Consider the following 144,179-nt stretch of genomic DNA (forward strand, 5'->3'; position numbering starts at 1 on the left):
GTATGCTCCTCGGAACAGGAACCTGTCCTTTTTGTTTATTATGTAATTCTGCAAAGTATACTAGTCTGTACACTGAGGGTGGTATACAGATAACCGTTCTCGTTCTTTCCCCCTCTCCGTCTTTCATCTTTCCATCTACCTGTCCAGAACATAGCGTTTCACTATTTTCCTGCCAAAATAATGTCTGTTCCTCCCCTCCAAAAATTTTTTTTAATAAGACTGGCTAGCGATTATCTTTCGGCTCCTGGCGAAAAAAAAAATCCACGCACTTTCCCCCCATCCTGTAAAACTGATTCCTGTTAAATCTCTCTGATAAAAGCACCTTTTCGAAAAAAATATGTAACCTCTGCAGTTCTTTCCGTCTAATGTTTAATCGGTTTTTCGAATTGCGCACAAGACCGAGAGTTTTTTCGACCCCGTCGACTGCGGCAGGAGAAGCCTCCCTATAACGCTCTCCCGTTGAAATCAATGTATGGGTCTCAAAAATGCCTCGCTTTAACCTCGGCCAATGAACCCCGATATAAATTCAAGGGATTCTGAATTTTTAATATAGTACACTTTCTGTGTAATCACATGTCCTTTCTCTTGCTTTTGATGTTGTCGCTGCTAATATTAAGCTGCTTTCAGATACATATTTGCACCTGTTCGAATAATTCTGCTCCTTCCTCCGCTCCCAGGATGGTCTAATCCAGAAAGTTAGAGACGCAACTCTCAGGCACTGCTGGAACATACAGCACCCCTCCCTTATTGATCTCAGTAGGACTCCCTAACTTCGTCTATTTGGGAAGAATTCCGATGGGGTGCCCAAGGACTAACCTTTGAAAAAATATGCGCAGGACGGACACGCCCAACTTTCTTTGAATCGTGTCTGAAATACTTAGCTAAAACATCTCGCTACTAGCTCGCCTCGACCCCCCACCCCAGTACGCCGGTGTGCTTTATTGATTTCTCCCACTCCCGTCTACGTGCTTGTTAAAATGTCAATCCTCATTTGGGCAAGGTGGGAGTCGTCTTTAATTGTGGGTTATTTGCTAATTATCTGGTTACTTTTGATGGCGGAAGGGGGGGGGGTGAAAATCCCCCCCAACACGTTTTTCTTTGGTGCTAATTACAAAAGATGTCATTCTAGCCAAGGTATCTTTGTCGTGGGTGGGGAAAAAATGGGGAGGGGGAAGAGCGGAGCAGGGGGATCCTTTCAAACCGGACGCCTTGAAATATTCTTTAGTAGTCATTTCGAAAGTTAAAACTTTGAGGAATTTGCGATATTTATAAAGTTGGGGTGCGGGGAGAGAACCACCCCGCCCCTCTGAGATCCTTAGAGGAAGAGGTAAATGGGGAACATGAAATACATTTTTTTATATATTTACACACACACACACACACACACAGAGAGAGAGAGAGAGAGAGTATTGCCAAAGTTCTGAATCCCACCAATTTCAGTAGCAGATCACTTAATCTCACGGCCCCTTTGTTATGGAAGGCCATTTCCAAAACTGAGATTTGGCCGGATTGAGCCCCTTCTTTGAGCCCACGGTTATATATATGATCGTGCGTTCATAGATAGGATCCAAATATAGACGGGATCCAAAGACCCGCTCAGCTGGCTCCCTTGAAGTTCCCAAGGACACTTCTGCGCGACTATCTAACCATCATCCAGGCATGCTGGATCCAGGTTCACTATAGATAGATGGATATGATCTGGCCACAATTAAGCAGTTGTAAACTTCGTATGCCTTAAGCCTGTGAAACCAATGGGATTCAAAACACATGTGCACATGCACATGTGTGTACAGATATAGAGTTTCTCTCTTTACCACCAGATTATTAAAATTATTTTTTTATTTTTGCCTCCGATCATGATTGCCCACCAGCAAGGCCGGGGAATGATTTATTGTCGCGTTTCCTCCTTTTGGGTCCATAAGCAGGCATCTCTTGGGGGGAAAGATGCGGCTGCCCTCTTCCCAGTCATCGAAATGGACCTTGGCCTTTGTTTCTAAAGACTTGAATCTCAAAGTAAAAAAGAAAGTTTCTTTTTCTCCCCACCCATCAAACCTGAATTTGATCGACCGCTGCCAGTTAAATCGGTAAATATTTCCCCGTATTATAAGATACACACCGCTGATAACTCGACGCTGCTAAAAAGCTACCGGCGCTGCCTGTCTCTAACCTTGGCTGTTCATTTTGTCACCAAAGACCCTAATTAAAGGCAAACTCTGTCTTGTTTTGAATTTGGGCACTAAGTTAATTATGGGAATAAAAGTAGTAGTAGTAGTAGTAATAATAGAAATTACTTTTGCCATAAAACACCTTGTTCATTTCCGAAAGTTGCCTGCATCAAATTATTATTTTTTAATTCATAGCTCCATAATTTTCAATCAGCGACTTTAAGCAACGCGTGGTATTATTCAGCAAACCCAATGCGGATTTATTAAACATAATTAAGCTCTAATCAACGGGAATCTTGCACCTGATTTTGCTAAACTCCTTTTAAGCAAGACTGTAGCTTCTTCTCGGTGGTCACTGCGGTCGTATAAACAAAGCATCTCTATTATCTCCATTACTGTGTAAATGTTTATTTTAAACCTAAGTAAGAATTTGAAGTAAGAATATGTTTCTGTTTCTTTTAAAATAATATTTATTACTTTTAAAAGGAAAAAAGACAGAAGAGAAAAAACAAAAGAGAAACAAAAACAAAAAACAATACAATACAATATATAAACAATACAAAACACAACCTAAAGTAAGAATATGATTCTAACGTACGTATAAGTAATAGATATATATGAGACTCTTGTCTCCTTGAAGACTGCAGATGAAAGAGAGCTGAATGGGAGCTGGAAAAAAAATTATAGGACACTTGTCTTTAAAGGAAAATGTGATTTTAATGTTTGGCAATGGTGTGTGTGTTCCCATTCACAAGGAATGAACTCATTGGATGTCTTTTGGCAATAAACAATCACCAGCTAGATGAATTAAAAACAATGGATGGCAATCAATTCTGGATTTTTATTTAAAGAGGCAGTAGTAGAAAAGCAATAAATCCTCATCAACATTTGGGAAGGATTTGAGAGGAGGAGAACAACAAGAAATGGATTGAAACCTGATCCAGGAATCACGTTGGAAGTAAAAAAGCAAACGCTTTATATGCGGCGCTTCCATAAGGACCACAAAAACTCTTGCCAGTTCAATTTCTGTCTCTTTGTTTCTTTTGCAGAGTACTCAAGAGGCACCTATCTCAACCACCCTGGTTGTCTCTTCGCGTTTCACTTTGTTAGGGAAAGGGAATCCCCTAAATTCCTTTGAGTGATAGGAAGTTACAAGGCAAGATCCAATATCCTCCCACCTCCCAACTCTGTCATCCCAGAGATCATAGAGATGTCAGACGGTCTGTCTGGGAGAGGGGGCGTAGGGGAGAGAATCTGCCCTGAAGCCTGTGGCCATCTTGCATCAAAAATGCCTAGCCCTCTGGGTGATCCGTCTGATGGTCTGAGTTTGAAATATACACCAAGGAAAAGTCTCGTCAGCCTTCAAGTGTGGGATTTCCTCCCTTACCGAAAGTGAGAGCTCCAAGCAGTTCGGGGTTCGCTGACCTTTGTCAACCAGAGATCCTTTTCTTTCTATCTCTCTCCGTCGGGATTTCAGGTGGGGTGGGAGAAAATACTGTTCAGATGGGCCCCCTCCATATCATCATAACCCTTAGTAGGGCACAGAGTTCCTTAATAGGCATGGATCAGATAGCTTCGTGACGTCACAAAGGAACACACCAGAGTTAATTTCATCTCATAATTACCTGTGCTTTGCAAAACAAAAAAACAAAAGGGGGGGATTTCTGTTTCTCAACTCTCCCTTTCATAATATCATTTACCCTGCTTGCTTGTTTATCAGGGTGTTGCAATAAGTTTTTGGCGCGCGGCGGGGGTGGGGGGTCGTAGTCTGGTTTTTCTATTGCACCAGGGACATGTGGGTCTCACAAACACATTGGACTTGGTCGTGCCTATCTCTGGCATTGTCCCTCCGCGGAGATCACATGCTATTTGCAGAGTCTTCTGTTGCTAGCACGTGAAAGGTTCTAATCAACCTAAGTAGCTTCTCTCTTTGCAACCGACGAGGGCTGCTATTTTTCATTTCTCATTAAAGCTGTTTGCTTTGGACTGACTTGGGGGGGGGAGAGGGGGGGAGTCTGTCTGCTGTGTGTCTATAGGCTGCAATGTTTACATTCGATTTCCTGACGCAACAGATCCCCGTTGGTCATAATCCCCTCCCTCTAAAAAGTTCAGCCCTCTTTTTCTTACTACCCCCCCCCCCGACCACCACCCAAAGCTTTCTTCCGAGTTCAGCGACCAAACTGATTCCGCTACCTGCTTCGTGATCCGCTAAGATTTTTCACTCAGACAGGTTTTCTACACGCCACCCCCCCCCTCGCCTTTCCCCCGATTTCCGTCGCCCCCAGATAGATGGGTTTTTAAAATACTGGGTATCATCTCTCGACAGCTGTCACATTTATTGAGAGTCCAGAGCTAAACTCTCAATTAAAACTGTAGGAACTGAATGGCCACGATGAATAAGATGTGTTGCCTAATGAAACAGACCTACATCAAAGAAAGACTTGGTGGTCACGTGTTTGTCAATACATTACAAACATGCCTGTGATATTCTAACTTTTGTCGTACGCCCACCCACTTCAAACCTTTCTCTTTTGGATCCATTTCAACAGCGACTTCGCCATTTCTAAACTTATTTTATTTTATTTTTGCAAAAGTGTCTTGATGGGGAGAGAATTTGTAACTTTCTGGTGATTCTCTCTCTCTCCCCCCCCCCACTTTTCTTGTACAGTTAATCTAATATTCTTTCTCTGTCTTTCTGTCTTTCTCCCACCCCCATGTATTTCCCCTTCGATTAACTTATGAAACACAGCCCGGCATAAGTTTAATCATTTTCTCTAGATTTCTTTACCCTCTGCATCTGATTTGCAGGGTTTTCTCTTTTTTTTACTTCCATAAAAATGTATATAAAAACAAAATGTTACTCTTCCCTCTCCGCCCCCGCGCCCTCCCCCCTTTCCTTTCTCCTTGAAGCCTATATATACATAAGACTCCCCCCCCCACTCCCTCCTTTTTTCTTTTTTTTTTTAAGGGAATAGACCTCAGGGATTGTCATTAGATCGGATGGCAAGGCTTTATAGAGAGTGTTTTGCATAATTACATACCAAAGCCAGCATAGTCACCCTCACATTTTATGGGTCACAAACCATCAACAATTGACACATTATATTCCAAGAAACCTCAGTCCATTCAGCAATAGAGAAAACTATTCTGCTTAATCTAGAACTCAAGGAGAATGAAATTTTTTTCTAATAAGAAACCCCAGAAGAGATTACTGGCCAGCTGACACCGTGTTTACATATAGTTATAAAGTTCAGAGGACTGGTGTGGTGTGGAGAGGGCGGGGGGGGGGGCGCTGCGGCAGAGTGAAAAGCTGCCATCGCTAAAACATGATTAAGACGCTCATAGAGGCCTGATGTGGATTCCTCGTCAAAAAGAAAAAAAGGCTGAAAGCACAACCCCTCCCTTTTGTGAGCCCCCCATCAATACACACACACACACACACAACTCTTCCAGCCAGCCGCACTCACGCTCCCCACTTTCCCCCAGCTCTGCCCACCCCACCCCCTTTCCCACTCTAGCATTGCCACTCAGTAATTAAGATATTCCCTCTAAGGTCCGACAGGTCCTCTGGTAACTGAATCATATGAGTTACCTTTGATGTCAAACTTTCGACAGTTGTCACACTAAGCCTTAGTCAATGCATGCAGCCCAGCCTCCTTCAGTTGCCCCCTTCCTTACACACACGCGCGCGCGCGCTCGGGGACGCACACTTTATTCCTTTTACCGAGTAGGTGAGGGTGGGGGGGATCTCTTTGAAGGAAGTTAATAACTGCAGTCACTCGCCACAAGGGCCGGCGCTTCAACAGCCCAGCACCACCCGAGGTGAGAAGGTTAGAATTTAGAAATTAATTTAACGACACCCCCCATTAATCTTCGGCTCGCCCCCTACTGAAATGAAGCTGCACTCTGTGTCTTCTGGCTGCATTTGCTTCCGTGTTCCTCCCCGCCCTCGTTCCTCTTTGCTCTCTGTCTCTCTCTCTCCCCTGTCTTTTACCTCCGCCGCTGTGTAGATTGCAATATCCTAGAGACAGAGACCTGCCACCCCTTGCTGCTGTTATTCCTCGGTCTTGAATTGAAGGTGAGAGGTTGGCTTGTTTGTTTTCCCACCACCCCTCCATTTCCTTGGACCATCCTGGGGCTCTTTTTAAGTGGGAAGGGGGATTTCCCTACATCAGGCAATCCCAAACTCCGCCTTCCAGTTGCTTTGGAACTACAACTCCCATCATCCCTAGCTAATAGGAGCAGCGGTCAGGGATGATGTAATCCAAAAACAGCTGGAGGGTGGAGTTTGGGGGTGCCTGCCCTAGGTTCTCCAATACAAGGTGGGAACTCACTCCCCTTGAGAAGAGAAGCAGGGTGGAGGGCTCAGGTGAGCATTCAGCCCCCAGGCTTCTCATGGTCCGGAAAGGGCCTGCTCATCATTTGAAAGTATGTCACAAATTCCCTTAGCCACTCTAACTCCTTGGATTTCATTCTGAGCTGCCTGAACTTGGCTTTGGTAATGACAAGAGCGTTGGTTTGGCTCACCCAGAGTGGGGGAAGACAGAGTCTACCTGCAGAGGCCTGTTCATCCAGCAGCTCCTAGCACCTTGGCAGCCTCGTTCCCGGCCTGTTTACTCGGAAATAAGTCTCACTGCACTGGGCTGGGCTTACTGGTGGTTGAGTGTGATTGCAAACCAGATTGTTGAGAAAGTGCTTTGCGATGTGCATTGTCTTTGTCTTCACAACAGCCCTGTGAGGACAGTCACAGCCTCTTGCTTTTTCTTTTCTTTTTCTTTTTCACAAAGGAAGAACTGAAGCCGAGAAATTAAATGACTTCTCCAAGGCAAGAAAAGAAGTAATACAATCATAGAATTGAAGCGTTGGAAGGGACCCTGAGGATCATCTAGTCCAAGAATATGCAGCTGTCCCATACCAGGGATCAAACCTTGGCATAATGAGCACCACGCTCTAACCAACTGTTTGTGTCAAAGTTGGAACCTTAGCAGACACAGGGATCCAACTATACAACAAAATACCACTGAGAGCATTAGGCTTCTTATAGTAGCAGCAACAATAGGCTTAGATTATTTGTAGAATCATAGAATTGCAGAGCTGGAAGGGATCCTGAGGATCATCTAGTCCAACCCCCTACAATGCAGGAATATGCAAGTGTGCCATTTGGAGATCAAATCTGCAACTTTGGTGTTACTGGCACCATGCTCTAACCAACTGAGCTCTTCAAGTACATGTGCCTGGGTTTATTACATTTATATACAGTGGAACCTCAGGTTACGTACCGTCCTCCTTACGAATGCTTCCGGTAATGAGCTCCGCTAACCCGGAAGTAGATGCCCCTTGTTGCGAACTTTGCCCCGGGATGCGAGCGGAAGTCACGTGTCGGTGGCGTGGCAGCAGCGGGAGGCCCCATTAGCAAAAGCACGTTTAAGAACTGTTTCGACTTAAGAAAGGACCTCCAGAACAAATTAAGTTCGTAACCGGAGGTACCACTGTGCCACCTTTTCTCCAAAGGAGCTCCCATGGTTTTCCCATTGTTCATCCTTGCAACAACCCTGTGAGGTGGGCTAGGCTGAAAGATGGCATCTGGCCCAAGGTCATCAAGTGAGCTTCATTGAGTGAGTGGGGATTTGAACCTTAGTCTCCCAGGTCATAGTCCAACACTCTAACCATCACACCACACTGGCTCTCAAAACTGAAATTCAAAGGAGGGGAAGGAAAGATAATTCTTCCTTTTTTCATTTTTTTTTTTAAAAACCCAATATAGGTTAGAGACTGAGGGTGCCAGCTATAAGCCTCCCTGTTCTTCTGAAGATGGTCTACATTCAATTGGCCCATTGATGCAGCTACAGAATCATCACCACCTTCAGTCTATTTGTATGCCACTTTTCCACAGTGGTGCTCAAAGTGGCTCACAAAGCAGCAAATGAACAATATTAAGAACAACCAGAAATCAGAATGTCAATAAATACAAAAAATAAATCAGCACGATAACAATACGGAGGAGTTAATCTACCAAGAAGTTAACAGGGTAGAAGAAGTAGCAGTCAGTGCAGGAAGCTTCCTTGCCCTGAATCAGATCATGGGTCCATCTAGCTGACACGTTTTGAAGGGGAATCCAAGACCAGCTAAAAGGTTTGCGTGAAAAGCAGGGGGTAACAGGTGAAAGGTGTTTGCACCACCACCAGGTGGCACTTTAATTGTTCTAGGAATAGCTAGGAAATATGCTTTCTAGCTCAGTGGCAGAACATTGGCCTTGAGTGCAGAAGGTCCCATGTTCAATCCCCAGCATCTCCAAGTCAGGCTGAGAAAGCAGCTGCCAGCCAGTGTAGACCAGGTTTGGTTGGGGGGGGGATACTCTCCAGATGTTGTTGGACTCCTCTACCCATCACTCCTGACACGCTGGCAGGAGGACACCACATCTGGAGGACACAATGCTGGTTACTCCAGATGTAGACCAGAGTTCTTGATTCCTCAGATGTGGCTGAACTATAGTTCTCATCAGTCCCAGGTAGCTTAGGCAATGGTCAGAGACAGGGACGATGGGAGGTGGAGTTCAACAACATCTGGGGACCAGGTTTTTCTTAACAGAGGGGCTCGGGGAGGGCAGTGATACAGTGGTACCTCCAGCTGTGAACAGGATCCGTTCCAGAGGTCTGGCTGCATCTCAAGGAATTCACAACCGGAGGACTGCTTCTGTGCATGTACGCAGCGTGGTTTAGTGCTTCTGCGCATGCACGCGTGGTGAAACCTGGAAAAATACTTCCAGGTTTGCCTTGTTCACATCCCAAAGTTTACATATCCAGAGGGATAAGTAAGCAGAGGTACGACTGTACTACTAAACCTGCTGGCCTTATCACCCACCCTCATTAGATGATAATGTGAATTACTTCACAATGCACTAATGTAGGGATGTGTATTGAAACTAGGAGGGGCTATGTTTCTTAGATATAAACCTACTTTATGTTTGTGAGTTCAGCAGAGTACATCCCTTTGTCAGCAAAAATGAGGAAGCTGTTGATAAGCTAGCTTTAGCCATTTAATTTAAGTAATCCAGGATGCTTTACGGCAGGCTGGATTTCCTGCTATTTCCCCTCTTTTCTCCCCTTCAGACAATAAACACGCAAAACAGTCTTCTTGTAAGTAAAGATAGATTTACTCACTCAGTTTCATAGTAGTCTTGAGGCAGGCTTAAAATGTAGTTACAGACATATATTACAGTTTAGATTAGAATTGGAGTCTGAGCTGTTACTCTACATATGTCCTATACCCCTAGTTATTGATGAAACAATGAGATCAGATAGAAGGGATCAGCAAGAGAGCAGGCCAGACCTGACCATCTTATATAGGGTTGCGCCCCTTTACCTGGCTGGACACAGTGGGAGTGGCTCTCACAAGGAGGATTTCCTGTAGACCCTGTGAGTTCCAACTTCCTCTGTGTGAGTGCCTTTCTAGCAATCAGGGGTAGTTGGTTTTGACTGGCTTATTTTAGATATCCCACAGCTAAGTCTGTCCGGCTGCCTTTAGAGGTCCTGCTGCTCCTTCTGCTGAACAAGAAGCCCTGGACTTCTGCCCTCGAAGCCCCTCTCTGTCTGCACCACTACAGGGAAGACAAGATTTTTCTTCCCACTTATAACAACCAGGGCCCCAAATGATCGTGTGAATCCAAACGTCCTGAGTCATTGGCAAAAGGAGAGCCGGGATCATTTCTAAGTAACAGCTGACCCCTCATCGAAACAGATCCTGCTCCTGAGGTCCATTGAGAACCAACGGGGGGTGGTCTATATTGTATACCAAGTCTTGGAAGTTCCCAGAACTTACGTTTGGAGACCATCTGGGTTTGATATCCAGCCAAAGCGAGATGGGTAGGTAGAGACTATAACAGTCTCAGAGTTTGGGATTGGGATAAGAGGACAAATAGATATAGATGTATATTCTGGAGTGGGGCGTATTGATTCTTCGCCACCTCCCACGCGGCTTGCAGCAAGAATGCAGGGAATGATATCATGTTAAGGGAAAAGACCTTTCATCATTCCCACGGTTAACCTCAAGAAAGGGTACCTTTGGTAGAAAAGACGTGTTTCTGCCATCACACGAGAAAGGAACCGGGTGCGCGCGCGCGCATTTATTTCTGGCTGCAGGAGACTGGGCGGCCGAGCGGACTCTCGGCGCTTACTCCTTTCATCGCGAGATCCGAAGAAATTACCTAGATGAAAGCCGACTCCCCCGCCGCTTTCCGTTCCCACCCTCTCGGAGAATTCCTTGGGAATCAATAAAACAACTTTAATGTTCTTTATAATCTAATTATCTCCTAAAAAGTCTCTGTGGAGGCATCTGCTGCGGAGTTGGAGAAAATCTCTGTGGCTCCAAGCGAGAGAAAAGCTGTAGAGAGGCGAGGGGTATCTGGCTGGAGGGAGGAGGGGGGCGAAAAATCCTTGCTAAAGGGGGCTTCCCGTGGGATGCCTGTAGAAGCTACTCGACGAATTGGGCTTGAGCAATAAATTAGCCGGAGAACTAGGAGGGAGGACTCTGCCGCTAGGCCTAGAGTTAGGTGTTCCTTCCTTGCTACTTTGCAAGCTGTGCGGGGCTGGGACCTCTCTCTTTTCGCCTCATTCTATTAAGTGACATCTGAAGCATTGCTCTATACATTACTACTACCGTAGTAGTAGTAGCAGCAGCATAGTACTGCTGCATGTAGTAGTAGTAATTCTTTATGTAAACCGTCTTGAGATTACTTTTTAACACTCAAGCAGTGTGTATATATTATAAAATAAACACTACTTAATTCACTTTTATTGGACTCCTTAACCACAAATAAAAAGTATTTTCCCCTCGAACATTATAAAAATCATGTCACAAAAGGAATGGGGATTGGGAGGGAGAAGGATAAAAGAAACCTCAGGCAATATTATTTAGCTACTACTTATTATCTTATTAGCTATTATCTATTATTATTGTATTGGTTACTACTACATACTTATTATCACCACCACATATCACCTGAAGTGCCCTGTAAACTTACTCTGAAATTCAGTGGGGGAAACTTCTAATTAACAATGCAACTGCTACCGTAGCCCATGCCACGCGTCTTCACTCTGAGTAAGTCCTACTGAATCTATCAAGACTTACTTACTCGAGCCTAACTTTGGATGGGTGAGAGTCCACGTTAAGAACTGAGCACGTTTCTACTTAAAATACTCCTACCCTCGCCAGTAGCAGGGGTAGCGTTTCAAATCCTGTATGCCTGGCTCAGCTAGTTCGTCAGGGGACCTTATTCGTTTATTTGTTGAGAGCCCTGTTTGTGTTTTCGGGCTCCGCAGATGAAGCTTTTCCTAATGCGTCATCATGTCTATGCCCCCAAAAAACCCCAAAAAGTTCAGCAGACCACACTTCTGCCTTCTGGGCACCATGGCCCAGAAGTTCTATCAAGGGGTGGGTGGGTGGCATACTGGCAATGCATTCCATCTTTCAGATCTCAAATCTTCAAATATTTCCACTCTTGGGGAAGAAAGAAAAGAAAGAACTTACTTTTCAACCAACCACCGCAACATCTCTGTCTGTCTCATTTGGAAAGGAGTGAGTGTTCTTCAAGTCACCTCTACAGAGCTAATGGTTGGCGAGTTTGACGACTTCCTTTTCCCAGTGACGACTGCATAATCAGCAGCTCCAGATGAAGAGAAACGCTTTCCCCACCACCACCCAACATAGAAAAACAGAGTTGTTTATGTCCGCAAATGCGCTCTATGGGGTTGGTCTTCTTAACAGTCCCACTCCAGGTCTCAGGGTTTGCCGAGGCCTCTCACGCCAAGAGGTTGACGCCATGAGGAAAGTTCACCTGGGTGTCATACCGCCTTCTCTGTTAAAGCTAACACAACATAGTGCAGCTATATACATCCAAGTCACGTTACACCAATCCGGTGGGTTACTTTGCAGGTTCTAATCATCATGGTCAGGACCAAGTCAGACTTCAATCCTGTCCTATGCACACTTTCCTGGGAGTGGGCCCCATTGGTCCAGCGAGGTATACTTATGAGTAAACAGGCACAGCCCTTCAAAGGACTTATGGACTTCAACGGGAAAGATTTCGAATTCAGGAAACAGCCTTTAAGGGCGCTTAATGCTAGCTAGATTGTGATGGTGATGGTGGTGGCTGCAATGGGATCCGTTGTTTTTTGATCCAGTTACCGGTAATTCCCTTTAAAGGTCCCAGAGATTTCAGAGAAGCCTTGGGTGGTGCGGCTCTGTGTCTACTCAGAAGTAATCCCAATTGAGTTCAGTAGGGTTAGCTCCTAGGGAAGTGGGTACAACACTGCACTTAGCTCTCGCTTGTTGAACCGAAGCTTAAATATGCTTCCTCTTTGTTGTTGCTCACCATCCAACCTAGAGTTAAGCAATTTTTTTTAGCTTCCAATGATTTCAATGCCAGAGTGAACCTCTTTTGAACCAGTGGGACAATAACTTAGCTGGTTGCTTGGGGTAAAGTTGGGAGTATTGGTTTTTTGGATGATGGTAAATAACTAGATATTTCATTTTACGTTGTGATGCTGCAAGAGGGATCAGCGAGCCTTTAAGTGTTTCAGTTCCTTCCTCCGTTTTCTGGAAATATCTAATGGTCAACAATTAATGAGGTTCATTAAGCGAATTTTGATTGCTTACGATATAGTTAGTTCCCTGGTCAATTGTGTTCTCTCTGTGTGTCTCGTAAACCTAAATGTCACTTTACTTGTGAACGTATGTATGCGATGATTTAGTCGTCGTAGACAATAACACATTAAAAAAAAAAAAATCAGACTTCCAGGATAGTGGAGTTGCCTCGCTTTGGAGATGAAAACGCGCGGCTTCTTCGGCCCTTCATCCCTGGATCACAGACACAACCTGTTCTAGATTATCCACAGCATCTTTAAAGGGGGAGGATATCACTTTTCGTTTTAAATAGACGAGGCACCCCCTCCCCCCTTCTCTCTCTCCCTAACCCTTTAAGCTTTTCAAAGCATTTGGGGTCTGCCACTCAAAGGACGATGTTCTAATGGGGTTTGACAGCTTTTTTTCAAACAACTCGGCGATTTGGGGGAGGGGGTTGTTGCGGGATGGGGAGGAAAGAAAGTAAGAATAGAAAATCGATCTCCTACTTCTGAAAAGTTTTGCAACCCCTGCGTGTGTATTCCCCATATAAATAAGAATTCGGAATAAATCCAACGCCATGCTGGGTGAGGTGGTGCAGACTCCGACTAGATTGCGCCCCTTATAACCTATGAACAGTCGTGGGAATACAGGCAGTTGCCTTATATCAACTCTAACCATCAGTCCAATATTGCCAACACTGGTTGGCAGCATCTGTCCACGGTTTCAAACAGAGGTCTAGCCAGACCCACCTGGAAATACCAGGGATTGAACCTACGACTTTCTGCACGTGCTCTTCCACCAACCTTTGGCTTTCCCCGTATGGTTTGCCAAATAAGACTCAGCTGTTCATCTAATCCAGGCCTTAGCCGGGACATCAGAAGCAGGGTGTCAAAACTGAGGGTTGCTCAGTGTTCCCAACAACAGGTCCTCAGATGTCCTTGTCCCTATCGCTGCTCCAGTCAATAGGCGTTGACCTGCCCGCCCCCCATCTTGTGGTCCTCAATGCTGTAAGTTGAGGGCCTCACTTGGCAGAATGAGGGACTACAAATGAATCGGAAGCTTGTATGGCTCTTAATTCCAAACTCCAACATTAATTCCAGACTGGATGAAGAGCATGTTTCTACTGGCCTGAACCTACTGCCCTTCAGTTCTCACGTTCTGTGCTTCCTTTGGTTTCTACGCAAACACACTCACCTTAAATGACATCTCAGCATACCTAAATTTAAGATTCTCCACCTTGTCGCTGATGAACCAGAGTACAGTGCTCAGGGGTTCCAACAATAGTTGGGTTTCCCTCCGCCCCATCCCCTCCCCGCGTAAGTCCCATAGCTCTCCATCCAGAGCCAAGTCAAGCCAAAACATTTCTGCTCCCATTCACTCAAAGTCTGGTGGCAAACTAGAGGGGAGATCAATGGTTAGACACTTCCCAAGTGGGAAGTGATAGCGTCGTAGAAGAACCTACAACCTTAAATTTCATGTACTTGTGCAAGCTTGGAACGGCAGATTAATCAGCAACGTATGCCCTTGATTAATCGGCCATCCGTAATGCTTGTAATATCCCCAGCCCTTTGATTCTTACGGTCATAAAATATAGAAAATATTCCAGAGGGTCTGGCGGTCTACAAAGAGCCGTACCTTCCATTGCAAGTGATTTTGGTTCAGCATCTCCCCAAAGGCACCTTCCTTTACTTTCATAACAGGGCAAATGATCTCATGACAACTTAGGTAGCCGTCGATTATTCGGTTAAAAGGTAGGCCACTCGCCCGCTGAAAAGCCTCTAATCGACTGACAGCCATGGAAATATTTGTATGATAATTCCTGAAAGGGTAGAAATGGGCTGGGTGGACGCGAGTACAGGAAGCAAATTCTCAGGACAGGGGAGCCAAAACGGGATGAGCAGTTCAGTTTTCTCCTTTGCCCGTTTCTCGGTGCCTCAAGAATATTTTGTTAAAGACATTGGGAACGATCTAGTAGGAAGTCGTCCCTTGTCCCATATGCTGGAAAACTTATAAGAATCCCGTAAAGTGCTAAAGGGACTCGTCCGCCTCCCAAAATAACATGTCCCCATTTTTCTGGAGCTTAAAATAACCGGGCAATTGTTTGGAGAAGGCCTAAGTGTCGTCTCGGGGACTTTTAATAGCGTGGTGGTTGCTGCTCCCCTCGTCCGAGATACTTTACAGCAAGTAAAACGCGACTCTTCCTAATCCAGCCCCTAGTGACAAACGGGGCACCATATCTACCCTCGTATTCTCAACCCGCTTCCTGCTTTTAAGATTTACGGCTGCCACGCGGAAGAAATCTCGGGGCAAGGGTACCGTTCAAACTACAATCCCCAACCGAGTGAATTGTTGCTTTTCCCCCCAAGAACAGCTAAACGGCTTCCATGACAGCTAAACAGGTTTCAAACCAGGTTATATTTGTCATGTAGATCTGATCTTATCGAGAACGAGGAAAGCACGTTTCTTATAATGCCAAGAGCTTTCGACTTGTTACCGTCACATGATAAGAAAACACCGCTTGATTAACATGCAATCTAGACAAGGAGAGAGAGAGAAAACCAAAGGGGGGGGGGAATCCTAGATACTATTTTACCTCCTGCGATTTAGGGTGTGGGTATTTTTGGACTAATGTTGAAATCATGCTCCTTTTTGCACAACTGATTGACAATTTCTCAATAAGCATATGTTTCCCGTCACCCAACCCGCCTCCCTTTCTATATATGCAAACGTACTTTGATCTCTCCTATTCGTTTTATTTTAAGCAGAGGAAAAGTTTGAATTATGAACAGCGTTAAGGGGGGAGTGGGCCCGTGTTTACAAACACTTGTGAGCGCGCCTGTATCCTAAAGGTCGTTCCTCTTCGTATTGTTGTTGTTAATCTTGTACCCAATGCGCTTCCTAACTAGCCTTCTAAATTAGAGAAGGCGTCTATGTATCCTTGGGATGATAGCTTCAGAGCTTAAACCCACAAACTTTCCCGTTTTCCTTCACAATATGATTTCTCCCAGAAATACACTTGCAGCTGACAGTAAGCGAGTGTCTGGGAGCGAATGGGAAGAAAGTACTTTGCAAAATGTTTCCCCAGTAAATACGATTGTCTGGTTACATCTGCGGGAAGGAAGGGAGTATATAATGTGTATATAATATATATAATATTTCGGAGGAGGAGAAGGGGGCTTCTCCACCTCCTGCCCAAAGTATGACAACAAGCAATTGGCATAATAATAAAATGCACCGAGATTGTTATGATACATTTGGGAGCGATGAGGAAGGAATAATGCTGGTGGTTTCTTTCCAGATCGGGAAGTATTTCTCACAGCAATTTGGTGAGAAGAGCGGGGACGTTTGGTTTTTGTGTTTTTATTAAAGGAGAAATGGGTCGATGGAAATCTCCACTAGGAAAGAACGGGAAGGGGAAGGGAAAGAATAAAGAAATGTTTTTCTTTCTTTTTTTAAAGCAATTCACATCAACTTCTCTTTTGCGACTTCTTCCCTAGAAATTGTGGAAACTGAAAGAAGCGAGTCTTAATATCTGCGATGGACATTGTCATTACTTAGGGTGGGAGACGCTGAAATGAAATCTACGGATCCTTTCCTGGAGGGACAATGGTATGCAGGGGGGGGGGCAGGCGCGGTCCCTGTATTTTAGCTGCTAGTTAAGCGAGCAGATAATGTTCCCCGCTCGTTTTCACATTTATTTGTACCAACCGTCGGGTTAAAGCCACATCTGACTTCATTACTTTCAGAAGCTGTCTATTTGGCGAGTGTCACTTTTCATCACGCTGGGCAAATAAAATTCTTGGAGAAATGAATGGTGAAGGAAGGCCAGAGAGGAACATCGCGGCTGTTTCCCTTTGGACGCATCGCATCCTCCAAGGCCTCAGCCGCGCTTTGGAGCATCTTCCTTTGCTCTCTGCGTTCAGATGTATTTAAAACAAAACAAACATCTCCAAACTCAATCTATCGTTTGTGCTCCAAATGCACAAGTTGCCGGGTGGGGTGTCACAACTGAGAAGACCACAATGAAGGGGGATACAAAACACGGCAAAGATAGTTCTGAACTGCCTTTCAAATCTATTTTAATATCATAGAAACCGATGGCTCCATTAGGCCGCGTCTCACGCCTATTCACAGAGGAAATACAGAACCGGAGGTTAATTAGGAATCATTTTTGTCTTGATTTTTAATAGGAAAAGTCCTTGAAGGAAAGATGGGAGGGATAAAGAGCGCATCTTCTCCACTTCTACTCCCCACCATAAAAAAATTCTAAGGGGGGCGGGGGGGAGAGAGAGAGACAAGGAACAAAAGAAAAAAGTTGTTAAAACTAGTCAGTTTGGAAACAGTTCCTAAACCTCAGCGCTTTCTTTCACTCTCTCTGTTTTTAAAAGAAAATCTAAGTCGACGGAGAGCTAAATTAAAGACCTTAACATAGGAATCTAAGAACTGGATCATATGTGTTTGGAGGAAGTTGCAGGTCCAGATATTGGCTGCTTTGTTTGTTTTATTTGAAAGAAAGCAGTAACACGGCCTGATCATCCCCCCTTTTTTTCAAAAAGAGCTCGTCTGATCTTCAAATCCCAGACATTTTCGCCTCTGTTTCCAGGAGAAAGAGAGAGTGAAAAATAAATAAATTTAGGAGAGGAAAGGAAGGGAACGTGGGAGAAGCAGGTGCATGGCAGCGATTGGCATGTTTTCTACAAATCCCCCCTCTGCCTCATCACCTCTGTCTCGTAGCACAAAAGCGAAGAGAACTGAATCTCTCTCCGAACCCCGAAAACTTACGAAGAGAGAATCTTGTCTCCTGAGTTAATGCCTTGCTTCTCCAATCTTTCTCCTTGTACTCGCTCTGGACGCTGCCTAGGTTAAAATCAGTAACAAAACTTTCGTCGTGTTTTCGAGCTCACTTTTTAATAATTACGTTTATCTCTTGTAAGCCCTCCCCCCATTTTTAAAAATGCGCCTGGATTATGTGTGTGTGTGTGTGCATCTAAGATGTATCGAGAAAACACATGCTTTGCACTTTTCCTGAATAAGTCTCATTTCTACCTGCCAGTCCCCCACCCCCTTTTTGCCTCTTTCTTATTTAAGAAATCAGACTGTTTGAAGGTTTGTTTGCTCTATCTTGTCTTTTTTGCAGAGCTGCCCAATGGAATTGTAACCTTCTCCTAATCTCCGCGGCAGAAACCATGCTAATAAGGGGCTCTCTCGCCCAAACCTGTCACCTTGGAGCGCCACCTTGCCGCTGAAAGGCAAACTGCAAGTCCAGAAGATCTTGATGCTGGTGCTATTTGCAACTCCTCTCTCTCTCTCTCTCTCTCTCTCTCTCTCTCTCTCTCTCTCTCTCTCTCTCTCTCTCTCTCTCTCTCTCATAATCAAAGAGACCTAATAGAATCGGACACTTGAAAGTGCCCCTTTCGCTCGGAGTTGAAGAGACATTGTATCTTTCCTGGCTATCTCCTGTAGTATCAGAATGTGTGGGTGTATGTGTGAAGAAGCTGGGGTGGGGGGGGGGGGAGAGAAGAAACGCAAAACCAACCTTGGGTGTACGGTTTCTCAAAGACTTACAAGTTGTAACCTAACCGGCAATGTTTGAATTTAAGCTATACAATAACGGATAGATTTTCACACCTCGCCTATAATTTAAAACCCCGGTATTCATTCATTCATTCATTTTTTTAAAGTTTGGAGGTAACCCAAACGCACCCTTATGAGTCAATGGAAAGGAAAGCTATCGAGTAACGCCGAGGGGGGAAAAAATGCTCAGAGGAAAATCAAACCAAGGCAGAGACTCAACCGCCATTGGCGAGGGGATTATGTTCATATTTTAATTCTTGGCCACAATGGCGGACATTTCAGTTTTTCACACACACAGAGGCAGAAACCAAAACGTTTGCCTAGTCAAATCAAGGACAAGTTCTAAATCAGTGATTACTCTCTATCTGCCTGTCGATCGCAATCTCTCCCTTTTAAAGAATCAGACTTTAGCTAATAAACTGGGATATTTTAAAAACAATCTATTTGAGATAAATAACAGTATTTTTAAAACAGTGTCTGAGGGCCAGTACAAACTTGGGAGAAAATATATTTATGATCATCACTTCTGGTTGTGGCTGTTGTTTATTTTTCAAAATAACAAATATAAATATTCATAAAATGAAACATGCAGGGGGAGATGATGAATAAGGCGATCCTATGAAAGGCGCGAATTATATGTAAGCATCCCAAAGGCGTTCATATGTTACCGCAGACGTTTGCGGGGAAACGTTTTCCTCGAGACACATTTATTTTAGACCTAGGCTGGGGTTCAATTTATTATAAGCAAATTCTTAGAGTCCATCTATCTGTTTATATTACACTTATCGAACCGAACGGAAAAGTTACGTCTCTCGGCGCAGAGGCGGCTTCGAACAGAGCATGTTTCTGAGGTTTCTGATTCCAGGCTCACGCCTCGTTTCCACAATCTGTGAAGCAACTCAAAGATGCTGAGCAGAGGAGCAGAAGAAGGTACAAACATTTGTGCATCTGTGATGCGTTTTTAAAAATATTGTTGTTTCCCTGGCTTCTTGATATTTCCCAACCATCATTAATTCGTGTAGAGTGTTTTCCAGAGTAAAGAAAATAAAAGGGGGAGGCAGGGGAGCGAGTGAGAGTAAAAATGAGTCTAAACAGATTCTACCCTGAGAACAATGGATCCAAACAGCTGCGACAGGTGGACCCCCGTGATAAGTGAGGAAGACTTCTGTCTTACAATTTTGAATATTAGAGAGGACATAATACGCGGAGTCCACTTTCCTTAATAACAAAGGATTCAAAAGGCGGGAGGGGGGTGGAATTGAAGAGCCACGCTTTGATCACGTACATATAAAAGGGCTATATAGAGATAGAGAGATAGACAAGAAGACAGACAGTCACGAAATTTGGGGATAGTGTGAAGCTTTGTGTTGTTATCGTTTTAGACAAGCGCACCTCCCAAATCCTTGGGAGAAATGTCTGTGGGTGTTTGACCTTAAAATAAAATTTAAAAATAAAAAAGAAAGAAAGGAGCGAGTAGTCAAGAGAGGGGAAAGTTGGGGGCGGGGGAGAACCTAAAAATATATATATTTCCCCCCAAAAATAATATTATTGCCGTTACGTCTCCTACCACAAAGATGCAAAGTAAGGCTGTGGAATTTGTATTACAACCCGATCATAATGTTTCAGCGGTGGAAAACATGTAGCCAGAGGGTGTTGCTAATGATTCCTGGATTAGAGAGAGAGGGAAAGGAGGAGGGGGGGAGGAAACTGCTTTCATAAAAAAAAGCAGTCTGAAATTTAACCATTAATCCCAGGCACCGGAATATATCAAACCATCCCACACACCGCAGAAGGGGGAGGGAGGGGTGGGGAGGGGAAATCTATCATTAGCTTGATGCACACGCCAGGATTTCTATACTTTTCTCCCTTAAGCCTGCTCACGGCCTGTTCCTTGGAGATCTGAGGCTGTGGTGCTCAGGGTCGCTGAGGGTGGAGGTGAGGGCTGTTTAAACTGGGTGGGGGAGAAACACTGCAAACTTTTTTTTCCGGGTGGGGGCTATGCAAGGGGAGGGGGAGCTGACCCATTCCCCATGGCAGGTCAACGGGAACTGCAATGAAAGGGGAGGTTTGCATTTATGGGTCAGGGGTGGGTAGGGAGAGAAGGCACCCTCCTTCTCAAGGCCGAGGAGAGGAGAGATTTCTGATGTGAGGGGGGACTGGGTTGCATAGCAGACGCGTGGTTGTGTCGTGCGATTTTTCTCTCTCCCTTTTGCAAGATATACGTCGCTGGAGGGAGCGAGGAGGTTTCCTCCAGGCTTTCGCAGAGGACCACGCGCCCCAGAATCAGGGCCTTCCTAGTTCACACCACATAGTAGTCTCCCCCCACCCCGGGCAACCCGCGCGGTAAAGGATAATGTTCTATCCTGGAAACTGGAAAGGAGGAATCTACGAGCAGAGCTGCAGGAGAAGATCGAAGAAAGAGTCTCATGGCAGCCAAGGAAGTGCACTGAGAGTCCACGAAAAGCCCAATGGGTTAGGCTTTAGAGAGCTACGAGGTTCCCTGTTCCTTTTGCTTCTGGAATCTGGAAAACCCGGGGGATAATCGGTGGGGAAGAGAGGAAATTGATCGACTGACTGACGCCTAGGAGCAAGTCCTGGTGGCAATAAGGCAAGAGCAATAGCCACGACTCCGGGACTCCCTGAAACGTGTTGAGTTGTTTACAGCAGGGGGGTTGGTGCTTCTTTGAAGCAAAGTGTGTGTGTGATTAACTCCTCCCTCAACTTGCGATGTCCTGCTCTATTTCCCAGCTTGTTTGTCTCAAAGACTTTCCCCAACAATCCTCAAAGTAGCCCCAATCTCTTCCTCACTCCTCATACATCACTTCAGGGGTACTTCATCCGTGGTCTATCACTTGAGAATAAAACAGGCGGTTTAAAGGAAGTGCGCAGAAGGCCAAGTTCTTGGTCCAAACAGAGTTATTCATTCACCTAGTTGCGAATAACTATAAATGAACCGCAGTGCCTTAAAACGGAGAGCTCGCAGCACTGAAAAATTGGCATCACTCCGATTTCAAGAATTAGATTTAGAATATGTAGTTTGGACTGTTTTATAGCTTCTGCGCAGCCTGTCTCTCTCATTCCAGCATCCTTGGGATGCTAGGGTTCCTCTCAAGGTAAGTCTATCAAAGAGGAAGAGGACTGAATAGAAGAGGCGTCCACCGGCATCAAATCATCCTTCTCTTTGGAGTCCCATAAGATAGGAGAGAGAGAGAGAGAACGCTTCAGCTGAAATTTCAATTGTTATTGTTATTGAGATAGCTTGGACCTGTCCTTCACTCCGATTAATCCAATCTCCCCCTGCCTTTCATTATCGTAAAAACAGAATGTCCTGGTTGATAAAACTAGATCGCTATGAAAGTATTGGCCTTTTGTTGTTCATGGATTCAGAGGTATACTATTCCTGAACATGGAAGATTGCTTTAGCTTTCATAGATAATAAGCAATGACGTATCCACCATACGCTGTCTTGATTTTCTCCAGCCTTCCCTGGCTGTCTGCCCTCCATATGCGTTTGGACTACAACTTCCATCAGCCTCAGCTACCACTAGGGCTGATGGGAGATATAGTTCAAAGCACATAGGGAAGATTGGCTTAATCCGGGATCAACTCTATCACGGTATAAGGGCCATCAGCACATACCTTATGGTAGCGAGTCATTAAACCGATTAAATAAAGACGAACTCTTCTGCCCTCAGTCCAATCTGATCCATAACTTAACATCCATTACTGTAAAAGGATGGGATATCTTGGGCCCAGCCGGGTTCAGTCTCTCCGCCAAAAATTCTCGGGAGCAACTGTGGGCGAGGCCAAGAAAAATGGGCGTGTCCACCCACAACCCCGCCCCCCCCACATATAAACCCATGTACAGGACTCTTTCACCCTACTCGTTTATCGTACTTCCTGTCAATAATTTTACAGTGCAAATCGATGCATACTTACTTTCAAATCGGGCCCATTGACTTCAATGGGATTTGCTCCCAGGCTAAATTCCTAGGACCGGAGCCTTAGCTTAGTTTTCGAAATTAAAACTAGAATAATAATGGATGGATGGATGACAAAGACTATTGGATTCAGTGGCCCTGACTTGATGGTGGTGGTGGTGGTGATTTTGAATACATTTAAATTTTAAATGTAAAGATAAATATGTCAGCACCATCCCACAGATAATGGGCGAGTCCTTGCCCCTGGACTCCCGTACGCCAAATATGACCATCAGCATCTTGTCACAGGATTGTGATAGCTCGCGAACCTTTGCAACTGCCATCCCCCTATAACTGAGGGTTGGCGGGGAGGGGGAGGAATGAAACAGGGCTTGTAACCTTGGTTGTGCTGGAGAGTTTCTTTCATCCTGCCTGGGAATGTCTGCTTTGAGTACCATGTGTGCGAAGCACAGTAAGGAGAGGTGAAGCGGGGTGGGGGTAGATATTAGATGTGTGTATGAGAGAGAATGAGAGAGTTCTTGTACAAGATCTCGAGAAAGAAATGTTCCCTTTGTAAATCCCAGGAGTATCAATTGGCTTTGCTTGCTGCAAGATACAGAGCAAAGGAGGCGCCCTGTTGGACATCAATGGGGAAGAAGGGAGGTGGATGATTCGCCCCCTAGCCTTTGTCATTCAGCTGTGGCGTTTTGCTGCTGCTGCTGCTGCTGCTGCTTCTGTGGCTAAACTTCAGGCATGTTTAGCGGCGTAAAACAACACCCCAAATTGCGCGAGGAAAAATTGCGCGCGGGAGTGTTAGAGCTGGAAAGCGAAGTCTTGTGGGAGGAGAGGGGAAGGGGCGAGATGCGGAGCTCCTCGCCTGACTTCTCCCTTCCTCGTTAGACAGCGCCTGCTCAGAGCCTTGAACGCGCAGAAGAAAGCGCTCGCAGCAGCTGATTCCCCCGCCCACACACACAGCCGGTTCCCCGGCCTAGACCGCTCCGTCTTGACGTCATCAATTTCAGACGCGAAATTGACGAGGTCCGCTCTGGGTTTCTAGGGAAAGAAGAAACAGGTGTTGTCAGCTAAGTGCATGCGGGGGGAAGGGAGGGTTGCATGTCTTGGGCTGGGCTGGGTGGGTGGGTGGGAGAATCGAGATTAAGGAATAAAGAGTTGGCAGTCTGGTGGCCTTAATCTAGGTTAATTTGGTCCCCACTCCCCCTTTTGCAAGAGCTATAGAGTCAGGGAAAGAGAGAAAATGGACCACAAGGGCCCATTCATTCTCTCTCTCTCTCTCTCTCTCTCTCTCTCTCTCTCTCACACACACACACACACACACACACATACTGAACATTTTACTGATCTCCTACAGCAGCGTAAGAATGAGAAATGTTGCATAAAGGCAACGTGTCAGGATTCCACCCCTCGCATCCTACACCTCCCGTTCCACTACTTATGTTTAGTTTCCCTGGACATTCCCACTGTACATGGCAGCAAACTCCATTGAAAACAATGGGATTTACTTCCAAGTAAACATGCACAAAGATTGGAATTGGGGACGCTTTATTAGAACCCCTCGACTTCTTCCTCACTTTGTCCACCATTCAGATACACCTTTGACACTTTTTGTTTAGGAAGTGGAGCAATGCCAGTATAGTCAATTCTGTCGCCTTCCTTCCTTCCCCTATATTAAATATAGTTTCTTAATCCTTCCCTTCTTCCTTCCTTCCGAGAGGTATTATCCTTTGCCAATTTTTGCACGCCACTGTATGTGTGATTATATACATATACATATATATGTGTGTGTATATATATATATGTGTGTGTGTGTGTGTGTGTGTGTGTGTGTGTGTGTGTATGCATGTGTGTGTGTGTGTGTGTGTGTGTGTGTGTGTGTGTGTGTATGACCCGAGACTGTTCTTTTTTTGGCATGATATGCTCTCGCGAGAGAAAGGAAGGCGGTAAGAAAATGCGATGAGTGGGTTGTTGTTGTTGTTGTTTTGCTTTTTTGATCCCTCGTAGGGATCGCCTTTCTTATGTATGATGATAAAGCATAATTCCGTCAAGTAAAGCACTTTAAAACCTCGTGGATTTCAATGAGGGGTTACTTTAGAAACAACAACCAAAACACCTGTTTAACTGTCTTTTTGAAAACTATGGGACTTCAAAGTACCTATCCCTGGCCGGCTGGTATGTGTGTAATGTTTTATACCTACAGGTGTGTGTGTGTGTGTGTGTGTGTGTGTGTGTGTGTGTGTGTGTATACACACGTGATATTTTCTTACTTACTTACTTCTTCAACTCTAGCCCTTCTCTCGCAAGAGTTTGTCATTTCAGAGTTAAAAATAGTCTCAGGTCATAATTAAGAGTAGCATTAGGCACACGCATATATGTAGATAGATATAGACAGTGCGTGCAAATATGGTCACAGGAGAGTGAATTGTGTCCCTGTGCTACCTCTTGGAAGGAAGAAGTTGAGAAACCATATTTAATAGAGAAGGAAGGAAGGAAGGAAGGAAGGAAGGAAGGAAGGAAAGAGTAAAACTATATTTAATAGAAGTTAAAAAAGAAAGCTAGAGAAGGAAGGAAGGAATTGTAAAATATTTAATAGAGCAGAAGGAAGGAGTTGTAATATATGTACAAAAGATTTAAGAGTGACGCTTGGAGGAAATAAAATACACCCCCCCCCCTTTATTTCAGCATATTATCTTGCGAATATTGATAGAGGCCATGGGAGAGATATTAACAATCGAAGATGGAAGAGGCGGCCCTTCTCATACGTCATGTTCAGTACTAGCAAGTCCTGCTGCTCCACTTAATATAATTAAGATGGGATAACTCAAGTGGCCTTGGAAGGAAACAGATATTAATGGATTGCAAGGGAGAGCATTTGCGGGGAGAGATCCTGATGGAGCGGCGGTGGCGCGTCTTCCCCAAGGCGAGACTGCGCCTGAAGATAGAGACCCGGGCGGAGTCCTTGGGTGCTAGCTGAAATACCAGGCACCCCTCAGCGCACATATCGGCAGCTCAAATGCGCCTGGGTGCATTAGAGAGATCCACTTGGCCGAGGTGACCCCCAGACGCGGAGAGGCGTGTCTCCGGACATCTATACGCCAGGAAATGGGCACCCTGTTTGATTGAGCGCTTTGAGGGTGTCGCTGTTTGAGCGTCCAGGCAGGAAGGGTCGTGTTTGTGTGGAGAAGGGGGGGGGCACTCCCTCTTTAATTATCCAAGCTGACACACCCTCACTTTCAGCCAGAATTTGGTTTCCAGGCCCAAAAGCCAGCTCAACCCAACGGCCCTGCGTCTCCAAGCGATTTACACCCACCGGGGGTTCAAGGGGCTTCGATGGGTTTAAAGGCAAATACTTTTTAGGATGTGTTGAGATTATGAATCGGGGGTGGGGGGGGGGAGAGAGAGAGAGAAATGAGAAGTAAAATTATGCATGGGGCGGCCTTTTCTCATCTTCCTGCCCTTCCTCGGGCTGGAATCCACAATGGGTTGATTATAAATATTGCATCACAAAGCTGGGTAGCCCTTGTTTTCTCCTTGGGTTGTGTCATTCTTGCGTCTTCCTTGGTCAGCTTTCATATCAACAGGCGAACAGAGGTCATTTTAATTTTTGTTCCACACCCCTACCCCAACACAGCATCTGATGTTCTTCCACGTCCATCTGGTTATAGCGTCACTTCCCTCCTCCCACCCCAAATATGCTTCCTCCTCCCTTGCCAATGTAATCCACACTTGCATGTTGGTGGATAGGGACCCCATCGTCCACTGAGGACGATTTCTTCGTAGCGGTCCTGAGTCTGCCGAATTACGTAAGCCCGGCTTCCAAGCGACCCCTGCCACCACTCGCGGAATATTAATCAAATCAATCAAGACTGACAAATGAGAAATATTGGCGAGAAGGTGGCAATTTACAACTTTGTTATTAGTTAAGAATCGCCCGCCTTGTAAGAGTAATTAATAACTCTCTTGGATAGAGACAAGCTGAAGGCAAAAAGAGAAAAGAGAAAAGGGAAAGAGGTAGGGCAGCCCCTTGAAAGAAAAGAGAAGAACAGGAGGAGAAGTGAGTTACATGTCAGCGAAAGAAAGCATAGAAGTACTGGTTGTTTTTTTATAAGAGAGATTAATGGTCGTGTGAATTAGCATTTCCTACATGTGCATTATAGATTTCCTTTTATGTATGCTTGTATATATTTCAGAATTAATAACACACATACACGTGCACGCGCACGCGCGCGCACACACACACACAATGCACATGCAAATATAAATACATGCTAGTTTGTTTAAAACCAAATAGATAAGACACACAGGAGGAAACGTATCTATCCATCCGTCTGTATTGTATTGTCTCCTCTATATTGTCTCCTCTCATTTTTACAATCACATTACAAAGGGTATACAATTTCAGGAAAAGGGGAAATCAATTCGCAGAACTGGACCCATTCTTTTCCTAATGCATCTTTCCACCTTTTCTTTTCAAATGTTTTTTTAAAACGACTGGTCCTCCAAACTCAATTCATAATAAGAAGCTGGTTGCTCTCTTCTCAAAGCGAGCACAGTTCGGCTGCAATCCTACGCGCACGTAACTGAGGAGTGAGCCCCATTGAACGCAATGAGTCTTACTTCTGAGTAGGTATGCATAGGATTGCATGGTTAATTCTCCAGACACCCATCTTTCTCATTCCTTTCTTCACACACACACACACACACACCGGCACCTTCAAGCTCCACCCCTCTAATTCCAGTCCAAAACATGTCTTGTTTTTCTTACGGACACATAAATCACCCCTGATGGTTCAAGACTATAGTGAAGTAAATCGGCTTACTGTGAGTAAAGATCCAAGTCTTCCGGATTCCTTGTGCCACTGGTTGCAACTCCACAAACATCATCATCACCATCATCAAACAAACAAACAAACTTCCCACTTTTTTAAAAAAACAACAAGTGGGTGTTATATATATATATATATATATATATATATATATATATATGGCCGGGTGATGGGGGGGGGTGTCGTAGGAGGTACAGAGGCAAACTTTATCTCTTCTGTTTTTTATAAGCTGCCAGCCTTTGCCTCCGCTAAAGCCCAGGCTTGGCTTTACAAAAGGTAGCCCCCTTAGATTGAGATTTATTGGTTTCCAAATGAAAAGATTCATTTGATATAAGAGGTTAACTCAAAGTTCCTTAAACCGTGACTGGCATCGCCAAAGAGGTTTTTTGCCTACTCAGCACAAAGGCAGTTCAAAGGAGCCTTTAACACACACACACACACACACATCTACATACACACAAACACACTCTCACACTTGAGACTCAACTGCAATTTTCTTTTCACTTTTGTTTCTTTCTGCTATTACAAAGCCCCCCCAGCCTCTTTGTAGGTAGCTGGAGGGGTCTCCCCCCCACAAGCTGAACTTTGCCATTTTGGTGTTGACCAAATCCCCTCCCCCCTCATTTCTGCTTCTGTGTGTGTGTGTGTGTGTGAGTTTTAAACCATTAGTGAATGGAAAGCATGAAAAGATTAATCAGTGTTTTTTTAAAAAAAGAAGAAGAGAGAGAAATTACTGGAGACAGAAGAAGAGATAACTGGTAGAATTTGAAATGCAGAAAGAGAGAGATGGGAGGGTTAGAAGAGGGTTAGAGGGAGGTAAAGAGGAAGAGTTGGAATGAGGCAAAGGTATAAATGGGGATGGAAGAGATGGAGAATGACGAACAAAGGTCTTGTTGGGTGGTTACTAGAGAATCCAGACCTGCGAAAGGAGAAGGTTGTTGGCCGTGTGTGTGCGTGTGCGTGTGTGTGTGTGTGTGTGTGTGAGAGAGAGAGAGAGAGAGAGAGAGAGAGAGAGAGAGAATCCTGCGTGTGAAGTCTGCTATGGAAATGCTAATGAGATAAAATTAACCCGGCTGTTTGTTACGTTGGAGAGAGAGAGATCACTGCCTGACCCAGAGGCGATGGGGACATCTTACTTCTAGGCAAGATAGGCGAGACAAGTGCTGCAGTGGAGAGAGAGAGAGAGATGAAAATATGAGGTATTTTAGTGGCTGCTGTTTTCTAAAGAAGGCCTGGGGTAAACGAGAGTCTGAGGATTAAAGAGCCCCTGGCTGTCTCCATGTTCTGTGAACGATCCTCTTCCTTCCCCGCGCCACTCCACCCACAATCCCACCCACCCCCTTTTTTCACTGGGGTGGGGGGTGTTGAAGAGAAAGAAGCAAGCCTTTGAAATGAACAATGTCTACTTTCTTTTCTCTGGGTCCCGAGTCTTCAGACCGGAGTATCTGAAATCTCTTTCTCCTCCTGGTTTCCCCCTCCTTTCTCTGTCAAACACATGCACACATTGTTGCGAACCTTTATCTAAAGAGTATCGCCCTTGTAGTTAGATGAAAACAGCAGGGAGACGTGGACCCTTTTCATAAGAGAGAACTGACGTGGGGAATGTTGGGGTGTGATCTTCATCACCATCATCATCATCTCGAATATGGATTTTTTGGTAAGGGTGTGTGTCGAATATAGGGACAGAAGGATTGAGCACGGTTTTCACAACGCCTCCGAAACCTCGAAATAAATCATCTCGGTTAGGCAATTCTAACTAAAGGGCAGGAATTGTGTCTTCACAATCAACTGAGATGTCTAGGCTATCACTTCCATGGGCACTGGCGGGTGCTTGTGAATGTGGGACTGTTCTTGTTTTTAACTAAGACGTCAAAAAGAGTGTGTGTGAGCGCGCGCGTGCGCGCGCGTCCGGGCCCTAACCACACGACTAGGAAGAGTGGCAATACCAAATGATAAAATGAATGAGGGTTTAACAAGCGTGGGAAATAACAGAAGCGGGTGGAGAAGTGCGAGTATGTACTGAGGGGCGGAAGAGTATTTACCAGTCGCAGATCGTAATGAGAGAAAGAGCAAAAGTAGTTTAAAAAAAAAAGTAATTTCAAGAATCAATAACAGTGTAAGGGCGATGCCCTTCCAGCCTCCTGCTGTGGAGCTTTGCCTCTGATAGCAGTGATGTCCGAGGCGCAGGAGACTGTGGGGAAGAGCTAACCTAGTCAATTTCACGTCGGTTTCGCATCCAACGTTGCCAGTTTCCGAATGGACAGCCTCCTTCACAGGATGGTCTCAAGCTCTTTCGGTTTCTCGCTGGCTTGAAGACAGAGAAGAAGGGAGAGTTTTTCCTCGAAAGCGCGCGCGCGTGTGTGATCTCCTGGCAACCAAAAAGGGGGAAAGGGGGGGGGGGCGGCGGCGGGTGGAATCAGGTTCAGATAAAAATGTGTAGCTTCTGACAGCTGCAATGAATTTGGGAAGAGCTGGTAGGCTCTTAGCTGTTAGTTAAGTGGAATTAATACAATAAAATACAAGGACTCCATTCTTCCGAAAAGAAAACTTTTAAGATCCATTACCTATGGAGGGACACACACGTTCACACGTCTGTGGGAAAAGTCCTGTCCCAACAGGGAACTTACCCACTGAGGGTTTTTTAATTTTATTTAGTAGCAACCATTAGAGAGCCTTTCCAGACTGGTTCTGGAATTTATTGGAAGGATTCACAGACCAATATGAGGGGCAGTGTATGTTACTTGCCCATTATTCGGAAATGTGTAAAATGTCATTAACAGTTCCCCCCTCTGGCCGCACCATTTCTGACGATAAAGAGTAAATTCAGTGCTTTCAGTCCTAGAAGGAAGGGGCGGGGGTATTAGGTATTAATCAATAGGCCATCAGAAATACAAATTAATTGTTTTATAGCTGAAGAGGGACATTTCCCATCTTCTGTTAGAAATTCAGTCCTAGTTGTGGAAAGGTTAAAACTCTCTCTCAATTCATGTAGGATTTCGAAAAGTTTTCGCTCTATCAAGCGTCTGGAAGTAGGTAGTGGATGGTCATCTGATGTTACTGGGAAAGGAAAGCGGTAAAGAAAAACGGGGGGGGGGCAGTGGTGAAAGGGGGCGGGGGGCACAGAGAGAGGCGATTTTATAGAGCCAGTCTGCAGAATCCGAGAAGGTCCACTCAAAGTTCACCAGTGGTTATGGTAAACGACATTGTATATACAAAGCCAGGATTTTCTGCACACCACAACCAAGACTGCAATCCTAAATTCACTTACCTGAGAATAAGCCTCATTAAGCTCAACGAGACTAACCTCTGAGAAGTGGTTAGGTTCTCACTCCTTGCTCTCTTTCGGTTGTCGTATAGCGGCGAAATTTATGCTAGGATTCCAAGGCCAACATCTTCTGGTCGAGGCTGGAGTTCTCTACAGAACAATATTCGGAAGAGTGCGAAGCATCCTAGAAAATATTTATTTGTTCCTGATCCCCCCTCTCCCATAAAACACACACACACACCGCGATAATAAATGTTAAAAGCCCTAGTCTGAACCTAAAAGTGTGTGGGGAAAATTATTGCGAAGCAATACCAACTGGTATCTGCTGATCCGTTAAAAGTTTTTTGTTTTTTTGTTTTTTTGGTGTGTGTTTTAAGAGGATACCTTGTAGACACTTCCTTGTTACGGTCCAGTACTTGTTTACTCTGTAAAAGTTGAATAAGGGCGGTTTGCTTCTTAAGTAAGAGGACAGCGGACCGGGGTCAAGGGACATTCGATTTATTCCGATCCAGAGAACGTAAGCGCACTGAACTCCCGGTTGAAATCAATGCGTTTGGATAGTTCCCTTAGTGTTTCTCTCCCTCCCCCCCCCCACCCTCAGCAATAAAATAAAATAACATTTATCAAACGTGGAGGTGTTTCGAGGCCTGCGTTACAGTTTATTCACTCCGAGCTTTTACAGATCATTTCCTTCCGAGACTGCATCCCGCAGCACAGCCTTCCTTGAAGTAGATTCCAATTTAATGTGTGTAACGCAGGAGGCCAGCTCCCCATCCGCCTCATGTTGGAAGGGTGAAAGGATACTCAGGTTTTCACTTTCCACCCAGTCAGGTGAAACAGCAGCAGCAGCAGCAACAACAACAACAACAACAAAAATCCAAATTTATTTCGGCAAGAGGAAAGGCGTATGTGTGTGGGGTTCGGTTCTCCTTTTGTCCCTGGAGGGAGGGGAACCACCCCACCGAACTAGCAAGCGAACGAAAATGCAATCCTAGTCCGGTTCAGGGTAGACACCTCCCCGCCCCCTTTTGTAAGGAGGTCCCCGGTTTATGGGGACTTGATGGCTATTTCCATAAAACTCCAGCTCCTGAGCCAATGTCCTAGAACGCAACCGTTAGATTGCAAGGCTTCCGGCTACTTGCATCTTCCTGCACACGATTCATTTCGCCAGCTTTATTTCGAAGTTAAATAATTTGTGTGTGGGGGGGGGGGAAATTGGGGGGAACGGTGTTACTAACAAATATCTATGAAGAATAGGCTACCCTTTCTCTGGGTCCTCAGAAATCTATTTCCATGTGGGTGCAAGCACCAAACGAGGTGTGCAACGGACATAAAAACAGCTGCATGTGTTTCTCGATCTTTCTCCCTACATCCTCCAAGTCCGTCTTAAAAATCCGGCTAAATTGGTTAAAAAGGGCTGGGTTAGATGGGGTAGCCGTGGACACCAACCGTGACTCGTTCCAGAAACGGAATCAAATATATTTTCTTCCCTTCTTGACTATACGTCTTTGCACTCCCCGTTTCTGTCTCCCCTGCTCCCACGATAAAAAGAAAAGAAATATGTCTTTAAAAGCAGAACAAACTCTGCTTCCTGAGCAGCCCTGTATTTTTTCCCATCACTAGGCCCCCTTCTTGGCCCACCCCCTTGACACGGCTGCATTGAGGGTGAGGGTTTGGAGGTCTTTGGAGGTCTCTGAGAGCTACAGTACTTGGATTAGCTGGTAGATGGCACAATTTTCTAACGTTTAGAAAGAGAGAAGACAAAAAAGAAAAAAAACCCAACAACAACAACAAAACGGGAGCCAGAAGTCCATTTAAAAGCCCTTTATTTGAAGAGGAACAAAGATCACTTGACAAGCACAGTACAGGAGACATCTCAATGAAATTTCTAGAGGAGAATTAAAAAAAAAAATACTGCAAAGGAGCTTGGTGTGATTTCACAAGGTTTTACTTTTTATAAGAAATTTACAGTGCAAAATGTGTTCACAGCTACCTCTTTTTAAATATATATATATATAAATAAATAATAAATACCCAGCATTGGAATGAGAGAGTTGTACACTGAAATAGGGATAGTGGAGAGAAATGAAATATTGGGAAGGGGTCGTTCCTGGAGGGAAACGAGGTTCATAGACTTACAGCGGTTGTGAAGAGCTAGGAATACCTGTCGCTTAAGAAACCCAACAGCACAGATCCTAGAGGGTCCTATGAAATATTCCCCAGAATAAGGGCGGAAACTGTAGATAATGCCGTTGAGGGGAGAGGTGTGTAGTTAACAGCGTGTTTACACAGAAGCAAGTCACCAAGTTCAATGGGACACATTCCCAAGTAAGAGTGTATAGGATCGCAGCCTAAAGTAACAATGGACCCAGAGAGCTGGGTTCTGTTTCATTTTATCCACACTTCGCCCATATATATAGGATACCTACACAACGGGCGCAATCCAGCTGAAGGTGGTTTTGACTTGAGGCTGCGAACCTATGCAGACCTCCTTCTGAGTAAGGCCCATTAAACTCAGTGGACCTCACTTCCGAGGAAATATGCATCGATTCCAACTGTGGTGGGGGTTTTTTGTGAAGGTGGCCTCCTCAGAAACAAAAGTCATTGAGCTGACAGGTGCTTACTTCTCAGTAAATATGCCTCCAGCCTGGTGAAACAGAGGCACATACAAAGCTGTCTACACTGACTGGCAGCGGCTCTCCAGGGATTCAGATAAATGGCTCTCCGGGGATATGAACCTGGGAACTCCTGGGTGCAAGGCAGACGCTCTACCGCTGCGCTAAGGCCCTTCCAAAGTCTGGTTCACGCACGTTTACTCGTGATTCTCCTCATTATTTCAGAGAGACTTTCTTCCAGGTAAATGTGCATAGCGGATCGCCGGCGCATGGCCTTAGCTCCGTAGACTGCAACGGCCCTTCGTCTCAAATTTGGCTTTCTCTGGACTGGCTCATTCTCCTTTCCCAGTGATTTGTTTTTCTTTCCCCTATTTCCATCTTTAGGAACCCCCCTTTTCCTTAAATGTTTCCAGGAATGGAAGAAGTTAGAAAACGGAAGCGCATCAAGGCGAGATCACTCCAGTCTTGAATGGATTTTATTCGCGGGTTTTTTTTTTGGGGGGGGAGACAATAAATATATTCTCAAAACACAACATGGAAATTTAAGACTGAGTTCTCCGCAGGTCTGAAACGTGAAGAGGGCTGTTACTTAATCCGCAACCTGGGAAGCAGGGGCGGGGAGGGGGGCGGCGGACAACAATAAGGCACCCGGAAGAAAGAGAAAACCATCCAAACCAGGATCGTGTGTCTTAATTTCAGCTCCGAAACAACAGTTCCAAAACGAGAAAGAAAGAAGATTGCATCCAAGGCGCGGTACCAAAACAGAAAGGATAGCCCCCAACCCGATTTTAATTCCGATTAATTAATTCAGATGATACCCTGACACATCTCCGCCGCCACCCTCCAGTACTTTCCCCCATGTAGAAATAATGATATTGGTGTTGGGTGTTTCGTCATACTTATTCGCTGAGCGGGTCTCCCTTACAGCGCTTGGAGGCGAGTCCCTGTTGATAAATCTATCATTAGTACCGTTTGGAAACCGGGAGACAGTAAATTCACCTTACGTTTGGAGCGCGTTAATAGACATTTATTAAATGCTTCAGAGAGAGAGGGAGAGAGAATAGAGGAGGGAGGGAAGGGGGGCGTCTGATTACAGGCAAAGTCTAAGACACACGTTAACATCAATTTGCTGGAGGAGAAAACGAGCGGGGAAACTAAGACCGAGAATCAGACCTAAAGAGAGGAAAAGTTAGGGTGTAACTTAAATGACTGCAGGATATTATTTTTACCTTTGCTCATTTCAATTTGGTCTATTTCTCCTTAGTTGAGTGGCCACTGTTTCAATTTCAGATGGAGCATTATTATTATTATTATTATTATTATTATTATTATTGCCACCCACGTGTGATAAGCCCCCCCCCCTTAGATATGATCCACCACAACCTCTGCTTTTTTCTCCCCTCCCTCACTTCGCAAGCTTTTAACTCTGGTATCAGCCTTCTCTAAGTGAAGAATCCCCCAGGGATCTAAGCAAACTTGTGTAAAATAGTTAAACGAAGCGTGTTTCAAAGAGGATTGCAGCAATCGACCCCCCCCTTCTCTCTTTCCCTCTGTACACACAAGCACCTCGCGCGCGCTCACCTTAATAAGGTAAAGGGCTCAGTTCAAAAGACAATATTCAGAAATTTGTAAAGGAAGGATTAAAAAAAATCGAGATCCAAAGAAAATAAAGAGCCGCAGGGAGGGGGAGGGTAACACGTATTACTGCCTCTGTTCTGTAAACAATTCGATTATATCTCTTGATATAATTTTTATTTCATTTCCGCTTTGCCTCAGGTTAGTTTTTGCTTTTTCTTTTTAATCGCCTTCCAGGTAGGTTAATGGAGTCCCGTGGGCACCTATTTCTCGCAGAGAGATGGGATCAACGTCCCGTCCCACCCCCTCCAGCCAGCCAGCACTCCTCTCATTCTGTCCTCCCGTTTCTCATCTTCCTATCAGATTCTTTAAACTTGGGGCCGCGAGGCGTCCTTCGGGCTCAGAAACTGCCCAAACTTCCCAGTCCGCTGGGGAAGTTTTTCTTCGCCATCTACCTTGAAATCGACCTAAGGAATCCTAGTGAAACCCAACAACAGGGCGCAAAAAGAGAGATGTTCTGACCTTTGCCATTCCTTCGGGACACTTGTTCTCGGTGGCTTTTAAGACCATCCAGACAAAGAAAAGCAGAGAGATTTCAAGGGACGTTAAGGACGAGCCGGACAACAAGGCCATGTGTAATATACCAAACCCAGTGTATATAGGATCGCTGCCGCCCTAAGGTAAGAATCACGGTCAACTCCAGGAGCCTTACTCCTGTGTCAACATGCTTGGAAGCGCTGCATAAGCCAAATCAATGGGACTTTCCGAGGGCTGAACTTTCGATGGATCTTGCCCGCTGTCTAGTAATGCTACTACTACTAATAATGCCACCCCCTGAAGTTGGTGTGTGTGCGCATCAGTAGCTATCTCCAGCTCCCACACCTTTAAAAACGTCTATTCCCTCGGTCTCCAAGTTTTCTTCGGAAGAGGGGTGGAGAAAATAAAATAAATAGGAGTGACAATCTTCTGAGGGAAAGCTCATTAGTTCGTTGTCCAAGCCTAATAAAGGAACAGAAGTGCATATTATGGGAGTTCAGCCTCCACACACGCTCTGTCAACCAAAATCAACCCTCTGTAAGTTTGATCCAAATTGGGGCTAACTTGGACCGCGATTGTTGTCCGGGCTCCAGGCTTCCTCAGAGACGAATCTCCCAAACACCATCACGTTTTAGAAGGAGGTGGGGGGAAGAGAGAAAAGCCAGGGATTTAAAAAGCTGTGTGTTTTTACACATTGGAAAAAGTCACCAGGCCTTATGACTCACCCTTTCATTTCTCTTGCCGCTGCCACACTATATTAATGGGGGTTCAGAAAGTGGGGGGAGACAATGGATTTGGGGGATGAGAACTGCCTCCAACCAAGAAGATCCATTGAAACCCAAGCGCCTTCTTCCACAACTCTACTTTCCAAGCAAACGCAAGAGAATTTTCCGAATAAAATAATATCCCCCCTCTCCCGGCGTTTGCTCAATTAATCACAAGGCACCTTTGCAATAAATGTGATTCCCCCTCCTCAAAGAAACCCGGGCTGACAAGAGTCCCTTTCCTTGGCCAAACATATATGTCCTCTTCCCGCATTCTAAAAACGCTTATTCCGAAGTAAATCTCACGAAGTTCAAAGCCGTGGAAGACACTCCCAAGCATATGTGCCGAAGACCGAAGCATTAGTGGGAGGGCTTATCCCTCATGGATGGTAATAGTAATAGTAATAGTAATAGTAATAGTAATAGTAATAGTAATAGTAATAGTAATAGTAATAGTAATAGTAATAGTAATAGTAAAATAGAGATGTCTTAGCAAAGCCCTGCATCTCCAACCCAAGACATTATTTCAAATAATAGTAGTAGTAGTAGTAGTAGTAGTAATAATAATAATAATAATAATAATAATAATAGCAACTGCAACAACAACAACACTGTTGACATTTCACTCCTAGGGAAGAGATGGGCAAGGGAGATGGAAGAGGAGGGAATGCACATATGTATATAAATATATAAAGTTTTAATGGCACATCTGACATATTAAATTAGGCAGTTTTACAATTGGGCCCGGCTGCGATGCTAACTGATTACAACTGCGTTATCAAAAGGGCAATACGATTTATAACTTGTCGGGCACGAGCCCGGATGATAAACAATAGCGGAGATCTGGTTTGTATTAGGGAAGAGCGGAAGATCTAAGGGCTAAGCGATGGGCTTGCGCCGCGTTTCATGGGCTGTATAACCGTTCCGTGCAAAAGGAACCGACTTCTCCGTTTTCTTTCTTTCTCCCCACCCCCCCTCGCTCCCAATCCCCTTCCAAGAGACTCACGCAGGGGTCTCCCTCTCTCTCTCCCGAGCCTGTCACCTTCTTAAGCAGAGAGTTATTTACACTCTTGATGCGGGGCTGTTTATTCAAGAGGCCTCGCTTCTCCCCATCCCAACATTCGAGTTAAAGGGCCCCTTCCCCCAGGATGAGGTTTCACACACTCAGTTGGGGAAGGATGGGGGCAAAGTGTGTGTGTGTGTGTGTGTGTGTGTGAGAGAGAGAGAGAGAGAGAGAGAGAGAGAGAGAAATATCCCCCATTTGCTTCCTTTGGTGTGCAAAAAAACCAAAGGAAAACAAAACAAAACAAAAACCTACCCTGAAAAAACAAACAACCCAGATAATTTCTGCAGCCTTTTCTAAATCCACACCTTTTATTAAATAACAGGCTCGTATTTTCTCAGTCTGTTAAATTTTTTTAAAATATAAAACACAACACTCTTAACGCATGTTTACGCAAATTCAGCAACTGTTCTCTTTCGTGGTGTTTACTCTAAGGGACAAGCAGGAAGGATCGCAACCTTTTTTCCAAATAAATACCAAAACATTCATTCCTAAACTGGGGCGACGGGGTGGGGTGGGAGGGGGCACCTAGAAGTTCCTGTGACAAACAAACAACTAGGACTAAGCGTTTTTTAAAATGACCGCAACGAGGTAAAAATTTGCCATTAAGTAGACAGCCGCGCTGCGGGAAGCTTAACAGATAGAGGAGAAAATGCGGACGGAGGGAGGGGATGATCAGAAGCACTTTTCCCCTCTTGTAAACTCCTAGCCTCCCTTTTCAATAGACTCTAAGAAGGCCTCCATCTTCGTCAAGAACTGTCTCTGTTCTATGTAGACAAGACACGCTCTCTCCCCCTTTCCCCTAAAATATTAATAATAATTCATTGATTTTTGGGTTTCTCGCTCCAGATCAAGCTCCCAACGCCATTCCTTTAAAGAGCACCTTTTGTTATGAGATTGACAACACACACAAGCACAAAAACGCTTCATCACTTCTTTAAAAAAAATTAAATAACGCTCTGCAGAAGGATTCTCCCCCCCCCCCCTTCTCCAATGGTCGTGGAGCTTAAGAAAGGGATGTTTTTAAAACAAGCTGAGTTCCCAGGTAATTTAGATTCGGACGTGTACCCTAAGCTGAAAGAGAGCCCCTCTCCGCCCACCCCCTCGCCTTTGCAATATGGATGTCTTCAGTCACGTCTGTCCGCCCCTCTGCGGATACCTAACGCCAGACCACCTCAGCAAATCTCTTTTAAGTCCCTTCCCCAAACGGAAGACGATAGGAAAATAAACCTTATCCTAGAAACCAACCCCCAACCCCTATGCTAGGTTGAAGAGAGGCGAGAAGGCGGGCATTTTCCTCGAAATATCTCCTAGATACCCGCTCAAGCCCTGTCCACAGATTTCCCTACCTAAGTGTATAAATGTACTAAGCAAAGTAATTCCACATTTGAAGTGAGTGATCCTGTGACCAAGAATGGATTTCAAGAGGTTGTGGACGGCTTCTTCTATTCACACTGAATTCCTCTACCCACGGATTAGGCGCATGACATCAAGGGATAGATGCACGTGTGAGCCACCCTATCTGAAAAGCACCTTGAAGCCCAATCTATCTATTTCGAGATCTGCTAGAGCGAGAGCGAGAGCGAGAGAGAGAGAGAGACAGAGAGAGGGAGAGCATCACAAGTTTAGGCATTCGGAATCCTGTGATGGAGAACTGGACAGTGTAGCTGTGGAGGGTTTGTAATATCTCCCCCCTTCAACGCACACATCCTTGCTTCTTTAAATCCACAGCTAACCACTGGACTTGCCTTGACTCGATTGCTGGCTTGGGAGTTTTTGCAGAGAGGTGCCCCGCTGCCTGCAGCCTTGTGTATGCGTTTAAATACCAGCCTCCTCCTGACTTATTACGAGGATGAAGGGAAAGATCTCTCTCCTCATCACAACGCGATTCCTTTTGCTTAGCAGGACTCTCTCTCTCTCTCTCTCTCTCTCTCTCTCTCTCTCTCTCTCTCTCTCTCTCTGCAGTACACTTCTGGGAGACGCCATGTTGGCTGAGTTAATAGGACAACCCAGCTTCAAGGCAATAGTTTCACACGCTTTATCTACTCCCCCTCCCCAAACACACACCGCAAACATATTTCCTCCCCTCCCCGCAAAAAAAACGCCACTGAGGAGGACGAATTCACTCTTTAAGAGGAACGATCTGCTGTCTCTCCAGTAATTGCTACGGGGTTGGGGGCGGGGAACCGAGAAAGAGCGTGAGATCTAGCGTCAGACAAGCGGAGTGAATGCAATCCGCAGCGAGTAACCTTTTAAACCGACCTGCGCGCGAGTTGCGTGTATGCTACCGCTCGCTGGCGTGCGTTTCAAAGCCTCCATTATTCTCCGCGCGATCCTCACCCTGTCTTGTCCTAAGGCAAGCTCGATCCCCCAAACCCTTACGCTTTAACTTTCGGAATAAGATTCCCCCTCTCCCTTCACCCGGTCCAGTATAGTGAAGTTAATTGCTAGAGGGCAGGACGAAGGAGAGAGAAAATTAGAAGGTCTGTGTGTGTGTGTGTGTGTGTGTGTGTGTGTGTGTGAGAGAGAGAGAGAGAGAGAGAGAGAGAGAGAGAGAGAAGTGGGCGGAAAGAGAGCTTCTCCCATATGTGCTTTTAATAACATTATTAATAACAATCGTATTTCAAAGGCTCTTTCCCCTGCTGTTCTTTAAGTGGAGAGTCACTTTAATAATTTTACTTATAATTCCAACACTGGTGCTGGGAAGGGGAAGAACTCATATTTATTTTTATTTTTAAAAGAAATCCAACCAACCTAGAGAAGGGAGGCTTGAGGCAAATCTCCGGACACTTCAAGAGAAAGAGTTGCTCGTATTTAGCAGCTTTTTATAAGAGCTAGTCAATTTCACATAGGACTCCTTCTGAGTCCGGGCCCACTTCCTTTGTCCGGCTCAATTGCTCAGGGGGAGCTCCTTTGTTCTAAGTCAGCAGGCAAAGAAAAACTTTCCTTAAATGCCATAAACTCACACCTATCTGAAAGCCTTTAAACAACTCCACCTCTAAGCCTTTCCAAATATATGGATGCATATATGGAGACAGAGAGAGAGGGAAGGGGAATGGAATGGAAAATTTACCGAGGGAGAAGAAGGAAAGTGGAATGGCGGGGTGGTGGTGGTGGCTGGAACTGGGTTTTTGTTGAACCCCTTTTACATTTCTTTTCTGCCGCCATCTCTCCAGTCCAAGCTCGATTAGGAAGTTAACGTGGGGAAGCGAGAGAACGGAGGGAAAGCAACGCCAAGAGGGACAGGTATATAGAGGAAGAACAACTGAGCAACAGCCCAGATGTCTGAAGGTTGGGGGGGGGGGGAGAAGAAGAAAAATCAAGGACTGACTTTTCTGAGGAGCTGAACATCATTAAGTTGCAATATGCCAGGAAACACATTTTCAGTAAACGATTGTTTAAGAACAAACACCACCACACACGGAAAGCAAGCAGGCCAAAGGGGGTGAGATCCTTCGAGGTGAAGTTAGAGAAGGGTTAAGTTCCCCCTGTTAAGTTCATTCACAGACACAGACATCCTTTAGAGTAGCAGACAGTAACCAGCACGAAAAGCACCACTAAAACCGGAGGACCACTCTCATCTCTAAACCAGCAAGCATATTTATCTACGCATATCAAAAGTGCCTTGGGTTCATAAGAAAAATAATCATTTGCAGCCATTCGCAAAGAGTACACCCATTCCTCGAAAATAAATAAATAAAAACAATGTCTGGTCCATATGCCTGGAACTGAAGCAAGCCAGAGATGGAGTGTAGTTCACAAACTGGTGGGCTCTTTCCGTATGTATGTATGTATAGGTCAGAATGTGTGGCTGGGGGTGGGGGCAGAAAGCCTTAGAAGAGGGGACAAGGGGCTGTTTTGAGTACACCCTCTATACTGCCCTCCTCGCACTCAAATTCACAAGACATCAGAGTTTTTGTCAACCTGCTTTGGAGAGCTGAAGCGCAGGGAGAGTAAGAAAAATTGACTGTAGGAGGGGACGGAGGAAGCGTTTTTGAGTAATTTGAGGGCAACAGATAGTGGAGCCAATAATTTCAGTGGGAATCTGGCCTTTACTCAATATGTTGGGTTGAAACAAATACACTACTATTTACAGCACAATCTCCTGTGTGCTTCCTTCGGGATAAATCCCATTGTATTCAGAGGGGCTTGCTCCTAACATAGGACTGCAGCCTGAAGTGCAGCGTCTTTTGGAATCAATCATACTTATTTCTAATTATAGTTAGACTCAGAATGCATTATTATAAGTCCTTCTTTTATAATGCTAGGTGCCTACACACACACACACAACTTGTACATTCTGTCTTATGGTCTGAGAATCTTTGGCTCTCTAAAAGAAATGGTGAGGAAACTATGCAAATCCACTTCTGAGTTGAAAAGATCTCTCAGTGACAACCAGCACACAACAATTCCAGAGTTCTTCTCTATGTCACAGACATTGGGATTCAGAGCAAACAACTGACCTACATTTTCAATAATGCCACTTTGCTTGAACCAGATTATATACTCACAATACATACATACATACATGTGTGTGTTTCTGTGTACGTGTGTGTATATCAGTTCCTATGTAGGCACTTAAGTGTGACAGAATTAAGAGGTCACTGCTCTTTTAACCATCCCCTCTGCAGTTATTATTACTAGTATTATTTTTTGTAATTATCAAGAGGATAAGAGGAAAGGAAATGTTGCCATCTTAGGTTGCAATCCTATGTACTCTACGCACAGGTTGTGAAAATTATTTGGGGGCAAACATATTGAGGATTAGGTTGGCGACCTCATGAAGCCACAATTAAACCAGGAGCTGAAGCTGGAACATCTCACCATCACCACCAAACCACCACCTTCTATTTTACAGGAAACACACACAAACAACACCTATTGTGTTGCAAGCCGATTTTGAAGCAGAGTCTATCTATCTATCCAAGGACCAAAACCTCTTCAACAGAAGAATAAATAGGAATATTTTACCCCAAGACATTTAGGAGAGCCATACAAGGTGTCAGATATCAAATAATATTTTAATTTCTGAATACTTTCAATTTTTCCTTGGAATATAACACACAAAGACTGGACCAAACAGTTTTCAGTTATTATAACTTTTACAGTATACAGAAATGTTGCACTTAAAAAAAAAACCCTTCAGCTTTTTTTTCTTTAAAACACAAAAACTGTAAACTCTAAGATACTGAATCAACCACATTATCTATAAGTGCCAACAGTAGTGTTATTTTTTTTTTGTCATGCTGAATTCAATGGTTTTTTTTCTTTTTTCTTTAAAAAAGGGAAAATATCAACAAGTATTATAATACAAAGAGCTTGCAAATATACAAACAGATAGAGGAACTTGGTAACAATTTAGGACAACTAGGCGGAACCCAATTTTCATTCAAATTACAAAAAAGTTCACTTTGTGATGAAACCCTATGTGTGGTTTTGTGTGCGTGTGTGTATGTGTGTTTTCATCAAAACTGTGTTGTGTCTTAGACACAATTCCTTCTCCCTCCAAGAAATACGCATTCCCTTCCAAAATTCATGTTTTGTCTTTAAAATAGATATATATATATATATAAAAACCTAGTCAAGGGAAGGTGGGCTTGCGGGTGGGGGAATAGTTGTGGTTCTCTTTTATTCGATCTCAATAATTATAGCTGTCCTAGCTTGGAGCTAAATTTTGGCTGACTAGTTGTAAGTGCGCTTCCATCTTTCCTACTATTGTGGGGAATTTTTTTTTTCTTCTCTTTATGTTCTTCTCATAAACCTTTCTGAGACAGTTTTAATTCTTTCAGAACTTTTTTTTAAAAAGGATACACAGCTGTAGTTGTTTTTTTTTTTTAAATGAAGGCAAGATTATATCAAAATTATTATAGAACCACAGAATAAACTGGTTTGGAACCAGAAAAAATACAAAAAAAAAACCCCAAACAAAACCCTATAGGTACACAGACAACATAGGACAAATTAATAATTTGGAAGAGAGAGAGAGAGAGAGAGAGAGAGAGAGAGAGAGAGAGAGAGACTTGTTTCCATTCCATTAATTTTCTCCAGATTTCTTCTAAATGCACTTTTAGCAAGAGATTGTGTTTCAAGTTAAACACCCCAGAGAAAAGAAAAAAAAGAAAAAAATTCCTTTCCCCTTTTCTTTTAAAAAACAACGAGAGAGAGAGAGAGAGAGAGAGAGAGAGAGAGAGAGAGAGAGAAGTAGCAACTTCTGGACAACAGGGGAATTCTTAATTCAGTCTGTAAAAAGTTCATATCACAAGTCTTTTTTTTTAATTAGTATTCAGTCCATTCCAATTATTCTCTCTTCATTTTTAGCCAAGATGCAACATCCTTGCTTAGCTGAAGGACGTTTAAACAACCGCCAGACCCCAAAGTCACTCGCAAAAATCCTCCGTTCCAAAATTTCCAATTTTTTTTTCAAATTCTCTCATCTGTGGGTTTGTTTTTTCCTCTCTCCAACATTTTTTCCCCTTATTGAATGGCCATATAAGGCCAGTTAAAACTGCTTCCAGACAGTAACATATCCCTGATAAGGGTTTCTATGGGGGTTTTACCTACCAAACGGACGAAAAACAATTGCTCTATGACTGAGGAAGAGACGGTGCGGAGAGATGGGAGGCGTAACAACAGTTTCCCAAATCGCGTAGGCTGGTTCGGATATTGACTCCTTACGTACTCTTCCAACGCACACTGGGACTTCTCTTGTAAACTTTCAACGTGGGCTACGTCGGAGAGACCACACGCATCTGGAAGAAAGTTGGTTTCAAAGAGAGAGGGGAAGGGAGGGGGAAAGTGTCGTCAGTATCAAACAAGTTATAGTTCACCCTTGGAATGGTTTAAAAACCAACCCCCCCCCCCCGCAATCAAAACAATAATAATAATGTAAATAAAATCACAGCTAAGAACTGTAAGGATGAAGTCGTGAGCATTGCAAGATAGACGCTGCTCTTGAAATCTTTTGAGACTTGCTTCCTAGCGATTTAAGTCCTGCGGAACTTGGGGGGTCAACGTGCTTTGGGTCGATCTGCTTGTGCGCGCCCAAATCTGCGGATCTCTCCCTCCAACCCTACAGGCATTTATTTTCCCTTTTGAAAGTCAGGCTCGCTGAGTTCAAGTCTTGGACTTCCGAATAAGCCGCGAGGACATGATTCAGTCCAAGTTAAGCCCTGCTCAAGCTACAATTCCAAGCACAGAGGAGTCATGTTGCAGTCCTGTCTGCACGCTTCCTAGGGAGCCAGTCCAGCAAGATTTTTCCTCTGAGTAAACACGCGTTTGGATCTCCCTGTTCTTTCTTTCGGTTTCAACAGGAGCACGTGCTCTTTTCTTTTTTCTTTTTTAAATAATATTCCAAAAGTCTCCCCTCCCGGCCAGGATTTTGGCCTGAGGTCTTGATTTTAAAATTAGCCCCAAACCTTTCAGTGATCTCACCAGATTTTCACTGCATTGGGATGCGGGAGGGGGGGGGAGTCTTTTGGCGGCGGGGGTGTATGGAGAAGGAGAAAGATAAGACATGGTCTTTCCTCACAACACACATGCTCGCATTGGGGAAATAACTGTGCTGAGTCTAATCTCAAAAGCCAGAAAAGAGAGTTTCATAAAAAAAGAAGGCGGCAGCAGAAACCCACACACGTTAAGAAACTGGCTCAACTCAGGATAATGGAGCCCCGCACCCAAAAAGCGATTCCCCCCTAAAGGAGACACCGCCGTTTCCCTCAGTCTTTGAAAGTGATTTAAGTGGTCCTTTAAAACTGATCTTGTCAGTTTAGCCTATTCAAAGGCAACCAAGCAAACTCTGATCGCTCTCTTCATTAGAGCTGTTTCTCTCTCTCCCCTTCTCATTCTCTGTCTCTCCCACTCCCCTTTCTTTCCTCGCCTTTCTTTCCAATCATACGAATATATGCTTTTTATTTTTTAAAAAATGCATCTGTAAGATACGATTTTTTAAAAAGAAAAAAAACTGTTTAAAAACAATTTAGAATTCTTGCCACGCTTTGCACTAATATATAGATATATATATTGCCCCACTTTTGACAGGCTAAAATACAATGAGGTCCCTTTTAATCAGAAGCTGCCTTTGCTCAGGTTGTGACCTTAGCTGGCTGGGCAAAGCACTAACACATGCATATTTTTCAAAGCCATTAGAATCTAGATATAGATTCTATAGAAAGCACCAGTAGATATTATATGAAAATTCTCTACATCTAAATAACACATCAGCCCCAGTGCTATTGGGGCGTCTTAGCTGACAAATCCCTGCATCCGTTCCCCCCCATGTTTTATAACCCCACAAAACCAGATAACAGAAGCTTTATCTAAGCTGGGAAGGCAATTTACATACAGATCCACATTTTGCAAACAGTCATAAATTTCGCACTTTAGACAACAGCTGAGAGGTTTCCCCCACAAAGGTAATAATATTAATCACGCTACTGCAACCCACTACAACACCAGATTTGAAATCAAATGTTTGGGGTTCATATGTAGGCCTTAAGAGGCTCAGAGAAGATCCTCAAGAAGTAAATAATGTGTCCTTTTAATAGAGGACACACACACACACACACACACACACACACACACACACACAAGCACAAGTACACTGTTCCTTTCTAGTGCTGCCTCTGATAATTGATCACCTCTGAGTCCAACTAATTTAGGTGGGCAACAAATATTTTTGGCCAGGGGGTGGGGGCAGGCAGAGGTGTAACTGTGGAAAGCAATAATATATAAAAGGAAGTTCAGGTCACGACCTAAATTTTGGACAATGTCCAGAAAGGCACTCGGTTTCCTCAGACCTCCCTTAACATAACAAGGACTGGATTGTAAATCCTAATTTTCCCACATAAACTACTGATGCCTTGGCCTATTTCCTCATATCAAAGGTATCTTTAAAATGAAAGAAAATATTTTAAAATATATATATCTATAATATATATATATATATATATATATATATATATATATACCAATGAGTGATTACTTTACAGATCCTGCCTCCATTCATATGGTCATCACATGACCACTACCCAAAGCTGCATCATTACTTACAAGATAAACACACACACACATCACTATTTATATTCTGAGAATCTAGCATACTGTTAGAGGCCTAATCCGATGAATTATATTTTTTTAAAAAGAAAGTATGTCTTGAAATTATGTTGCCTCCAGAGTTAATATCAGATATATTACTCACCCAGGTTGAACCACAGCTAATTAGATTTCATCATGCATTCCATTATTGTTTTATAACTGTAGCGCTATTTATATGCAGCAGAAAGTTGGCACTGAAATCTCTCTCTCTCTCCCCAGTCCCCCCCCCCCCTCTTTTTTGGCACTTTTGATTGTTTAACAGTGCAACTCTACACATCTACTCAGGAGTAAGCTCCACAGAGTTTCATGGGGATTGCTTCCAGCCAACTCTGATAAAGGACTGCAGCCTAAGTGACACTTTTTCAACATGCATTTCTTTTTTGTCTTTATTTAAAGAGGAGTTAAAACAGAAACCCATAATGTTGCAATTCAGGGACTACAGTTGCAACACTTCTTCACATTCCTTATCCCCGCTGCTGTTATGCATGAGTATTGCCACTACCGCTAGGTTTTTGTATAGGGGGCAGCAACTTGAATTCCAAACACACATTCTTGCTTCAACTTATTATTATTATCATTATTATTTAAAATACACCTAGCCCCTCTGACCATGGTTTAGACCCACTTTCTCCCCCTTGGCAATCTGCTCCAAGGCCGCCAGGTCCATGAGCGTTTATTCACCCTCAGTCCTTTCCAGAATGTGATTGATTTGTTTATTGGATACTCTAGTTAGAGCTCCAGCACATATCAACCTCCAATATCCCTTTAATTTTAGGATTATTCTATCTCCTTCGAAGTAGGCTTTCTGCTTGGTTAAGAATTCCACTGGTTATTATATATATCTAAAAAGATCAGATTCCAGCATACTCTGGTTATTTATCAACTTGCTATGCTTTAACTATATCAACCCAGAGGTTGTTTTATTTGAACATTTAGCGAAAGTCTTTATTCCCCCTTCGCCAACAGTGACTGCACATGGCTCAATAAAAAAGTTATTCTGTCCATATTACATTAAAATTGAAGGCAGAATATTTGGAGGGTTTTCCTCCTCGAAATAAATCCTCTCTCTCTCTCTCTCTCTCTCTCTCTCTGCTTCAGTGCTAGGCACCCTTGGACTAACACTGGACGCAGCGAGCCTTACTTCCGAGTAAACATGCAATAAATAGGATGAGAGATGTAATCTGCTCATTGCTTCTCCCTCCCCCCCCCAAAAAAAAAACCCAGTTGCGGTGTTACAAGTTCAATTCCGAATTTTCTCACGGAAAAGCCAAGGAAGCTGGGTTGGGGCAGGGGAGACTTTCAGATTTCCTCGCTCCCCCCCTCTCCTCAGAGCCCCCACCCTGTGGCTTACCTGAGGTGAAAAGGACGATGGCCTTCAAGCAGCTGTATTCCGCCGAATCCACGTGTAAGGCCTTAAGTTTCTCGACCTGTTCTTGGAAGATTCGTATGTGGTCCATAAAGGCTACAACTCGGTCGGCGGACATGGGCGAGGCGTGCAGGCCGGCGGCAGCCAGGAGCGGGGCGACGTGGAGGGGCATGGAGCACTGGGCCGCGTTGAGGACAAACAACTCACTCCAGGTTAACCTCAGCAAGGCCACCTGGTCGGTGATCTGGAGATCGGGGAAAAAGGGGATATTCCGGGCCCACTCGACGGCGCTGAAAAGCATCCGAGCCGCCAGCTCGCAAATGTTCTCGATGCCCATAATGTTGTTGGGTTGCATGCACTGGCTGCCGAAGCGCGAGGTCGGGTAAGGCTCTGCCCTCAGCAACAAGGAGATATATCCGGAGAGGTACGAGTGGCAGTTCAGGGGGTCTCCGTTGGTTAAGGCGAACTGGCCGTGGGTCGGCTGAGTAGGTGGCATTCTGCCCCTCTGGACGGCTGCAGTAAATAAGGAAGAAACTACAGCAATTAATATCTGAATTGCTAAGGAAGCCCCTTCTGGAGCTAGCACATCTAAAGCTACTTTATTTTTTTTATTATTATTTTTTTTGGGGGGGGAGTTTGCTCAGATTCAAGGGTGAATTAAAGAAACTCAGGAGGGTCAAGGAGGTGCAGAGAAGCTGGGTCTCTCGCTCCCCAAATTGCTGAGAAGACAGCAACTAGCACTTTGGCAAATATGTCAGCGGGTGTCAATCCAAATGTACTTTTTTTGTGGGTCGGGGAGAAAAGATGGGTGAGGGATCAAAAGCTTGGGGGGGATGCAGAAGGCAAAAAAGTAATGCCCCTTCCTTGGCCAAACGAACAGCCAGCGGGCAAAACACAACCACAAGCGGCTCTTCCGCCCCCTCCATTCAATCGCCAGACGTATCAAAACACAATTAAAATAAAATACTCGAATTATCTTCTCTCCACATCGCTATATTATTTTTTTTTGAAGGGAGAAACTGGCAGGCAAGGGCCCCCTCCCCATATTTTCCAAACGCCGCTTTCCCCGAAGGAGGAGAGTTGCTGCTGCTTCCTTTTTAAAACTACAACACAATCTATATCAAAGGAGGAGAGAGATCAGATTAGAACTGCAGCCACACGCGTCCATAAAATAAAATAATATCAAACAGCACGGCCTATTGTTACATTTCCTCGCCATTCATTCAGAGGTGGGGGTGGGAGCGAAGCTTTGGAAAACCCCGGGATCGGCTGTTTTTATGGAAAGTGGGCCTCTCATTTGGTTCATAAATTTACATGGTGACAAGAAGAGAGAAAATGAAAGAGAGAAAGACCCACAAAAGCGCCGAGAGAGGGGGTGGAGAAGGAAGACGAGAATGTGGACGAGAGAATGTTTTTTATTTTATTTTGCAGGGGCTGGATCTGGCTCCAACGTGGCCCAAGGTGGAGATTGAGCGTTTCAGAGAGCGAAGGAGGGCAGCCTTTAACCCCCAAACATAAGCCAGACACCGGAGGTTGGGAGGAGGGGAGAGGAGGAGGAGGAGGCGAGCGCAACGCCATTAAGGAAGCTACAGGCTCGCCTTTCCTTGCCCTCTCGGAATCTTCCACCACCGAGCTCCATCTTGCTCACAGAAACCTCCCTGGTTTAAACTCTGTATTTATTTGTGTGTTTCCTTCCGGTGCTTAAGATCCCCGATCGCTCTCTCCCACTCCCCGCCCCCCCCCCGCAACCCGGCTTGCTCTCCTCCACCCTCCCAACCCCCGGGAAAAAAGAACTGGAATAATACATAAATGAAATCTTGATTATTATCAGGGGCATAGGCCAAACAGGACCCCGCGCGCGCGTGTTTTGAGAGCGCGAGGGTGAGCTTTCTCGCCCGGACTGCGGAGGAGAGAAAGCCCCGGGAATTCTTGGAAGAAGCCTCGCAGAATTTCTAACCGAAGGGAACCTCTCTGGCAATTGACTGATTGATTGATTATTGGGATTAGCAACGCGGGGAAGGCAGAGAAGTTACAGAGCTACGTCTGAGGTTATCTTGCACGTTGTTTGGGGAGTGGTGGTGCCTACGGATCGCTGCGGGCGGTGGAAGGGTGGCCAGGAGCAGAAAGATCCCAGCCAGCCTCTGACCCCCGCCGTTGGACAGAACCTACCCCCTGGAGCCCATCGAATCCATTCTAAGGTATAACGCACAGCATTTTCGTGGGGTAGCCATTGTGTTTGGGGCTGGTGGGTTGAGAGGAAAAAAAAAATGGAATCTAGCTTTTCTTGGAATCAACAAGCGGGCCAATGTTTGTCAGGGAAACGCACTCCCCCCCCCCACCCCAGCCTCTCACACTCCACACCACGTTTCCTTGTCCTGTTAAACTCACCTAACCCTGCTTTCCCAAGGACAGCACCACACTCCCCATTCCAGGCCATTGCAAAAGAAGAGGAAATGTACACAAGCTATGCAATCCCAGAAAGCAACCCATCTCTAAAATCCACGGCCCTAGTCCTCCTCATCCCACGCTGGTCTCTGTTTACATGCGCACGCAAATCCAGAGACCTCCCGCCCTCTTTCCCCTCCTCACCGGGGTTGGTTGAGAAGTGGAAAACAAATGAAATTCCAATACCTTCCCGTCTCATTCCAACCTTGAGGCATTTTTTGAGGCGACAATATTGGCACTGGTTGCGGTGATGTTGGTCAATGGGACAGTTCCGGTTGGCGCGGCACGTGTAGCTGAGGTTCCTGCGGACGCTGCGCTTGAAGAAACTCTTGCAGCCTTCACACGTGAATTGCCCGTAGTGCTTGCCGCTGGACTTGTCCCCGCAGACCACGCACTCGATGTGCTGCTGCTGCTGCTGTTTCTCGCCCTGGCTCTGCTGGCTGCCTTGGTTGGTCTGCGCGGGCGTGCTGGGAGGGCCCCCTTGGCCCGGCGTCTGCGGGGTGTGCGGGGCGCCCGTCGGGGGTCCCGGCACAGGGGGCGCTTGCGAAGGCTGCGTTCCTTGCGGGCCGGCCACATCGTCCTGCGGGTCTCGCCACGTGCCAACTACCATTGCCATATCTATGGGACACCTTGGCCAAATTGCTCGCCCCCCGTAGCTTTCGGTTGCCAGCGGATCCGCTTCTTCCGAGGGCTGAGCCCGCAGCTCTTCAGCTAGGAAGCGTCCTTGCGAGAGAGACCTATTTATCTCTCTGTCTAGATATAGATAGATATAAATATATAATTTAGTCCACTTTTGTTTTTATTTGTTTTCTCTTTCTTTTGCTGTCCTCCCCAGTTCGCGTTGGCGAGTTTTTGTTCCCCCCTTCTTTTTTCCCCTTTTTTGTGGAAGTTGTTCGGCTTGTGTGCGGTTTCCCTTCTTTTTCTTCTTCTCTTCTACCCTCCTCTGGTCCTTTCTTTTTAAATTAATTTAATGTCCTTTTTTTTTCCTTTGCTTGCTTGCGCCCCACTTTTTCCTTGCTGGGCAGTCCCCCAAAATAAAGTCAGCAATGCGGGTCACCAAAGTGGGATGGGGAGGGGAAGAAAAGTAGAGCAAGAACGAGGAAAGAGAGAGAGAGAGGAAGAAAGAAGAGAGGGGACGAGGAAGGGGGAAACAGAGCAAAGAGGTTGGAGGCGATTGTCTGGTAGCAAATGAATAAAGGAGAAAAGTATAACAAAAATACAAAAGAGGAAGAGAGGAGGGAGAGAGAGAGAGAGAGAGGGAGAGAGAGGCGATTCTCTTCAGAGGTGCCCCCCTCCCTCTCTCTCGGGGAGCCGAGCAGAGTTGCAGGAGGAGAGGCTGGTGTCTGGGGGCCAGATCCAGAGAAGCCCGCAGTCAGCCATTCAGGAAAGCCATCGAAAGCCAGAGAGGGGGGAAAGCTCGCAGCAGCGGCGGCGGCGGCGGCGGCAGCAGCAGTAACTCCGGCGCGCGGCCGCTGGAGGAGAAGAGCGAAAGGCGCCGCGGCAGAAGATCCCACGCTCGGCGCGGCGCTCCGGAGCCCCGTCCTTGCTGCGCCGCCGCCGCCGCCTCCTCCCGCTGCTGCCGCCGGTGGGAGTGCTGGGATCGGATGCCCCGCTCGGAGTTTGGCGAAGCTGTAGAAACATCAACCAGGGAGGCAGGGAGGGAGAAGAGAGGAGGAGGACGGGAGGGAGGGAAGGAGGGAGGGGGGGGGAGGGAAAAGAAAAAGAAAAGAAAAAGCCCTGGCCAAAGGAAACAAACAAAAAAAGCACACACGGGACGCGCGCGCACACACGAGACACGCACACACGCGAAATAGGCTAAGGGAGCCTTTGGGGGGTTCAGGTTCCCCCCTGGTTCCTCGGTGGTGCGTCCCTCTCTCTCTCGGCGTGCCTCGCTCTTCTTCTTTCGCCCAGCTCTTTCTTTCTTTCCTTCCTCGCTTCTTTCTTCCCCCGTTTCTTTCTTTCTTTCGTTCGTTCGTTTGTTCGTTTTTTTCCCTCCCCTCCTCCTTTGCTGCCGAGGCTACTCCGGCTCGCTCGCTCGCAGCCGCCTCCTGCTCCTGCTGCTGCTGCTGCCGCCGCCGCTTGCCGCCGCCTTATGCTGCTCCCGTTTCTTTCGCAAGTGGGTCTCTTTAGCAAAGCTGCTTCCTCGCACAACACATGGGGCGATAAGGGGAGGAGGAGGAGGCGAGGGAAGGGAGAGAGAGAGAGAGGGAGGGAGGGAGGGAGGGAGGGGGTTAGGGAGGGAGGCGGCGGCACTGGAGGAGGTGGGTGGGTGGGTAGAGAGGGCTGGGGGGAGGGAGCGAGCGAGGAAGAGAGCGAGAGCGCGGTGGGGGGAGACGAGAGAAGAGTGAACTCTCCCCAAGCTCAGGAGCCCCCCGACCCACCCGCCCCCCTCAGCTAGGGAGAAGGATAAAAGGAGTGCAGGAGGGGGGAGGGGGAGGCGGGGGCCCGAGTGGGTGTCGTTGGGTGGGGGAAAGCAAGGGGTGGAAATTAATAAGAATTAATAATAAATATCAGAAGCAAAGAGAGAGGGGGAAAGGAAAATGCACCAGATCCCCCCCCCCTTTTCTTTTTGCATGCATGCAAAAAGTGGAGATTTTGGAGCGGTCCTTTGGCGTTGGGGGTTGGAGGGGGGGAGAGGAAGAGAGCTCTCCTTGCAAGCAGAAGAGATGGGGGCAAGCGAGAGAGGGTTTTGCACGCGCACAAAAAGGTAAAGGGGGAGGGGGCAGCGAAAGGAAGAAAGAGAGAAGGCGAGAAGAGAGAGAAAGAGAAACGGGGGTAAGAAAAAGAAAAGGGAGGGGAGGGAGAAAAGAGAGAGCGAGAGGCAAGGAAAAAAAAGAGAGAGACCGAGAATCCCAGTGATCAAATATGCTAAGGAGGGTGGGTGGGTAGGTGGAGTGGGGTGGGGGGGTTAAAGGAGTGAATGCGATTTATAGGAGCGGGGCTGGGGAGAGTGGCGAACGCTTTCTCCGCGATCAGCTCACCCAGCTCTCTATATAGTGAACTTTGACACGACGGCTGCAACTTAGCACACGTTGCCATGGCGACCGCTCGCCTTATAAGGCAAGAGGCTGCCTTTGACTGGTCAAAAGCTCCCGGACCTCCCCTCGCCCCTCATTGGGCAGTTCAGCCTTGTGCACGGCTGGGATGGCTGGAGCCCCGGGAAGTCCGCCAGGTCCTAAAGGGAGCTCGGTTCTTTGCTTCTTCTTCTGCTGCTGCTGCTCCTTTCTATCTCGTCAACACCCCCCGCGCGCCCTTTCCCTTTCCCCCCTTCTTCTCTCTTTCTCTCACTCCGTAACCCCCCCCCCCAATTTCTTTCACCCAGCTTTGAAACTCAGAGCAACAAAAGTAAGATTTGAAGGGGGAATTTTTCTTTTAAAAAGAAGAAGCATTATACATATTTTATTTATTGTGGGAACGAGGGATCTAGCAATGATATTGTTTTTTAAAAGAGCCTTGATTTTGCGCGCGCACACAGACACACACACACACATATGCGAGAGGGTGGGTGGAGGTCGGGACACCACTTCTTTTTAAAGGATGCTAGACAGGTCTTTGTGAGACGACGGACTTTCTGAACTCTTTTGCTGGGAGACCAACAGTACGGTCCACCCCCCTGTGAAAGGCTGAGGCTTGAGGAAGAGAGACAGCTCTATCCTCTTCCTGCCACTGTTGCTGAGCTTAGGTGGGGAAAAGCAATTTCGTTCTTATAGGGAAGGGTCATTTCAGCTGAGCAGTGGCGTTAGGGGAGCTGTATGTGCCTGGGTTAAAGAAATTAGACAAATACAGCACTGTAGACAGCTTGGGTCGCAGCGGTGCTGACACAGATTGACACAAACGCTGCCCATTTCGGATTAAAGTTCTACAGGTAGGTGGGTTGAACTTTTAATTGCTTGATGACACGCAAGTCAGAGAATTGTTTGTCTGTTTTTCTTAAAAAGAAACACCTCTTCTTTTAAAAAAGAAAAAGGAAGGAAAGAGAATACACTCTAACCTTGGCACGATGGTCTTGTAGAGAGATCTATGGACACAAACGCTAACATGCTCTCACTTTCTGACATGGATGTGCAGCGAGGGAGGCCGTTAAAACTGGATTTCGAGCATGTAGATAATTCCCATTTCTAGCTTAGGAAGTCTCAGCCTTCCTAACACTCTAGAGGAGGCTGGCCCGTTGGGGGAAAAGATGCAGATAAACTGATTTGCTGGCACTGCGAAGGAATCTTTTGAAAGCTGCTTGCTCGACACATACATTAGATAGACATCTATCAATGTATAGGGGCGCACACATCAGAGGCTAGGGTAACAGACCTCAGAATACTTAACCACACACTTCATTGTTCCCTGAAGCCTCTAGCATTCCAAGAACCCATTCCCTTTGCTCCAAAATCCAAACAGAAATGGGGAAAAATTAGCATACAAATACACACATGCATACATACGCGCAGAACGCCTGGCCGCCTGTATATACTCCCAAATGGGGAGACATTTAACCCAGATGCCTTCTCAGGAGGAAGGCGATGATAGCGAGGAAGGGGGGAAAATCAGAGAGGAAAAGGGAGGAAAAGGATGGAGTTAATCAAACCCAGAAAACACATTTACAGCCTTTTCGCATTGGATTGGAAAGACCCAAAGTTCCCCCCTCTCTCACCACCCCTTAAGAAAGCATATTTCCTCTTTTATGTTAACAGGAAGGAAAGGGGGAGAATTTCAGAACAAAACAAAACACCCAAGCATGGGGAAGTACATTTGAACCTCTGCAACTTGATTTAATTTTATAGCCTTAGACGAGGTTACAAATTTAAGTCATCGCCTAGCTGTGGGATCTCTCGCGCTGCAATCTAGAGGCAAACTGACCTCCAGGCAGAGAAGTAAGTGTTCCAGCGAAATACATTTGCTGAGAAGGACAAGAGAAAAATGATAAATGGCAGGCTAGAAACAGACTCAGAACTGAGAGTATATATATTTATATAACTCATATATACCCCCACACGCACTTGCACACACAGACTTCTTGGAGTGTGTGTGTGTTTATATATATATATATATACACACACACACACACACACACACACACACACACACACAAATACACACGAGGTATGTCAAAGACACATATTAAATGAGACAATGGGGATCCCAGATACAAATATCTGGATCTGGAGCTGTAACCCTTTCTATCAGCTCAACGCTATCATGTTGCCACGTTCGTACCACCCACCCCTTTCTGGTGAAGAAATAAATGTCTGTTGCTAAGCTTGCAGGTGCTACGGACGAAGGCAGGAAAGTTGTAACATGAACTCTGCTTGTTACTGGCCCTGGCAATATTGTCCGTTTCATACGGTCAGTTTCAAAGCGAGCGGTGGAATATTCTATTGATTAGAAGGACTTGGCCGCCTGTAAACAGTGGAAGATGCCCTCTATGATCCAGAAGAGATGGAAATAATCGGCCTCTAGGATTGCAGAGAACTAGCGCCTTGATACACCCCCCTCCATATCTCTTTCTCATATATATATATATATATATATATATATGTGTGTGTGTGTGTGTGTGTGTGTGTGTGTGTGTGTGTGTGTGTGTTTCAGAGTATGGAAATATATATCCTGGATATATCCTGGATATATAGGTGATCGCAGCCTATATAAGGAAAATTCTCCCCATATATCACCACCATATCTTATTTTTATCAGAAGAAATCTTATGATTCTGCTGAATGCAAAGACTACCAAAATAAAAATTAAAAAATCCGAAAGGGGAAAATAACGACCCTTCTGTATTAATCGTTTTCCTGCAGGATCGCAAAAAGAGAAAGCAACTAATCACTGAGAACTAAAATAGACGGAGCTCACTCAAGCCCTAACATCAAATGCTTTGATAGTGTACGTCTGTTCATCCAAAGGATGGAACTATTAAAAATAGCAGAGGTGGGGAGTTGGCAAGTTCATGGCTGACTGGCTGTTCATTCTCTCTTTCTCTCTCTCCCCCCTCCCCACATTACACAACAACATAGGATCGCTTAAAGAGAACGATTCTCAAACCAATTCATCATCCATAACTGTCAATTTACAGAGCTCAGTTATAATCCCAGACCTTATTTATTGCCTTGCAAGTAAGGATCCATTTTGCAACTTCTGGGGAGAAGCAATAGTGGTATTAATAAAACGTTCCCATTTTTTAAAACAGGTGTACAATCATCAGGAGATCCGGGATGTTAAATAGAAAAAAGTGTGGAACATTTTAAGGGAAACGTTAGGCTAAACGAGGTGGGGAAGCAGGAACCTCCCCTCTTTATTTTTCCCTGGCGAAAGGTGCGGGGATGGGGAGAGTTTGGTAAAACAACAACAATGACAGCAAGAAACCCCCCTTTCAGTTCTTCCTGGCTTCTTTGCAACGAAGTTTGGACCCTCTGAAGTGAAATCAGTGGGGGGAAACCGCTGGGTTACGTGGGGGGAAGACTCAATGAATGCTCACTGTGTTGTTTGCCTCCCCCCCCCCGCGTCCCCCTCCCAGCTCCATCCGAAGAGCTATGAATGGGGGAAAGTGGCCCTCCATTGTGCGACACTGAACTTTCAAGTCAATGTAATTTTTAACCACTGGCTTGTGGTACTTTGAAAATCACCAGGGGCTGTCAGAGTCGGGCCCTCTGAAAAATTTACAGTGCTAAATTAGAACATATGCTAGGAGAGCGAGAGATGGAGAGAGAAAGAGAGGACAGAAGTGTGTGTATTGGTGTGTGTGAGGCGGGGGGGGGGGAGAAGAGGACCGGCTGGAAGACTCCAGAAGTACAGTATGCGTCTGCCCCCTAGCGTAAGTCTTTCATCGGCCTGAAAAAAATCCAACTTTCAAAGAAACGCTGCTCTTAAAGGGAAAGGGACGTGGGGGGAGGACGTAGGCAAAGCGAGACGGGGGGGAGGCAAGCAACTCCTAAACTTCTGTACGTTTATAATATGATTAATTCCTCCGGATTGCCAGTTAAGGAGTTATGTCATTTTAAAAATAAAATAAAATAACATCTTTTGTGCTCCGGACTTGCAAACTTCCGAAAAAAATGTGATTTTTTTTTAAGGGAGGAGGCGACATAGGATGGATAAGGAATCCCCCCGCCGGTCTCTAATAGGGAGAAGCGAGTGTGAGCGAGTGAATGTGCGTGCGTGCGTATTTCTCGCGCTAGGGAAAGTCTAGAGCTGTTCCACGCGGCTTTTTTTTTTTTTTTTTAAGTGACATCAGCCTGAAGATTATTAATCCCCCCACTCCCCAACTTCCAACAATTAAAAGGAACAAACAAAACTTTGCTCCTGGAAACCTGGATTTGGCAACAGATATCCCCTCTGGCAATGGTGAGTACCTCTACTTTATCATCCATCAGAGATTTTAAGGGGGTAAGAATAAAGCGGAGCTGCCGAACGGGGACTGCAAAGAAGGCTAGTCGTGAAACTCAATTTTGCTTCTGGAAGAAGGGGGGGGGAGAGAAACCCAAGCAAAAACGCACGTGGCTACAAATTCTTGCAGTTTCATTTCCTATTCCCTGCCTTAGAGAGGTCCCTTTTCCTCCCCCCTTTTCAATCACTGCTTATACCCACAGCAATACGACCTTGAGATTTTAGACTGGTTCTGACTCAGAGAGGCATCATCATCATCGAATCCGAACCGGATTTGGAAGGGGGGGTACCCTTTGGATAGCTGGAAATGGGGCTTTATAGAGAAGCATATTTTTCACGACATACACCCCCACAAACATAGGGACCTTTCTCTCAATTAGTAGTTGATGTAAAGTCCACACACACACATCGTCCCCCCCCACGCTCCCGGCACAAATCCCGCCCTCCCCACGTAACCTTTGAAAGCAGAGTTTTCGTCCCCGACCCTCAAACCATTGACTTCGGGGGTGCGGGGGAAGTTCTCTGAATTTCAACGCAGGGCATTACTTTTGCGCTTCGGATTTCAGCCTTTAAAATGAAATAAGTAAGGAATGAGAGAGGGGGAGAGAGACCCGCACGGCCACAAACCAGGTCGCAAGGAGAAGGGGAAAGAGAGAGAGAGAGAAAGAAATTTAAAAAAGAGAATGAAACATACCCAAAACATATTTGCCTTGTTCAAGATCCCAGATCGCTTGCATCTTCTTCCTGTTGTTTGGCAGCTGATGGCTTTTAAATTATTATTTTTTTAGGGGGAAAAATGGGCAGGAGAAAACCCCCCCTTAGGCAATGAAAACGTATCGCCCTGGTATTTATCTTAGCGATTGTACAAACTGATTTTGGAAAGGAGAGCGAGGGGTGGTTACTATTGGGGTGGGGGTGGGGGAGAACCTGAAGGGATCAGCGAACGAAAAAGAAAAAAAGAAAAAGAGCGACGAAAGGATAAGATCTTTCTCAATCTATAAAGGAATGTGTTTTGCCCCCCTGTGTATTTTGAGCGTGGAGCCTTGGAACAGGCGGCAGGGAGGAGAAATGACAATAATAATAATATCCTATATATGCACACTCTTAAGTTTAAACAGAGCGGGTCCGAGGGGGAGTTTGCTTCACAGCGGTTGAAGAATGCGCGCCTCGCCTTTAAGAAAAAAAAGGGGGGGGGGAGGAAAGAGCCCCCACCCAAACGTTAAGGTAGCAGATATCTATCTTCTCATTCCTTAGAAGGAAGAATGCCTCGTTGCACCTTGTTTGGGGCTGGAAAGACGACACTTTGGAACACACACAGACACACACACACCCCTCCCCCGATTGGAAAAGAGGAGAGAGAGAGAGAGAGAGAGAGAGAGAGAGAGAGGAATGCGCTTTCCAAATTAATGCACGTATTGGTAGAGATGGACTTCCAAAGCGGAAAGTCATCAGAAATCGGGGTTAGTAGGACTTCAGAGAGTATTAGCTTTTCAGGCAATGAAGGAAAAGAGAGGTATATTTAAAAAACCCCCACCAAATGGATTGGGGGTGGGGTCTTGGGCGAAACAGAATGAGCTGGGGCAAAAAGTTCGAAGAGTTATAAATCCGGAACTTCCTCCCCCCTCCCTCGCCACTTTTCTCCTTCACTCTCTATCATGGGATCCCCTCGATTTGGAGCGTTTAAAGCGACCCACAGATATCTGAGGTCCTTTATGTGCTTGTCAGACTTGGTGCTAATTTAAATAAAACAAAAATACCAACAAAGATAACCTCCCCTTGTGTTAATACAGACACCCCCACCACCACAATGGGAAGGAAAAGAGCACCTTTTGAAGTCTCCCCCGAAAACTGCTTCTGGGGTTGCCCATAGAATTGTTCTTAATTTTGCACAAAGTGTGGGTGGGAGGGATTCAGTCTGTACAGATTGTTGTTGTTGTTTAAAAATTACAAGCGGCCACAAATTTCGTTTACCTATCTGAGCTTTTACAAAAAGAAGAAGAAAAATATATGGGGGATGCACTTAATTTAATAAAGAGAGGGGAATGTGCGTGTGTGCGTGCAATATCACCGAAGGTACCTGGGAAAAAACCGTACTGTGAATAAATGTCACAGGTGACAAAAGGATCATACCTTTCCTTTCCTTCTGCTAATTTCTTAGATTCCCCACTCCCGGCCTTTAAAAGATGCTTCTGCAATTAACTCCACCACCTCCTCCAGCGTTAATTGCATGTTTACAGGGCTAATGAAATTTACAAATGGGTTTGGCCCACCTCAAACAATGATGAAAAACTAGAGAAGCAAGTTTAATTACGTCCACCGAGGAGGTTTGCTTGGTGAGGGTGGGGGGAGAGGAAAGACAGGGTATTGATCAGGGGGGACGGGGACGGGGGGGGGAAGGTGACTCATTTTCTACAGGTCATTAATGACCTTAGATTATAGGCCTGTAAAAAAAAAAAACTTTCCTGGGAATGCCTTCGAAAGATTGAGACTCATCCCAGTCGGATGGATTTTGATGATGGTTCTGGTGGGGGCACCTTCTATCAAAACGCACCCCTAAATCCTTCGACCCAGGCCAATCTTCCCAAAAGAGGAACCCCCCAAAACTATATTTAATTCTTCTTAGAGTCTCTCTCTCTCTCTCTCTCTCTCTCTCTCTCTCTCTCTCTCTCTGCTTGTATGTAAGAGAATTACAGTTCCTCTTGTTTTCGCTGCTGATATAATTATCAATACCTTTCAAAGGATGTCCCTTTCAGAAATCCTTCAGACACACGTCTCCCCTTCTGTGTTGTGAGAAGAAGGGAAAGCGGAGAGGAAAGATTTGGGGCGGGTGGGGGGCGTTTAAAGAAGAGAATTCCACCAGCTACAAATGGATTCAGTCTCCAGCCTCAGCATTATCCACCCCCCTCCTGCCTCCTTGCAGATCAGCCTTTCCAAAGTTTGACTGAAGTTATGAGGATATCTGAGGCTTTGCTATGGAGAGGTCAGAGGTGAAGACTATTTTAACCCTAAAAAAGCATGCCGGTTTCCCTACACCCAGAGTGAATGCTCCTGCCCCTCCTTACCCAAAAAGCAGAACAAAGCATGAATCGGATTTCACAAACACACACACACACACACACACACACACACACACACACACACACTTTAAAATCCCAGTCACATAAGATGGAAGCACCAAAGTATTGCGTTTAAGATCCTCTCTGTCCTCTCTCTCTCTCTCTCTCTCTCTCTCTCTCACCCCACACTCCAGTTTTTCCAAGGAACTGGCTGAGGGTTTTTTTTTTTGTCTTAGGGGGAATAGTGGGAGGGGGTGTTTGAATGGTATGAAAGGGACGAAGAAGGTCCCGGGCAATCGATTTTTCTTGTCCTCTCTGTCTTTTCGGATCAGTGCCTTTCAATGGGCATGGAGGTGCTCTTTCAGACACAAACTTGTGCTACATTTTCTGCCTGTATTCCTGCTAAATACAATAAAATGCTGGGCAGATTCTACACTGGCACTCACACAAATGCACAAACACACGCACATACACCTCTTCCACACCCTCTTTTCTTCTTCCTTTGGGTAGAAAGCCCTCTAATTAAATTGTTTGATATGCCCAGTCAAGACAGGGCAATTTAATATGCATTAGTATAAAGATATATTCTGCGAGGAAGCGTTTTTCTACTTTTCCTTATTAGCAAAAGGGTTTTTTTGGGGGGGGGAGGGAGGGAGGAAAGGGCTCCTTTTAAACATCCAGACATTGACAGAAGACGGTGCTTTAGTTCTCTTCACTCCCCCCCCCCCCCAATTCCTATTTTACCTGGCTGGAGCAGGATATTTATTTATTTATTTTTAAAGAGGGAACCCGCAGAATCTCGGCACGTACTCAAGTTCTTAAGAAACATGCCCTTTGTATTTCTAGCCTATTTGAACACCCCGGGGGCTTACTTCAGAGTTACCGCGCATAGGATCGGGCTGCAGGTCTCTCGGTGAGAAAGGAAGGTGTCGGTTTCGCAGCCCAAAAAGGCCTTCCGAAGGAGAAATTTGAGGATGAGTGTTTGCTTGTTCATTTTTTTTTCTTGGGGAATAATTGGGTTCCCTACCCCCTCCTACCCCTAAAGGCACTGGAAGTTACGCATTCTCACGACCATGTTCTGGGGTGGCGGTGGAAGAAAACCTAACTGCGTGGAAAGCATCGTCTCTATAATTATACGACGGCTCTAAGAACTGCAGGCACCTATACGTTTATTTATGTTTGTTTTAGACGCTCACGTCCTTATGTTATTCCAGACAAACATCTGTCAGCTGGGAGACTCCGTGCCTATCCTTACCGGAGAGAGACACAGATGACTATGATATATATTATCAACCCAACAACACAGAAATACTACGCTCCCGCTCCCCCGTAGTGAAAGATACACCGAGTGGGCATGATCCAAACAAATTTAACAGCATGTTCATGTTGCAGTCCCATGCACACTTCTTATGTGGGAATGAACCCCATTCAAGGGAATGCGCTGCAGGCGCCTTAATAGAAATCGTGAGAGCAATCTTATACTTGCCTAGTCAAGCTCGCTGAATTAAATGGGATTTACTCCCAGGTAAGCGGGTAAAGGACTGCAGCTTCAAGATGCCTTTCTTTCATTGTGCTTTTCTCTAACAGGACGCGAAAGCGTCTTAGCGTTGACTAGATCGCCTGTCTGTTTTTAGAGATACACTCTAGATTAATTTCGCCGCGTTCACACGAACCCTTTGGGTCCCATTCCCAGCAACACCAAAGCTATAGGTCTCCCAGGTGTTTCCCTATGCTTGGAAGGGCAGGGAAAGGCCTGTTCAGACATAGAACGAGCCTTTTACCCTAAGATCCTCCCTGGCCACAACATGTGCCTGTCCTGTCGTGTGAACAAACTGGCCTAACAATTTTCCTGCTTTACTGGAGCGTCTTATTCATTCTTATCCTAAACAGGCGGCGGCGGGGCAATCGTTTTAAGGCGATTTCTTCTTCCTTCTTGGGAAGGCAATAGTTGAATCGGTCTCCCTAGATGAGGTCAAAGAAAAGGTGGGCATATTTATCGGTGCGTGAAAGAGAGAGGGAGCATGACTGATGGACGGATGTGGAGAACGAGCGACAGATGCGACTAAAGAGATGGATCCATACTGCACGCATCTGAAGGACACGTGTACTTTTATTGCACGTCTGCATTTCAGGGGTAAACGCTTTAGAGCTCTGTGGAGCCAGGGGTCATATTTTACCTCGAGGAAGTGCTTCCTCGGCCCGCACCTGGATCACAACGGGAAACCATTTATACGGAAAAACCGCGATGCGACCCCACTCGCACTCCAGTGCTGAGCCACCCCCCCCCCCCCATCCCGTCCATTATTTACTTCACTGGGCATGAAAGTCACTGTGAGGCTGCAGATCCGGGAAGGTGATCTGGGGGGATTATTCCCAAGGAATCCAGCGGGAATGAGGGGGTGACTTCGATTGAAACACGCCCAGGTTCCTGACTCCTATAAGGGGAATAGATAGATAGATAGATAGATAGATAGGGACTGCCTGTCTGTCTATCCCAGCATGAATGGTATTTTTGATACCCGCGATTCCTTGCCCATTGTAGGTGGAACTTAAGTGGAAGTTTCGAAAACGCCTCCTATAAATTTAACTTGGCGTGCTCAGAATTATATATAAAATACCCCTCTCTCTGTGTGAGAGAGAAATTGTTCAGATAGAATCCCCCCCCCCCTCGGCCGCTGCGCCTTCAATTTGGCAAGCGCGGCGATTTCAGAGAGTTTTGTTCCCACTGCGGGAGCGTAACTTGCGCGCTCTTTTGCCGAAAGTTTAGGTTTGTTTTTTTTTGTTTGTTTGTTTTTTTAAAAGGAGGCCGGAGGGGGAGAATCGACAGAGAGAGAGGAGAACAATTTTCGTGTCGAGAGCAGGAAATGGAGTGGAAGAAAGAGAGAGGCGGAAAGTATCAGGGTCTGAGCCCCTCGCCGCGCTCTTTTCCCGATTGCGCTCCTGCGCCGCGCGCATTTCAGGCGCAATAAAGCCAGCAGACTTATTTCCAAGGAGCCGCACGTAGGATTGGTGGGGGGCAATCTCTCCCTCCCTCCCTGCTGTCCCTGCGCTATAAGAGAAGGAGACGTCTAAGGCAGACCTCACCTCTTGGACAGCCCCCCTCCCTTTGAGACTGGGCTAGCTCTATTGATCCAGAGGAGACGCTAGAGGTATCACCAGGCTAAATATTTACCGATCACACACAAACAGTCAGGTTACCCGAACGATTTTTCCCTCCCTCCCCTCCTTCTCTTTCTTCCTCCCCCCCTTTTTTTTTACTGCGCGGAGAGCGGAGTGGAAAGGGAGAGAGGGGGGCAAATCATTTTATTAGTGTGTATAAAGCAAAGAACACATTCTAAGCAGGAGTGTTTTAAGATGTGTCTTCAGCGGGATGAAAAGAGTTAGCGAAATCGATACGGAGTGATTAGGAGCTCCCGGAGTGTCACGGGTGTGGGGGGAGCGAGAGAGCGCAAGCGAGCTGTGAATTTCTTATATTTGCTAATCCCAGGTTAAGGGGAAAGAAGGAGAGCGCAACTCAAAGAAAGAGGAGTCTGGACGCGACGGCCGGAGATTTTCAGGCACGGTGGGGCGGGACGGGATGGATAGAAGAATGAAATCGAACCAGGACTGTAAAATGCTGGCACACATTTCCTTACCCGGATTCCCCCAACGCCTCCCCCATCTCCACCCGCGAAAGAGTCCCTCTTAGCTCGAGGAAGGCGAAAGAAAACCTGAAGGATTTCTCAATTAACCCTCTACGAAGCAAGCAATTGCATGTGTTTAATTCCCCCCCTCTCCCCAGTTATTAACCGTGTTTATGGCACGTTACGATGGTACTTGGAGGGTATCTACGTGTGGATAAAATATAAGGGGTTTGTGTTTGTGAGAGAGACCGTCACCCAAACATGTCAGAGAAGCCCAGGGGCTGGGATTGTCAACTCCTGGGGGTCCATTTGATGTCCGACTATTCCGCTGGTTAGGGTGGGGAGGCGGGCGCAGTAAATGGAGCGATTCAGATCGATTTGGAGAAGAGGGGCGTTTAAAGCTTGTGCCTTGGTTGAACTTTTCTCATTTTGCCCCAGTACATTTGCACTCCCCTTTCCACGAGAATGGCTGTGTCCGGGAGACAGAAGGTTGTGGAACTGATAAGATGGCTGGGATGTGGGATGGGAGTTGGTGCGTGTGTGCTCCTTTCAAAAGAAGGATCTTAATAAACGCACACCTCGACAACTTGAAGAGAGAGATGTTTGCTTCTCTTTCCACTCCTGGGGTGTCGTCATTTCAGCTCACGGAAAGGTAGCAGGAGCTGAAATGTACAGAGGGAGAACAGGCGGAGATCTTGTAAAAAACCCAAACCTCAACCCCCAAGCACAAACACACGTTTTCCGAAGGGATAGAAAGGTTGAACCGAGTCTTCACACGGCAGTTCTTTCAGAAAGTCAACTTATTTCCAAGGAAAGTTCTCTCAAAGTGGGGCAGTTTGGCTGAGGAGGCGTTTGTAAGAGAGAGACCCCCCCCCCGCCGCACTTCCCTTCGGGTAGACATTAGAGTTAAGAAGCTGGAGGGGGGCGGGTCAACTAACTGGCTACATGAATCGAAAGGGGGGGGAGAAGCCTTTCCGTAGACCTTGAGCTAAACTCCCCCCCCCATACAAATGATCTCCATCACCACATCAGGGGGTGGGGTGGGGAGTCAAATTTACCTCGATATTTTTTAATGGCTACTTTTTCAGAGTCTACAATGCTGGTTGGTTTAAATTCTACAGTTCTTAACAGTCCAACATTAATTTTTTTGTGTTAAAAAACCCACAAGAAAAAAAGAAAAAAGGGGGTGCGCACCGTCCATTCCCCTCTTTGACTAATTCGTTAGATTAGAGATAGGAAAAGTTTGACCTCAAAGGTCGGGAGCAGCTGGGTTTCATTAACTCTTGCTGCCCCAGCACAGAACCGAGGTTGAAACCCAAATTTAAAGCGGGGTGGAGGACGGAGGTGTGACTACGAGGTAGGTAATGTTTGAAATAAAATAATAAAATAGAAAGGGGGAAAGCTATGGTAGATAGTGGGTCTAATATCTGCAGGGTTTTATTTGGGGTTTGTGTGTGTGTTCCCCACCTGATTCTTGGAGTCTAGTTTAAATGTCTGGAAAGAGAAAACAACAACATTTATTATTAAGTTAAAGCAGAATTTAAAACAGGGCAGCCCAATCCTATGCACGTTTCCTCGAAAGTAAGTCCCACTAGGCTCCAAAGTACTCCCCTCACCCCCAGAATGTGCACAGGGTCGTAGCTTCCCCATCAATTAACTGCTGCCAGTTATAGATGCATTCCCTAATCAAAAATTTCAAAATGTGGATTTTAATTGGAGCTGTGAAAAGAAGAGAGAGAGAGAGAGAGATGTTCTGTGAAGCGATCTAAGCACATCTCTTGTTTCCTGAAATTCCTTCTAAGAGGTTAGGGGTGATGATGGTGGAATTGGGCCCCACAATATGAACTCTCTGCATCCTATAGCTGAGAAAGAAAGGAGAAAATACATCTTAATTCACAGGCCACCTTCATGTTACCCATCTGGAGTGATTCACATTTATTGCTGCACATTGGTATGTATTGCAATCAGTTAATTTGTTGATGAATCATGTAAAATCAGAAGCAACCCTTTAATGAGTTGGTAGCCAAAGATGGCAAGTACTTTTACAAGAGGACAGTCACAAGCAACCTTTCACACACAGGAAGTCTGCACAGATATAACTAGCATGCAGTAGAAATGTATGTGTGCATGCATGGTAAACATGCATATGTATAAAATACGTACAAATATACATGTATGTGTTTGCAGGTGAACTGTGCACTCATATAATATCTAAATGTGCAGATAGACACTTCCAGTACAAGATGTACTTAAGAACACACAACAAAACACACACCTCACAATCCTGTTCGTAAGATTGATAAAGAGGCTCATCGTGCAAAATAAGCAGACAAAAATGTGAATTTTAAAGGAAGCAGGAAAGTTGACCTCTACAGTTAACATAGCTGCAGCAATGGATGCACCCCCCCCCAGGAAGCCCTGGTCCAAAAAATGATTTAGCCTTAGGAGGAAGGGAAAATTTTTCTTTATGTAAAAGGGACAAATCAACTGCTGGAATATTTTTTTTGGTTTGAACCTTTTAAGCATCACTGCCTCCTCTACATTGAAGGTGTGTGTGTGTGAAAGAGAGAGAGAGAAACTGTAAACATCTATCTGTTCTGAGCCATAATTTTAGAATATTTTAACTGTTCTTATATTCTGAATTGATTCCTTGATTGCCATTTCATTAAAAAAACAAGTTGCATGTTTCAAGCCAGCAGGTTCTATAATGCACACACACAAAAATCATTGTACAGGAGCCATCATATTCCTATTTTAATGGTTTTCTCTCCCATCTGAAAAAGAGACCAACTATAAAGAAATGAATGCATGTTCAAATAAATAAATATGTTGACAAGTGAGATCCATATATACTAAAGGCATAGTCAAATTATTTTGATAGCTTCCTGTTATTTTTGACACAGGCATTCCAAGGACTAGTAACAATGAAACAGTTTCCAAATGTTTTCATTCAACTGAAAATGCCAGTTTTTGGGGAAAAAATTAAAATAACCCAGATTACAGAAACCTCTTCTTTCCTTTCCTTTCCTTTCCTTTCCTTTCCCATAACAAATATTTTCAATAACCTGACAACAAGGAAATTTTGTGGAGTCATTTCTGGTGGGGTTTTTTTTTGAAGCATATTCCCAAACTAAGGAACAAAATTGCCCCCAAACATGCAAAACAAGGGCTTTAAAAAAATCACATCCCTTAAAAAACAACAAAACAGAATCACTTTAGACTTCTCTGCATGTATCTATATTGCAAGCCAATGTTAAACAAATGGGAGCTCAAATTAATTCAATGTGACATTTTATTAGTTTCCAGGCCCTATGTTAAGGTTTATCTAAACAAAGAACTGGCATTTGGATCACACTATAAACCTGAACTGATCTATGGGCTGAAGCATAAAGGAGAAGCTCTCAGTCGAGAACCCATATGACTTTAACAGATAGAAAAAACAGCAACCCACAAAACCCACCACATATTAACGAGCCTTGTAATTATTAGCGCACCCTTGATCCTCTTGCCTGCAAGAGCCTAGGATTTCCTTGCAAAGATTTTAAGTGCCCCTTTAAGATGGTGTCTCCTAAAATGAGTTAAGACGAACTGCTCTCAAACAACAGTTGAATACTTGTCTAAAAGGGGATGTTTAAACTCTACTTGTTTGCCCATCTGCCCCCCTGCTCTCAAATTGACTTTTACTTGTCTCATTCCTCTTCCCAATGATGACACTAAGTTTGGTATCAAATATTATTTTCTGTGTTGCTGTTCTAAAAATAAAATAAGCAAACATTTATTTTCATAATCTTGCCTGTTTAAGTGGGGTAAATGGAATGAAGATCACATCACATTTAAGAGTTAGATCGCAACTGAAAAAAGCAGCTGTGAAGTACCAGAAACCATGAAAATGGTATCTGTGTTTGTCAGATAAGCTTGTTGTGAAAGTTGCAAAATACATTTTTGTGAAAAATGAAGTTTTAAACACCTCTCATAGGCATCTTTCCTTATGATCACCCCCCACCTAATAATACTACCAAAATCAACTTCCTCTATGCCAAAGGATCAATGTAGCTGTATGTATGTACTGTGTTATATACAGGCTGTCAACCAATTAAAAAATTGAGTCAATTAATAAGTTGCCTTTTCACTAGCTAATTGATTGATCAATGAAGTACATTGGCATGTTACCAAAAAAAGTCAAGGGGTCCCATTTTGACTTACTGAAAGAAGTGTGAAGAAATTTTCAGTGTTATAATCATTTCCTTCCACCCCCCCTTCCCTGTTATGGGGACAGAATAGAATCAAAATAGGCTAAAATAAATACTTAACTTTAACCTGTGTCCTTAATGATCAAAACTGGCCTCTACTTTAGTTAATTAATCTACCAATTAAACCAATATTCCAGTTAAAGCACATACACACTTGGTTAAAATAATCTCATCGATAACACCTCTCTATCCCACTCTTTCACCGTTTCATTCATTGCTTTAGATTCTGTATTCTAAGGTGTATTTCCAGAGATCTATTTATTTAGCAGAACACAACATTCTTTTGCGCCTCTACTGCACTTGTATGGGTGCATGATGCCCAGCACTGAGTCTCCCTGAGACTTAAGAAGGAGAACTCACAATAACATTTGTACATTTGGTAATTAAACACCTGCATCTTGCATTCTGAAAGTTGATCTTGCAAAGTTTGCCATTTTTCATCCACTGCAACTATTTTTGTTTAAAGGTTACATTTAAATATATCCACCTTGTTATGGCAACCACATTTCAACCTATTTTACAACCATGTTTGTGTTTAGTACAGTTCTGTGATTTTAAAGTCTCTCTCTCTCTCTCTCCCTCTCCCTCTCTCTCTTATGAAGCTTGTCCAATTTTAAAGGACATCATAATTTTTGGGGCCGGGGGAGGGATTTTTTTTACATTACTTGAAAGTCACATGCTTCTGTCATGGTGTACATTGTAGATGATCAGGGTATGGTTTTGCCATAATGTAGTGTTTACACCCCCCCCAAGCTCCTGTAATTTATCACTTTAAAAAAATCATCCTAATTTTGGCCCACTTCAAGCATCTGTATTTTCATCTTTTTGGGTTTTCATATAGAAGAGGAAATTGACAAGCTCACAGCCACATAATCTTAGAGCACGTCTGTTTTTGAAATAGAGGCTAGGGGTCAAAGGGCAGGGAGTTTTACTTTTATTATTATAATACTTTTAATAGTTTTAAGTTTCAGGGCAACAATGCAGTCATTTTGATAAGGGAGCTCATGTGTTTCTGTGACACATAAACCCCCCCTCTAAATAACAAAAAGAAGAAACTATACCCCTGCTAAATTAAAAAACAGGGCATATGTTAAGTATGGATCATATTATGGACTTCAAAATTCTTTGCCATTGCAGGGAAAGTCTCAAACATTTCCTGAACTCTGTATACAGCCTCAGAATAGAGGGTTTTGTTTTCAAAGTTGTTGACGAGCACCCTTTGGCATACTTAAAATGGAGACAATTTAAGTTCTAATCAGAGTAGATCCACTGAAGTTAATGAACCTAAGTTAGATTTGTCCATCAATTTCAGTGGTCTACATATATTGGCTATCACTTGATGTATTCAGCAACATACATTTTACTGACTGGTTAACTGAGGTTTCCTAAGCCATATGGGAGAGAACTTTTCCCTCATAAGCTGAAACACTATTTCATTTCTATGACATTTCATGGCTACCTGGTCTAGTAAGTCTTCATCCATTCTCTGCTGGGTCAACCAAATTTGAATCAGCAAAACTTGTCTTATAATTTCATTCATAAGGAAAATTCTATGATGCCAACAATGACGGTTTGTAAGTTGCAAGAAAGGAGAGATCTTTCAATTTTAATGCTATGGTCCTTGCGTTGTGTTTTCAGATCCTATTAATTTATTTTAAACCAGTAACATCCCATTGGTAAACCACAGGGCTTCATGAGCCAGCAAACAAGCATATATATCAAAATGGAACCTAAACACACCCAAAACTAAAAGAAGCATCAAAGCCTGCTAAAAGCAGCAGAGAAGAAGGAGTGCTGTTTTCAGATTCTTTGTAAAAGTGATGGTGCCATAGGAAACTGCTTTATTCGGAGTCATCCTATTGGTCCATCTAGCTTATTAGTATCAACACTGACTGGCAGTGGTTCTCCACTGTTTCAAACAGAGAGTATTCACAGCCCTACCTGACAATGCTGGGCTTGGAAATTGGGACATTCTGGGGGCAAGGACAATGCTTTATCACTGAACTATGGCTCTTACCCTGATGGCAAGTCAAGGGAAGGGTGTTCCAGAGCTTATGCACCACAACCAAAAACTCCATTCTCTTCACTGATGTCCATCTCACTCCATTCTTTCTGAATAACCTCTTAATGATCTGGAAAACTCACATGTGTACACGACTCTCTGGGTACCTTCATTCAAAGCCTTTTAGGGCTTGTGCATATGCAGGTGATATGTTAGTACAGTATGTGTTTGTAGTGTTTTTTCAGAGGGTTGTACTAGCTAGATGAACCTTGGGATATCTTACAACTCTGCAAGTCTATGATTCTATGTACCTGATATTTCACCCAAGTTCATGGACTTCTTAACTGGAAGAGTCCCTCAAATGGAAGAGGATGCTTTCACCCTGGTATGCCCCCCCCCTTTATCACATACACAGCTCAACAAGACAACGACAAGAATCCACCAAAAGCATACAGATCAATATGGCTAACCTGATTAAAAAACACCCACCCCACTCACACATGAAAACAAAGTTCACCACAGCCAATCACAAACAACCACACCCTAGGCGAACCCCAACCTCTCTCACCACCAAAGGAACACAAGTGAATAGTAAAGAGAACCCGCACAAGCGACACTGACACAAAACCCCACACATTAAGTAAAATAGAAACATTGCCACCCGACTCCACCCCCACTCACCATGGCCCCCTCCACCTCTTTCCCCCTTTTCTTCCTAATGTAACACTAATGTCTCAACAAATGAAACTGATCTGTAGAAAATGTAACTTGCAAAAAGAGACATTGCACATACTTTTGTGAACCAAGAAATCTTTAATAAAAATACATTTTAAAAAATACACTGGGAAAGTCCCTTGCTACCAGAGTCTGTGGTGGTCCATGCATATAGAAAATAACCTATAGACTAGAACGGAGTGTCTCCAGAGAATATAGGGGGCCCTTCCTGTTCTAGGGTGCAGCCCAGGAGTTTGGGACCTCTTTATCAACCTAAGTGACCAGAGTGGTGATGCAAACAGAACAGTCTCCTCCTGCATCTTTAGTAGGAGCAAATAAGCTTTGTCTTTGCTAATCTTTGCTCCCTGAGCTACTTATTGTAGGGTCCCTTAATAAGATTCAGAGCAACCTCTGGATTCCCCAAACGGCTGTCTGAAAACTTCTGGCTAAGCCAGGTGACCACTTTGACAACATCTAGGTCTCTCCCAGCCATTTTCAGAAAGAGGATCACATTCTGCCCCCCCCTTCTCATATTTTGTTGAAGAGGTAGTGTTTGTTTGTTTGTTATGCTCCTACACATCAAATTAGAAAAAGCACAAAGATTTCTGTGATCTGCAGTTGAAGGCAACTCAACAGAGAAAAATAAAAATTTCAGAAGCAAGGATGGGCGATTATAGAGAATTTATTGAGTGGCGTATTTATTGTGGGATTAATTTTTTGGGGTGGGTGGGAGGCAAAGCTGTGACTGGAGGGCAGGAGAAACACCGGCTGTCCCCCCCCTTCTCAAGGCGTTGCTAACTTTTATGATATTTCTCCCCGCACTCTCTCTCTCTCTCTCTCTCTCTCTCTCTCTCTCTCTCTCTCTCCTTTCTACTATCTGCCTTTGTGCCTTCAGGGGCAGTGAAAGAAGACTGCCGATTCTAGATTGCTTTCAGAGTTTGCTTTGCTGATGATGGATTACCATGTCAATTTAAACAGCATAGGATTAATTTGTTTCAATGATTTCTCTTTAGGCTGAATGCCAGCCTTTTTCCCCTTCTTGTTGTTGCTTTCTATCTCTCCCTTTGCTCTTCAGAATAAGAATAAGAAAAAAAAAAATGCTGTCCACCACCAAATCCCTTTCAATGCCCCCCCCCCCCCCCGTTCTAAAAAAGGGGACAATAATAGAAATGGACAAGTTAGGTGTAAAGTTGCAATACAGTCGCAGGTTTGAGTGTGTGTTTTTATCTCATTTGCAAAGGCTGAAGCCTCCTGTCAGTCACATTAAAATGAAATTGGATCTAACATTTATTCAATAAATACTTCTCTTGTAGGTAATCCAGAGCAGAGTGCTTTTGACACACAAGGACTTAATTTATCTCAGATAAGAAGTTATTAATATGGTACATTTAAACTTGCCACCTACAGTAAGGTCATTCAGATCTTTAATGTGATTCAGAAAAACGGGTTTGAGGGGAAGAAGGGGACCAAGTTTGAGATGGCATTCTATGTGTCCGCAGTGGGAGGGAAACACAATAGTTAGTGCCAGGGAAATAAGGTCCTATAGTGGAAACATTGACCATCATTTCTGCTCAGCCTGAGTTTGTTGGAGAGTTCATTGCTTTTGAACCTGACTTTTCCATCTGCAAAGCAGGAATGATAGGAACATAAGGAGACTGCCTTACACCCAGTCAGATCATTGGCCCATCTAGTTCAGTACTGTCCACACTGACTGTCAGCATCTCTCCAGGGTTTCAGGCAGGGGACATTGCCTGGTCTTCCTGAAGATCCTTGGGGTTCTATCTGGGACCTTATGCATGTAAAGCACATGCTTTACCACTGAGCTATAGCCCTTCCTCAAGAAGTCAGGAGGCTGTATTATTTGCTGGTCAAACAGTTTGTCCATCTAGCTTGGTACTGTATACTCCAGGTGTGAGGAACCTCTGATCTTCCAGATGTCACTGAACTACAATTCCCATCAACATGGGGAACGGCCAGGGTTGATGAGAGTTGTAGTTCAGCTACATCTTGGCAGGCTAATCTCCCCACACACCAGAATCAGCTCTCCTTGAATCCCCAAATGAATCTTTTCCAGTCTCCTACCTGGAGATTTTGGACATCAGACCTGGGACCTTTTGGGTGCAAAGCTCCTGTTCTGTCACCGAGCCACAGGCCTTCACTGAATGTTGCTTCCACCCTACTCTGTATAAATGTCGGATCTGTATAAAATGTAGTGGGCGAATCTTGCAGCCTGCCAAGACATATATTGTATGTACCAGAAGGTTCTTATGGCAACCAGACAAGCTGCTTCAAAATCAACCCAATAGGTGCAACGTGGGCTTTTACACTTTTGTGTAACAATGCATTTATGTATAAAAATTTTCAGGCACCTCCATAGGCATGATGAGGTGGTTAAAAGATCAGAAGCAGGAAAGCTAGCTTAAGTGATCTTAGAAATGCGTTGGAGGAGAGAAGCATATCATTTGGAAGGGTGACAGTCAACTTCCCCCAACCTGGTGGCCTCCAGATGTTTGGACTACAACTCCCACCAGCCCCAGAGCTGTGTTTGTTGGGGCAGAGGAAAGCGGTATTCTAAAACATCTGGAAGGCACCAGGTTGGGGAAGAGTGGCTGAACTAAAGCCCATTCTGCTTATTTATTTGATCAATTAACAACGTCTCACATCGTATGATGTAGCCACCTTTATTAATGATTTAAGTAAGTGTATTTATATCCCCCTTTCTCCCACGTTGGTCTTCAAGGCAGCTTACAATTATTATTTTTTTTAAGAAAATCATAATAAAATACAAAGTTAGAAAAACAAACTAGTTAAAAGCAATAGTTAAAATACAGTACACTAAAACACATTTAAAACAAGCATCAAAGTACAGTTTTCCCTGAGAGAAGTAAAATGGTCAGCTTTGTATTATGATCATTCTACTTTGCTGAAGCTAAGGTTTGCCTGGGTCATATCAGTTCTTAGATAAGTGATTACCTAGGGACTCCCTTGTGTGGCACCTTGGGTTCTGTTGAAGAAAAGTGGGATTGGAACACAGGATCACGGGAAACGGCTTTATGCCAAATCAGACAACTGGCCAAACTAGCTCAGTGTTGTCAACATTGACTGGCAAAGGGTCTTCAGGGTTTCAGGCAAGGTTCTCTCCCAGACCTATCTGGAGATGCAGGGAATTGAACCTGCGACCTTCTGCCTGCAAAGCAGATGCTCTACCACTGAGCCATCTACTATCTTCTCTGTAGATTGAGAAGATGACTGGAGGGCAGGCTGGTTTCACGCAAGAAGTCTTGGTCCCAAGTTGTTGAGGCCATTGTATGCTAACAACAAAGCATATGAAGCATATCCTAGTAAGTTGATGTCACAGACAACAAATGGAGGAGGAACTTTCTGGTTCACCTCTCATCACCATGCAGTACAATCTCATGCATAATTACTTTCGGAAATAGATCTAACAGTTTCCTGGGGGGGTTACTTCTGAGTAAGTGTGTTCAGGATTGTGGTCTTGGCTACTTCATGATGTGAAGTCTTGTTGATGAAGATAATCTACTTATATAAAACAAATAACGATGCCAGTTAAAGTTATTTTTCCCATTTATCCTAGGAATTCCTGAGGATGGTTCTAATGGAAAGGCCATGTGACAGTGCCACATGTTTTCTAGAAAAAAGGAAGAAAGCAAGCACAAAGAACTGTTGACAGACTTGCCCAGGGGAGCATTTTCTCCACATGGTATAGAAATCTGCCCCACCTTCATGTGCAGAAGGTAACGTTTGCATAGGTTACACATCTTTGTGTATGTGTGTACGTAGAGGAGAAAGACTGCATGAATCAAATTTGTGGACCATATAGGCATATGCAAAGAACACACGAGGCCCATGCAGATGTTCAGAATCCATGGTAATGAAGGCATGGGGAGAAGGGATTGTGCCTTTTGCGCAAGTTCCTGGTGAGCACGTATTTGTCCGAAAGCCTGACTGCTGCACTAAATGCACACAAGCTCTCTCTGAGCAACCAAGAACCTTGCAGAAGGCAGTGCCCTCAGTTGCACATATAGTAGGACATTATGTGGATGCAGGAGGTGTGATCCCATCCACCTCACATGCATAAGAACATAAGAAGAGTCTGCTGGACTAATCTAGTCCAGCCAATGACTAGTCTAGTCCAGCATCCTGTTCTCACAGTGGCCTGTGGGAAATCAGCAAGCAGGACCTGACTAGGTGACGTTGGGTTGGTCACTACCTCTCTGCTTAACCTACCTCATAGGGTTGTTGCACAGATGAAAAATAAATGGGAGGGAAGAACCATGTACACCACTTTGAGCTCATTAAAGGAAATGTGGCATATAACTGTGATTCACAAATAAAAGGAAAAGAGCCTTCAACAATGAGCCCACACATTGCTCATTGGTGTGATGGGTGTTAACACAAGAGTGTCCCTAGTTTCTTAAGTAAAATCCCCATTGAGCACGGAGGGATTTATTTCAATGTAAACATGTAGTGCATCAGGCTACCTAAGACCAGAAGAAGAGTTCTGCTGGATCAGGCCAAAGCCCATTTAGTCCAACACCCTGTTCTCAAAGCAGCCAGTCAGAAGCCACAATGGGAAAGTCCACAAGCAGGACTGAGGGCAGCGCTCCCATGGTTCCCAACAACTGGTTTTCAGAGGCATACTGCCTCCAACACAGTAGGTAGAATATAGCCTGGAGGCTAGTAACCATTGACAGCCTGAGTGGGAGAGGATATCAAAAGACAGATCAAGGGAAGGAAGAAAAGGAAAGAAGAGAGAAGAAAAGAAAAAGGAAGTCATGGTGTACGTGGGGGGTGTCTTCTTCCAAAGTACTTGACCCACCCAGACAATTTTCCATGTCTAGTTTCCTCTGCTAACAAACTAACAAACTCCAAATGACCCCATTTAAATTCTGAGGGGTCTTTGGCAAAACACACACAGCCATTTTGCGCCCATCTTGTTTGCCCACCACGAGGATCCCAGAGCATAATCCATCTTTAAATATTATGGGTCTAATTTGACTGAGCAATATTTGTTCGCGTGTTGGCAGCTAATGTAAGGAAAACAAAAAAGGGGGAATCCCGGGAGTTGTACAGTTGGGATCTGCATGGCCGCATTAACCTCGAGTCGCTTCCTGTAGCGGAGTCGGAGCTTAGGACTCAAGTGGCGCTTGACAGATGTGTGTTAAAAATGGATAAACTAGGAAGGGAAGGTTTTGAATTCTCGACACTCATCTTAACCTTACGCTACTAGTAAATCACAGTGTTCCAGAGGCCTCGTTTCAGATATCGCCTTACAATATATTTTGCATCTTTCTCCTCCCGCCCTCCACCCACTAAAATGGAGCGTCATGATGAATGGACACAGCAGGGTTTGGTGCGCTGTCTCAGTGATCGCAACTGTACAGGTTAGTGGCTGAATTCCACAATTTAATTTCTCCCAGCTTTTCATTTTAGTCCTGTTTGAAACCAGAAAGAAAAGCCACCCCCACAAAACCAGCATTTTTCTCCCAGCACAGTGTATGAAGGGTGCAATTTCACATTTTAGGAGTTCTTATCAAATTTAAACGGTGCTTTGGATGTAGTCAAAATTAAATGCCCTGAAAGCAGTATATTTTAATTCCCCTGCTTCATATTTCATCATAGGCATTCACTCCTTCTTGGTTGCAGTCTGTCACCTGAAGTGCTGGCCTACCTCACAGTGTTGCTGTTCATAACAAAAGCAAGAATAATCATGTACAGCAGAATCTTGTGCAATTTTTACTTACATGCAAGTCTCATTGTGTCCAGTTGGGCTTACTCCCAGATAGCTGTGCAGGTAACCCTAAGACTAGTGTTGCAAACTGCAGGGTGATGGCAATTTAAAACACTGCAACTGTTTCAAAACTGCAGTTGAAAACTGCAGGTGATGCGTTCAGCGGTAAAGTCACCCTTTTGCAGCAACCCAGTATCTGATGGCTTCATACTACTACCCCCATATTACAGAGGAGAAGTTGAGAATGAGACAGAATGGTTTGCTACTTAAGGCCTCGCAAATTAGATAATGCCTGTGTGGCACTCAATAATAAGGACTTCTTGACTTACAGCTCTCATTTGAACCCTGGGCACTTCACTCTATGTTTAACCCTCTGCCCATTAGGCCACATTGTTTCAGTTTTAGAAACTTAATGTTTCCCAAGTCTTGTTCAAGTTAGGAAAAAGCGTCGTCACACTTGAGTGAGGAAAAGGCTGGCAGGAGTTGCTAATTAAATGGACAGAGAGAATTAATTATTTCTTTTTTTTAAAAAAAAGTACAATCTAGTCTCCCATTTTCACTTCTAGTGGAACCTTCAGTGAAGGCGTCTCCAAGTCTCCGGTGATGCCCAAGAGTGTTTAGATGGAGGGTCTAGATGGAGACACCTATTGAAATGTGTCTGAAGAAGATTAATAGGACTTGTCAGTGTTGGGAAAAGCGCTGCTTTGCGGTAAATTTCTACCAGGAGAAGATGAATTACCGATGAATGCTGAGTTATCAACCCCATCACTATCATTCGACACTAAATCAAATTGAGCAGTTATCTGCAATCAGAATTCCCCCCTCTCTCCACACACACACACACACACACACACACACACACACACAGGCTATGCACACCTTTCGACTTAAGCCCTTTAAATATAGAAACATATGGGGCAGAACAATTCTTTCTCTGCCTCGTGCGTGAAGTAAACGGGAGCTTTTTTAAAATACAGAAGGGGTCCTTTCAGAGATGGATACCCCAGGAAAGGGAAGAGAGAGATAGATAGATAGATAGAGAGAGAGAGAGGCCCCCACTCTCTACTGAAATGTATGTGTGTGTGTTTTGCAGATGCATTCTGCATTCTGTAACTGGTCACATCTGCAGCATACCTTTAAAGCACATATCTTTCCCTCAAAGAAGCCTGGGAACTGTAGTTTGTTAAGAATGCTGGATACTGTATCTCTGTGAGGGGTCAACTGCCATCCCCAGGATTCCCATCACAGACATACAGTACCCAGCATTCTTAACAAACTACAGTTCCCAGGCTTCTTTGAGGGAAAAGTGTGTGTGTATCTATTATATATATATATATATAGGTAAAAGGTAAAGGTACCCCTGCCCGTACGGGCCAGTCTTGACAGACTCTGGGGTTGTGCGCCCATCTCACTTAAGAGGCCAGGGGCCAGCGCTGTCCGGAGACACTTCTGGGTCACGTGGCCAGCGTGACATCGCTGCTCTGGCCAGAGCCAGAGCCAGAGCCAGAGCCGCACACGGAAACGCCGTTTACCTTCCCGCTAGTAAGCGGTCCCTATTTATCTACTTGCACCCGAGGGTGCTTTCGAACTGCTAGGTTGGTAGGCGCTGGGACCGAACGACGGGAGCGTACCCCGCCGCAGGGATTCGAACCGCCGACCTTTCGATCGGTAAGCCCTAGGCGCTGAGGCTTTTACCCACAGCGCCACCTGCGTCCCTCATATATATATATATATATATATATATATATATATATATATTGCAGGGACGCGGGTGATGCTGTGGGTTAAACCACAAAGCCTAGGACTTGCTGATCAGAAGGTCGGAGGTTCGAATCCCTAAGACAGGGTGAGCTCCCATTGTTTGGTCCCTGCTCCTGCCAACCTAGCAGTTCAAAAGCACATCAAAGTGCAAGTAGATAAATAGGTACTGCTCCGGCGGGAAGGTAAATAGCGTGTCCGTGTGCTGCTCTGGTTTGCCAGAAGCGGCTTAGTCATGCTGGCCACATGACCCGGAAGCTGTACGCCGGCTCCCTTGACCAATAAAGCGAGATGAGCGCCGCAACCCCAGAGTCGGCCACGACTGGACCTAATGGTCAGGGGTCCCTTTACCTTTACCTATATATGTAATCATTGGCACACCAATGGATCAGTAGCAGCAAATTCATACTGGTCTGTGCACACAGCATTCTGTTTTATTAGTTGTTAGTTGCCATCTGGAGGGGCACTATTGTGCTATAGCACAACCACAGCGGAAATCACCACAAAAACTGCATTTGTTGTATATGTTCCTCCTTGGATGTCCTTTTCATGGTGAATTCATGTTGAGTTTTATTTTATTTATAAAAATATGTATATGCTGTTATTCATAAAAAGTATACAAAAATGACACTTAAAAACATATAGTAAAAACTATACAAACAATTAAAAACCAGAAATCAATTAATTATCATGGAAAGATGTATTCTCAATAGCCCTCATAACCCTGACAGAATACAAAAGTTTTTCAGCAGGCATTTAAAAGCTGAAACAGAAGGCTCCTGCTGAATCCCTTTTGGAAGAGTATTCCGCAGTACTGAGTTGATGACACTAAAAGCTTAGTTTCTTCTTGTTGTCAGATGAGCCTTGCCAGCTTGGGGAATGACCAATGATGCTCCTGCAGAGAATCTTAGTGACAGGGCTCTGGTGGTCCTTGAGGTACCCTGGACCTAAGTTGTTCAGGGCTTTATATATCAATACAAGAACCTGGAATCTGGCTCAGTAGAGGACAGGCAGTCAGTGTAGATGCTTTAACGATGGTGTGACATGCTGTTGACTAAATGTAAGTAAAGGTAAAGGGACCCCTGACCATTAGGTCCAGTCGTGGCTGACTCTGGGGTTGCGGCGCTCATCTCGCTTTATTGGCCAAGGGAGCCGGCGTACAGCTTCCAGGTCATGTGGCCAGCATGGCTAAGCCACTTCTGGCGAACCAGAGCAGCGCACGGAAATGCCGTTTACCTTCCCGCCAGAGGGATACCTATTTATCTACTTGCACTCTGACGTGCTTTCGAACTGCTAGGTTGGCAGCAGCAGGGACCGAGCAACGGGAGCTCACCCCATCGCGGGGATTTGAACCATCAACCTTCTGATCAGCAAGTCCTAGGCTCTGTAGTTTAACCCACAGTGCCACCCGCATCCCTACATTGACTAAATGTACCCATCGGCAATTTCGCGGCCACATTCTGCACCAGCATGAGCTTCCAAACCAGACCCAAGAGCAGTCTCACATAGAGGGCATTGCACTAATCCAACATTGAGATTACCAGCATATGAACTACAGTGGTTAGGCTCTCCCTGAGTCAAGCATTTCTGTAGCTTGTACCTGGAAATTTTTTTGGGATGGACATTCTGCTTTGTTTCCAATCGGTTCATGTCCCATAGCTCCCTGTCGAAATCCTGCAACTTTCCCTACTGCAAGCATCCTTTTTCTGCTGTTGTCCTGCTGTTGTGGTGCTACATAGCACAAGAGGGACCTTCAAGATGGCAATAATGTGGTAACATTGGGAGGTATGATATCTGTACGGTCTGGTATAAATCCACCACGAATGCATGGAGTTATCTACCGTTTATCTACCGTTCACTATTGTATCAATAACACGTTGCAGAACACACCTGCAAAAAGACTCCAGTCTGAAGCGGTCGTCTGCCATGACACCTCATTCCAAAAGTAACTGTCTTTGCAAATTCTCCATCAACATCCACATGCCATTTCTGCCCATTTCAGAGAAGAATATGTACTAAAGAGAGCCTTATTGTATCAGAAGGGTGATCCATTTGGTTCAATATTGTTGAGGCTTTGTGAACACTGTATCCAGAAAACACATTCAAAGCACATTCTTTCCCTCAAAGAATTCTGGGCCCTGCACTTTACCCCTCGCAGAGTTACAATGCCCACCAACCCTTAACAAAATACAGCGCTCAGAATTCTCTGAGGGAAACAATGTGTTTCAAAAGTGCCTTAAAGTTATAGTGTGTACGCAAGCTTGAGCATGGAAGCATAAATGGCCAATAGGCATTGATAGACCTCTCCAGTGTCATGAATTTATGTCGGCTCCTTCTTAAAGTTGCCTAAGCCAGTAGCCACGATCAAATCCCACAAGCTAATTGCATGTTGTGTGAAAAAGTACCTTCTTTTTCTCTGCCCTGAATCTACTGCCAGTTAATTTTGTCAGATGACCGCAAATTCTAGGGTAATGAGAGAGGGCAAATGAATTAATCTCTCTCTACAAATCCACAGTTGGTTTAAACTGCTGACAGTATAATACAGCATGATGGCTAAGATTTCATGGCCTCCCTTCTGATAATGCAGCACAGCTGGGCTAGGTAAACAAGTCTGAAAAGGCGCTACAGACATAACTAGGCATTGAAGAGGGTGTGCTCATATACCAGCCTATTAAGTAATTTAGGCTGCAATTCTGTACTCAGTTGCCTGGGAGGAAGCCCCATTGAACAAAGTGGGACTTACTTGTGATGAAACATGTGGTAGATTGCACTGCACTTCCAGTTAGACAGGTCCTTGTCTCGAGGAGCTTACAATCTATAAGGCTTAACAATAATGGAGGGGAGGGAAAGGTAACACAAGCTCAGAAAGACCTCTGTCTCGAAGTCTAGAAAACTGCTGCCAGTCAATTTAGAACATTGGCAGCCAATGTGGTTGTTGGACTCTAACTTCCATCAGCCCCAAACACTGTGGCTTGTGGTCAGGAATAATGAAAACTGGAGACCCGTCAAATCTGAAAGGCAACAACAGCCCACTGGCTACTCATGGTGTACAAAATGCCAAGCTAGATGGATCAATCGTCTGAATTGGTATGTCAGTTTCGTACATTTGTGGACTGGATTTATCTAAGCCTCTTTTAAAGCTATCCTAGCTAGTGGATGGGTTCATATTGACTGAGAAAGATGGGATGCAAATGCTTTCAATAAACAAGCAAACAAATGAATAATGATTTGGGGTGGGGGGAGGATGAGAAGCCTTTCTGAGTTGGCTGTTCCTGGCCTAGACATTAGGTGTTGAGATGGGTGAGCCTGTCAATTTCTGTTTATCTCAGTTTCTCCTTTTCCCTATTTGCAATTCTTTTAGGAAAAGTCCTAATGAAAATCAGCCAGCATTTTAATGTGAATTTTTCCTAATATTCAGAGACTTGTATGCAATTCCCTCTAATATATACATCTTTCAATGTGCTTTTCTGTGTTTTAATGCATGGTGTGTGCTACTTCCAGTAATATATGCACTCTTTCCCATAGTATATGCATATTTGCCCCTGTTATTTGGATAGTGAACTGCATCACATCATTTGAAGAGGTGTGAATTTAAAAGGAGGGCTGTGTTTTGGTTTGCATATTGTTTTGGGACATGCAGCTTAGGTATATTTACTTTTATTTGCAAACTGAACCACATTTCTCCTCTCCCCTAGTTAGGTGCATCAAGCAGGTTAACATTTGACCCTAGATTTTACTGGCTTAAATGTATTCAGCTGTTTCCTTGTCTGCTATTCTCAATTTCTGAATAGCCCAACCAAACTATGATGCACATCTGCCAGGTTCTACAGCTAGATCATCGCTGATTTTTTTATTTTTTGGTAAGGGATTCAATTCTTAGAAAGGACAGTATGTTCCCTCAAAAGGGAAAAGTGATTTATTTCAAAAGCCAGGTTCTTTCAATAGGCCTTTGACAGTTAGGACCGAGAAGTGTACCCAAAAAGTGGAATAATGCACCATTCAGAATTTTAATAGCCTTCAAGAAGCTAGTTCAGGGACAGCACCAGAGAATTACGAAGCATGGGACATGATCCATAAAGTCCATTTGGCGAGCATGATGTGCCAATCTGTATTTATTACAACCACCCTCTGATGCATCTACAACACAAATGGCCAGATTTATATGCTCTAATGGTCCCACAATTAGAAAAACATGTGGTCTTTATCTCCCCTTTCTGCCCAAAAGAATCCCTCCACCTACTTTCTGGGCATTGCCTTGTCTGGGTTTAATCACAGGGGAGCAAAAACGAGCATTATTAAAAAATAAACATATTTTCAGAAGCAATCAAAGGGTTGGAAGATTGATTCAGCATGGAGACAGGACATAATGGGAAGCAGGTTCCCTCTAATGAGGACTACTGGGATGCAAAGGCAGGCAGGCAGAGCCACCCATTTAAAGCGTTAGGGCAATTCTGCTCAGCAGTAGGTTGTTTGCTTGCTATCAGTTTCTCTGTTTAGCGGGGGGTGGGGAACCTGGGTGGAATCTACACACATATAAAAATGCTGTGAAAATGCTTTTTTAAAAAAAGTTTTGAAAAATATATTGAATTTGCCATAGCTCACCATCACCATTTAGTGTCACATTTGTGTATCACACTTTAGGTAAAGGTAAAGGGACCCCTGATCATTAGATCCAGTCGTGACCGACTCTGGGGTTGCGGCGCTCATCTCGCTTTATCGGCCGAGGGAGCCGGCGTGCAGCTTCCGGGTCATGTGGCCAGCATGACTAAGCTGCTTCTGGCGAAGCAGAGCAGCGCACGGAAACGAGGGACCGAGCAACTGGGGCTCATCCCAATCACGGGGATTCGAACTGCTGACCTTCTGATCGGCAAGTCCTAGGCTCTGTGGTTTAACCCACAGCACCACCCACATCCCTTTTGTATCGCACTTTACAACACCCTTAAAACATTTTATTTGCAGTTGTGTAGCTGAGTCCTGGGTGTGGAGAACCTCAGGCTCTGGGGCAAAATTCTCCATCTGGTCCTTAGGGCTTTTCATAGACCACATCCTCTCCCTAATCACACACACCATTGCCAACCACACTTCTGCCTTGCATCCTCCTTGGGTGTTTTTGCTTGGCTGTGTTCTTAGACTCTGATGATGCCTCTTACTTGTCTGAATGGAAAATAGAATGTGTGTAGAAACCAGCCTATTTTTTCATGTCACAAAATGTATATATTCTGATTGATTGTATCAAAACCTCAGTTTTTTAATAAAAGAATAAAACAATAAAATTATCAGTAAAGAACAGTTAAGCAAAACTATTTAAAACATTCAAAAATGATTAAAATCACTAGTAAGTTGAAAATCAGGTTTAAAAGATAAGTCAACATTCTACATGTCTGAATAGAGAAGGTGCCTTGCCTGATGTGAATAGGCAGGGAGTCCAAAGTATGGGTGATGTTACATTAAGATATCAGTTTCTTACAAGTACAGAATGTGTATTATGTTGCACTTATAAACAGTGCTAGTGTCACAGAATAAAGCAATCGTGGGGGCATATATGTGGGGGTTTTTTGAATTAATTTTTATTAAGTTTTCCATTTTTCCAATATTAAAGCATAACAAATAACATAATTCACAGTTCCGAAATTCCCCCATACTTCCCTCAACCTCCCTCTCTGGTTTATTTCAAAATCATATCATTTCCTGCATATTCAGTTTTTCACCCATTTTTTTGGGTACTTTTACTTGTAGATTATATAATTTTTGCTAATTGTAAATGATTATTCAAAACTTGCTAATGAGTCCAATTCTTTGCATTGATTCTTTATGTAGGCCAAAAATGGTTCCCATTCTTTCTTAAATGATTTTTTTATCCTTATTTCGAAGTCTTTCCATTAGTTTTGACATTTTGGCATATTCCATAGGTTTTTCTTGCCATTCTTCCTTGGCTGGTATTTTATCGTTTTCCCATCTTTGTGCCTGTAGCATCCTTGCCGCGGTTGTAGCAAACGTGGGGGCATATATGTGATAAGGCAACCTTGAACTGAGATTACTGAGAAGGTAGGTCTCTGAACTTACAGCACACAGGTAATATCTACATTCATTGCTCTCCTCCTTTTTGCCTCTGGCCCAACCAGTGCTAGCAGGTGGCCCAGAAGGGAATGTGGCACTCAGGTTGAAAAAGCCCCCTCACCCCTGCTTTAGCAAAACGATTCATTGTTTACATGCACACACAGCAGACGCAGAGAAGTTGTAGTGCGGATTCACACATGCATTTAAACCACATTTAGGTGTTATAGATCCAACGTAGAGCAACACAGGAATGGAACTGCACGAAGCAGCCACACTCTCTGTTGTCATCTGCAGACACAGGATGTCTACAGGCAGGGGCTCAATGCATATGAAAGCTTCTGTGCTCCCCAGAACCCCAACCATGCTTGGTCCATACAAAGGCTTTCAGCAAATACATGCAACTTCAGGTTTTATGCTATACATGGATTTCTGGGGGCAGGGCTACTCAATGCACTTGGTGGCAAGGGCATGGCTGCTCAGCTCAGCCATCCTCTCCTCCAGTGGTGAACGTGAACAGGACTATATTTTACTCATTTTTAAAATACTTGAACACTGTATACTTGATGACTTCCAATTGAAAGGCGAAGTAGATAGGACCTGTGTATTTAAACTCAGAACTCTAGAGTAGCAACATTCACTTGACTGATCATTTTTTAAATTGAACATCTAAAAATGTGCAATCAGTGCAGATAATAATAATAATAATAATAATAATAATAATATATTTATACCCCACCTATCTGACTGGGTTTCCCTAGACACTCTGGGCGGCTTCCAACAGATTATTAAAAATACGATAAAACATCAAATATTAAAAACTTCCGTAAACAGGGCTGCCTTCAGATGTCTTCTAAAAGTCAGATAGTTGTTTATTTCCTTGACATTTGATGGGAGGGCATTCCACAGGGTGGGCGCCACTACTGAGAAGGCCCCTGCCTAGTTCCCTGTAACCTCACTTCCTGCAGTTAGGGAACCACCAGAAGGCCCTTGGAGCCAGACCTCAGTGTCTGGGCTGAACGATGGGAGAAAGCTGCATGACATCAAGCAAGACCATTGATTCATCTCACAGTATCATCTGCACTAACAGGCAGCAGTTGTCCAGGATTTCAAATGGGACATTCCCAGTCCTGCTAGGGATTGAACTCGGGACCTTCTGCATGAATCTATCACCAAGCTATGACCCTTCCCCAAAAATCAGGATGCCGTTTTCCCTCTTTTTTATTTGAAAAAAATATTATTTCTTATACAGGTATTTCCAAAAATGTGTAGATGTCCAGCATGGTCTGCTAAGAAGTATGCACACCCTTCATTTATACCCAGGAAGGAGATACATCTTCTAAAATGATGCCTGATGCTAAAAAACACAAGGCAGAGGTCATATGAAAACAAACCAAGTGAGCGTTGTGCTTCCAAACAGCCCTTTTGACTCAGGCCCATATTAGTTGAATTAGCTGACCAATGAATTGATTCATTGACTAAATTTTGCATGATCCATTGATTAAGATTGTTCAACCAGGGGACTGTCTTACAGACTTTCTACCACGACACAGAACATAGGTGGGGGAACCTGTGGCTCAGGAGCTACAAATGGCCCTGAGCTCATTTTATGTTGCCCCTAAATGCCTTCTGCAAATGGGGCCAGGATAGTTGGTTAATTCAGTTTGTACCTCAGTTTGGAGCTTGTGTCTCTAAGCACAGTTTCATGTGTGAGACTTGAACTGACTTGTACGTATGCCGACTGGTTTGTCACACAGATGCAAGGCCCACATTGCCTGCATTTAGGGATAGGGGAGAGGTTGGATTTAGTTCTCATTGAAAGGCAAACTTATCTCATTTTTCCTTTCCAAAACATTAAGCACAAGCTGAAACAGAGCTAGCCATCAGAAATTGCAAATCTATGGCTGTTGCAATTGACTTTTCCAGCAAGGCAACATGTACAAAAATGCACACACTTGGTTAATGTATGCATGAAAATGCTTATACTATTAAAAATAACATATAAAAATTATATTAGGGAAAATGGCATACAAAAATGTGTGTATTAGGGGAAATCCACATTAAAATGCTGATGTATTTTCATGGGGACTTAAAATTCTTTTTTGCATACTGATGTAGAAATGTGGAGAAGTGAAATTGAGACAGAAAAGAATGAGAAACTGAGAGAAACTGAAATTGACAGATTTGACGGTTCCTTCCTAGAATGCAACTTCAGTTTCGTTTGCATCTTCTGTCCTCCTGCAAAACAAACACACCCCACAAGTGCTGTAAGAAAAGTTGTGAGACACATTAGTATCTCACATGAAAAGGGTCTACAGTCCTCCCTTGTGCTTGAAGAATGCACCTCTTTGTCAGGCAGAAACTGGGCACATGTTATTATTGTATTAAGCCAGCCTGATAAAAGCTATCATATAATCTACACCACCCACCTAGCAGGAAAACATGGAAAAATGCAGCAACATTTTAAAGAAACAATTATAATCATGCTCACACTGTTGATAAGAAAGGAGACAAAGTTTGAATTTGGGAAGCAGAAACCTCCCCAAAACAAAGTATATCACAGGTACAGCTCACCTGGGAAAGATCAGAGTGCCCAGAGGTTTTAACTGGAGTCATAAATTGCCTTAACAAACATACATCATTAGTCATTTCTGATGGGATACTGAAACATAAGATATATTTAATAGGCTGCAATCCTATATTCACTTACTTGGGAGTAGGAATGTCAGAGAATTCTGACAACAAACAGAAATGGCTGATGTTTGCTTATTTGTCTCATATCCAGAATGGAAATAAATCCAGTGAATATTATATTGTCGTTGCTTTCCATCCACAAATGATACATGACATTCACATTGCATTTCCATTGCATTGAAATAATGGGGGTGGAATCACATAATGCAAGGGTACCAGATTTGTTTCAATGAATCCAGGGACACTTTTCAACTTCAGTAGGAATGATAGGATTTTGTCAGGCGACTGATTTGTAAATCCAGGGACTGTCCCCGGAAAACGGGGACGTCTGGTAACCTTATTAATGACAATATGATTTGCACAGTTTACATGAATTACATCATTTTGCCACAGCTGACAGCAATAATGTAGTTTTGGGTGGAAGATGAACTGCAGTGGATCAGAAACAGTGCTGCATATGAGAGATAACAGTGCCTCTTTACATCCCTACCTGGCCCACTGAAGTCATTGAGACTTTCTTCTGAACAGACTTGTATAGGATTTTGCTGTAAGGCAGTGATAGCCACCAACCTAGATGACTTTAAAAGAGGATTAGACAAATTTTTGGAAGAGGTTATCAGTGGCTGCTAGCTGAGATGGTTATGCTCTGCCTCCATGGACAGAGGCAGTAATGCTTCTGATACCAGTTGCTGGAAATCACAGGAGGGGAGAGGGTTATTGTGCTTGGGTCTGGCATGCCAGTTGTGTACAGGCATTTGGTTGGCTCTGTGAGAGCAGGATGCTGGACTAGATAGGTCATCGGCCTAATCCAGCAGCCTTTCCTTGCATTCTTACTTGCAACTCTAAAATTGACTCTAACCAGTTGACTGAAGATTTAAAAGTTGAAGCACTAGTATAAATCTTCCACCTAGTTTTAACTTAGGTCCATATATTGCAGGCATCTTTTCCTCCTTGGGAAACACCAGGTTGAGTGGGCGACATTCTGAATGTGGAAAAATACTCAGAAAGGTTGAAGAAGTCTCTTTCTCCCTACACAGAACGTCTCCACCAGATTGCAACCTATTTATTTAGCTGCTTTAGGTTAAAAAAAGGCATATATATATATATATATATATATATATATATATATGCATGCATGCCTTTTTTAACCTAAAGCAGCTTGACTGAGTGTCATGAGTTTCACAAATAGATTGGTTCTAATGACTGTTTAGCAAATTATGGGGAGCAAACCTGCATTTGCTATTGAGGGGTAAACTAGATTCAGGCTTTGGAGATTTGGGATCAGGTTTCATATCTCTAAACTGGATTGGGATCACCATGCTGCAGGAAGGGTTAAACCGTCTCCCTTCCATTTTCTCCAGTGTATTCTATTACTTGACTCACCAGACTCAGGCTGTAATGAGTCTTATTGGGGAGAAACATATGGGTTTATAGATGTGTTCCCTAACAGGGCAAAGTAGCAGGTTTGTGGGGTGTGCTAGCAAAGGGTGATTTGCACTGAGTTAACCCTTGCATTGGATTAACCATTGCTTTGCAATTCAGTCCCAATCTAATTTGCTCTTTGCTCAACTGCTTCTAAAGGGAATTTAAAGAGATGGGATATATAATAATGGTTCTCCATGATCATCTCGATTGGCACTGTACCAGTGAAGCCTTGGTTTCTGTCAAGCATATCTATATGAAACGGGTGTTTGTCACATCTGAATGCCACATTTTAAGGAACCGCATTTAAAATAATCTTAAGTGTACACCTTAAATGTGCAATAAGTGAAGAAGCCCTTAATTAAGTGTGAACAATGTCAGATATACATACTGGATATGAAACACTAGTGAGTTTTACGCACACACACACACACACACACGCCCATGTTGCAATTTTCTGATCTGTTCCACCCATCCACAGCCAGGCTCCCCAAGCGAATAAAAGATTTCTTCAAAATCAACACTACATGGGAGCCACAAGAACAAGTTTTCCTTTGTTGTGAATGCTATAGCATTATTTGCTGTAGGTTTTTTTTTTTAAATATACATTCTAAATTAGGTCTGTGAAGGCATGCTTCATCTTTAATTCATCACTCTCAGCTGAAAGAGATTAGCAATGTCTAGCACGCACCCCCTAGTTTGGTGCTGACCTCATCAAGTATGGCCTGAAATTAATTAGCCTCATTCATTCCAAATGGGGAGAAAAAGGATAATGGAGCAGTATTTTTAAAGATGACCACCACAAATTGCACAGAGTGTGTTTAAAAGTATAACACCCCCTTCTCAAACACATACATTGTTTCAAAACCATCTAAGCTAACAAACTTACTAGCTCTTGCAATGTTATGCTAAAATTAGCAAGAGATCAAGATAGGAGGGCCCGGTTATATTTAGGAAGTTCGTTTACTTGTAACAAATAAGCTGAGAATCAGAGTACCTGGAATAAATGGACCGAGATGTGGTTCTGTTTTGGCTGAACTAAGCACATTAGTGTATGTGCTGTTGGCAGAGGAATGTGTATAGAGCTACGTGATGCATCCCTCAGATGTAGTTGGACTACAACTCTCATAATCCCCGAGTCAGACAATTGGTCCATCTATCTCCAGTACTGTCTACACCGACTGGCATGGGCTCTCCAGGGTTTCAGGCAAGGGACACTCCCTGCCCTACTGGGGGATGCCAGGGGTTGAACCTTGGACCTTCTGCACGCAAAGCAGATATTCTGCAGTGAAATAGGGTCCATTGTTCACCTATTACATCTTTGGAAATTCCTCTACATTCTCACAGGAAATGTTTTTCATGACATGAAACAGCAATTCTAACTTGCAAAGGGCGAAAGGACTGTGTAGGAATTAGCCAGGAATATTGAACAATTGCAAGCATTATCATATGAAGGTGTTATTGAATACTCCTGGGTCTCCCCCCCCCCCATTTTGGTAAAAGGATGTAGAAAGTCCTCATATTTCTCTCTCTCTCTCTGCTGTAGCAAAGCCGTAGAAAATTATCAGCAAGAAATGAAAGCTGTCTCTTCCATCTTTGGTTTAATTAACACAGGTATTCCAATTGAACTCCATTTATCAAGCGATCATGGATTAAACAGTAACTCAGGGCTGACAATGAAAATGTTACCAGGAGGGCGGTGAAGAATAGATTGAAGAAAACCAAGTGAGTGACTTTGCCATTGTGGGCAAGAACGAGCTTGTGTAAATATTAGCTAGGAAACATGGTTTTTTTATTCAGATGGAGGGATTGTTTTGTTTTTGCAGCCCGGAAAAGTTGGTTTGCCAGTCGATGCATCTATTCATTAACACTATGAATTGTGACTGGTTTTGGTTTTTTTAAACCCACCAATGTTTTTAATATACCAGTTTCTCAGCTAAAACCCATAGACTTTTTAGTGGAGTTCCTGAATAGGAAGAGGCAGCAATGCTTTGGAGGCATAGAGGGGAGAAGATTGCTCTTGTGCTCAGCTCCTGGCTTGTGAGTTTCCTACAGGCTTCTGGTTGGCTACTATGACAACAGGTTGTTGAGCTGGGCTCAAAGTCTAGTAAATGGCACAGCCTGAATTTACTGCTATGTGACTGAATTCCACCCAAATATATTGGCAGCCTGGAAGCATCCTTCATCCTTTTGGGTTCTTCCCCCTCCCTAAAGGCATTTTGACACCCACACATTTTGAGGTGTGGTGTAGTGGTTAAGTGCGGTAGTCACGTAAACTGGGGAACTGGGTTCGTGTCTCCGCTCCTCCACATGCAGCTGCTGGGTGACCTTGGGCTAGTCACACTTCTCTGAAGTCTCTCAGCCCCAGTCACCTCACAGAGTGGTTCTTGTGGGGGAGGAAGGGAAAGGAGAATGTTAGCCGCTTTGAGACTCCTTTGGGTAGTGATAAAGCGGGATATCAAATCCAAACTCTTCTTCTTCTCTTCTTCTCCTCAGCCTGTTGTTACCTCCCTCTTACAACAGGGATAGTATAAGGCATCATTTTCCTTCCACCTGGTATATGTCACATGTAGCAGTGTTTCCATTCTGCTGCATTTCGTCTTCCACTAAAAACGATGTTGTTTTTCTTGTTGGCAAAATCCAGCCATAGGAACTAGTGAGATGAATAGCATATGTTTCAGCATAAGCTGAAGTGTAGCAGAATGGAAAAGGCTCTGGTTGTGACAAACACAGGATGGGACTGAAATCATTGCCTCCTTACATCCCTTCTGGGCTTTAGGGAAGGCCTAAGCAGGCCACGTGTGGCCTGCAGACTGCTCACCTGCGAGCTAGACAAAGGAGCCCCCTAATAATGAGTAAAGGCATTTCAACAACAACGTCAAAGTTAGTAGAAGGAATAAGACCAAAGAGCGTGTTGATGTTGATTGTTCCTCAGTTTACTGGGGTATCCCCTAAGCACACATTGCAGTAAAATAAACACCTGCCAGCCATATAGAGAAGCAAACCAAGCCTTTCCCTTTCTTCCTTCCAGTCGTCTTTTTATAAATATATATAAAGGAAACGGAATCTATAATTGTAGATGCTTATCTGCAACAGCTGTCTCTGAAGGAAAACACTAGAAAAATGGCTGCTGGGATGATGTCGCCGGTGCAGTAGGACACTTAAGGGCCAAAAATGTGTTCTTGATAATTAAAAAAAAAAAAAAGCAGCGACATAACATACTCCCCCCTCTGCCCAAATGCATTCCCTGTTCTGAATTACCTGAGCTCACTCATATCTCCTTCAGGAGGCATATCTGCTGAGCACAACAGCCTTAGGAGGGCATCTAGCCATGGAGTTATAATTAGTGAGGCTTGTTCATAATGGCTTCAGAGGGTAGGGGAGCAGTGGTGCAGACCAGGCCTGGGGGCTCTTTCTTTCTTTCTTTCTTTCTTTCTTTCTTTCTTTCTTTCTTTCTTTCGTTCTTTCGTTCTTTCGTTCTTCCGTTCTTCCGTTCTTCCGTTCTTTCTTTCTTTCTCATTCATTGCCTTGCTTGGGGGGGGGGAGACATTGTGTACATGTGATGCTACTGCCTCTCACACCAGTCAAATTGGAGTAGGAGGGTTTGAAAGGAACATAAGAGAGAGAGAGAGGGGGAGGGAGAGAGAGAGAGAGAGAGAGAGAGAGAGAGAAAGAATAGCTTGGATCACTGACCATTTACCAAATGTTAGGGGTGGGGAACAGAAACACAGATTCATACATGGTGGAGGCCAGAGCTGGGGAAGCTTTTCAGTCTGAGGGCCACACTGCTTTCTGAGCAACCTTCCAGGGGCCACACATGCCAGTGGTTGGCAGGGCTAGAGTGGTTGGCAGGGCTAGAGGCAAAGGGAGGGAGAGCAATTAATGCAAAATTTGCACTGTAGGTTAGTTTTGACACTCCCTTCTGTATCCTCCATCCAGGAAGCACAAGGCATTTACTCCAATACAAGGACACATTCCAGAAGCAGGGCCAGTAGGAGGTGTGGTCTAGGAGAGTGCTGAGGGGCCGGTAGAGAGGCTTGTTGAAAGATGCTGCACCAGAGCATTGTGGGAAATTTAAACTGGTGACTTGCCTTTGCCAACTGTGGCTCTGTCACCAGTGGAAGGAGTCAACTAGAGGGCATGTTGTTTAGGGCCCTCTCAAGCCTAGAGTAGAGGCATCCCAGCTTGAAGGGTTGGGTTTAAGATGCCCCTGTCTCCTACTTTACAGAGGACAGCCCTCTGTTTGAAGGAGTCCTCTATTTAAAGGGCTGTCTGGTCTAAAACTAGCTTAAAGCATACACTCCAACATTTCTCAGATGAAATAGAGATATCCCATTCCATAATGATAATTTTACTATTTATACCCCTACACATCTCATTGGGAGGCAGTGGAGGACAGAGGTGCCTGGCGTTCTCTGGTCCATGGGGTCACGAAGAGTCGGACACGACTAAACGACTAAACAACAACAACAACATCTCATTGGGTTGCCCCAGCACTCTGGGCAGCTTCCAACATATATAAAAACATAACAATACGTTAAACATTAAAAAACCCCTTTCCTATACAGGATTGCCTTCAGATGGTTCAGGGGTTGGATAACTCCATACCCTCCAATCAAAATAGGGACATCCTAAGGAAAAGCGGGACATTCCAGGATCCAGTCAGAAACTGGGACAGCTTCTCTAAATAAGGGACATCCCTGGAAAACAGGGACACTTGGAGGGTTTGGCTTAAAGGCAAAGAGCTATAAGAAGGGAGGGCAGACAACAGAAAGCTTCAGGCCCTCAAACTGAACAAGTGCACCAGTCATGTTGGTGCAGTATTCCCCACTAGGGTGAGATACACTGCAGCTTTCAGTAGATAGCAATTATTTCTATTTTTGCATCTATTACTATACATATGTAAATTGTATGCAAATATGTGTGCTTTATTCAGTCCTCTCTTTTTTCCCTCTTCTTATGGCAACCCATAGCGGACCCTCTAGTTGCCCTACAAGGCTTGAGTGGCGTGTGGAAGAGGAGAGAGGGAAAGAGAATCTAGGGGATTTCCAGGAGAATAGTGGTGGGGACAACTTGGTCTCTGTGAGACCATGCCCATAACTTGAACCTTCTCATATCAGGAACATTCAAATTGATTTTTTTCCCTTTAAAATTTTGCTTTTAATTAAAAAAATAATTACGTTGATGCATGTGTTTTAATCGATGCTGTGAGCTGCCTTTAATCGATGCTGTGACCCTGCCCTTGTGAGAAAGGTGGGATCTAAAATAAGTATATAATATTCTGCATGCAAAGCACCTGCTCTTCCACTGAGATACAGCCTTTGATTCATGGAGGAGAAGCTACTAAATAAGCTACTGAGAGGCTACCTTCAGGTTCAGAGGCCTCTGAATGCCATTTGCTAGGGAGCAACAATAGGAGGTGATTCAGTGATAGAGCACCTTATTTGGTCCCACGTTCAACCCCCTGCACGTCTCAGATAGGCCTGGGAAAGGTGCCCTGCCTGAATACCTGGAGAGCTCTTGCTAGTCAGTGTGGACAATACTGAACTAGATGGATCAATGGTCTGATTCAGTATAAAGCAGCTTCTTATGTTCCAATGATTCAAAGCAGAATATGGCTGGCCCCAGTGGAAAAGAAGATACAGTGGTACCTCAGGTTAAGTACTCAATTCGTTCTGGAGGTCCGTACTTAACATGAAACTATTCTTAACCTGAAGCACCACTTTAGCTAATGGGGCCTCCTGCTGCTGCTGCCCCGTTGGTGCACGATTTCTGTTCTCATCCTGAAGCAAAGTTCTTAACCTGAGGTACTATTTCTGGGTTAGCGGAGTCTGTAACCCGAAGCGTATGTAACCCGAGGTACCACTGTACTGGATTAGATTGACTTCACAAAGTTCAAGAGGGAAAACACAAGGGTCAAACTATTTGAGTGAATCTTCAGAATTTTTCTTTTTTTGGGTGGAGAGTAGACAGGGAGTGGCAGGAATGAGAGAACATTCCCATAAACATTGTTTTCCTTGGAAACCGTGCAGTTTGATATGAAATCCAAACCTGATAAAATTCCAGTCAATATTAGCAATGCTAATGACATGTCCCCTCATTCCTATTTTCAAATGTTGGATTTCATCTATACATAGTTAAAAGCTAGTAGCCAAACAAAGAAAAAGTGGGGGTGGAGTGGGTGGGTAAGCACTGGGGAATCGAAGCCCATTTGAAAGAGAGACAGACAGACATACAGACAGAGAGAGAGAGAGGAGAGAGAGAGAGAAGGGTGGGGGAAAAATCTACATTTTAATGAAAATATTTTCAAGCCATTTCAAATAAGAGTCCAAGAGAAATAATTACAAAAGTTTGGAAAGAAAGAGCATTAGCTTTGATAGCTTTCTCCTCTGTGAAGCAATTAAAACGAGCCATTTTTCAAATACTAAGCAGAAAATTACTAATGGACGGACTCAGAAAAGCTTTCATTTCAATCTCATGTCCTTTATTCTTCTAAAAAAAGAAAGAGGGGGGAATAAGGTGGTTTTCAGATAGATTACTACATAAAGGAGTCACTCGCTCGATGTCATAAAAACTATGGCAGCGTAGAATGACGGAGATTAACATCCAGATTTAAATCACGCAACAGTCCAGTTAATAGCGACATCTAATTAAAGAATGCATTATAAGTCTGTAATGTTGATTTGATGGAGAAAACCTCAACTTTGGAGTTTTCCATCGTAATGTACTGTTCATATAGCAGCAGATGTCCAAGTAAGACGATTCAGTTCCTCATTCCTACCACACTTATCAATTTCTTGGGCTACCTTTAGTAAAAAAGGAAGGCACCTTATACCGAGTCAGACCCAGGGACAATCCAGGCAAAGCCTTGGTTCTAAGACCAGTGTCTTGAATCTCTTTGGTCAGAATGGTTGCTGTGCTATTTGGCTAATTCAGCCTAAGGCCTTGAGAAGCAGAGAATGGTTATTTAGTCTTTGCTCCCTGAGACCTTGGAGACATCCAAAATACAGCCTGATAATCTCATGGATCAGTTTGTATGGATAGATAACAGGTGTAGCATGTGCTTCAACTGTCCTGCTGTGAATGGGACATCCTAGAATTACAGAAGACATTCCAGCTTCTGTCTGGATCCTGGGATGTCCTGTTTTGACTCCTGTGCGAGCTCAGCCTTGAAAGATGCACATTTTGTGATGTTGTGCGCTTGCATGAGTCTTGTGATGTGCATGGGAGCACGACCACAAAGGATAAGCATCCAAATTTTCCTCTGCTGCAAGTTGGAGAATATGGTGTGGTGATAGCTTACAACTGTTGGGGTTTGGTTTGCCCCAGGGGTTCATAGCAGTTGGGAAAGTGCTCATCTGGGTCTTGGGTCAGGCTGAATCCTTAAAAAGGCTGGCTGAACTAACGTCCATTTTATTTATTTATTTTGTCAGTAATGATGACATCACAGAACGCTGCATCCATCATATCGGCTTCACTTTGCTGAAGCTAAGGTTACTTTGGGTCTCAAGTCTCCACGGATGGGAGACTACCTAGGGACCTCTCCCGTGTATACCACTTTGAGGTCACAGAATCATAGAACTGTAGAGGTCTGATGAACAAAAATGGGATAGGAACATAGGATCACACAAAATTGCTTTATAATAAGTTAGAACATTGTTCCATCAGCAATACCGACTGATAGCAGCTCTCCAGGGTTTCAGGAACAGGGACTCTCCCAGCTCTACTTGGGGATGCTTGGGATTAAACCCGGGACCTTCTGTATGCTATGGTCCTTGTTGCAGTAGAAAGCGGCCTTCTACTGTGTGAGACCATTGGCTGATCCAGAATAGTATAGAGGAAAAGCCACCTATTAGGCATGATGTTCAAAGCACTGAATCAAAGCATGCCACTTTGCATGCTACTGAATACTGGAGATTGGAGAAAGGCAACAAGGGATGTCGTTGGACCACAACTCCAATCAGACACAGCCAGCCTGGCCAGTGGTCAAGGAGGGTGGGTGCTTTCTTTCAGCATCATATGGAGGGTAGCCCCCTTGGTCACCCTTGTACTAAGTAGTATCTGACTGGTCATTGTCCGAATCAGAAGGCTGTTCTGGATTGACTTTGCAGCAAGAATGTTTTGTTTTTTTATTGAATCAGAGCTTCTTCTTCTCTCATTAAGAACTATTTGGTCAGCTATTTAAACTGCATTGAACTGGAGTCTTCCTGTTCTTGGGCTGACTCCCATACTCCTCTGTGTGCCACCTGACTGAAAAGCATATACAATAAGGCATGATAACTCAGTTCTATTCCTGACCCAGTGGCACCTCCCCAAATACAGTGACTGCTTGCAGATTCAATCCACGTCTTTTCTCCATGAGGACTAGATCATTGTCTTTGCTTTTGAAGGAAAGCAGGTAATTCTACACCTTTACACCTTTGTGTGTGTGTAGAAAGGTAGCATGCACAACAGCAAACAGGGATTTGTAATTCCATTATTGATCTACCAAATCCCAGGGAGTGTGCTGCCAAAATCTAGGAAGTCTGAAACCTCCAAATAACACAAATGACCTTAGGAGGAACATGCCAGGAAGGCATTTTAGCATTGGCTAGAAGAGCATATTAAAATACAAGGCATTCGCTGTAGTAAAAACAGGGTACCTCATTCCAGCTGTCTATATATATTCCTTTCCAGCACTAAATCTGTCCAGGGACCTTTCAGAAATACTGCATTAAGCCTCATGCCTTCGCTTAGTGAATAGAAATGTGAAAAGGATGGAGATAAAAATCAGAGGGACACACAATAGCGAATGTTCTATGATTTAATCACCATTACAGCTTAAAACAGCACAGTCGACATTCACCCTTGGTAAGTCAGGGATAAATCTCTGTCTATGGCTGCCTGGAAGAGTGACGGCATGGTAACACCAGGTCCGTTGACAAAGCAGACCCCCAGAGGCGGTGCAAGGAAAGAGTTGAAGGGCACTGGAAGCTGCCTGTTTCAAGAACTGCTGTTTACTAGCAGAGAGCCCAGTCATTGCAGTGGCTGCTGCACCGGCCTGGTGTATCTGCCCAGAATCTTTGGCCAATTGCATCAGAATATCTTGGCTCCGTCGCCCACATGCAGTTGCCACAGGTGCACACACACAGAGGCACCCATCTTCCTGTTGAGCAGAGGGTGTACAATACACATCTCCATCATAGTGCTGGGCCAGACAGAGAGGTTTCTCTGGCCAGTGCAGCCTGTGCAACAGGCATCAAAAGTGCTTTGTCCCAGCTTGACTATGTATGCTAGTTGTTGAATGTTTGCTCTATCCCATTGACTGTCCTGCCCCTGGATCATCAAGTCAAAGGCTGGAAGGGCACAGAGGAAGACTTGGTGGGCTGCTTAGGCCTGTAGTCTGGAGGTTCCCTGGCCCTGGTCTACCCTGATGGGTAGATGCTCCTCAGTGTTTTAGACAGGGGTCTTCCCATCCCTACATGGAGATGTCAGGTGTTGAACCTGGAACTTTCTGTATACAAAGCACACACTTTATAGACTGTTGGTTCATAGTTCACAATTGCTCATTGTTCATATAGCTCTATCAGCACGTAATGATTTAGATAGCGACATAGGTAAAAGTAAAGGGACCCCTGACCATTAGGTCCAGTCGTGACCGACTCTGGGGTTGCAGCGCTCATCTCGCTTTATTGGCTGAGGGAGCCGGCGTTTGACTGCAGACAGCTTCCGGGTCACGTGGCCAGCATGACTAAGCCACTTCTGGCAAACCAGAGCAGCGCACGGAAACGCCATTTACCTTCCCGCCAGAGTGGTACCTATTTATCTACCTGCACTTTGACATGCTTTCGAACTGCTAGGTTGGCAGGAGCAGGGACCGAGCAATGGGAGCTCACCCTGTCACGGGGATTCAAACCACGACCTTCTGATCAGCAAGCTCTAGGCTCTGTGGTTTAACCCACAGCACCACCCACGTCCCATATATATAGCAACCTAAGCAACAAGAAAAAGGCTTAAATTTGGCAGTTGCAAGGGGAAGAGGAAAGAAGGAAGGGAAAAAAAGGGAGAGGCTTTAAAAGAGGATTAGACAAATTCATGGAGAATATGGCTTTCCATGGATATTAGGCACAATGGCTATGCTCTACCTCCATTGATGAAGGCAGTATGCCTCTGTACACCAGTTTCTGCAAATTGCAGGAGGGGAGAATCCTGTTGCTCTCAGGTCCTGCTTCTGGTCTTTCAGTATGCACTTGCTTGGCCCTTGTGAGAACAGGATGTTGGATTAAATGGGCCTTCAGTCTGATCTGGCAGCAAAGTTCTTATGTACTGCAACTGGGGATGGAGTATGCATTTAAAGTTGAATGCACACAATTCACACGTATGAACTGAAACACAGCTATCTTTTGAAATCTGCACAGCTCTGAATTTTGCAATGCAGTTCTCCTGTCAAGTCATGGGCACAATAATGCATATACAGCGGTACCTTGGTACCCGAACAGCTTGGCTCCCAAACAAAACACCGCAAACCTGGAAGTAAGTGTTCTGGTTTGCGAACGTTTTTCAGAAGCTGGATGTCTGACACGGCTTCCCCTTGAGTGCAGGAAGCTCCTGCAGCCAATCAGAAGCTGTGCCTTGGTTTTCAAATGGTTTTGGGAGTCAAATGGACTCTCGGAACGGATTAAGTTCAAGAACCAAGGTATCACCGTATTAAGGTAAGGAGTGCCTATATTAGTGAAAATAACATAAAAATGCATTCTGTTGGGGGAAATAAAAAGTATTAGGAAAAACATGTTCCATAAAAATGGGTCCATTAGGCAAAATGTCATATGAAAAAATGTATAGTGAGAAAAATTCACATTAAAATGCTTGTGAATTTTCATAATTTTTTAAAAATTGCTAACTAATGTGGAGAACTGAACTAAAGACCAGAAAAAATGAGAATCTGAGAGAAACAAAGAGAAGCAGATTTGCCCACCCTCAAGTAAAGCCCTCATGGGGAGGCAGATTCAAGGGATAGGAAACTGCCTTATGTTGAATCAGTCCATCAGTCCACCTCCCTTTGAATACCAGATTCTGGGGATCAACATTAGGAAGAGGACTGTTGTGCTCGTTCCTTCCCTGTTGGTTTCCCAGAGGCATCTGATTGGCCACTGTGGGGAACAGGAAGCTGTACTAGATGGGCCTTTGGCCTGATACAGCAGGCAATGTGCAAGCTCATGTATTAAGGTAACATTGAGTTGGAGCTTTGCAAAAGACCTGCATATATCTGAAACAAAACTGAGGAAGGGGAGAGGGAAAATTTTAACATGCTCAGGAAGACTGGTTTGGTTTTTAGAAAGTTGCCCCATGCATTTGGGGCTTGTTTCTCTCTTTAAAGGGCACAATTCTTTTGCAGCTTCTTCGACAGAGAACAGATCAACATTCTTCACTGAGGTTCTGGCAAGGACAATGATGTTAGTTCACCGAAACAGCAGAAGCAGTGGCAAAAGTCTTCTTGAACTGTATCGCTTTGGACTGCAAGTGGAGCGGGAGTCTGATTTTTGAATGGCCCCTTGCACTTAAATTCCCCCCCCCCAAGCGATAACTTACACGTCCCATTATGACTTCTGAAGCCACTTCTCAGAGGAGGAAAACCAAAACAAATCACTGCTTGTCTGCATCCCCAGACCTGGAAATTTTGTCTGGCAAGATGGATAGAAAAACAAATTTCAAAAACCCCAGCCTTAAGAAAGTTCAGTGGCTACGGACTTCAGACGTGCATGTTGAGGAACATCAGAGGCACAATTCATACCTTGGAGCACTTTTCCATTATCAAATGGGATTCCCACTCCAGCAACTTGAAAACACACACATCTCCTTGGAGAATTTCCTCAAAGATACGGTGCGCATGGCCTGAAGAGCTCGTATTTCTAATCCTCTTCAGAATGGTTTTATTTTTTAGGGGGGGAGGGGTGGTGGAAATGAAAAACAGCAGCTCATACTAGAAAGGAGATGGAGAGGAAGGCAAAGAATCCTTGGCTGGAGAGCTGAGAAAGTGTGGCAGAAGTCAAACAATCTTGTATGAGATGAAAGCGGTTACAGACAGCAGAAATGGCATTTCCTCCGGGGGGAAGCGACACTGCAAATTCGTTGTTCAAAGTTCTCATGTTTCATCCTAACAAATTCCATTACATTGGGAATATTAGAAAAAAAATGCATTCTGTTTCCTTGGGCTGTGAAAATGTAAGCAAAATAAATTCAATGAGGAAGGGGGGAAGGAAGGGGTGGGGAAAGAGATGTGATATTTTCCTTCTCAGTATTAGAAGGATCCCAATATTTGCACCTAGTGCAGCAAAGAAATGGGGGACGTGGGATTGCATAAGGAAGCCAGGAATGTTTTGAAGTCCGTGTTCTCTGTAGACCACATTTTACATGAACAAGAATGAAATGGAGAGACATGGGCAGGATTATGAGCTACTGTTGAAAGATTATTATTCTGAACAATTAGTCTTATTTTTGGAAAGGTTTTCAGGCAAAAAGGAAGAGGGAAAAAAAGGAAAAAAACAAAACCCAAAGGCATGTGTTAATGCTGCTGGGGGCTGAATTCTGAGTATTTTGGCACTAGCCACATTTTTAGGGAACATTTCAAGAATGCACAGCTCTTTTTCGTAATGATTTTTTGGGGCATCATTTGCAACACACACACACACACACCACCCCACATTCATCTGTATTCCCCACATTTGTTTTTGCCCCCAAATGACTTTATTTGCCACACTGCTAAGTCCCATTGGCTTTGTGGCACAGTAACGTTCTCTTTACCCTGTGTTCCCTGATTGGTTGGAATCACTTATATGACTACTCCAAGTAGGTGAAAGATGCAGCAATGAGAGGGGAAATAGCCACAGAACAACAGCCAGGGGAAATGGCCACAACAAAGAGGATAAAAAAATGTGGCTTCTTTTTTTTGGGGAAAGGCATCATAGTACATCTGCAAAATAATTGTATAGAATACAAAATCATTGTGTAGAAACCGTAGAATATTCAGCACACTTTTAGTACTACAAACACACAACATGCTTGGCAATTAACTCATCGGATAACAAAATCCATCATGCAAGTGATTGTGTGGATATTCACTGGCAGTTCGATTGGAGCTGGAAAGCACTTAGAGTGGGCATTGCAGTGGTACTGAGAGGTCAGAAAGAGATGGAATCAAGTGGTGTTCACTGAAGGATGGCCAGTGAGGAATCTGATCTGTTGGCTCTAGACAAGGGGAGGGTCCAAACATCAGTGGACAATCATGCAGACAGTCCCAAGACTAGATCTCTGGCTTCTCCCACTTTTAAAGAGTCTCAAGTGGTAGAGTTGAGGAAGATCTCTCTCTGCTTGAAATCCTGGACAGCTGCAGCTGCTCAACAAACTATTGGCCGAGATGGACCAGGACAGTTCCATGTAAGGGATTACTTCTGGCATCCATGATTTCAGTCATACATTAGTTGGAAAGTACTTTCTTTAAAATGTTCATATAGCCAAGAAGATGCAAGAGTGCCCAGTTTTAGACTTCTGTCCCAGATCCTTGAATCCAATGCACAATGACTATAGCTGCAATAACTCTCCCTCTGACTCAGCTGTCCGCAGCATACTCAGCATCGTAATCATGCAAATTAAATACAAATTTTAAAAATTGCCCCCATTAAAATGATCTATTAATGTTGTAAGGCTCCAGCACTTATGAAGAACGGTTCTAATTGCCTGATCTTGCCATTGGCACATCTTAAAAGACCTGGCAGATCTTGAAGATATTTACACCTCTGGGATTAATTTCATTGTAAGGAATTAACTTTTGGCAAAGCTTGGTTGCTGCCACTAGGAGGGAAAAAAAGGTTGCTAACATCTGCTTTTAAAAACTGTTATATTGCTAGAGAAAACGAAAAGCATTGTGCAAATTGCCCGAATAAAAAAGTAAGAATGTGCCACTTCCCTCACATATATATCGCTTTTAAAAATATAGTTGAACTCCAACCAAAAAAACTAGCTGGTTAGACCAAATCAGTCTGTAAAATTCAGCCTCACCTCCTCTCTCACTGCAGCTGATCTGCAAACATGCCAATGGCTTCTGTGACATCACAGCTTTTCAGCCAATCAGTGTGAAAGAACTAAATCCAGAGTCATAGCTTGGCATGTGTCCTTTGATTAAGCACTGGGACCACTAACTTTCAATAGATTATTTCTGCAAAACTGCAACCAACAGAGAAGGGGCCATAGTTCAGTGGTAGCACAACAAAGAGGATAAAAAAATGTGGCTTCTTTTTTTTGGGGAAAGGCATCATAGTACATCTGCAAAATAATTGTATAGAATACAAAATCATTGTGTAGAAACCGTAGAATATTCAGCACACTTTTAGTACTACAAACACACAACATGCTTGGCAATAAACTCATCGGATAACAAAATCCATCATGCAAGTGATTGTGTGGATATTCACTGGCAGTTCGATTGGAGCTGGAAAGCACTTAGAGTGGGCATTGCAGTGGTACTGAGAGGTCAGAAAGAGATGGAATCAAGTGGTGTTCACTGAAGGATGGCCAGTGAGGAATCTGATCTGTTGGCTCTAGACAAGGGGAGGGTCCAAACATCAGTGGACAATCATGCAGACAGTCCCAAGACTAGATCTCTGGCTTCTCCCACTTTTAAAGAGTCTCAAGTGGTAGAGTTGAGGAAGATCTCATAGTTCAGTGGTAGCACACATGTTTTTCACTCAAAATACCCCAGGTTAAGTTTCTAGATGGCACAGGTAACATTCCCTGGCATCAGCGAAGACAATGTTGAGCTGGCATAACATTGAGCCACTACAGTGTAGTGACTAAGAAGCTGGAAGCTGGGTTATGAAAGAGGAAGACCCTGATTCAAGTCTTGCCTCTGCCACAAACCCTCTCAGAAGCTCCTCTCTCCTGGTCTCTGACACCGCCCCCCACCATTTGTAATGTGTGCTGCAGGGAGATAATACAGACTTTACATGCGACAGTGTTTGGGTGCCTGTGGGCCTCCAGATATTGAGTGGACTCCAACTCCCATCAGTCTAACCCAATTATGCTCCTGCAGGGTGACTGGTTCCTTATCACTGTCTGAAGAGGCAAGGATTACAAGAAGACCATGCATAGCAAGTGCTTTGAAGCCTTAGAAGTGCTGCACCAATGCTAAATCTTACTGTTATCAAGCTCAATCAAGCATCCAGAACATTTCCCAGCCTGGGGGCCATTTTCACTTCTAGGCAAACTTTTTTTTTTTTTAAACTGGGGAGTGGGTGGGTGGGTGGAGCCAGAAACAAAAGCGAGGGGAATAACAGGTGTTACTGGTATATCTGTTCAGCAAGTTAATTTCTACACACACAGTCACACACTGCCCTCCGTCCAGGCAAGCAAGAGGCCTGATTAGACTTCAGTGGCACATTCCAGCCAAGCCAAAAATGCTCAAGAAGAGTGTTGGGGTAGAAAGGGGTGTGGCCTGGGGAGATTCTTGGGGGCCAGGGAGAGAGGTCTGGAGGGCCACATTCAGTCTCTGGTCATGAGGTTCCCTGTCCTTAAGGTAGATGGAACAATGGGCAGATATAGTATGTCTGCTTCCTAAGATCACATATCCTACAAAAAGGCCTCATTTATTTATTTAGCTCGGACCAGCAAGAAAACTGCATTGCAAAGCCTGCTGCCCTGCTGGCCTCCTCCAGCACCTGACTTGCCCGTCCTGATTTGCAGCATAGCTTGCTGCTCCTAGCATGATTTCCTCCCCCTTCCTGCCCCCTGAGCAGAAACTGGAGCAAAGTTTAGCAGAAATGCATGTCATTGAATGGAGCTGAAAAGAAGGAAGAGGCAAGTGATAAGATCAGAGCCTGCAGCGCCTTGTTTATGAGAACATCCTCTGTGTAATATATGTCTGGACTAGGTGAAAGGATGGTGTCACCCCCAACATATTTTAAATGCTGCGACTGTCAGGCAAAAAGACAATGATGTACAAGTTTATACAAAACACGCACACACAAAAATATGGCATGCAGCAAGGAGAGTTTTCACAAGTGAGGCTCCTGCTTCTGTGGAGTTTGCAATGCAAAACTTAAAAACGAAGACGGCATTGGTTAAAATGTTTATTTGTGTTACAAATAGCCAGTCTCTTTGCTTTTCCTTCTGTGTGAAACAACACTTCGAGACTGGTGAAAAGGTGACTTCATATGTGAAAACATCTTTATAGGGTCAGAACCTCACCATACATTTAAAGCACTATTATACCACCTGAACAACCATGGAGAATCCTGTGACTTGTAGTTTGTTAAGAGTTGTTTAGAGATGCCTATTCCCCTCACAGAACTACAATTCTCTGGGTTCACAGGGGAGAAGGGTTGATTTTTAACCCACTCTGAAAACTGTAGCTTTGTGTGGGGAATAAGGGTCTCCTAACAACCCATAACAACCCTTAACAAACAGTTGCCATGTGCATTTTAATTTGCTGTCCTTGTCTGCTCAGTGCAGACAATGGAAGATTCTCCTCTACATCTCACCACTCTTCAGAACTCCCTAGCAAGGCTGGTGCCAGCAACTAGCATCTTCTGGTAATTTCCAGATCCCAGCAGTCAGGCCCCTGACAAGGCTTGTCTTGCCTTTTCCTCAATTGCCCCACCCCCTGACCAGGAAGATAATAATAATAATAATAAATTTTATTTATATCCCGCCCTCCCCAGCCGAAACCAGGCTCAGGGCAGCTAACAACACTAAAGTAGTGCAACATTATAAAAACATTATAAAAATTAATTAAAATCAAAATTGATGGCAACCATAAACTAAAGTTTTGTAAAGATTGCCAAAGGAGGGAGTCAGGCTGCGCCCTGACCAAAGGCCTGGCGGAACAGCTCTGTCTTGCAGGCCCTGCGGAAAGATGTCAAGTCCTGCAGGGCCCTTGTCTCTTGTGACAGAGCATTCCACCAGGTTGGAGCCGCAGCTGAAAAAGCCCTGGCTCTAGTTGAGGCCAGCCTAACCTCTCTGTGGCCTGGGACCTTCAAGATGTTTTTATTTGAAGGCCGTAAGTTCCTCTGTGGGGCATACCAGGAGAGGCGGTCCCGTAGGTATGAGGGTCCTAGGCCGTATAGGACTTTGAAGGTTAAAACCAGCACCTTAAACCTGATCCTGTACTCCACCGGGAGCCAGTGCAGCTGGTATAGCACCGGATGAATGTGATCTCGCAGCGAAGACCCCGTAAGGAGTCTCGCTGCGGCATTCTGCACCCGCTGGAGTTTTTGGGTCAGTCTCAAGGGCAGCCCCATGTAGAGCGAGTTACAATATGTGCCATGTGGCCAGATTTAGCCACCCTTATAATTTCCTGAACCTATGTGCCTATTGCTGGCCACTCAGCACTGCTTTCAGCCAGGTAAGCCAAACCAGACCCACTGACAACCTCAGCCGAGTTTCTGGAAACTACAGGAGGGATGGCGGCTGTGCCCTCATGCTCAGTTCCTGCTTGTGGATTTCCTAAAGACATCTGGTTGGCCACTGTGAGAACAGGATGTTGGACTAGATGGGCTACTGATCCAGCAGGCTCTTTTGACGTTCTTATGATGGGCGCTGCCAGATGATGCATTGTCCAGGGCCCTCTCAAATCTGGAACCCTTTCCGCCCCTCTAGGGTTTTCTCTGGGAGGCCCATCTCATGTGGGAAGAACTGCCAGTTTAGCTAATGCAAAGTTCTTTGAAGGATGTGTTTTCAACTTCCAGGTCCCCCTTCAACCCTTTCCTCCAAAAAATAAAAGAACAGGATTCCTGGAGCAGAACATAGGGTCTCTGAGTGGAAACCTACACCCTCATTGGCTTAATTTAAAGACCCACAGTAAGGCTCCCTGCCTCTTTCAGGAAGATCTTTGCTTTACTCTTAGTAAAGTCACCACACAAAGCAGCCTATTACTTATGCATTCTCTCTCCCTGTCCCCCCCCCCACCATTGCCTCGTTCCCCATACACAAGAAGGTGAAAATAATAGAATAAACATCATATACTTCATTATGATATCGGTTTACACTTCTAGCGCGCACAGAAAGAGGCCATTTCATCAAGCTAATTGCCTGAAAGTAAAAGAGAGGGAACTTTGGCTATTAGTCTATTATGGGGCTTTTTTCTTAATCACAAATAGGGGGCTGTGGATCCCCAGGGAGGATGTGTATTTCTAATTTACAATTGAACCACAGATCCAAGCAATCAATCTTGGGCAGCACTTTTACAGTATAATTGCTGCAACATCACAAATAAGAGAGAGTCAACGCCGAGTTTCAGCTTAGAGGTAGAGGATATTTACTAGGCATTGGTTTAGGATGGGGAGGGGGGACAGAGAGTCACACACACACACACAGACTCCACAGCCATGAATATGCAATGAGGGCTCATTAGTGCCCTTGTGTTGCCATGACGAATGGCATTATCCCCAGACCGGTGCGGCCTAAACATGAATTTTATAACGACCCATTTATCATGACTTGTCATGGGCTTCTTTACTGTATCTTCCAGTAGCTTCTGTACCTTTCTTCACGTTGACATCAGAATTCTCCCTCTGCTCTTCTACCATTGACTTGATTATGGGCTCTTAGTTCTCTTTAAACAGTGAATGCTTATATAAAAATACATGCAAGGTCAGCAAGATGCTTCCACAATGGTAGAACTCATGGAACAGGTGGTCTCTGGGTCAGGAAGAGAGGTGTGCTTGTCCAGAGTTGTGGCAGGGTGGGTCAAAGATCCATTACTATTTCTGCAGCAGGGTCCTTGTCTCAAGCATGCTAGGGCTGCCCAGTCAGCATGAAAGGAGAGGGTTTTAGCGACTGAGAATAAGTCTTCTCACCCTTTGTGCTGATTGGAGCCAATCAGAGTGAAAGGAGGTGAGTCAGCCACTGAGGACTGGTGCCCAGCGTCATTCTGAAGAATGATAGAACACTGAGGGAAGAGCACTAGAATCCAGCAGTGAAGTTGGATGGTGGGAAATTCAGGCCTGACAAAAAGGACTTCTTGATATAGTGCATAGTGAAATTATGGCATTTGCCATCAAAGCCCTGCCAGTGCTGGCCAGTGGTTAGGATTGCAGCCTAATAGGATCTATGGCAAGTAGTAATAATTTATGAAATGGCAGCTTTAAGATGGGAGCTGCTTTCCTACCACTTTTCTCCAGGGTTGCTCCATTGGTAACTCCAAGGTGTTGATCAGAGGAAAGAAAACTAAACACATAAATAAGAAGAAGAGGAGAGAGGAAGTAAACAAGAAACTGTCCATGGGACATTCCAACTTTAGGCTTGGAAGCAAACGGAAGAGGTTTAGAGCAAACAATTTGCTATAGAATGTTATGTAAGATTTTAGATTCCTGGGACAGTAAGATAAAGAAAGAATTTAGTCTCGATATCCTTCTGGTAAAACTTGCCAGTTAGCTATGCACAGCTTGATATGCTAGTGTTCTCTCTTTCCTCACTCCCTAAAAAAGGTTGCAATCTCCCCTTGCATATTTTGTTTCCCCCTTTTCCTTAACAAACAGGATGGAGCAGGCAAATTATATCCCTGTTTGCTCCACACTGGGTCCTTGCAAGCTGCTCTTTAAAAAAAATAAATTCAAATATTTCAGCTGTTCAATTTGAGAGAAGTTAACACTTTGCTAATTACAACCCGACTTAAAATAAGCAAGGCAAGCCCTCTTTGCCTTCTCTGCCACCGCTGTCTTTACTGACATCTTCAGTCATTAATGAGTTAATAAGAATCTCGGCCTCATCTGCGGAAAGATAAGGCTAGAAAGAAAGAAGAGCATTGTACACATAATGACAGGTTCCCTGTTGCCTCCTAAGATGCCATGGGTCAGCCATGTTAAGAATGTGTGTGTCCAATCATCTGCTGATGTTTATCAGAGGGGCCTGGAGCGCAACCTGACACAGGGCAGTTGGGGAGTTACAATGAATAAAGAATGGCTCCCCTGGCTTGTTGGCGGCTGTGTGAGAGCGCAAGGGGAGGGCGAGGAGGGGTGAGCTATATATACTAAAACACGATGACATGAGCAATCAGTAAAGCAATTACAAGACAAGTTATTGGATGAAGATGGCGCAAGGCTTCTGGGGCACTTTGAACATGGGATCTGGGGCGGTCCAGCTCGCCACAAGAGGAGGGCTTAACTCTTCAAGCACCTGGATGAATGTCTAACCCTACAGGTCACAGTGGCAGCAAGGGGAAATGACGGGCATGGCATTGCCCGGAAGTGTTGGGCGTTGATGTAGCACTGTGTAACTTGTGGTTTCCAAGTCTGAATATAGTGCAACTCTTGGGGATTAGGAACCAGGGCAGGCTCAAGGTTGCTGTGTTAATTCACAGAGCCCTGAACAACTTGGGACCAAATTAGCTTAAGGACCACTTGATTCTTTATGCTCCACCTCAATTGCTGAGACTCTTTGAAGGGGCACTTTGGGCGGTCCCCCATGTCCCTGAGGGTTAGTTGACCTTTACCAAGAGCTGATCCTTTAGTGTGCCTTTGGAACTCCTTGTCAATAGAAAGCTAGCAGGAGTCATCCCTGCTTTCTTTAAAAATCTGTATTTTTTCAGACTGGCCTTTGACCCGTGATCATTTCTTTACCAACCAGTTTTTCTTCTTTTCTTTACCAACCAGTTCTTACTGATATTATTGCAGTTTTGTGGATTTTTTTTTTATACACTGCCTTCTTGTATTTCCTATGCAATTGATAAATATTTTAACAAATAAAATAAACCTAGTAATGTAGGAAGTTGCCTTCTACCAAATCAAGACTATTGCTTCATTTAGCTCAGTATTGGCTACGCAGAGATATGTCCATATCATGAGACTTGGTTTGTAGATTCTGAAATATTGTTTCCTTTGTTCTATCATTGCACGAAGATTGATGCTGCTGAATTTAGTGCCGCCCTCTCTCCTGGTCAATTTTATAGCCCTTATGGCTGTACACAGAGATTTGTAATAAGGTGTGGCCATCATGCACGCACTGTTGGCAAACGCTCTTGGGGAGATGGCGACCCCCCCAGAAATTACCAGGCTATAAGGTAAGTCTATGATCTCACTCTTTGCCAAGGAGAACCTAAGGGGATTTTGTTTCTGACACCCCTGTCAATTGAAAATGAACAAAACCAATGCATGTTGACTCATGACATTGGGTGTCATGTTACTTCCTGCTGCACATGTTCTTCAGACTTATAGAGGTTACTGGTTTAAGGGAGTCATTGTTAGGTTAGGGCTGTGTTAGTTGTATAAACCAGAGTTGGTAAACCTCAGCCCCAGGGGGTCAAATATGCCCCTCCAGGTCTCTCTGTTTCTCTCTTGGGGTCCTTCCCAGACATATCCTGGTTCTACCTGGATGAAGGTGGGAGTATGTGTGTGTATCCTACTATACAAAGCTAAGAGTCACAATTACCACTTTTCCTCTGCCCCACCAACTTTTGTCTTTTATTCTGCACACCACTGGCATGTGGCTCCTGAAAGACTGTCAGCAAGGCAATGCGGCCCCCAGGCTGAAAAATGTTCCTCACCTTTGATATAAATAAAAGTAAAACAACTAAAACTAGTAATAATATCAGTGTGGCCAAGGTCTGAATAATTAAAGAACCCGGGATGGGAGGTGGGATGGGGGGAGGCCCTCAGTAGGAATTTTAAATAAAGGCTGTTTGCTTTAGAGCTAAGAGACTTCTTCAAAGGCTTTCTCCCCACACCCATAGATTTTTAAAAATCGTCTGAGCATTTAAAAGTGTATTTCTCTTGCATATTCCTAACACATGCTTTCCTTAAACATAAATCCTGCACCGACCTAGGACTGTTCATTAAATAACAAGCAGGGTTGTGGGTTGTTGCCTTTTTTTAAAAAAAAAAATCCAACAGTTTAAGAACTCCTTCTTCTTTAATTTGAAAATTAACTTGTTGCCTAAAGGTAACACTTCTCCGTTGACAAAATAATGGTAAGAGATTGACCTTTTCATGAATGGATTACAGGCAAGAAATAATATACTTTGTCACAGAGCATTAACTGTGCCTGTTGAAAAGGTAAAGACTGTGTACAGAGCTTATGATGTCAGTGGCTCCCTTAAAAATATTAATTATGTCAGTTAAAACACTTGAAGTCGTTGAGTCAGTGTCACATCCTGATGACTGGCATCTCTTAAATTCTCCTGCTTACAGCTCCATCTCAAAGAAAACAAAAGTAGTCATTGGGGGCGGGGGAGGGAGGAAGAGAATCCCCCTTTCTGTTCCTGAACCCAAGAGGCTGCTGCAATATGAACAGCAAATGTGGAATTCTTCTAAGGAGGTGGGGGAGAGAATTTAGTCCTGATTTGTGATGGGTATCATGTTACCTTCAGCTGCACATGTTCTTAAGACTTGTGGATGTTATTGGTTGAAGTGGGGGGTTATTTTCTGTACCGTGTTAGATCTACACATTGCTTATTTGAATGCAGAATCTGGGCCCCTTTGGACCACATCTGATTTTTTTTTGTTTGTGCATGTAACAGGCTATGCTTTATTTATTTATTCTGATTTAGAAAGATTTATAAACTCCCTAATCAAACAGCTCTCTAAGCTGTGTACACAATAAAACTGCAGATAAGACACAGCTAAAAGCCACAAAACTAAAAAAAAACAAATATAAGTAAGACAATTATAATTAAAGCACAGATAAAATCAGTAAAACTTTTAGAACCAAGATAGGTAACTGAATTATATGTTCTGGGTTGGCTTGCATCTAAAACCACTTAGTGAGGCTGCCTGCTTAATGTCAAAGGACTCTGAAAGACCTCCTGCCCTGTGTAGATCTCATTTATTTATTTAATACCTGGCTCTTCCTCCACAAAGAGCCCAGAGCAGCAAACAGAAACACAAGCTAAAAACAACAAAAAGCAAAAGCATTCTAAAACATTTAAAACATTCAAAAATCTATTGCAATTAAAAGCATCTAAAAGCAGTTTCTGTTACCCCCCCCCCCACATTATTCCATGCAGTGGTCACGGGGCTGGCCAGAACAGTCACCAACTGCAAGCGTGAACGGGAATGTTTTCAAATTCCTCCTGAAAGTTAATGATGATGGAGACAGGCACACCTTGCTGGGGAGGGCATTCCACAACTGGGGAAACCAGGGAAGAACACTGGGATCAGTTGGATTTGGCACTGCATCCTGCATAGGGTGGTAACTGGAAAAAGTCATCTTCTAGTATTGACACTATATAGGGCATATATAAAATGGGACTTAGAAGGATATTGTATTAGATACCTGGGGGCCAGATTGTTGTGGGTGGAAGTGTCTGAAACTGACCCCTGAAGAAGAAGCACCTGGCCTCATCCTGGGACACTACCCTCCTTCCCAGACAGAGTGCATATGCAGAGGAGAACAGTAGAATAGATGTACCTGGTCTGCCCCTACCTAAAGCACTCTCTTTCTCTGCCTTAGGGATAAAGTCAGGCAACAGTTCTGGATGCAGGAAAAGCAGCTAAAAGCAACATTGGGAAAAGGCAGTAGCACTCCCACCTTGTGGAACAAGACCCTCCTGGCAGTGGAGGGTGGCCCATTATAGCAAATGGGGCACTGCCCACTAACCTAAGCTTGTTCTCAGCCCCGCCCCCACCTGCCTGCCTTCCTACTTACAATCAGGGCAGAGGATAGCGCTGTCTGACAGGTTCCTCCTCTGTCTTAGTAATGTGTCTTGTAGAACTCAACAAGCAGGAGGATGGGGACAAAACTAGAATTAGTTGGCCCTGCCTGTCATCAGCTCTGGCTCCACCTACTTTTGGCTCCCTGTCTCCCACTCCAACAGTCTCCATGGACACCTGTTGCCCTGAGTCTATGGTGGCCATCTTCTGGGAGACTCTCTCTCTCCTCATGAAAATGAAAATTTGTCAGCATTTTAGAGAGAATTTTTCCTAACCTTCAGATTTTGTATGCACTTTTGACTTACAGACACATTTCTGCAAGCAATACCCCCCCTCCCCCCATTTATGCACATGGTTGGAGATCTGCCTTGCAAAATTTAGTGAACTTTGAATAGTGCAGGATATTGTTTCGGTATTGCATTTTGTTTCAATGCATTTGGTAGTTTCTCCTTTTAATGCAAACTGAATTGATTTTCTCCCCCATCTCTACTGAGGAGTGTGGCCTGTGGAAATGAGCTGTAGGGAGTTCCAATGGTCAGATATAAAGGCTTGCAGGGACCCCATTTGGCCTCAAAGCCTGAGGGTCCCCTTCTCTGATATAAAGAGATTCCACCCTCAAAGGAACAGGCAAATACGGAGCCTAGGCACTCATGGTGAGTTAATTCAGCAACACCAAGACCTGCATTAAACAATGTTTGGAAGATGAAGAGTTTAAAAGACCCTGAGAAATAAACAAAACAACAGGCATTCAACCTGGTACTGAAAAGACCACAAAGTGGGTGCGAGGGAGAATATTTCACAGCCAGGGAGCTAACACTGAAAGGGATTTCTCCAATAGTTACCCCTCACACTTTGCTTGCTGGGTGCACCCAAGAAGGGCTTTGGAGGATGATCTCTAGGTCCAGGTAAGTACACATAGGAAGAGACAATCCTCAGTGTAGAGCAATAGAATTGTAGAGTTGGAAGAGACACCAAGGTCATCTAGTCAAACGTCTTGCAATGCAGGAACCACAGCTAAAGAATCCCTGACAGATGGCCATTAAACCTCTGTTTAAAAACCTCCAGTGAAGGAGTGTCTGTCACCTTCCAAGGTAGTCCATTTCACTGTTGAACAGCTCTTGCCACTAAAAAGTTCTTCCTAATGTTTACTCAGAATCTCCTTCTTATCATTGGTTCGGGCCTGGGGAAACCTAGACAGATGGGTGGGTATAAACTAATAATAATAATAATAATAATCCTATCCTCTTGAGTAACAGGAAAGAAGCCCTTGTGACAGCCCTTCAGATATAAGAAGATGCCTATTGTATCACCTCTAGATCTTCTCTAGGTCAAAGATGCCTAATTCCCTCAACCATTCCTCATACGGCTTGGTTTCCAGACCCTTGTCCATCTTGGTTGCCCTCCTCTGCACACGTTCCAGCTTGTCAATCACCACCACCACCTTTCTTAAACTGTGGTGCCCAGAACTGGACACAGTGCTCCAGGTGGGGCATCTCACTTTGAACTGAGTTGGAAGATGGGCTGGAAAGGATGGCCCTTCCTTGCAGAAAATTTAGGCAGATAGGAAACTTTTTATGGGGACACTCCCAGCTCTACCTGAATTGCGAGGATCTTCATGCACAGCAGATGCTTTGCCACTGAACCAGGGCACTTCCACATAGTTCTCAAGTGCTGTCTCCATGATATGCGATAAATGTGCAAATGCCAAACATTCCTTCCTCTGTAGAGGTTCAGAAAAGTTCTACGCAGTGACTAAACCACACGGGTTTGGGGTTTATTATGCAGATGGATTCTGCACTCTTCTGTTTTTCACCCCCCTCCCTTTTATCCACTTTTTGTGGATAAAATGTTTTGAATTAGAATAGCTTACTCAAGGTCACTGAAGGCATATGGTCCTGCTCAAAACTTTAAACAAAACATTAGTTTTTACAACCCTTTGTAATTTGGTATTGTATACAACACGGTCATCGACGGGCTCACTGTAATCTTTTTCAGTGGGTGACAGAAATATGAGAGGCAAATTTATAAGCCATTTAGTGAAGCATTTAATCAATTTCATGCATAGGAAATAACTCCAATTGCTTTGCTTTATCAATCTTCCTTTTATTCCCCCACCCCGCCATCCTGCAGAAATGCTGTTGTCGTGCTTTCCAGATATACGGAAAAGCTGGAACAATTGATGACGGATGCAGACTCTTGCAGCGCATCAGGAAACTTCTGAGGACCAACTTAGTTTGCCATTCATTGCCAGCTTCAAGAATCCCATGTTTTTGGAAACTGTGAACAAGTTTCCAGGGAGGGTACAGGGAGGAAGAATTTTGAACATTTGCAGAGAGCAGCACAGCGCCATAGTTATTTATTAAACCCTCCTAGCCTAGAATGACCTCCTGACATTGCACAGAGAAGCAATTCCTAAAGTATCCACAATGGCTCAAACATATAAAGGTGATCTAGGTAGCTCTGCTGGGGTGCCAAAATTAGGAAGGGGCCATATCCCAAAGGCAGAACATATGTTTGGCATCCAGAAAGTTTCCACTCCAGGCTCCATGATCCTGACTTAAATCATGGGCAAGGGAGGGGGGAATTTCTGTTGAGAGCTGCATTCCCTCAGAGGTAATCTATTGGTAAGAGCAGGAAGCAAAAAATGGAGCCAGACCTAAATATACCATTTTTCTTTTTGCTGTTTGCTAACCTAGTCTCCCTCCACCCTCCCTCTCCCCAGGACTTTTTCTCCTCTCTCTTTCCCACCCAGGGAAGGGACAATTTTCTCTTGCTGGAGGTCTCAAATGATTGCTTGCAGAGACCTTATTTATTAACAAATAAATTTACACCATGTGCAACAATGGCTCTTATTCTTTATTATGCTGTTTTCATTCATTCATTCTTTTATTCTTTATTTAACCTTTTCAGTGTGGGTGGCGCTGTGGTCTAAACCACAGAGCCTATGGCTTGCCAATCGGAAGGTCGGTGCTTTGAATCCCCACGATGGGGTGAGCTCCCATTGCTCAGTCCTGGCTCCTGCCAACCTAGCAGTTCGAAAGCACGTCAAAGTGCAAGTAGATAAATAGGTACCACTCTGGTGGGAAGGTAAACAGCGTTTCTGTGCACTGCTCTGGTTCGCCAGAAGCAGCTTGTCATGCTGGCCACATGACCGTGAAGCTGTCTGCGGACAAACACTGGCTCCCTCAGCCTATAGAGCGAGATAAGCGTGCAACCCCAGAGTCGTCTGCGACTGGACTTAATGGTCAGGGGTACCTTTACCTTTTACCACATGGCTCCAGAGATCTGGGCTCCCATAATAATAGAATGTTTGACAAATGCGAAGAGCCACACGCTGACCACTGGATGTTTGTGCCTAAAGTGTTCCTTGGTAGTATAGGCTCATGTAGGTTCAGATTAGCGAAGAGCCATTGGGAGAGCTTATCTTTTCTGAATTTGGTTAGTCCTTTTAAAAAGCCTGCTCAGGATTGTGATCACTTCATTATTATGCATGGATCCTGGTCACAGTGACCCTTATTTCTCTGTCTCTGCCCCTTTTCATGCCACCCACCCCGCATCCACCAGCTAATGGCTTTGAGCAGAGTTGGAGAAATGTGAAAAGCATGCGGCAAATCGTACTAGATGAGCGTTCCCCATCCTAGTGCCCTCTAGATGCTTTGGACTACAACTCCCATCATGCTGGTTGGCACTGATGGAATCAAAAACTTATGGAAGACACCTGGTTGGTGAAGGCTGAGCTAGATGATCTGAAGGGGGAAAGGACAGAGAAACTAGATTTGTAGTTGCTCATTTTGACACGTTTATAGTACACTCCTCCTATGCATGTTTACTCAGAATTGTTGGTTTAGTAGGGCTTACTCACATATAGTGTGCTTAGGACTGTAGCATTAAAATGCAATTCTGTGCATGTTTACTCAGAAGTAAACCTGTCTGTGTTCAGCTGGGCTTACTCTAAGGACTGCAACTTTACTGTCAAGTCTACTCCAGCCTCGCAATAAAACCATCTCTCTCTCTGTTTTCAAAACATAGTATTTTATGGAAGTAATTTATATATGAAAAAGAAGGAGGCGATTCTCAATATTATCTTTATCTTCTAGACATAAAGTCACAAACAACTCCAGTAATCAAAATTTACTACAACTGTAATAGGTTTTGGCACCATTTATGTATTGCAAGAAATGTTAACACAATGTTGACTTCCTGAGCTAGGGCTAGAAAGTTTCTTTTCTTTTTTCTTTTTTAAAGCCCAATTTCATTATAAAACATATAGTGTATTCGTGGCTTTTATGATGTCGGAGAGATTAATTCTCATAAATAAGATTGCTTGTACCTTCTTCTAATGAAAAAGCCGACACTATCTGTGATGGTGCGCAAGCGAAATAAGAAGAAAAGTATTTCAGTATGTAATATGTGTGGCATCAGGGGCAATGGGCAATGAGGGCATAAATGCAGTAGGACAGCTGTGCTTGATTTCTATCTGTCACTGCATAATAATAATAATAATAATAATAATAATAATAATAATAATTTATATCCCGCCCATCTGGTGGCTCCCAAAAGAATATTAAAAATACGATAAAACATCAAACATTAAAAACTTCCCTAAACAGGGCTGCCTTCAGAAGTCAGATAGTTGTTTATTTCCTTGACATCTGATGGGAGGGCATTCCACGGGGCGGGTGCCACTACCAAGAAGGCCCTCTGCCTGCTTCCCTGTAACCTTACTTCTTGCAGGGAGGGAACTGCCAGAAGACCCTCTGAGCTGGACCTCAGTGTCCAGGCTGAAAGATGGGGGTGGAGACGCCATTTAGGGCTTTAAAGGTCAGCACCCACACTTTGAATTGTGCTCGGAAATGTACTGGGAGTCAATGTAGGTCTTGCAGGACCAGTGTTATGTGGTCTCGGCGGCCACCAGTCTAGCTGCTGCATTCTGCATAAAGAGATGGGTAGGCTATTAATAGAAATGGAGATACTTGATAACTTTTTCACTTTCTGGAAGGTTGCTGAGTCTTTCTGTCATGTCATTTAAATTAACTGGTGCAGCCATGTTCAAATTTGTAGTGATAGCACTCCTCAAGGAAGTTTCAAGTCCTCATGATGGAACAGAGGATTTTGGAGGTGGGGAGGGGGTGTTGTAGCACTGTGCCCTAGAAGACAAAAACCATTGAATTAAAGAAAGCCCTGACATTATTACAGCATTCTTTATTTCAAAAGATTTTGTATTTCTTTTCTAGATTGGGTCAAGGTGCAAATGATCAGTACACCATACATGGGAATACTGGTGCAGAGGAAACTGGGTGGGTATGGGAGATGCAAGGCAGCCTGTGGATTTGATAACCTCTCCTGCTAAAAACTGATCAATGGAATAATGGAGCAAGGCAGAGTTCACTGGCTGCCGGTACATTGATGCTGGCTACATACAAGAACTCTAGTTTTACTGGTTAGATCAGTAAATTACAGGCCCTAATGGAACCTGGATCAGCCAATTGGAAGTTTTCCTCAGAAGGTTCATTCTGCACATGCACCTCCCTGATTGGTCCCTCTATCCTGCCTCCTCCCATCACCAGTTCCTTCCTTTGGAATAGTCTCGTTGCCTTGCCCTCAGAAAGCAATTCTGTAAACATGGATTATGCGATATAAAGACCAGCTTTCCTCCACTACAATTATGTCCCTGGCTAATGGTAGTGTCTGGCCAGCTCGCTTCCTTGGCCATTTAAAGGGACACTCGCCCTGCTTTCCAAGTTGGCATCTATCAAAGAGACACATTGATTTCCTTTCTAGGGGGAAGCACATATTTCTTCCCTCTTCCTAAGTAGATAAATCTGACAGCTTTTAATCAAATGTAGTTGTTCACAAGTAGAGAAATGTTCCACCAGCGCAGAGCAAAACATTAAAAACACAACAAAAAAATAATCTGGTGGCAGCTTTGTTCTGGGCACCCTCCTCTTCCGCGACACACACCTGTGCTCTGAAAACCTAAGTGTATGCACGAGCCGTTAACATTTCAGAATGCCCCGAGGGCAGGTTTAACTTTACTACCCTCCCAACATAATACCTTCCTTGTAGTGGTAACCATGAATACTGCTATAGTTAAAGGTCTGCTAGTGGTTCCACCATAAACTCTCCTGTTTTCCAGGTTTTTACAACTCTGCCGTAAAAAAAACTCTCTCCAAGTTGCAGCTCAGCAAGGAAGACGGGATTCAGAGGGGGGTGGGAGAGGCAGGTGAGATACACACTGATCCATCTAGCTTGTAAAATTAGCTTTTCTTGTTTATAGATGTGCTTTCCTTCAGCTCGTGGGTATGATGCTGTGTATGCGTATGTGTGTGGAAGAAAAGCAGTCGAGCCAGCCACCCCCATCAAAACACAATCAAATTTCATCCAATCTAAAAAAGGTCAAAACATTCCCACTTTCTTTTTCTGGTTTAAGCTTGAGTACTAAAAGTCTGGCTAATCATTTTTTATTAAAATTTTCTATTACACATTTTCGACATTTATACATTAGCCAATTAAACAATACATCGAACGTCAACTTCCCTTCCCACTGCTTCCTTGGTTCCTTTTAATATCCCATTATTACTGCATATTCTGATTACTCCATATATAAAAGTCCAGCTAATCAGGTTGGCTGGGAATGTGTCCTAACAGGGCCGGGCCTATCATTAGGCAGAGTGAAGCAATTGCCTCGGGTGGCAATGTTCATTACACCTGATCCTCCTGAGCCTCCTAGGAAACACTTTCTGTTGGAGACCAAAGCTATATGCATCACAGGCCTATTATATACTCACTAAACTGCCTTGCTGCACTCAACTGCACTGAAGTAAGATTCAGCTGCCAGTCCAGTCAGCTTCTTCATCTGAAATTAGGAGGTCACCATCTTGTCCTTTGCCTCAGGAGCTCCTTGCTTTAAAAGATGCTTGGACTTAAGGTTGGGTGAAGATGTCAATTTTAGTTTCTGTCATAGCACTGGATCAGACTGCAATTAAAAGCGCATATGACTGAGTCCACATTCTGGGAACTGTAGTTTGCTAAGGGTGCTGAAAGTTGTTAGGTGACCCCTAGTCCTCTCACAGAGCAACAGTTCTCAGAGTGGCTTAACAATCAATCCATATTTAAAGGGAACTAATGGAATTTAACAGACCATAGTTCCCAGGATTCTCTGGGGCAAGCCTTTGCTGTTTAAAGTGGTGCTATAGTGCTTTAAATGTATGGTGTGAATGTGTCTTCAGTTTCTCATTTTTTCCAGTCTTAGATTTATTTCTCCACACTTCCACATCACTTTATGATTTTTTTAAAAAAATTAAATTGGTATAAGTTTCTCATAAGGTATACATATTTTCATGCAAAGTTTCATAATACATACATTTTTGCACAACAATTTTGACTTAATATGTTTCATTTTTGCAGGCCATTTTCACTAATATATGCATTTTACGCACACATTTCTCTAGATGGATTTTTGTGCACATAACATGGCTAGAGAACTGCATTGCACAATCTAGAAGACTGTGCATTTCGGAGGATAACTGTTTTTCAGTTTCTGTATTGTTTCGGGAAAATATGAATTTTCACCTTTCAATGTAAATGGAATCCAATTCTTCCCCGCATCCGTGTTCAGCCACCATAGCATTGCTAGAGTGTGTTACTTCTGTGGATCCTCAACCCACAACCATCTCCGTGTCTCAAAAGAGCAGAAAAGCTGCATTACTGATTTGAAAAGTAAATTTCAAGGTTTCTTTTCTATGTGGTTCCAATGGGGGGGGGTGTTATCCATCCATCCCCCTTTTAGTTGATTGTTAGACACCTTGAATTATTTGCATGATAATGCCCCACTATAAATGGATTATATTGTAACCTATTGAGCTTTGTTGGTTTAATGCTGACAATGGCATGATTCGGAAGTAAGATAGCAAATGGACTCTTTAGAGAAATTTCTTTTGATAAGCATGAGGCAAAGAAGTTGGGTGGACAGGGAAGATAGAAGAGGCGTTGAATGAGAAGAGTGGCGGTGAAAGGAGAGAAGGCTATACATGAAGCAGGGAGTGTTCTGCTAGGGAAAAAACAACAAATCCAAATTTTGCATCCCTTTCCAGTTGTGATGGATTTGGATACAGGAAATTAATGAATCATTGTAGTATATTTCAACAGGATTATGTACATTTCTAGGGAGCAGATTGGCCCTTTACCAGCTATAGTAGCTAGCAAAGAAACAAAATAGCTGGGCCATCACTGCCGACAGGCCCAGCAACATCCAAAGGCTGGGGTGGATCGCACCCTGCACCTTGCAGAGTCAGGCTGAGGTTGCCAATGGGCCCCGCACTGGTGGCAGCAACAAGCAGCTGTAGCTCGCCCAGCCCTCCCCATTGCCACCTCACCACTGCACTTACTTGACCTGTGGGTTCTGGATCACAGGCTCTACTGGTCAAAATGGGAGCCTCAGCGACCACCCTCTCCCACCAGAAACAAACCAGGACTGCTCCAACAAAATGCACATGGCAAAAAGGAGCGCTAGGCCCTGGTGGGCTGACCCCTTACCCGCTTGTGATTGGCCAAGTGGCTAGCCAGTCAATCAGGATTTTTTCCCTTCACTTCTCACTTCCCTCTGTGGCCCCCAGACTCTTGCTGTGGCCTCTCATTAATGCATTTTTCTCCTGTGGCCCCCTTAGAATGTCCTGGCCCCCCCATTTGGGGAGCACTATTAGGGAAACTGCCCTCTAAACCTCAACCAACCCCAATCTTCCTCCCTTCTTATTTACAACCAGTCCAGAGTGTGATGCTAAGTGTCAATTTTCTTTCCCCCCTTAGTCTCAATGTTGTCTTCCTTGTAGAACTCAGCAGGAAGAAGGATGGGGACAAAGATATAGGTGCAATATATTCTCAACAAAAGGCCAAGTTAATTGTAAACAATGTGGTAACAGAAGAAATACCCATAGAAAAAGGTACACGGCAGGGATGCCCAATATCCCCTTTGCTTTTTATATCAGTCCTGGAGGTTTTGTTAAACATGATTAGAAAGGACCAGTTGGTTAAAGGAGTTCAGGTCGGAGTTAGACATTACAAATTAAGAGCATTTGCAGATGATCTAGTATTGACCTTGCAACAGCCAGACACTAGTACTAAAAGAGTATTAGAACTAATTGAAATATTTGGTCGAGTAGCAGGTTTCAAATTGAACAAACAAAAAACGAAAGTGTTGGAAAAAAATTTAACAATGGAAGAAAGAGAGAGTTTTCAGAATGAAACAGGCTTGGAAATAACAAAAAGGGTAAAATACCTGGGGTTAAACTTAACATCCAAGAATGTGAACCTATTTAAGGATAATTATGAAAAAAGTTGGGCAGAGGTAAAGAAGGATCTGGAAATATGGTCAAGGTTGAAACTTTCCTTGTTAGGCCAAATTGCTACTATTAAGATGAATGTATTGCCTAGAATGCTATTTTTATTCCAGACGTTGCAGATTTTGGACAAGATGGACTGTTTCAAGAAGTGGCAGAAAGACATATCAAAATTTGTCTGGCAGGGCAAAAAGCCCAGAATTAAATTCAAGATTTTAACTGATGCAAAGGATAGAGGGGGGTTTGCCCTGCCGGACTTAAGACTTTACTATGAATCGGCAGCTTTCTGCTGGTTGAAACACTGGCTACTTCTTGAGAACACTGACATTTTGGACCTGGAAGGGTACGACAATAGCTTTGGTTGGCATGCATACTTATGGTATGACAAGGTAAAGGTGTATAAAAGTTTTAAAAACCATATTGTAAGGAAAGCATTGTATAATGTTTGGATTAGATATAAAGATCTGCTGGAAAGTAAAACCCCTAGGTGGGTGTCACCAATGGAAGCTAGGGAAGTAAAAAAGCTTAATATGGACTCTAAATGGCCAAAATATCACGAGATTCTAGAATATGATGGTGAAAGGGTGAAACTTCAGAGTTATGAGAAACTAAAGCCTAAGGTTCGAGATTGGTTGCATTACCATCAGATAAATGAGACATTTAAACAGGACAGGAAAATAGGATTTCAGAAAGAGAAGTCAAAACTAGAAACAGAATTGTTGGAACCCAATACTAAGAACTTATCAAAAATGTATAACTTGCTGTTGAAATGGAATACACAGGATGAAACGGTGAAATCAGCAATGATTAAATGGGCACAAGATATTGGTCATGATATTATGTTTGCTGACTGGGAACAGTTATGGACCACCGGTATCAAATTTACTGCATGTAATGCTTTAAAAGAAAATATTATGAAAATGATCTATCGGTGGTACATGACCCCAGTCAAGCTTGCAAAAATTTACCATTTGCCTAATAATAAGTGTTGGAAATGTAATGAGACTGAAGGCACTTTCTACCACCTTTGGTGGACCTGCCCAAAGGTTAAAGCTTTTTGGGAAATGATCTATAATGAAATTAAGAAGGTCCTTAAGTGGACTTTTCCTAAGAAACCAGAGGCTTTTCTCTTGGGCATGGTTGGCCAAGTGGTGTTAAGGAAGGATAGGATGTTCTTTATGTATGCCACTACAGCAGCAAGAATTCTACTGGCAAAGTATTGGAAGACGCAAGAACTACCTACTCTGGAAGAATGGCAAACAAAGGTGATTGACTTTATGGGACTGGCCGAGATGACGGGCAGAATCCGTGACCAGGGGAAAGAGACAGTGGAAGAGGACTGGAAGAAATTTAAAATATATCTTAAAAATAATTGTAAAATTGAGGAATGTTAAGATGTCAGGGGGTAAGAGGTAAAGAATTGCAGCAGTAATCAAAAAAACCTAAAGGAATCTTTATGAAAGGGAATTAAGACAATGGACCTAAGGGTTGCTAAAGAACCATTAAACAAGGATGCAGGGATGGGGAGGTATGGGGAAGTCAAAAGAAAGAAGGGTATGAAATGATGATTTTGAAGTTATATTGTTCTATACTGTTTTTTTATTATCTGTCTGAAAAACGAATAAAAATTATTATAAAAAAACAAACAAAAAAAAACAAAAACAAAGATAGTCTCAGTTGGCTCTGCCTGTCATTGGCCTTGGCACCACCTTGGTCTTCTTGTCTTCCACCTTGCCAGTCCCAATGGACACCAGGCACAGCTGCCTTCCAGCCCAACACTGGCCCATTAAGACCTCCAACTGATCCAACCAGGCAACCCTTTCGTGATGTCTTATTTAAGTTCCTGTTGCTAACGGTCCACATTTTATTTTCTCTTTGACTCTTTCTTCCTCTTGATGAATTGAGAAATATTGTCTTCAAAAGCACTTTGATCAATGTTTTCTAAAAATAAAGCGAGGAAGTTTCTCTTGGAAAAAAAGAGTTGACAGAGGCCTTTGAAATTGTGGAGTGGAACTAAACTATTAGCCAACCTACTGTGCGCCATCACGAGAAAGCCTGATCCCATTTAAGCCCCACTATGCATTGCCAGAACACTTTAAAGAGAACACGGAACTCGGTGTTTTCTTAAGTCTATGAAGCACAACAACACTAAAAAAGTATATATTTTAAAAAATTGGCTTCTGCACATTATTCACCAAATAAAGAACGTTGACAACAACACAGACTGAAATCTGTTCTCTGTGTGTATGTTTGTTTCTTGCTTCATTGAAGTCAATGGGATTGCACGGATGTCAAAAGAATTTTGCTCTTTGAACGTTTCAGTGCTTTGCTGAAAAGCTTAACTGATACTTTGTTTCACAGAGGCATTTAGTCTAGTTTAGACCCAGGGTTGTTGGTCCCCCACCCATTGCTTTTCTCCAACCACAACTAAAAGAAGGAGGAAAATCCATTAAAAGGAAAGCTGGTCAGTAGTTAATTTAGAGTTGAATTCACACATATGGGTTTGATATTTGATGACTGCTAGCTCAAGGGGCAATGCCATCCTTAGACACCCATAAAGTCATGAACTGGTTGGTTTGGAGGAACTTTTTTTGGGGAAAAACAGTAATATTTTTATCATCATCACCCTCCATTTACACACGTGTGAATGCAGTATCACATTATCACAGATCTGATGAAAAAGATGAAGGAGTTTTAGAATGTCCCACAATTTGCACATTCAGCTGACAATCCTCATGAGTAAAGTTGTCAAGTGTAAAGAAGTCAAAGGCTGTGGATTTGTGTGGGAGACAGATTTATAGCCACTTATTTGTGTACTCCCCCACCCATCCAATGTGGGCCCTAATCTGACCAGGGACAATCTGAAACAACACATCCCAGATGAATCAGGGCCCTTGCATACTCTTTAATTGGGGTGACTGAGAGGGTGAGTGATGACGCACCCAGGTAGTCTGAGCTATGTCTCCTCCTCCCCCATTCCCCTCACTGCTCAACCACCCCCTTTTTAAGAGTTCCAGATCCCAGCTTGACCAGAATCTATCCAATTCAGTTTGGGATCTGGGATTTGGCCATAGCTGCTGCACAGATCTAGCTCTTAGCACTATGGCAATGGAAGCCATTGCATAGCTTACCAATATTACCCGTCATTTACAAGACGAATCGAGGCAAGCTACGTTGAGCAGACCACAATAGTGAGCTGAAAAGTTGACACTCATAAAAATGTAAGAATAGCCTTGCTTGATCAGGTCAAAGTCTGATGTAGTTCTGCATTTTGTTGCATGGTGGCCAACCACATGCCTCAATGGGAAGCCCATCATCTGGTATTCAGAGGCAAGCCACCGCTGCCAGTGGAATAGAACTTAGCCATTATGGCTAGTAGCTTTATCTTCCATGGATTTGTCGAATCCTTCTTTAAAGCCATCAAAGTGGCTGAATGCCAGTAATCTCAGACAAATCTTGTATAAATAGAACAATGAGTCCACATCTGCTCATGTCTATTTACTTGGCAGTCACCACATATGGGCCTTGTCTTGGTTTTCACAACATTTTGAAGATCATTTGTGAAAGGTTGTTGCCAAAGTAATCCAAAGTCCTGGCTTTCAGTTCACATCTTTACAGTTCGGAAAGGCAGGTAGCAACTGGCTACTGGGCAAAGTGCCTGGGTCTATCCTGCAGGAGTTGACAGGGGGAGGAAGCATGGACCCAGAAGAGGCTGGACATCTGCTGGTTTCTCTGGTACTTTATATCAGGGATGGGGAACCTTTCCCAGCCTAAGGGCCACATTCCTTCATTGTTAACCTTCTGGGGGCCATAAACCAGTGGTAGGCAAGGCCAGAGAAAAAGGTGGATTGGAACAGAGGCAAAAGTGGGTGGAGCAATGGTTCTGACTCTTATCTTTCTATAATAGGCTATATTCAAGTCAGAGGTTTATATCCATCCTTCTTCCAGGCAAGCAATAGTTCAAACATACATTCCAACCAGATAAAAGCCTTTGATGAGGGCATGTAGGTTCAGGGCTTGGAGGAGAAGTGAGGGCCAGTTAAAGAAGTTGTGAGGGCTGCATTTGGCTTATGGAGCTGAGTTTCCCAACCATGCTGCCCATGGAGCTAGCTGATGATGGAGACCTCTGCATGCTCTTGGTCTTGGCTCTGAGGAGCAACAGTGGTTAGCGATTTGAGGTCACAGGGGGTCAAAGACCCATTACTATTTCTGAAGCAGGGTTGCTGTCTCCAGAGGCCCACTGCCACCCAATTAGCATTAAAACAGAGTTTTTTTAGTCACTGTATGAGGCAAAGCTAAGTGTTTAGGAAAACTGAAAACACAAGATGCTTCAGTTTCAAGAGAATGGTGTGCAAGTTCTGTTAAGTACAGTGGAACTTCATGGAAAACACAGATTAAGTCATTCTGAAACATGGTATCAGAGCACTTGGAATCATTTGCCCATGTACGTACACAGAGAAGAGTAGATCTAGATGAAAGGTAACATACGGAGATCTGCATTGATTGTTGTAATACATTCCTAATTACAGTGGTACCTCGGGTTACAAATATTTGAGTTTCAAACACTTCAGGTTACAGACTCCGCTAACCCGGAAGTAGTATCTCGGGTTAAGAACTCTACCTCAGGATGAGAACAGAAATTGTGCGCTGGTGGTGTGGCGGCAGTGAGAGGCCCCATTAGTTAAAGTGGTACCTCAGGTTAAGAACGGTTTCAGGTTAAGAACGGACCTCCGGAACAAATTAAGTTCGTAACCAGAGGTACCACTGTATTATTATTATTATTATTATTATTATTATTATTATTATATAAATATAAGATTATTGTATAATCTTAGAAGGGGCATGGCTGTCACGGGGACTGTCATAAAGGGATCCTGCCACTGCGCGCTGGTGGGCAGGGTGGAGCAGGATGAGGGTCTCACAAATGTTTACACCCTCCTTGTCATCTCCAACTCACAGAGAACCACAAAGGCCACAACATAAGATACATTGCATGTATGAATCAAAGTGAACACTTTACAATTGGCGGTTCACACCTTTTGTGACTTTTATTACCTTCTATCCACTCCGCATCATCATATATGTAATCGACCATTCCCAATGTGATAGTTCAGAAGAACTTTTGTTCACTATGTGGTCATTTGGTGAAAAGGCCTCTAAATGGGAAAAAATCAATAATGCTGATGATGTATTGTGCAAATGCATTTCTGTTGATGCGGCAAACAGATATGATGATGAAAGATCGATTTTTGTGGTGAGGTCCTTGCCTCTCAAGTGATAGCAAAACATTTTTCATACATTTATGCTATTGACATTTGGTAAGATGCAGTGATGCTGGCTGGTGTCAGATCTCTCTCTCTCTCTCTCTCTCTCTCTCTCTCTCTCTCTCTCTCTGTCAGACACTTCTGGGCACTGCTTCACAGTGATGTGCAATGATTCGTCAAAAAACTGTGACCAATCCCAACCAACTTTAATCTATGAATGAAGCCTCAAAAGTCTAAGAAAGTATCAAATATAGAAAGAGCTTGAACAAAAACCATTGGCATAGAAATGCATCCAAGAAAGGTAATGTGAGAAGACAGTACTACTGCAATACTCCAAGTAATCTGGAAAGTGTTAAGACTTTGGGCAAGCAGAAACTGTATTAAATAAGAGTAGAATTTACAGAGGGTGATGTGTTAGATAGACAATGAATTATGATCCTTGAAGATAACCTATTGAGACAGCAACTTTATTGTTGGCAGAGAACATAGGGTTCTACTTGGAAGTAGGGTGATCAGATCAATGTTAGGGCTGGCCCAACCATTAGTCAGAATGAGGTAGCTGCCACAAATTGTAGGTATTGAGTATGGTTATGGTATCCACAAGCTTGTACATTGTGTATCCAACTAAGATTGAATGTAACAGTTAATGCAGCAGATGTTACAGAACTTCCTTTCTCTCTCCTTCCCCCAATTTTCCTCATATCAGCTCTAAGTTTCCCCCCATGCCTTTGAAGCAGATAAGGGGGTGGTGTTGGGAGAATACAGAGGAAGAAGAAGGAGGGGAAGTTATCCTGCATAAGCAGACATCCTGCATTCACGTGGACATTTTTGCCCCCTACTTGACTCAATGATGCCAACTTGAGTTGATTCAAGTATGGTATGGTGGACAAAGTATCCATCTTGGAGCAGGAAGACAAGCTTTCAAACCCCTGCTCAGCCTTTGAAGCTCACTAGGTGATGTTGGGTCAATCACCCCCTTTCATCCTACCTCATAGTGCTATTTATAAGGATGAAATGACATAACCAGCTTCAAGCATACTGTATATACAGTAAATAACCATACAAGTCCTGGTGTCCTGCTAAGACCCTTTGATCCAATGGAAGCTTCCATTTCTTCTATGATATACATCCAATTGTGGTTCTCCAGACACCTCTCTCCAACCCATGGGACTCCCCCCATGTCACGCACACTCTCCAGTCATCCCACCTACTGGGCCTGCTTTGAATGCTTTTGGTTTGCTGGAATGAGGACTTGGACTCAGATCATGCTTGTTGCAAGCTTGGATGGGGGAGTCTATTGTTTTGGAAGTTTTGAAAGTTCCTCTCCCAAGACACCCATTGCTTTTATTTACTGTCTAGAAACTCAGGCTGGACTGAAGGAATGCCTGTGCCTCCTCGTTCCTCTCCATTTTAAGTAACCTAATGAGTGACGGCTGAACACTTGATCAGGAAGCAGAGAGAGAGGGGAGTGAACTCTGTCAGTATCTTGCCAGCGCCCAACTTTGATGTCTCTCTACTCCTATCTGTTGTCTGTGGAAAGGTTTTCCACAGGCCACCAAGTGTTCAACTTTCACTGAGATAAATAACACTCTCCTAGAAGGCGTTCTGGCCTCCTCTCTCTCTCACACACCGCCAGAATTGAGTGCTTCCGGAGTGGCCATTCATTACCTTCCCAATGACCTGTAATTTATCCCAAATGGAGTAGGTGTATTCAAACAGAAAGATAACCATTGATGATAAAAGAGAGAGAGGGAGGTGGGGGGAAGAGAGAGAGATAACACTTCTCTGTAACAGATGCTTCTTTTTACGATGGAAATGGGGAGAGCTGCAAGCTGCAGGTGCAGGAGTGACATTACGTCTGCAGAGAATCATTACAGCCTCCTTAGAGATCTAGGTTTACTCTGTGTTTAATCAGCCACAGTCAGAAGAAATGGCTTCATTTCAGCTTGATGGGAGCCAGATTACAAAAAAGGAAGATGGATAGCCAATAAGGACCATCCCTATAAGCATACTGTCTTAATTTGAGGGAACAAGCTGGCATCCTGCACCGAGCAAAAAGTAAAGAGCAATATGGCAAGTATCACATGCCACTTGTTTTGAAGCTCTTCTGCCTCCCATAATGAGAAGCGGTTGTTTGTACTTCTTCTTTTTAACTAACAACCTTTTCATTATAAAGCAAACACAACACACCGGATTGCTGACTGCCACCTCAGTGGCTCTGGAGATGCCACCACTTTATGTTCCAGAAGGCAGACAGCTATTGAAACATCTTTACCTGCTTTCAGAATAATTCCCTAGCCTTCTCTTTCTTTCTCTTTAAAAATAATATTTGAGTTGACTATTGATCACAAAGGTTCTGGGAATGTAATATGAACATATACGTTCTAAAAGGGTCACAGTGGAGCCATCTATCATGACCTCCCATGACAGCTGCGTTTTGCTGCTCCAGCAAAACTGCCAGACAATTTGGGGAGGTTTTCTTAAGAATTGTAAATGGGATTTTTGAAAGGAGGTGGGTTTTGGTCTTGCATGAAATAGTGCTATCTTCTGTGTCCTGACTTAGTCGCTTTGAAGCAAGAGAACCAGTCCATTCACTATGTTACAGGATTGCCTGTGAAAATGTTTTTTCCAGATTTTGCTTGTGAACTGTGAATGCATGATGATCCACCAGAGCTTGATAAATCCCTTGCTGTTTTTCTGAGATTGCACAAATTGAGGAAGTTGGTCACTGGGCCACATGTGGCTTGGTGGATTAGATGTTGGGCAGTTCCCTTCTTGAGTGGAATATTTGAAACTGTGCATGAGGCAAAATGGAAAGACCAGTTCTATGATCAATATTTGACCTCCCATGTTAATAGTAGAATTACACAGGGTGGGGCAACTGTGGCCTTCCAGATGTTGCTGGACTTCAACTCCGACCAGCCCTAACTAGCATGTTCTGTGGTCAGGAATGATGGGAGTTGGAGTTCACCTGGTTCTCCAACCCTGCAATACATATTTATTGGAATTTTATCAATATATTCAAGTGATTCAAGTCAACAATACTTCATAATAATACTGTGTGTGTGTGTGTGTGTGTGTGTGTGTATCCCAAAACATTAGATGGCCTGATCATGGATGTTTTGTGTCATGTCTGGTTTTGGTCCATGGATTTTATTTGTATGCTGTGATGAAGGTCACTGGCAGGGGTAGAGAACTTCAGACATGCACACCAAAGGCCTATCTTGCCCTCAGGACTCTCCCCAGACCACACCCCTCATCAGCCCTACTCCACACCCTCGCCAAGTGCTTTTGCCTGGCAGGAGTGCGTCTTTGAATCATGACTATGCTTCTTGCTTATCTAGCTGGTGAATGGACAGCTGGGGGTGTATAAATATCTGACCTTTGAGTTGTTGGGATATAGCCTACTTTGCAAAAGACTCTGGCCACACCCATTTGCCCATGAGAAAATGTGGACCTCAGGCTGAAAGCAGCTCCCCACCCCTCGTCAATGGGATTCTAGGTAAAAGTAAAGGTAAAGGGACCCCTGACCATTAGGTCCAGTCATGACCGACTCTGTGGTTGCGGTGCTCATCTCACTTTATTGGCCGAAGGAGCTGGCGTACAGGCTCCAGGTCATGTGGCCAGCATGACTAAGCCGCTTCTGGCGAACCAGAGCAGCGCACGAAAATGCTGTTTACCTTCCTGCCAGAGCAGTACCTATTTATCTACTTTCACTTTGACGTGCTTTCGAACTGCTAGGTTGGCAGGAGCAGGGACTGAGCAATGGGAGCTCACCCCATCGCAGGGATTCGAACTGCCGACCTTCTGATCGGCAAGTCCTAGGCTCTGTGGTTTAACCCACAGCGCCACCCGCGTCCAATGGGATTCTACTCCCATGCTAACATCATGATGCTGGTAGATCGAGGACAGACGAAGGAAAGGACTTCTTCATGCAGCACATAGTTAAACTGTGGAACTCACTCCTCCAGAGGCAGTGCTGGCCACCAACTTGAATGGCTTTGAAAGAGGAGTAGACAAATTCATGGAGGATAAGGCTATCCAATTTATGGCTACTAGTCATGATGGCTATGTTCTACCTTGACTGTCAAAGGCAGTATGCTTCTGAATGCCAGTTACGGGGAACTGCAGGTAGAGAGGTTGCTGTTGTGCTCAGATTCAGTTTACTGGATTCCCATGTGAGAACAAGATGCAGGACTGGGTGGGCCTTTGGTCTGACCCAGGAGCATTATTCTTATGTTCTTATGATGTCTTCAGTAATCTTACAGGTTTATTGAAGAAGCAACAGACTTATATTGGGTCAAATTATAACGTAGAGAGATTGAAAGACTTCCAGTCTCCCTCTTTGTCTTCCCCACCCCTTCCCCAGATCTCTGTCTCCACTCTCCCCACCCTCTCTCATCTCCACACTTCATCCTGATGTTGTTATTTAACACAGTGAGAAAAATGTCTGTTCCGAAGAGGGAGGGGGGAACCACCCGCAATCATGTCACAAGCTTCCATTACATCACAGAGAATGAAGTAATTCAACACAGGTTCTCATGCACCTTGGAAAAAGTAATGAAAAGGTGTGTTTCCCTCTCCTTTCCTGCTCCCCTTCAGACAGGTGTGTGACTGATAAAACTTAGGGTATCAGATGCCAGAGCTGAATTGTTTGTTGTGGGTATACAAGTAGCACAAGGGAGACGAACACCTGCAAACCGGATCCTTTGTACACGATGGTGGCCGACTCTAGTTATACAATTACACTCTTTCCCAAGAAGTCTGCAAAAGGCAATGAATGCATAGGGAAAAAAGTCTCCAGCTTCTCATGGAGATACGTGGCAAAATTCTCCAAATTTGTGCTTCAGTGCAGTTGATTGCCCAACGACCCTTACAAGCTAATGAACCTGTAATACATATTCAAATATAGTACTTTTATAATTCGTGGCAGCTTGTGTGGGGCTTGAGGTGAGGTAAGGATTCATTTGGGAGCACTCCAAATGACTTTGTTTAGCAGCCCCTCTTCATGAATTTATATGGGAACTGCTTTGGCCAGAGGCTGGTGTGGGGAGGACTGAAATGAAACCATCTTTGGGTGTCTGTAACTGTCATTAGTTTTCCAAGTACTGATGAGACTTACACCACATTTACACCATACATTTAAATTAATATGATGCCACCTTCATGGCTTCCCCCCCAAAATTATGGGAACTGTAGTCTGTTAAGGGTATTGAGAGTTGTTAGGAGACCCTACTATTCCTCCCACAGAGCTACAATCCCCAGAGTTCTCCTGGAAGAGGGATAGATAGTGAAGCCATTCTTATTTATTAATATTATTTAGAATATGTATAAACCACGTGATCAGGAAATACTCCTAATGGTTTACAAATAAAATAGAAGAACACCACAGCTAAAATCCACTGTCTAGTTAAAAACAATGGGTGGCATTCAACATCAAACTAGTGCCAAATGTCCTTGTGAAAATTCATCACCATTCAGTGTGAATTTCTCAATATTTTTGTATGTGATTTTGCGTAATCTGCATATTTTTGCAAAGCAATTTCCTCCAATATAGTGCATGTCTATATATTATTTTCACTAATATAGGCATTTCTAAGCACAACTTACGCTAGTATATGCTTTTTCTTCACCACATTACCTGGCTGGAGATCTGCATTGCAAAAGTCAGAGAAGGACAAATTTCCAAGGAAGGATTCCAATTTGCACATTCTTTTGGAAAGTACCGATCAGCTAAATTCACCTTTAAATGACAACTGAATTTAATTTCTTCGCCATCCCTATGCGTGAACTATTGATCACACAAGGTTTTCCATTTTCAAACCTCTGAGCTCCACTTGACAAATTTGGGAGTAGCACAGTGATGCGGATGTAGCACTGGAACAGTACCAGAAGCCTGACACCACGCCTGTTTCTATACATAAGTATTCTACATACCAATAAAATGCATTAATCGGGTTTGAGCCAGCTGCACATTGTCTGTTCTACTGACATACACACACAAAGTAGGGTCAATTAAACATCTTACTTTTCCTGCTGGTCAAATATTTTACAACCTGTATTTACATCTGGAAAATGGCCACGGTTCCCTTGTCTTTGATAGATCAGCAGCTGCTGTGGATACCTGGGAGGAAAATAAACATCAAAGGTATGTTTCTGCACTGAGAAATTCCAGACTATCCAGGTGACAGCGTGTGTTTGGCTGGAACCCTGCTCTGTGGAGTGGTTAGTGCAACAGCTGATCTGGCCCTGAACAAGTTCCTTGTATCTTAGCAATTGGTCGGGCATTATTGCCTGCCATATAATGCTTAAAATGAATTTTAATCTGTTGATAGCATTTACCGAAGAGGTTAATATTCCTAATAAATACCCCCTTAGAAATAATCTCATGCACGTCTTTTTGACAGAAGGGTCAGGGCAGCTAATGACAGTAACGACTACAAAACGTAATCCAGTCAATTACTTTAATTAAATTTCAAACTATGTAATGTCTTCCCATTTATATAGTAAACTAATAGGAGAAAAGGCCGTCCTTTCTCGTCAGCCCCCATTTAAGTGCGCAAAAATGTGGCCTTGCGGTCCATCTCAACACATCGCTCTCGCAGCCTCTCTTGGAACATTAAAGATAATTACGGGTTTTTAACAAATACAGCTTATTCATCTGCAAGAAAAGGTTGAGTTTTCCTCCCTCTCCCCTTCTGAATGTTCTTTTATAGAAGAAGAGCTCCCCCGCCCATCTGCAACACACACCCCTTTGCAGATCATAATCTGGTATTTACAGACTAGCTAACATTTGATAGTACCAGCATTCCAGAGTAAATGGGGGGAGGGGGGACATGTCTCCATTACAACGAATCCTTTTTTAATTATATTGCTTGAAACAGGAGCAAAAGTGGGCTAGGAAGGAACAGCTGTCTGGAAGTTGTACTACTACATTTGGGGGGGAATAACAAGAAGATTCAGGACAGACAAAAGAAAGCACTTCTTCACACAGAGCAGACTTAAACTATGGAACTGGTTCCCATGAGAAGTCAGGAGGAGAATGGCCCCTAGTCACAATGTCTGTGTTGTACCTCCACAGTCAGAGGCAGTATACCTCTAAATGCCAGTTGCTGAAAATCACAAGTGGGAAGAGTGTTATTGAGCTCAGGTTCTGCGCTTGGGCTTCACAAGGACATCTGACTGGACACTTTAAGGAAAGCATGCTAGACTAGATAGACCATTGGCCTGATCCAGTAGACTTTTCTTGACAGGCTGTTTAGACAGGCAGAATCATAGAATTGTAAGGAACCCTGAGGATCATTGAGTCCAACCCCTTGCAAAGCAGGAATATGCAGTTGTCCCATACGGGGACTGAACCTGCAACCTTGGTGTTACCGGCACCATGCTCTAACCAACTGAGCTATCCAGGTAGAATGAAGGATGCTTTGACCGTGGATCAGATCTATAAGTAATGCAATCAATTATAGTTCATTACATTTGGAGAGGGCTGAAATAAAGAATATGGATGGGGCTGAAACACAATGTTATGCATTTGGGAGGGTAGTCTGCATCCTTTCTAATTCTTAGGATCCTGTATCTGTAGGGGTAGAATGTATGACAGCAAGCTTGCCGAACTAGTTCCTTCATTAAGGAACTTTGACTAGTTAAGCACCAGGATTAGCATAAACAAAGAAGCTGCTCTGTGCCATAGAACAAATGGGTGAGCCTTCTTCCCACCGCCACCTCACCTAGTGCTAGGTAGGAGAACAATAGAGTGGTATGTGTGAGCTAACTGGAAGTTGTCTGGAAGCTGGATATACAGAGACATGCTTACTCTGTGCTGGTTTCAAGGCTGTGACTAATGGAGAAGCAAGATCTCTGGGGGTGTCAATGATGTGAGCCCCTCTATCCTATGATCAAGTGGTATGTATGTGTATACGAAACCTTATATTCCAAAGGCACTACGGCCTCCACTAACTTTCATTCCAAGAAAACCGAACTGTGTGCAAGGGCTAGAACCCTTGGAAAACCCCACCACTCAAAGATTGGGGTGGTTTGTAACAATACTTTCACCTCCCCCACCCAAAAATATTCAGAATTATGGTTGGGCATGCAACCACAAAAGTCCACAGCTTTCTTCATGAGTTAGTTCCTGCAAAGCAGCAATGTAAAAAAAAAAGAAACGAATGCAGGGACCATTTATTGAGGTCCCCCCTCCCAAGGTCACATGAGTTCTTCCAGTCCCTCACATGCTGAAGGATAACTTCTGTATTGGGGAAGCATTTCTATCCATGTAGGCCCTGAGGGGTGGGGAGCTCTTTCCATCCAAGGGCTGCATTCCCCTCTGGGCAACCTTCCATGGTTCACATTCTAGCTGCAGGTGGGACCAGAGATATATGTGTGTGGAGCAAAAAAAGTCCATGTGACATTTGTACCATAGTTTCAAAACATACACATCTGTCTCTGTCCCCTATCCAGGCAAGCAAGTGGCATTATCAGAGTTCAAGGACACATTGTAGGACAGGTAAAAAACATTTGGTGGTGGTGGGTCCTCAATCTCATCTTCTGAAGAAGGGGAATCTGGCCCCAGGGTCATCACACAAAAGTCGCAAGAGGCCACCCCAGCAGAAATAATGTGCAGAGCAACATATTATGCCTCCCCAACAAGTACCTGTCCTTGGTGGGGAAAGATGTTCCAACAGGACCCCGAGAGAGCAACCTTCTCTTTCTGACAGCTTAGCCATTATCCTTCTCCTAGAAGCCTGTTTGGTGTCATCTAGGGATGCGGGTGGCACTGTGGGTTAAACCACAGAGCCTAGGACTTGCCGATCAGAAGGTTGGCGGTTCGATTCCCTGTGACGGGGTGAGCTCCCATTGCTCGGTCCCTGCTTCTGCCAACCTAGCAGTTTGAAAGCACATTAAAGTGCAAGTAGATAAATAGGTACTGCCCCGGTGGGAAGGTAAACAGCGTTTCCATGTGCTGCTCTGGGGCGCCAGAAGCGGCTTAGTCATGCTGGCCACATGACCTGGAAGCTGTACGCTGGCTCCCTTGGCCAATAAAGTGAGATGAGCACTGCAACCCCAGAGTCGGCCACGACTGGACCTAATGGTCAGGGGTCCCTTTACCTTTAGGGTACACCCTTAGTTTGTCTAAGGCTGTTGCAGGGCCCAGCCACAGTCTCAGCCAGTCCCCATGTGAATTTAATATGGCCCAGGAACTTCTGCAACACACAAGGGGCTCAGGAGCACAGCCACTTATGTGCAGAAAAGCCTCCCTCAAGACAGAAAGTTTGAAAAACACTTCATTAGGGATGAAGTGCATTCCGAAGACTCTTTTAAAAAAGAACAAAAAACTTTTCTCTCCTGTCTTGAACTCTCTGTAGTTTTGATGAATACTTGGGCACCATGATGGTATCTCCAGCGTGTTTCCATGTTCTTTGACAACCCCATAAATTTTGTGGGGAAGGTGAAGTCTGAGGGTGCAATTAACTCCAAAAGTGGTACAAAGCAATCGCTTGGTGATACTGGCCTACAGTGCTTAGCACTTAACTCTGAGATGCCGATAAGCCCTATCAAACGAGGGTTGTGTTTAATGTTCGCTCCTGCTTACGTACCAGACATACAACCGAGCGGTCACTGTGTTAACACTCCCCAATATCTATTACAATTAGTTTTTGATTAAGAGGCCTCGCCTGCCTTTTGAAGACTTTTTATGTTGTGTCAACCAGCTAGTGATGGAGTGAGCCATGCAGACACCTCCCAGTAACAAAGCATCTTGTAAAAGGTTTCAAGTGAACTATTTTATCATCCTAATGGAAACCAGATGACTCCGACTCCCTCTTTAATTTCAACTATTTACTGAAGAGCCTTGTTTTTGAATTACTTAAAGATTTATTCAAGAACACTATCCTTGTGCATTAAGGATCCCATAATAGCAGACCTATTTGAGAAGCAGGGAGGGGAAGGAGAGGGTGAAAAAGCTTTTAAATGTCTTTTTCCATGTTTAGCCCATGGATTTACTGGCCATTTTATATGCCCATTCATTTGTGTATCTCTGCTGAAATTTGCTTTCCTTCCTAAACACCTTGGAACTCAGTGTGTTATGCATTGAATATAATCAGTGCTTATTCTGTGTTTTTAAAAAGGGTCAAAATTCAGCACAGACAACACCTTGATTCTGTTACCTGTAAACATCATGCAGTTTCATATGTATGGGATTATTTCCCCTGCATCATTTTGTTTCTTTCAACCATGAGAAGGGAGATGGGGTTATGCTGAACTCCTCCCCCATCTCCACTGAGAAACCTATTCCAGAGACCTGGCTTCATAGATTTCGTGAGGCATTGCACAGATCCTTTCAAGCCAATTAATAACAATCTTGGGGACTAGAAACTAAAATCATGTTCTGACTACTATACCCATTTCTGGACAGAAGCATTTAAGCAGTTGCAAATCTAATCTCAGAGCCATCTTTTACACACCACCAATGCAATCCTATGCATGTTGACTTAGAAGTAAGTCCCCCAAAGTTCAGTGGAACTCCTTCCCAGGTAAGTCGATATAGGAGTGCAGCTGCAGCAACCATCTTGATTTAAAACAAATCCCACTAAGATGGCAAAATATTTCCTTTTCATCTTCCACCTTTGCCAACACGGCCAACCAGATGATATCATGGAGGCCAGCATGGGATCAGTGGAATGTGTGTGGATCTCATTTCCTTCAAGATCCAGTGATCTTTTCCACATGGCTTCCACACTGGTCCATCTAGCTCAGCACTGTATACAGTGACTAGCAGTGGGTCTCCAGGATTCCAGACTGGGAACATTCCCAGCCCTACATGGGAGATGCTGGGGATTGAATCTGGGACCCTCTGCATGCAAAGCAGATGCTGTGCCGCTGACTTATGACCCTTGCCCAAACGCTTCCCACATTTTGGAACCACATTTCTGTTGGCAAGATGGGGGAGAGTGAGAAAGTGCTCCTTCGAAACCACCCCAGAGTAGGTTTGATTTCTAAGGTGCCTGTTTAATTGTAGTCCTTGCCCTTTTCCAGAAAGGGCGTCTATCATTATTTCCTCACGCTTCGTCCAAACTGCCAGCTTCCCGCTTGTGTTAATTATTAATGTGACCTGTTTATGTACCCATTACCCAGCTAACCATTAATATCTGTTTACACAATGATGACCTTTGCAATGGAGTACCAGGCTCTTGGCCTGTAAATGTCAAACATTTTTTAAATAGTTAAAATGCTCCCTGCACGTTCTGACTGTCTAATCAGCCCCTGCAAGATTTCCATCTCGAAAAGAGAAAGCTCAGATAAAGTGCCATTTGCTTGCCAAAGACTACAATTTTGATTTTTTTTTTTTTGGGGGGGAGGGAATCAGGGAAGACAAAAGTAGCCAGTTAAAAACAGGAGGGGGGCATTTACTTGAAGGAATCTTTCTCTAAAGTTCTTGCTCCCTTTTTGTCTTTTTAAAATAAGAAGAGGGCCATGGAAAGGAACACATTTTATCAAAATGCCAGTGTCATGCAGTTCCAGAAGTCTGGAGGATTTCTGTCATATTAGCTAATCATTCTCCATTAACCCTAATGCCTACTGTGCCTTTTGGATCCATGCTTCTCTTGGCTAAATATTAGGCACTGTGACTGTCGATGTTTCAAAAAGCTGACTTTAGCCAATCCCGGAAATGATTTGTTATTTAGTGGTGGAAGTGGATGAACACAGGCAATAATCTTACCACATGGTAAGATTTCCTATCATGAAATTGCCTGTCATCTGTACTAATGCAAACATGATGCATTTTTAATTTTCCTGCCAGCGTTCTGATTTTTCTCCTTCACTCCTAATACTAGAACTTGGGTTATCCAATGAAGCTGAGTGTTTGGAGATTCAGGACAGGCCTTCTTCACACATTAGTCAAACTATGGAATTTACCACTAACTTGGATGGCTTCAAAAGAGGATTAGACAAATGCAGGGAAGGCGAGGCTATTGATGGCTACTAGTTACAATAACTATGTTCTGCCTCTGCGGTTGGAGGCAGCAAGCTTCTGAATACCAGTTGCTTAGTTTCACAACTGGGGAGACTGCTCAGGCCCTGCTTACAGGCTTCCTATGGAAATCTGGTAGGCCACTGTGAGGCTAGATGGGCTGATCCAGCAGGACTTTTCTTATGTCCTTATGCCATTCTAAACATCCTATTGCATTTTCTCATTTGTTGAGCTGCAACTTCACTATGATTAGCAGTTTTCAATGCAGTCTTGGGAGAGTGCTTGGAACCACACCTGTAGTAGTGTGTCCAGTTCTAAGCACCACAATTTAAGAAGGATATTGACAAGCTAAAACAAGTGCAGAGGAGGGTGGACAAGAAGACCAAGGGTCTTGAAACCAAGCCTTATGAGGAATGTTTGAGGGCATTGGGTATGCTTAGCCTGGTAAAGAGGAAACAGAGAGGAGATACGATAGTCTGTATTCTGAATAGTGACACCAGGGACCCAGAAGGTGCAGGGCTTGTCAGTCCAACCCCTGCACAAATTCATCAGGGCTGACCTTAAGGCAATTGGAGCAATTTGGCCAAATTGGGCCCCGCGTGCCACTCCTAAGGGGCCGCCCACACCAGGGCAGTCTAGATGGATTTTATTTATATCTATAAGATTTTGCAGACTTTGGCTGTGAACTGGGGCTGTACAAGTTGCACCCCACTGCTTCAAATTGGGCCCCACTGGCTAGCCCTGAGTCTCATAGTTGCTGGGCCTGAGTTGCCCTGCCCTTGCATGAAGTCTTGGGTTTACAATTTTGGGAGAGGGGAGACTGCGGCACTGGGGAGAGGGCAGACTGGCAAGGCCCCCTATATTTAGAGGCTTGAGTTGCCCTGCCCTCACATGAAGTCTTGGGTTTGCAAGTTTGGGAGACGGGAGACTGCCTGCTGGGGAGTGGGCGAGCTGGCGAGGCCCCCTAGATTTAGAGGCCCTAGGCTTCAGCCTACTTAGCCTATACATAAATCCGGCACTGCCAATCAGTATTCCATTATTGCATCCATCAAAACTTATTTACACTGTTGAATGCCACCAGGGGCAGAGCGCGCACCCCTCCACTGCCTCTGCCATCGCAGCAGCAGCAGCCCGAGGTGAGGCGAGCAAGCCCCGATTGGCCGTCCAGCAAAGCGGCGAGCTGCGCTCACCGGCTGCCTCTCCTCCTTCCCAACAGGTGGCTCCGCATCACCACAACCATACCCGGCGTATAAGACGACCCCCGACTTTTGAGAAGATTTTCCTGGATTAAAAAGTCGTCAGAACATACAGTAATGCTGCCTGTGTTTTCAGCTGTACACAATTATTTCCCATATATCAATAAACGTTTTCCAATCTTCTTTAAACGTATGTTCTTCTTATTCTGTATGTTAAGTTGTGCATATTCTGTCAACTTAAGTTGCCATTCTTATTTGGTTGGGACCTTGCTCATTTCCATTTTTGGGCTAACAAAACACGGGCCGCAGTTGTAGCATACATAAATAGCCGTTTTTGACATCTGGGAATTTCAGTCTGAATTATCCCCAACAGAAAGGACTCCAGTTTTTGTTTTTTGTTTTTTGGGGAGTACTTTTAAACATTTTTTTCCAATTCATTATGGATCATTTCCCAATACTCTTTTACCCTTTTACAAGACAGCCACATATGAAACAACATTCCCTCCAGATTGGGCAGTTTGCTTTCAGATCTCTACTCCCCATGGAGGAGTCAGCTGGGCTTGATATTCCTACAGAGGAATTTGTCCATGCTGTAGCACATTTCCTGATAAGCGGCATTGCTATACGGGATAGTTATACACTACTCCAAGCATATAAATGCCTTTCGGGTTCTGCGTACTGAATGATAACTCAACTTGTCTTCCTCAGTGAGTGAAGTAATAAATAGAATTCTTAGACTAGGAGAGGGACACTCCTGGTGTCCCGGAAAAGACAAGTCAGCTGAATTACCATGCCAGCCGCTACATAAAGATTGTCAAATTAAATGCAGAGACCTATGTTTAAATAACGCCATGATGAAACATGAGAAAAGCCGACAAAAGCTACGGCTGACACTCTGACCTCAAGGCAAAGCTCTGTGAAAGATTAAAAAAAATGTACTCAGCGGCATGTATACTGGAGTTTCAGTAGAAAGATGAGGAAGCGAGAGGCTAGAGTAGGTTAATATGGATTTACAAACTTTCTGGAATAACTGCCCTCTAAGGTGTTGGAATTCATGTTCCATTTTCCACTACACCACTCACTCCACTTATGCTGGTGGTCCCTTCAATTCATTTTCCATGCACTACGATCCAAGCTAACCACCTATCCCATTAATTTCAATGGAATGTAATGGGGCAGGCTTCCCCAGGCCTGGGGCCCAATTGTGCCGATTCACGTGGGGCGACACGGTTTTCTGACACCTGCACATCAGAAGAGCCCTGTTGGATCTCACCATCAAGTTCAGCCTCCTCTTTCCCACTGAGAGGCCTATAAACAAGGCATGAGGAACAAGAGAACTCTCCTGATCTTGTTCCCTAACATGGCTTAGGCTGCATTCACGTGTCAGTTTATTCTGTTACCCTGACGATTCCCTAACTGTCTGCAATATATTTTAGCCTTAACACAATATAAAAGCCATTTCTGGAAAACTAATGGTATGTGGTGCATTTTGAGCAGTCATTTCTGTGTTATTCCACACACAAAAATCCATAACTACCAAACTTTTAGAAGACATCTGAAGGCAGCCCTGTTTAGGGAAGCTTTTAATGTTTAATAGGTTACTGTATTTTAGTGTTTTGTTGGAAGCAGTCCAGAGTGGCTGGGGAAACCCAGCCAGATGGGCGGGATATAAATAAATTATTATTATTATTATTATTATTATTATTATTATTATTATTATTATTTGCAGCCCCCTTAACCTGGTGGCATGGGGTGCCTTCTGCCAGCTTTAGCTGGTGGCCCAGCTATGCCCCTACCAGGACAGGGAAAGCCTAACTTCTGTGGCCTATGCTCTGGTGACTTCTAGGTTGGATTACTGCAATGCATTATATGCTGGGCTGCCTCTGAAGACAATTTGGAAGCTTCAGCTGCTGCAAAATGCAATGGCCAGATCGCTCACCAGAACAAGACAGTTTGAGCATATAACACTAATCCTGGCAAAACTGCACTGGCTGCCAATTAGTTTCTGGGTTGTCCTATAAAGCCTTACACAGCTCAGGACCTAAATTCTTTAAGGATCACCTCTCCCCTTATGAACTGATCCAGACCTTGTGCTAGCCATCTGAGGCCCTTCTCTATGTCTCCTCTCCCAGATAGGTCTGGAGGGCGGCAACAAGAGAACAGGCCTTTTCTGTGGTGGGTCCTCAATTGTGAAATGCCGTCTGGCACCATCACCATTACATGTCTTTAGGCACCAGGCAAAAACATTCCTATTACCCAGGCCTATGGTTTATCTTTAAAAATCTGAAAGAAAACACTGGTAAAGAAAATGATTCTTGTGCAACACGACTTCCCTCTCAGTGGCCTGGCAACCACCCTAGCCCCAAACTAGGGGAGTTTACAAGTGGGAGTTGGATTGGGAGAAACAGTGACTGCCACAAAAACAAATAATTAACAGCGACTGTAGCTCCATCCACTGTCCAGCAGAATAGAAAATAATGGCGGCTGATGCACAAAGGCTCAAAGTTTGGATCCCATGGCTCATGACTAGGGATGGGCAAATCTGTTAATTTCAGTTTCTCTCAGTTTCCCATTATTCCAGACTTAAGCTCAGCTCTCCATGTTGCCACATCAATATGCAATTCGGGGGAAAAAAGTTCTTACGAAAATTCATCAGTGAATTTATTCTATTTTTTCCAAATGGCACATTTGTATGCAATTTTGCCTAATACACACATTTATAATAGCATTTCCCCCTAACATAATGGATTTTTGTTTATATTTGTTCTTATGCACACTTTATGTTGCTATATGCATTTTTGTAGACATTAGAGTACTTGGTTTGAGAACGGCATAGCAAAATTCAGAGAAATACAAATTTTGAACCATGCCTGCATTTTGGTCTGCATATTGTTTTGGAATGATTAGGTCTGTTAATCTTTAAATGCGAACAGAATGGAACCCTCCCGCCAAATCTCTACTTCTGACACTACCAAAACTATGATGACCAAGAGGAAAAATGTACTTCGTGAGAACGTCTGTGAATGAAAGCTGCTCCATTCCCCGTGGAAGGGGAAAATTTGGCCCTGACTTGTACCATCTTGTATGATGAATTCATCCATTAAAGTCCATCCTCACAGGGTCAGTGGAGAGTCTGAGAGAGATATCCAATTAGAGGTCTCTCCCTCCCTCCCTCTCTCTTTCTCCCTCTTTTTTTTCTTTAAAAGTCCTTGTCTGTTTCCCTCACTATTTTGAAAACACCCTGAAGTAAACCATACATCACGTTGAGGTCAGAGCAAAATACAAAGAAGAATATCTAGCCAACAACAGTCCACGAGCAATGACAGTTCTCATTTATTATCTGGCAGTCATGTGAGTTTTAAAGCCACCAATCATCATCAATGGAAGAATGCAACTACAGGCCTGACAAGGAAGAAGCTCTCCACAGCGGTGTAATATTCAATTTACGGTCAAGGCTGCTGACTTTGGAAGCAAGAGGAGGATAAGAGCAGGAATTGATTTCCTACCTCAAAGTCAACTTGGCTTTGGAATGATAGAGTCTGAAGCTGGGATCGCTGACAAGGAGCTTGCCTCTCTATTCTTAAGGGTTGTTGAAAGCACTTCATATGCTTTCATTTGGATATGAACGAATGTGTGGTGGGAGGTGATCTCGGTCACCTTCATTGGACCTGCCCATGACTTCCATGTGCTTCAAACTGCTGCTTGCAAGGAGCCTAAGAACATACAGACTTCCTATTGGCTGGTTTTGGGACCCTCAGTTTTCTAAGGCAGTGGTATCCAACATAATGCCCTGCAGATATTTGGGGTTCAAACTCTCATTATCCCTGACCATTGACTCTGCTGGCTGAGGCGATTGGGAATTGTAGTCTACAACACTGAGAGGTCACCATGTCAGGCCCTTGGCCTTGCTGCCTGGGGCTGATGAGAACTGCAGCCCACAATGTAGGGAAGGCACCAGGTTGGCTACCCCAGAGTAGGCATGACTGGGCCAGATAGACCAAGGCCATATCTGACTGGACATGCCATGGATTCATGTTTTCTGGGGCACCATATTATGTGCCCTGCTGGCTCTAGGTTTTGGGCAATATGTCCTTACGGGGGTCTCCCTCCATCAGGGTTAGTGCCATGAGTAGGCATGTTGGGACATCTTCCAAGAGCCTGTGCCCCTCTGACATGAACCCTCCTCCAGACCTGTTCCTGTGCTTCACTGTTGCAACCTGCTTCCTTGATCACCTGCCTCTCATGCTGGTGCAGAA

At 44.1% G+C, this 144,179-nt stretch overlaps 1 protein-coding gene and 1 long non-coding RNA gene across 15 annotated transcripts; one reads left to right on the forward strand and one right to left on the reverse strand.

The window, feature by feature from the left end:
* Positions 1 to 34,798: 34,798 nt before the first annotated feature.
* Positions 34,799 to 58,068, reverse strand: NR2F2 (nuclear receptor subfamily 2 group F member 2). 4 transcript variants are annotated; one of them, XM_079954349.1, is made up of 3 exons: positions 57,912 to 58,068; positions 47,384 to 47,911; positions 34,799 to 43,688 (listed from the first exon to the last, which is right to left on the reverse strand). In XM_079954349.1, the coding sequence occupies exons 1-3, from the start codon at positions 57,952 to 57,954 to the stop codon at positions 43,414 to 43,416; spliced, it is 846 nt and encodes a 281-aa protein (XP_079810475.1). In that variant the 5' UTR covers positions 57,955 to 58,068; the 3' UTR covers positions 34,799 to 43,413. The 4 variants fall into 4 exon arrangements, with proteins under 4 accessions (XP_079810475.1, XP_079810472.1, XP_079810473.1 ...); XM_079954346.1 differs by lacking the exon at positions 57,912 to 58,068 and adding an exon at positions 50,030 to 52,022 and having other exon boundaries at positions 47,384 to 47,932; XM_079954347.1 differs by lacking the exon at positions 57,912 to 58,068 and adding an exon at positions 50,030 to 52,016.
* LOC307203526 lies at positions 53,537 to 118,621 on the forward strand. Of its 11 annotated transcripts, none has more exons than XR_013833236.1 (6): positions 56,621 to 57,175; positions 74,458 to 74,617; positions 76,207 to 76,267; positions 90,089 to 90,156; positions 114,288 to 115,878; positions 117,392 to 118,621. It is a non-coding gene; the product is annotated as an uncharacterized lncRNA (long non-coding RNA). The 11 variants fall into 11 exon arrangements; XR_013833237.1 differs by lacking the exon at positions 90,089 to 90,156 and adding an exon at positions 90,157 to 90,267; XR_013833238.1 differs by lacking the exon at positions 90,089 to 90,156 and having other exon boundaries at positions 56,622 to 57,175.
* The last annotated feature ends 25,558 nt before the right edge of the window (positions 118,622 to 144,179 follow it).

The sequence above is a fragment of the Podarcis cretensis genome (genome assembly GCF_951804945.1).
Source record: "Podarcis cretensis genome assembly, chromosome: 14".
Taxonomy (NCBI): domain Eukaryota; kingdom Metazoa; phylum Chordata; class Lepidosauria; order Squamata; family Lacertidae; genus Podarcis; species Podarcis cretensis.

Coding starts and splice junctions, on each gene's coding strand:
- NR2F2 (XM_079954346.1), bottom strand. CDS start 50,459: ATGGCAATGGTAGTTGGCACGTGGCGAGACCCGCAGGACGATGTGGCC. Junction 47,933..50,029: donor GGTTGGAATGAGACGGGAAG/GTATTGGAATTT, acceptor TAATTGCTGTAG/TTTCTTCCTTATTTACTGCA. Junction 43,689..47,383: donor CATCGTCCTTTTCACCTCAG/GTAAGCCACAGG, acceptor ACTTTCTTCCAG/ATGCGTGTGGTCTCTCCGAC.